The sequence below is a fragment of the Hypanus sabinus genome, chromosome 29, assembly GCF_030144855.1.
Source record: "Hypanus sabinus isolate sHypSab1 chromosome 29, sHypSab1.hap1, whole genome shotgun sequence".
Lineage (NCBI taxonomy): Eukaryota > Metazoa > Chordata > Chondrichthyes > Myliobatiformes > Dasyatidae > Hypanus > Hypanus sabinus.
This window is the reverse complement of record NC_082734.1, coordinates 14,242,447-14,364,342: the sequence shown is the minus strand read 5'-3', so window position 1 is coordinate 14,364,342 and position 121,896 is coordinate 14,242,447. Positions and strand designations below refer to the sequence as shown.

The 121,896-nt window shown below is 42.5% G+C and overlaps 3 protein-coding genes across 6 annotated transcripts in view; 1 reads left to right on the top strand and 2 right to left on the bottom strand.

The window, feature by feature from the left end:
• Nucleotides 1-1,924: 1,924 nt before the first annotated feature.
• LOC132383028 (chondroadherin-like protein) lies at nt 1,925-22,664 on the bottom strand. The gene is made up of 5 exons (XM_059953733.1): nt 22,624-22,664; nt 21,181-21,360; nt 16,936-18,615; nt 8,268-8,434; nt 1,925-3,651 (listed from the first exon to the last, which is right to left on the bottom strand). The coding sequence occupies exons 2-5, from the start codon at nt 21,358-21,360 to the stop codon at nt 3,411-3,413; spliced, it is 2,268 nt and encodes a 755-aa protein (XP_059809716.1). The 5' UTR covers nt 22,624-22,664; the 3' UTR covers nt 1,925-3,410.
• Nucleotides 22,665-38,394: 15,730 nt separating this feature from the next.
• On the top strand, nt 38,395-68,740 carry LOC132383030 (chondroadherin-like). The gene is made up of 4 exons (XM_059953734.1): nt 38,395-38,527; nt 53,531-53,975; nt 60,487-61,085; nt 64,838-68,740. Exons 2-4 carry the CDS (start codon nt 53,534-53,536, stop codon nt 65,666-65,668), a joined length of 1,872 nt encoding a protein of 623 aa, XP_059809717.1. The 5' UTR covers nt 38,395-38,527; nt 53,531-53,533; the 3' UTR covers nt 65,669-68,740.
• A 14,154-nt stretch (nt 68,741-82,894) lies between these two features.
• The window catches only part of rangap1b (Ran GTPase activating protein 1b), a 45,161-nt gene continuing 6,159 nt past the window's right edge, over nt 82,895-121,896 (bottom strand). For 2 of the 4 annotated variants that reach the window (XM_059953730.1, XM_059953729.1), the window contains exons 2-16: nt 115,280-115,401; nt 113,563-113,690; nt 108,770-108,829; nt 107,769-107,948; nt 102,690-102,824; nt 101,405-101,563; nt 101,135-101,248; nt 97,998-98,097; nt 97,555-97,639; nt 95,543-95,801; nt 92,745-92,846; nt 87,823-87,925; nt 86,424-86,512; nt 85,565-85,686; nt 82,895-84,848 (exon numbers count right to left, since the gene is read on the bottom strand). In XM_059953730.1, coding sequence (XP_059809713.1) covers nt 84,779-84,848; nt 85,565-85,686; nt 86,424-86,512; nt 87,823-87,925; nt 92,745-92,846; nt 95,543-95,801; nt 97,555-97,639; nt 97,998-98,097; nt 101,135-101,248; nt 101,405-101,563; nt 102,690-102,824; nt 107,769-107,948; nt 108,770-108,829; nt 113,563-113,690; nt 115,280-115,391 — 1,818 coding nt within the window. In that variant the 5' untranslated portion in view covers nt 115,392-115,401 and the 3' untranslated portion in view covers nt 82,895-84,778. The remainder of the gene's footprint in view (nt 84,849-85,564; nt 85,687-86,423; nt 86,513-87,822; nt 87,926-92,744; nt 92,847-95,542; nt 95,802-97,554; nt 97,640-97,997; nt 98,098-101,134; nt 101,249-101,404; nt 101,564-102,689; nt 102,825-107,768; nt 107,949-108,769; nt 108,830-113,562; nt 113,691-115,279; nt 115,402-121,896) is intronic. The other 2 variants (XM_059953732.1, XM_059953731.1) reach the window with 2 other exon arrangements.

Sequence of the window (121,896 nt, the reverse complement as noted above, 5' to 3'; positions counted from 1 at the left end):
CCAGAGGTTTTGACCCAGTGCAGATCAGGTCTCATAAAACAGGGAAAGATCCTGAGATGTTTCAGCTTAAAAGCTTCATCCCTGTTTTCAAATCCTTTCAGACCTTTGCCCCTCCCTGTTTCCATAACTTCTTCCAGGCCTACAGTTCATACGTTTCAGATCCCAACCCAGTATTAATTGCTTTTAGTTAGCCTGAACTCCCAGCTGTTTCCGAACCTGCATGAAGCAGACATCTGAAGGAAGGGGATGTGCTGAGAGCTAATGTAAAGAGGTCAGAATAAATATTATTTTTGGAATCACTTCTCTTAACTTGCACACCTCTTTCCATCACCACAGTAGTTACATTTCAAAAATCATTCATTGGCCGTGGAGCTCCCTGGAACACTCCATACTTGCAAAAGACACATATAGTGTCTGCATTTTGTCTGATTTTCCACCTTTATCCCATTCTTTAAGACAGCTTCAAATCCTATCAAATTTCCCTTTGTGTTACTCAGTCAAAATTTCCCTGCTTATGCACCAGGAAAACACCTTTGGAGTCTCACTATCTTATAAGTTTTGTATAAATACAAATTATTTTTGTTATCTGAGTCTAGGATAGACTGGCATTTGCAGGGAGAACCTTTCCACGAGGCTTAAGGAGAAAATACTATAAGGTGGCTGAGGTCACATTTTACAGGAAGGAAGGTGGTATCAGTTGTTGGAAATCAACCACTCCTTCTCCAAGAGCTCACCGTTGGAATGCCAAGCCTGACCATCTTTTGGCTGGCACCTCATCTGCCAGCCTGATTGGTCATTTCCCCTAACACTCATGCCCATTGGCTGCCGCTTGTACAAAACATACCACTGGTACTAAATAGGCACATGAATGAAAGAAAATGGAGGGTTATAGGCTGTGTCGTGGGGGAAAGGTTAGACTGATTATGGAGTAGGTTGAAATAAGTCTACACAACATTGTGGGTCAAAGGGCCCAAACTGCTCTGTGTTCTGTGCATTCACTAGACTACTCTGACAGCACCTTTAAAATAAAATAAGGACAAGGATAGCAAGGGCCACTAAATATACTGTAGATTCCTCTGCAAGTTCTACACCATCCATCTTCGGAAATATGCTTCATTTTCTCCTAAAGATCCTGCAGCTTCCTACCCAACTTTTTTAATTTTTAAAACTAGATCTAGTTCTGGTCACTCTTTTTTGTTACTAATTTTGGACGATTTTTGAATCAGGGTGGTCTGCAGATAATGGACACTGGGCTGAATTCAACTGAAATAAGCCTTTTGACCATAGAAAACAACAGCCACCAGAAAATAAGATAGATGATTATTAAACATGGATTCCAAGAAAGGCAAGTGTTGTTGGACCAGGTTAATGAAGGCATGGGCCAGATCTAAGTGGTAGGGTCTACTGACACTGAATCTCCAGTAACAAATGAGATCAATAAACACAAGAGGGATTATTTTCCTACTGCCTGCACACTAACATCCAACCTAGCCTAACCCCAACCTTAGTCCCATTATTCCCTCTAAGGTGGTTAAGTGTGCAGCTGCGCAGTAACTGAGATGCACCCCCACATTTAGCCTTTTTTGCTGCACCGCTATTCAATCTAATTATTCATAGTATGCATATTACAAATAAAAAAACATTTTAAGTGCTGCACAGTTTTCAGGCAGTGTAAAAATTTCCTGCTTAGAGCAATGGTTGGTCTGTGCAACTGTGAAAAAAAAAGATTAGAGGGGATGTTGCCTAGCTCTAACCCTCTCCTATTTCTACCCTTACCCTAACCAACCCCTACACAAAGGGTTAGGATTAAGATTGTCCTGGAAAGGAAAGCCTCATATAACCATATAACAATTACAGCATGGAAACAAGCCATCTTGGCCCTTCTAGTCCGTGCCGAACGCTTACACTCACCTAGTCCCACCAACCTGCACTCAGCCCATAACCCGTCATTCCTTTCCTGTCATCCTGGGAACAAATGCGATGGAGACGAAGGGACTAAAGAAAGGGAATAACATTTTTACAGGAGACAGAGTGGGAAGAGGTATAATCAAGATACCTTTGGGAATCGGCAGATTTACAATACAAAAGGTGTTGGTAGACAGTTTGTCTCCAGAGATGGTGACAGATATTGAGAAAGGGGAGAGGGCTGTCAGAAATCAACCTAGTGAATTGAAGGGCAGGGTGGAAGTCAGAGGCAAAGTTGATGAAATTGACAAGCTCAACATGGATGCATGAAGCAGCACCAATGCAGTGGTCAATGTAGCAAAGGAAGAGTTGGGGAACATTACCAGGGAAGGCTTGGACCATGGACTTAGAACATGCTGCGGAATTATCCGATTCTAATTTTTAGAGCTGACCCCCCAATCTTGAGCACACAAGCCAGCAGAAATAATTTACCATCAGTGCATGATACCATGGAGTCCCAGACTCCCAGGGCAATGTCAATGGTTCCTGAACAGCAAATCCATCAGTTCGGTTGGGCCACAGGGCATCACAGTGGGCAGAGGTCAAACAGCAAAGGTCAATGATCAGAGGTCAAGTACAAGTGTGAGTGCTAGAAGTTTAACATTCATGAACACTGATCATTTCATTCAAACCTTCAGACTGGCTCACCACCCACATGAATGCAGAAGCAATGAGGAGTGCAGTAGAAAAATAAAAATTGTTTTGTATTAACAACCAATAAAGTGCTCTGAATTATAGTGAGCCTACGCAAGATCCTGAACATTTTATCATCAAGTGCATAAACTAAATAGTGTTTGATAACACAAATAATCAGGATATGTTAATAATATGTTTGCTGAAGTTATTTCCATTCTGAAATGTGATTTCAGTTTCCTTACAAACCAAAGAGATCATCATCAATATTCCTGAAGACATTTCCAGAAAACCGAGGCACTGTATATGGGATCCAATGATGGGACAATTCGTGTACAGAGATTTTACTTGCAGTGTGACTCCCGCTTTAAAAGAACAAGTCGTCTCCTAACCTGAAGGAAGCTTAGCCTAGAAATCAATATCATCACTACTATTAATTCTTCATTGCAGACATTCTTCATGTCTCCTTAATACAGATGCCACTGGATCGTGGAGGCTCATTTCAAGCTCCTTCCTACAGATCCACTCATTGCTTCTAACACAATTGCTCTACATTTAAAAATCTAAATTGCACTTTATTCTGCATCGTTTTACCTTGTTCTTCCTTGATGCACTGTGCAATGAATGGATCTGTGTGAACAACATGCAAGAAAAGCTTTTCACTGTAAACCAATTCCAATCCCAACTGCAGCCCTCCTAAAACAGCAGACGGGAATGTTATACAGACTAAGCACAAGGGTGAGGGGATAAACCCAAACCATTTAAGTAAGTCAGCTCCACCTCACTCTCTGTTCACGCAGTCTATCACTGGTCTATTGTGCCCTGGTCTTTCTGCTTTTCTTCACTGCCTTGTCTGTTCGCTTTGATTTCTTCCTGTTGACCGTTTTGCGTGTGTCTCCCATTCGACTTGCTTTACTCTTCTTTGGGAAATTTTTCTTCCCAGGCAGGTCACCTTTGCAGTTCTTAAAGGGAGCATTTTTCACACTCACGCCTGTCACATTTTGTGGGAGGATACAGAGAGCACGGACCTTCAGATTGGTACTTTCAAGCCACCTTTTAAAGATAAATTATAAAGGTAAAATCAGTAAGCAAAACAAATCATAGAGAGACACATCAGAATACTGCCAATACAACATAAAAAGACCTTTCATCCCATCAAATTTATGCTAGCCCACAAAGCACTCCCATCCCTACTATTTTTCACTTATTAACTTTCTTTAGTGCATTGTTCAACAGTTTTGCTTTTCAAAATAAATCTATCCAACTTTATTGAAAGTGTTGACTCTTGCTGGGGTACGGTTTCACTGGTAGCCCAGTGTGACACCCAGGATCTTTTCTTCATCAACAAGCTTGTGTCCAAGGGATATCCAGAGGTGAAGGATGGTGGACAACATGAAACGTTAACACTTCATCAGGGCTCAGCGTTCATGAAAGCAGGAACCAAGACGTTTTTTTAAGCTGGTAGACACTGGACCCAAATATAACTGAGATAAAACTAATTAGCAGAAAACTTAGTGGACACCTGAAGTATAGTTTCTTATCTGTCTTAGTGTTGAACTAAGCAGTGCAGGATATTTATTCAGAAGGAAAACTTAAAGCTGCTTTTTTTAAATTGTCTGGTATTTTGTGACAAAAGAGGTAGCTGAAGAGATTGTAGAGATATTAGTGGTAATCTTCCAAAAGTCATTATTTTTGGAGGACTGGAAAATTGCAAATGTCACTCCACTCTTTATGAAGGGAGACAGGCAGAAGAAAGAAAATTATAGGCCAGTGAGTCCGATTTTAGTGGTCAGGAAGATGTTAGAATCCATTATTAAGGAAAAGGTTTCAGGATACTTGGAGGAACATGATAAAATAGGCCTAAAGTTAGCAGGGTTTCTTTAAGGGAAAATCTTGCCTGACATATCTGATGGAGTTATTTGAGGCAGTAACAGGCAGGAGAGTCAGTGGACATTGTTTACTTGGATTTTCAGAAAACCTTTGACAAGGTGCCACACACGAGTCTGCTTAACAAGTTAAGAGCCCATGATATTAAAGGACAGATACAAGCATGGATAGAAAATTGGCCGATTGGCAAGAGGCAAAGAGTAGGAATAAAGGAGGCCCATTCTGTTGACAAGTGGTGTTCCACAGGGGTCAATATTGGGAACACTTCTTTTCACATTATATGTCAACAATTTGGATGGTGCAATGATGGTCATGTCAACAAGTCTGCAGATGACATAAAGATGGGTGGAGGGGCAGGTAGTGTTAAGGATGCAGGGAATCTGCAGAAGGACCTGGATGGATTGGGAGAATGGGAAAAGCAGTGGCAGTTGTAATATAGTGTAGGGAAGTGTACGGTCATGCACTTTGGTAAAAGGAATAAATGCATGGGTTATTTCTTAAATGGTGCAAAAAATTCAAAATTCAGAGGTGCAAAGGGACAGGAGTTCTCGAACAGGATTCCCTAAAGATTAACTTGTCAGTGGTAAGGAAGGCATATGCAATGTTAGTAATCATTTCAAGAGGACTAGTATAAAGAGCAAGGATGTACTACTGAGGCTTTATAAGGTATTGGTCAGACTGCACATGAAGTACTGTGAGCAGTTTTGGGCCTCTTACCTAAGAGACAATGTAGTGGCATTGGAGAGGGTCCAGAGGAGGTTCATGAGAATGACTCTGGGAATGAAAGGGTTAATGTAGGAGATGCTTTGATAACTCTGGGCCTGTACTTGCTGGGGTTTAAAGGAAAGAGTGGGGGGGATCTCATTGAAACCTATCAAAAATAGAAAGTCCTAGACAGAGTGGATATAGAGAGGATGTTTCCTATAGTGGGTGAGTCTAGGACCAGGGGATGTCAGAATAGAGGGATATCCATTAAGAACAGAAAAGAGAAGGAATTTCTTTAGCTAGAAGGTGGTGAATCTGTGGAATTCATTGCTCCAGCGATGGAGACAGAATTTGTTGCCACAGACGGCTGTGGAAGTCAAGTTATTGGGTATGTTTAAAGCAGAGGTTGATCAGGGCGTCAAAGGTTACAGGGAAAAGACAGGAGAATGGGGTTAAGAGGGATAATAAATCAGCCATGATGGAAGGGTAGAGCAGGCGGTCGGCCAAGTGGCCTTATTCTGCTCCTCCTATGTCTGGTGGTCTAATATTAATAAGCAAATAATTCTAAATGGCCCTGTATAGAGATCAGTGATCAGAAACACAGCCAACAAGGACAGAGAAAATAATTCCCCTGTCACTGTGGGGCACTCTTTCCTTGCACTCATTATAGTTATTGCAGCTTCTCTGAGTGAGGCTGCTCATTAGATTCCAATTAGGCCAAATTACAGGCCTTTTATGTCTGGTGATTCCATCCAATGGAGATCCAGAGACATGCTGGGGGGGGTTAACTGGCTGCTTGTGGTGAGAAGGAGACAGTCACCAGGGAGCTGATGGAGATGTGAGCGAGAATGAGTTGAGGGCTACAAGAAACAGAGGGGGAGAAGGTAATAATATGACTCAAGGGCTTGCTCTGTTGGGAGAAAGCATTGATCTGATAGGCCAAATGGCCTCCTAAATTAAATAAATTGTGTTGATATGGTCTAAACCAATTTTATCTATCCGTTTGTTATTTTTATTTATTCATCTATCAATCGATCTACTTATCTATTTGTTTATTTATTTATTATTTATTACAGTGTGGTATTGGCCCTTCTGGCACTTCGAGCTGCCCAGCAATCTCCTGATTTAATCCTGTCTTAATCATGGCACAATTTATAGCATGTCTTTGGACTATGGGAGGAAACTGGAGCATCTGGAGGAAACCCACATGGTCTTGGGGAGAATGTACAAACTCCTAACAGGCAGTAACGGGAATTGAACTTGGGTCGCTTGTATTGTAAAGCGTTGTGCTAACCACTACACTACCGTGCTACCCATTCGCTTATACCGTGTCATCAGTTTGGTTTGGATATAAACCTCGTTCACAGGAATAGATGCAGGAACCAGCTGTGGTATTAAAGAGCCCCCTATCTATCCTTTCTGCAACTTCCTCAATGAGTACAAACTCCTTTATGGTAATAACAGGGTTTGGAAGGGGATTTTGGCTCGTCGCTGCTCTCTAACATAGAAACAGTAACGTAGAAAAAGGCAGCCATCTTGCCCTAACCCTTTTCTGACTTTCATTGAAATCAAAGTTGAGTCAAGTGAGGCTATATCTTCAGCCCTTTAAGTCTGTGCCAACAACCGACAACCTAATCCTATATTAATGCCTTTTTATTCCCCACATCCTCATCATCTATCCCCACTCACTCACACATTACAATAGGGGTGGCGAACCTATGGCATCTGTACCCAGGATGGTACATGCAAAAATTTTGTTGATCTGCGGCTTGCAGTGCCACTCATCAATTCTTTGAACCCCACCTATAATAAAAAGATACGTAGTGATTATCTTTACTGCCAAATAAAGCAGCAATTGTTTTATTACAAGTGGAGAGCAATGAGATGTTTTCACAGGAAATGTCGGCTAGACGCTTGTGAGAACATTGACATGTAGACCTAGCATTTGTATAATAAGTGGTTACAAATAGCAATTCTATTTAGAAATAATGTTATTTTTCAATTGTTTTTTAAAAGATTAATATTATTAATTTTTGAACAGATTTTCTGAAATGTTTTCATTTCAATCTGCCTTTGTAATACATTTAGAATAACTAAATAAGGAATACATGTACCTATGCAGTAGGATTTATCCTTTTTCCTGAAAGAAGTCCCTAATGGTTGTTACTAATTCATTAATCAACAATAATTGCTGCTCAAAATTACCATGCCTTGCAGAGAATTTTAAGATTATCGCCAATTCACCTTGCTGGAGCTAGCAGCAGGTTAGAATGGCCAACTAACAACCTGCACATCTTTGGGATGTGGGAAGAAACCGAAGCACCCAGGACAACCCATATAGTCACGGGGAGAGCTCCACATAGACGGTACCCAAGGAGAGGATTGTATTCCTCTGTGCCAAGAGGCAGCGGCCCTTCTTGCTGTGCCATTTTGCTGCCCTAGATCTGAAACCTAACTCTAAACCCCTCAGGACCTTGAATACCCTTTGCTTTCAAAGTCTAAACAACTTCTGATCTAAAATCAACTATATCAATTATCATTTGAAGAAAAGGTTTACAAAGTTCCTCCAGCCTTTGCTCATGGAAGTGTTTCCTAGTTCACAACACACCATAGTGTGTGCCACCTGCAAAATTCTCTGCGGTCAGTCACTTACACGGACAGGGCCTCCCAAGCCACCAGCGAGGACAAGGACAGCAGGTATGAGAACCCCTGAATAAATAGTGTTAGCTTAACCCCAATTATTCACATTGATTTCAAAATCGTAGTATCTTTTCCTAATAAAAAGCCATTAGATCCATTTATAAAAGATTCACTTGATTATCAGTATCACTAGTTTCATGACGAGGGATTCCAGACCACTGTTACCCTTGTATGATTCTTGTTTTAAGATTATTCCCCATCTCATCACCTACCAGCTCCTGAAACTCCCATCTTTGCTCTGACCCCTCAAAAGAATCCTTCAAATTTAGAGCCGTTGGAAAAATGAAAACTTAATTTGTTGAATTTTTAGTGCATCAGGCTGCTTGGCAGCATTCTAAGGAGCAAAACATAACTAATAGAAGTCACAGACAGGTTACCTGTGGAGGTGGAGGAGCGGGCAGTCACAGTGCCAAGGATTGTTGGACAGGTCGATGGTGTGCAGGCTTCTGAAATTTTCCAAGCTGGGGATATAGCTCAGCTTGTTGTTCCCCAGGTAGAGGCTCTGCAGCCCAGTGGTCACTCCATCAAACGCTCCATCAGCGATCTGAAATGGGAAATCAAAAGCCCAGCATTACAGGAAAAGCCACGTCACCTCTGAGTCTGTCTTGGCATGTGGACACTGTTAGCATTTAAATAATATCACCAGCATATGTCGTGAAATTTGTTAACTTTTACAAAGCAGCACAATGAAATACATGAAAATTATAGAGAAAAAGAACAGTGTTACATTAAGTATATATATGTCTATTAAATAGTTAAGTTAAAATAAGTAGTGCAAAAATACAAAAAAGTAGTGACATAGTGACCTTGGGTTCAATGTGCATTTGGAAATGGGATGGCTGAGTTTGTGCCTGCAGGCTGCCGTATCTCTTTTCTGACAGTAACAGTGTGAAGGGGACATGTCCTGGGTGGTGAGCACCTCCTTCCCAAGGCACTACTCCTTGAAGGTGTCTTGTAATTATCCACCCTGAGGTGCTCTTGTTCAGCTAGTGCTGTTGTCCCTAAGGACCCAAGTTTGATCTTGACCTCTGGCTTTTTCTCTGTGGAGTTTTCATGTGCCTTTTGTGTCTGTGCAGGTGTCTGACTGCTCTGATTTCCTTCCATGTCCCAAAGAAGTGTTGGTAGTTTAACTGGCCACTGTAAATTACTCCTTATTGTAGGTGTTGTAATGTGAGTATTATTAAAAGCAAGTTAATACTAATTGGAAGCTGTCGGTAACAAGAAGTTGGTTCCGGGGTTGGCTGGGGGGGGGGGGGTGGTTTACTTCCGATATGCATTGTATATAGTTCCACCACCCATGCTGCACGAGGTACCTGGAAGCCTCTGTATTGTAAATATTATTTGCTGTCCCAGATAAAGATGTTCTTCGGCCATAACATTGTCGAGTGGTCCTTTTGTAAAGTAGAAGTTACCACAGTAGGTAAAAGGCAAATGGAATCAAGATGGTGTTGATGTGCATATGGGGATGAAGTAGTGTAAGGTGTAGGGAACTAAATAAATAATTCACCTTCCCCTTTGCCTCCTCATCCTTTGAACTACAATCTCCACTGAAATCAAAGGGGTACTGGTTCCTTAAAGTTGTTACAGTCTGAGGTGGTAATGGGGATAAGCTCCCACTACCTATTGAATGCTCCCAATGGTGTGCATCTCAATAGCCTCTGACAACCAAATCTAGCTCCTGGCCTTCACGTGTGGTTTAGCTACTCAGCCTGGCAGAACCGTATCTACTAACAGGAGAAGGAGTTACTGGTACCTTAAAACCAGTTGCTCCTCAGCCATGGTTGGCAGCTCACCTATGAGAAGGAAAACTCTGATCTCAAACCTCTGCTGCCTTGTGGGGAAGGCTTTGGGAGTAAACCTTGAGAGTAAAATCCAGAGCTGGAGTCCCTAAGGCAGTCCTATGTTCAGTTCAATGCTGACTGGCAACTCCTGCGACACTGCTGGTGCTAAACAGTCTCTACTGTTCCTTTGGGTTCATCAGATGCATGGAGAGGGGGACCTTGCTACATGGGCAACAGCTTGCTCTCCATATTGTACTGCCCAGGCTTGTGTATCTAGACAGCTAGGACGCGATATCCACAGTCGACCCTGACTGACAGAGGCCTCATCATGGGTTCCTGAACTAGCTATACCTGGTGAGAGTATGGACTGACAGAGGGAGTGCATTGAATCCACAACTTCCATGATTGACAGTGCACACTTGGTCGTCTGTTCCCACTTCTGATTCTGATCAGTACTATTGACAAAAAGCACAAAGATCTGCCCTGAGGTTACACAAAGTGCCAAGGGTGGTATGGTAAACTATGTATACCTGTCTGGACACGCCCCCTGCTGACTGCTCCTGTGGTTCCTCTCACAGACCCCTGTAAAAAGGCAATTGGAGGCACTGCTCCTCCCTCAGTCTCCGAGATGCCGTGCTCCCTTTAGCTGCTAATTAAAGCCTATCGTTCACCTCCCATCTCCAATAGTTATTGATGGTGCATCAGGTGGTGAACAGATTTATGGGGAGAAAGAGGCTGCAGGTAACCCATACCTCTTCTTCTTGGAAAAATAATCCACTCCCCGGGCAGCTGTCATTAAGAGAAACAAATCTCGGCTGCTGTTTTATGGTCAGACTTTATAAGCAGAAGAAATTTCATTTGAGCATTGGTCAAAATAGGTTGTTTTAATGTCTGCACAAAACTAGTTCAAACCCATCCCATCTTCAGACTTTATCAGCATCCATTGGTGATGTACCTCCCCCGTGTGTTTTCCTCACAGCCTTCTCACTTTTAGACAGAAGTGTTGGCTGTGTAAACATTCTTCAAGCTGTGAAATTTAAACCACAGTGCACTTTACCCTGTGTTAATGACCCAACCAATCGCATTTCACAGTTTAACTCTCCTGTCACAGACGGAAGCCAATCAAATATAGACTACTTGCCTTTGTGAAAAGGAAGGTTGGCATGGCAACTGTTGCTGGCAATAGCAAGCAAAGCTCAAACAGCAAAGGAAACAAAGTCATTAAAAATTAAAGACATGTCTAGGAGTGAATAACATTTGGGATGCTAGAACAATCCCAGTTACTGTGCTGCTGCTGCTGCTGCAAAAAAAACACATTTTCTTGGCATTTATGCCTTGTGTGTATATGCCCATGACAATAAACTTGAACATAAAATGTTCTGCTCTGAGAAAAAGGATCCTACCTTTTCCCGTCTCTGCAGGTAATTGAGGTCTTATCTCCCTGTGGCAAATTTCTATTTCACTCTTTCGTAGGTCTAGACATACTTTCTGAAAGTTTGTGGTCAGAAATGTAGCTGGGTTTAAGCTGTGATTTATACCCAAGAAGCAGTGTTTTCTAACCAATATCAGTATTTTTTTGGGAAATCCAATACAGTATAGGTGTCTCCCCCCCCCTTTACAAAGGTAGAACGTTCCTATGAAACCTTTCTTAAGCCGAAATGGCGTAAAGCGAAGAACCATTAATTTATATGGGAAAATTTTTCGTAAGAGCGTAAATCCAATTTGTAATGCGAAAACAGGTTACTAATGCAGGTCTTTTGTAAAAGCAAAGTGGCGTAAAGCGAACATTCATAAAGTGGGAGACACCAGTACAAGCACCAAACAAAAAGGTGCAATCAAATTTCTAGGCACAGGGAGCTTTCATTACTCAGCTACAGGGAAACACCAAGAATTTCAGGCCCATTTCACAGTACTGTACATGATAAACTCCACATGTAGATTTTAAATCACAATACAAGAATGCAGGAACAGGAAGAGGCCTTCAGGCCCCTTGAACATGTCCCAACATTCAAGTCAATCACAGCTGATCTCAGTATCAAGTTCAGATTCAGATTTATTTATCACGTGTACATCGAAACATGCATTGAAATAAGTTGCTTGTGCCAACAACACATTCAAGGGTGTGCTAAGTGTCGCCATACATTCCGGTGCCAGCATTGCATGCACTCCATGTTCAGCAGAACAACACAGAGCACAACAAGCTGCAAGGTAATAACAGCAAAACAAGCCCCTTTCTCCGGCCTACCCACCAACACACACAGAGACCTCTAACCCCAGCACAGGCCATCTTTGGCCACCAACCTCCAGCGGACATGATCTGTGCTGGTCTCAACTACTCTTTGGAATCAGAATCAGGTTTAATATCACATGGCATATGTTGTGAAATGACAGCAGTACTTTGCAACAACTGTGCTAATCAATAGCCTTCAATTTTTAATCTTTCAAATATATATCTATCTGCACCTGGAATCTACAGTATTTGGCCTCTACCACCGTCAGTGATAGTGAATTCCAGAGAAGTTTATGTAATTTAATGTTGATGCACCATCAATAACTCACTCTGAGACGTAGGCGAGATATCGGCTTTTATTGACTGGAAGAAGGAACCAGGAGTGAGTGTCTATCATACAAGGTCCTGGAGACTGAGGCCGATCTTCAGGCCGCAGGTCTCCTTTATACAGGGGCCTGTGGGAGGAGCCACAGGAGCAGTCAGCAGGGGCGTGTCCCGACAGGCACATAGTTCACCACATTCACCCCCCCTTCGTTTGAAAAAGTCCTCATGTAGCGAAGGTTCTTACAAGTCAAGCCGATCAGGCGGTCGAATCTGTCGCTGCGATCTACGTAGCACCGGCTGTGACCGCATAGGTGCCGGCAACATTGGCGATTGCACAGGGGACGGGGGTTGCGCGTGTTCTTGCCCACTAGGCGCCGGTGATCCCTCATGCATGTGCGAGGCGCCTGGTATAAATGCGTACGAAACGCCCGGTATACAAGTGTCGTGAGGAGTCTGTGTAGGGCCTGGTGAGTACGGTGTCACCTCTGGTGCAGGGTTCACAGTTACCGGAGAGCCTTCAGGGTAGTGGTCTGCTGCACCTGCGGGTGCCAGGTCGCGGATGGAGACCGTGTCCTCCCGCCCATCAGGTAAGACCACGTAAGCATACTGGGGGTTCGCATGGAGAAGGTGAACCCTCTCCACCAGCGGGGAGTATTTATTGCTCCTCACATTTTCCGGAGCAGCACTGGCCCCGGGGACGTCAGCCAAACTGGTAGGGTGGTCCCAGTGACAGACTTCCTGGGAAAAGAGAATAGGCGTTCGTGAGGGGTGGCATTGGTGGACGTACATAACAGAGAGCGGATAGAGTGCAGTGCCTCAGGGAGGACCTCCTGCCATCGAGAGACCGGCAACCCTTTGGACTTGAGGGCTAAAAGTGTGGCCTTCCACACTGTGGCATTCTCCCGCTCTACCTGGCCATTACCCCGGGGATTATAACTCGTGGTCCGACTGGTAGCAATGCCCCTAGCTAGCAAGTACTGGCGCAGCTCTTCACTCATAAAGGAGGACCCTCTATTACTGTGGATATAGCAGGGATACCCGAACAGAGTGAAGAGCTGGCGCAGGGCTTTTATGACGGACGTGGCAGAGGTGTCGGGGCAGGGGATGGCAAAGGGGAACCGTGAGAACTCGTCAATAACACTGAGAAAATAGACATTGCGGTCAGTGGAGGGAAGGGGGCCCTTAAAGTCAACACTCAGGCGTTCAAAAGGGCGGGTGGCCTTGACAAGTTGTGCCGTGTCAGGACAGTAGAAGTGCGGTTTGCACTCGGCACAAATTTGGCAGTCCCTGGTCATCGTCCTGATGTCCTCCAGGGAGTACGGCAGGTTCCGAGCTTTCACAAAATGGTAAAATCGGGTGACCCCCGGATGGCAAAGTTGTGCATGAAGGGCGTACAGCTGGTCGAGCTGTGTGCTAGCACATGTTCCCCGGGATAGGGCATCAGGGGGCTCATTGAGTCTGCCAGGCCGGTACAGGATATCATAGGTGTAGGTGGAGAGTTCTATCCTCCACCGCAAAATCTTATCATTTTTGATCTTGCCCCGCTGTTGGTTGCTGAACAGGAACGCAACCGAGCGCTGGTCGGTCAGCACAGTGAATCTTTTGCCAGCAAGATAGTGCCTCCAGTGCCTAACAGCCTCCACTATGGCCTGGGCTTCTTTCTCCACCGCGGAGTGCCGAATTTCAGAGCCTTGGAGGGTGCGAGAAAAGAATGCTACTGGTCTGCCTTCCTGATTAAGGGTAGCAGCCAGAGCGAAATCGGAGGCATCACACTCCACTTGGAAGGGAGCGGTCTCGTCCACTGCATGCATCGTAGCTTTGGCAATGTCCGCTTTAATGCAGTTGAAGGCCGCGCAGGCCTCAGCAGAGAGGGGAAACGAGGTAGACTTGACCAGGGGGCGAGCCTTGTCTGCGTAATGGGGGACCCATTGGGCGTAATAGGAAAAAAACCCCAGGCACCGTCTGAGGGCCTTGAGAGTGGTGGGAAGAGGGAGCTCTAACAGCATACGTTCGGGATCAGGCCCAATAACCCCGTTTTCCACGACATACCCAAGTATAGCAAGGCGGGTGGTACCAAAAACACACTTGTCCCTGTTATAAGTAAGGTTCAGAGCTGCGGCCACTTGGAGAAACCGTTGGAGGTTGGCGTCGTGATCTGGCCTGTCATGACCACAGATGGTGATGTTATCCAGATAGGGAAATGTGGCCTGCAGTTGGTACTGGTCCACCATCCGGTCCATTTCCCTCTGGAAGACAGAGACACCATTCGTGACACCGAAAGGGACGCGCAGGAAGTGATAGAGCCGGCCGCCCGCCTCGAAGGCGGTGTAGGGGCGGTCCTCTGGGCAGATGGGGAGCTGGTGATAAGCGGATTTCAGATCTATTGTCGAGTACACCTTATACTGAGCAATCTGGTTGACCATATCCGCGATGCGGGGTAGGGGGTATGCGTCAAGCTGCGTAAACCTATTGATGGTTTGACTATAGTCCACCACCATCCTATTTTTCTGCCCAGTCCGAACAACAACCACCTGGGCCCTCCAAGGGCTTGTGCTCGGCTCAATGATCCCCTCCCTGAGCAGCCGCTGCACCTCCGACCGAATGAAGGCCCGGTCCCCCGCGCTGTACCTCCTGCTTTTGGTTGCCACAGGTTTACAGTCGGGGGTCAGGTTGGCGAACAGCGGTGGGGGAGGGATCTTGAGAGTGGAGAGGCTGCAAGTGTCGGTAGCGCAGCTGTTGGCCTGGTTCTGGATGGGATGTGTGTGTCCGTGTGTGTGTGTGGTCAGTAGCGGGGTATGTGAAGAAGTCCCACAAAACTGAGGATTCTTGACAGTGAGTGGTGGGAGGGGCCCGTCGTATACCATAGTCACACTTTCGAGATGGCTCTGGAAGTCCAGCCCCAATAGCACAGGTGCACACAGATTAGGCATGACCAGCAGTTCAAAGTCCCGATATACTGTGCCTTGCACCACCAAAGTCGCTACACAACCCGCCCGGATGTCTGCGGACTGCGACCCAGAGGCCAAATGGAACCTCCGACTGACCGGCCGTGTTGCAAGTCCGCAGCGTTGCACTGTGTCCGGGTGAATAAAACTCCCAGTGCTGCCCGTGTCAAACAGCCATCCAGTCCAGTGCCCCTCCACCTGGATGTCCATCATGGACCTTGCAAGCTGGTGTGGGGCGCTTTGGTCGAGAGTCACAGTGGCCAGAGTTGGATCGCCGTCGGGGTACCCGGTCAGCATCGGAGGGTCGGGGGCGGGGCATGCTGACGCCGACAAAGATGGCCGCTCACATCCGGGGTACCCGGTCAGCATCCGAGGATCGGGGGCGGGGCGTGCTGACGTCGACAAAGATGGCCGCCCACATCCCGGCATGCAAGATGGCGGCCCCCACGTTTCACCCGCAGCGCTGCACTCCGCTCGAGGTTGAGACTTACAGACCTTGGCGAAGTGGCCCCGCTTTCCGCAGCTGGAGCAGGTCGCTTCTCGCGCTGGACAGCGTTGTCGAGGATGTTTCTTTTGGCCACAGAAATAACAAAGCACAGGCTTCTGACGGGCTGCCGCCGTGGTCTGGGTCGGGGAGCTCGTGGAATCGCGACTGGCGGCGGCGTTGGCGAATTCGCTCCCGGGAGCTGGCGGTGGCGGGGTCTGAGGCGTCCACGAAACCGGCGGGGAATCGCGCGACTGGACAGCGTCGGCGTTATGCCGCGCAGCTTCTAGAGCGTTGGCCTTCTCTATCGCCGAGCTTAAGGTAAGATCCGAGTTCTCCAGCAGCCGCTGGCGCATGTACACTGACCTCAGTCCCGTCACAAAGGCGTCTCGCACCAGCAGCTCCGCATGCTGTTCTGCCGTGAACGTCTTGCAGTCACAAGCTCAGACGAGTGTCTGTAGTGCTCGGAGAAACTCAGCGCACGATTCGCCAGGCCGCTGTTGCCGGGTAGCTAAGCGATGTCTTGCGTAGACGGTGTTCACCGGCCGCAGGTACTGTCGTTTGAGGGCGTCCAGTGCCCCTTCGTAGGTCGGCAGGTCCCGGATAAAGGAGTAAACTTTGGAGGAGACCCTCGAGAGTAGGATTCTGTGCATAACGGCGGGTTCAGTCGCACGAAGCTCCGCCAAGTACGATTGGAAGCATGCAAGCCAGTGTTCAAAAGCGAGAGCTGCGTCAGGGTCTTGAGGGTCCAAATCCAACCGGTCCGGACGCAAAACGGGTTCCATGTTTTAAAACTTCCAGTCAATAAAATTGATGCACCATCAATAACTCACTCTGAGACGTAGGCGAGATATCGGCTTTTATTGACTGGAAGAAGGAACCAGGAGTGAGTGTCCATCATACAAGGTCCTGGAGACTGAGGCCGATCTTCAGGCCGCAGGTCTCCTTTATACAGGGGCCTGTGGGAGGAGCCACAGGAGCAGTCAGCAGGGGCGTGTCCCGACAGGCACATAGTTCACCACAAATGTTTATAATGTTCTATGTTGCTCTGCAGCAAGAATCTAATCTTTATGGCATTTATGCCCTAGATATGTTTGCCCATGACAAATTTAAACTTAAACCTTCAGGAGAAAAATCTTTCCATGCAGTTTTAAATTACCTTGTCTTCTTGTAACTAATATTGTCCCCTTGTTTGTGACTCTGCCACCAGTGGAGACATCTCAACGTCTGTCCTGCCAAGCCCCATTAGGGCCTTACCTGTTTGAATGTCCTCAGCCTTACCTTCTCCAAACCCATGTCATTCAGCCATAAATGTTGGAGAGACCCTGCCATTGGCAGGAAGGCGCCACTCTCGATCTGCTTAATGGGATTGCTGGATAGTTTCAGTTCATTCAAGGCGGACAACTTCATCAGAGCGATGGTGGGAACTGCTGTCAGCTTATTCTCATCCAAGAACAGCTTCTGAAGCTGACCCATGGAGTGGAGAGCAGTTGGGGAAATGTAGGTGAGGTTGCTGCCGTTCAGGTAGAGCCATCGTAACTTCTCTGCCCCTTGCATGTTCTCATCAGTCAGCTGAGGGACGGGATTGTACTCCAGGTGAAGAGCAAAGAGGCCGGGCAGGAGCTTGAATGCCCCCTTGGGTATTGATGACAGCTTGTTGTGGTCCAGGTAAAGATACGTCAGCTTGGGAAGTCCTTCAAAGGTTTCTGGTTGGAGATTGGTTATCTCGTTAAAAGACAGGTACAAGTAAATGAGCTTCTTCAGGCCAAGGAATGCGCCAGCGTGAATCTCGTGAATCCTGCAGTTCTGTAAGTGCAGGGAAACAAGCTGCTTCATGTCCGGGAAGGAGCCCTTGGGGACAAGGTGGAAGTCATTGTAGTGCATGTCCAGAAGGTGAGTGTCAGTGGGGAAGCCCTTTGGGATCCTGCGTAGCCCCTTCCCCTCACAACTGGCATGCTGCAGGTCATGCTTGCAGTCGCAGTGGTCTGGACATGGGCCGCTATCCCGATTATTTGCTGCAGGCTTGTTCGCCTGGGTGAGTTCCTCCTCCTCCTTAGGGTCTACTGGTCGGCTGTCACACCTCAGGTTATCTGGGCGCAGAGAATCCAGCCTATCCCCTTCGTACAGTCCCGGGGCGCCGCAGAACACTGCGGCTTTCAGCTTCGTGTGGTTGGCCATCCATTCCCTGAAAGGTCTCATGAAACAGTTGCACTGGACTGGGTTGCCTGTCAGGTTGAGCACCCTCAAGGACTCGAGCCCAACCAGGGGCTGGATCATCTGGAGCTGGTTGTTGTGTAAGTCGATGACTGATAACATCGGGCTGTGCTCAAACGCAGTGTGAGACACATCCTGAAGGGACATATTGTCCATCATCAGGTGTTTCAGCGAACGCATCCGCAGTGATTCTTCACCGAGGTAGGTCATTGGATTCCGGCTGAGATCCAATCTGGTCACAGTCGTGAGCCTGGATAATGCTTCTGTTGGCAAAAACTGCAACTCATTGTTGTCCAGGTTCAGTCTCTTTAATGTCCATAGCCCAGCGAAGGCTTCATCTGCAATATTGTTGATCATATTCTTGGACAAGCGCATGTACTTAATCTGCTGGAGACCCTGGAAAAGCAAAGGAGGCAAGTAGACCAAGAAGTTCCCTTCCAGGTTTAAAAAGTTTAGAAATCCCAGTTGAGTAAATGCACCGGGTTTGATCTCCTCGATCATGTTGTTGTCGATGATGAGTTGTTGCAGAGAGAAAAGCCCATCAAAGGTCTCCTGGTAGATGAATTCTATGTAATTAGACCCCAGATTGAGAGTCACCAATCGGCCAAGGCCACGGAAAGCACCTTCTTGAAGCTGCTTGATCTTACATTTCTGGAGGTTGAGGTGAGTAAGGTAGGGAATAGGAAGAAATGCCCCTGTTGGAACTTTTTCAATGTTGTTCCCTCTGATGTCAAGCTGCTTGGTACCCTGCAAAATAGACAGAAGTGTCACTTACTTTCTTAGACTTTCATTTATCTTCTCTTCTTCATTATGTGCCGTGCCATATGACATGGGTGATCACGGTCTTTTTGACCATGCTTGTTCTTGGCAACCTCCAAGAGGACCACAACCTTGTCATGGTTTGGAGGCTTGCGTGCCTCAATGACCCGGAGAGCTATGTTGGCTGGAGCCAGGGCTTTGAGCTTTGGCTCTTGGTCACCCATGCCAAACAGATCAAAAGGTGGAGGACAGACAAAGAGTAGTCCACCAGTCCTCCAGGTCCGGGGATTTAGCTCAGGGCTAACAACTTTGACGGTTCAAACAAAACTATTATGGAAACAGCAATGAAGAATCTGTGTGTGCTGACAGTAGCTACTGGATTGATGAAGGAAGCCCTGAACACTGTCAAGGAGATGGAGTATCTTCATTGCTGCACTAAACACCAACAGGTGGAATGGGCAGTAAGCTCTTGGCAAATTTTTCTATAGAAGTAGTTTGCCATTGCTTTCTTCTGGACAGTGTATTTTATCTATTTATCTATTATTTCTCTTAAATAGTATTAGTGGACCACACCCCATTCCCAAGAGGGGCATAGATGAGGAGGATGCACACAGGGATAGGGGAGCAAACACTAGAGGATCAAGGTTTAAGGCAGGGCTTCCCAACCTCTTTTATGCCATGGACCAACATCATTAAGTAAGTGGTCTGTGGACCCCAGGTTGGGAACCCGTGGTTTAAAGTGAGAAGGGAAAGGTTTAAAAAGTACTTGGGTGGAATGGAAGTTACTACTGCTCCTACAACATAGAAACAAGCCCTTCAGCCCACCATTTCAATGCTGGAATCCCATTTTACTCTCCCCCACATTTGGATGAAGTAGCCACTAAATTTTACCCACCGTTCACACACTAGGAACTATTTTCTGTATCTGGGGTGTGGATCACCAACACAAACTGACTGAGGGTGCAGTTCAGGTCACCACCTGACCAGGTTAGAGTCATTGGCTCTCTTGAAGGAGAAAGAGACCAGAGTGAGATTTAGAGAAGGGAGACAGGAAGAGCTGTTTTCAACTCATTGATTTGAAGAGGCTGTGGGAGGGTTGATGCAGTGTGTGAGGAAGGCGAGTAGGGTTGAGGATACTAACATCTTTAATGGTTTCAGCCCAGTTAGGAATCGTTGCCTCAGCAATGGTCTTCCCATTTTACTCAGCCACTCTTCCCAATGGGTGTTAGAAGATGCTGGTAAAACTGCCCTTCAGTTCACTTCCTCTGTGCCTGATTGTGTGTCACCCTTTCCTGAAGGGAGAGGAAAGAATGTGCCGATATTGAGCCATTCATTTGGACGCTGGTAGCCATCTCTGGACTTGTCATTTGGGTGCCCCTTGTCTCTGAGCATTGTTCTGCGGCCCACTTTCTAACAAGGCCTCAGTGCAATGACTGATAGAGTTGGTCAATTGAACTCAGTAGAATGAACTTGGAGGTAAAAGGAGCATTCGCTCATTGGGAAACTGCTGAAGGGCAGAGAATGAAAGCAAGATTTCCCCATTGTAGAAACGTAACCAGCAGTGGTAACTAACAGAGAGAACATAAAGATGGCCGGGCACACAGCAAATAAAAATTAACCCACAGAACTGTCCAGTGATTTTACAATCATAGAATCAAAGAGAGAGCAGGTGCAGAAACAGGCCCTTTAGCCCACTGGATTCATACTGACAAAAAATACTCATGTAATCTGAAACTAACCCCACTGGAAATAATTTGGAAATTGTGTAGCTTGGGTGGTTGATGCTTGGGCTGAGTTGTTCTCCGACCTTGGCAATTTACTCACGTGGTGATGAAACATTTGCAAATAAATTGCCAAGATCAGAGAACAAGTCAACCCAACTGCTAATCTTATCTTTTATTCTCCCCACATCCCCATCAACTCCCCTCTGGTTCTATAACTCACTTACACACTATAGGCAGTTTACAGTGGCCAATTAACCTATTAACTTGCCTGTCTTTGGGATGTGGGACAAAACTAGAACACTCAGAGGAAACCCACACGGTCACAGGGAGAATGTGAAAACTCCACTCGGAGAGCACCGGAGGTCAGGATTAAATCCTGGTCTCTGTAACTAACTGAGCTCCCGTAAATTGGCCCTACTGTGTGTTAGGATCTGGTTGGCGGCTGATAGGAATGTGGTGAGGATAAAGGTGAGGTTAATGTAGGATAAATGTAAATGGGGAGGTGGTCAGCACAGACTCAGTAGGCCAAGGAGATTGTTAGTGTGCTGATCTCTCTGCGACTCTAAGATGTTTGACATTGTTCCCCATTTTCACTTCAAAGCAGTAATTTTGTTCCATATGTCTTCATTACTCAAAACACATTGTCCGGCCTGCTGAGTGAATCCAACATTACTGCTCTGATCTCAGCCAAAGCCCCCCCCCCACCGCCCCCCCCCCCCCCCCCCGGAGCTTGCTCACTACTGCCCCCTAGCCCTTGTGAGCAGAGCTGCCAGAATTGGGAAAAACGGCGCCCATTGTTGATTCCTGCTGGTTCTGATAGGTTACAGACCTCTGGTATGGTGACGGGGATCTCCGTGAGCTGTTTCTTTATGCAGGTCACCTCGCCCTGGATGTTGTCACAAATGCAATAGGATGGGCAGGCTGCTGTCCGCACTACAAAAGCAGAAAGTATGGCCAACAGAGTCCAGTGTGGAGGAGCCTGGTTCTTACTGGGACACTGAGAAGGCATCTGCAAAAATAAAACCATTACATAGTGTAGCTACAATAGGAGATAAAAGATCACAAAACATAGGAGCAGAATTAGGCCATTCAGCCCATTAGGTCTTCTCTGCCATTCATTCATGGCTGATCTATTATCCCTCTCAACACAATTCTCCTGTAACTTTTGATGCCCTGACTAATAAAGAACCTATCAACATTGGCTTTAAATATACCCAATGACTTGGCCTCTGCAGCCTTCTGTAGCAAAGAATTCCACAGATTCACCACCTTTTGGCTAAAGAAATTCCTCTTCTCTGTTTTCTAGTCGGAGACTGTATAACCTGGTCTTAGACTCTGCCACTGTTCTACACATTTGCACTATCTAGGCCTTTCAAAATTCAAAACACCTCAATGAGATCCACCCACATTCTTCTAAATTCCAGCAAGAAAATTTATTTCAAGAAATTTATTTTTTAATGAATAAAAATGCAAGGGATATATTCATTTTTAAATGTATCATCAGGATAAGATGCTTTCTATGGTGTTTCTGTGGTAAACTATGTCTACCTGTCTGGACATGCCCCCTGCTGACTGCTCCTGTGGCTCCTCCCACAGACCCCTGTATAAAGGTGATTGGAGGCACTGCTCCTCCCTCAGTCTCCAAGATGTTGTGGTCCCTTTTGCTGCTAATAAAAGCCTATCGTTCACCTCCCGTCTCCGAGAGTTATTGATAGTTCATCAGTTTCTGTAAGCATATTTTTACAGCAGGGGTTACCAACTCTTTTTTATGTCATGGATCAATACCATTAAGCAAGGGGTCCATTGACCTCAGGTTGGTAACGCCTGTTCTACAGGTACATCATCCCTGGATTCATCAGAGCTCGGAGTAGCAGCTGCTCTGCCCAAGATTATAAGAAACACAAAAGTTGTAAATGTAGACCATAAACCAGCATTCCTCCACTGACTCTGTCTACTCTTCACATTGCCCTTGTAAGGTAACCAACATAATGAAGGACCTCTCACACCCCAGTCATTCTCTCTTTTCTCGTCTACTATCAGACAGAAGATACAAAAGCTTAGAAGTACATGCCACAAGACTCAAGGACAACTTCTATCTCGCCGTTATCAGACTCTTATAAGCTAAGGAGGAAACTTTGATCTTCCAACCTACCAGGTCATTGTCCTTGCACTTGTCTCCCTGCAATCTGCTTTTCCTGTAAATGCAACACTACATTCTGTTACTGCAAAGTCAAAGTTGTGTTCATTGTACCATACACAAGTATGTACATACTTGAAAGCTTTACTTGCAGCAGTATCACAGGTCATGACGTGTGCTGGCAATTACTGAAACCAAAATGCGGAGTGAAAACCAACTCCTCTGGAGAGATGGCAACCAGGGTTATTTAATAAAAGTTCCAACAAAACATCAGTGGCTGACCAAGCAACACCATGAGTCATAACATTCTCAAAGCTAGGACCCTGTGATAATTACTAATCAGGCATCTGCTTAAATATTGGCAGTACACAGAAAACCTGTGTTGACAAAATAAACTTAACAAGATTAAATAGAAAGCACCAGGCATTACTGACTCTCGTTGAATCAACAATTAATAAATTCAGGTGCCCTATAAACCTCGGAGCCCAGCGTTCTCCAGACAGACCTGAAGAGCTCATGATAATGGCTTCAAATAAGCAGCATTCACCAGATAAACATTTAGAACAAAAAAAACCCCTCTATTTTAGATGCTGGTTAACAGAGTCTCATAGCTTTGCTAAACTGTGGTTGTGATTAGAGCTTTGATGGCTAAAGGGAAATAGGTGTTCTTGTTCTTCTGGACTTCAGGATTCTGTACCTTCTGCCCCATGGTAGCTGTGAAAAGATGGAGTGGCCTGGATGGTGGAGATCTTTGACGATGGATTTTGCTTCTGGAGGCAATGTCTCATGTAGATACTACTAATATTGGGAGGGGTGCATCCGTGATGTGCTGGCAGGATCCATTACTCTCTACAACTTATGGTCTGTGTTCTTGAATTTCCATGTCTCACCATGACACAAGCAGTCAGAACAATTTCCAACCGTGTTTCAGTAGAGGGTTGTTAGAACGTTTGGTTACAAGCTCCTCAAGCCCCTAAGAAAGTAGATACTGGCACGCCTTCCTTGATCAGCATCTCTGAGCTAAATTTAGGAAAATCATGTGATATGTTCTACCTCAATGTACTAATGTTTGATACGATCTGTCTGGTTGAAACCCAGAAGTTTTTCACTGGATCTCAGTACACTTGACAATAAACCAATAACAAAAATAGTATCTGTTGAAAGCTGATACTTTATAAGGGAAAACAAGGAAATCCAAGGCTGAATCACTGTGACATTGACTGGCTTTAGTTGAACAATGACAGAGACAGTTTCATTGCTTGAACGGCTATTGCTTTACAGTAAAAAAAGAGTGCATTCACTTACTAATGCATGGAAAGAGGCCAATCAGCCCATCAGGTCTAAGACCCTAAAAGAGCAATCTCATCAGTCCCATTTTCCTGCACCCCTGCAACATTTTCTCTGTCGTAAGCCCATCTATTCTCCTTTGATTCTTTTTTTTTGCCATTTGCTGACAGAAAGAGGTAATTTACAGCAGCAGCTAACATCCCCCTCCCCTACATGTCAGTGGGACATGGAAAGAAACCCCTGGCGTCACTGAGAACATGCAAACACCGCATGAACAGCCCCAGAGGTCAGGGTCAAACTTGGCTCTATTTAGTGTTTGAGAAGCTGTGAGGAGGCTGGGTGTGGTCATCATATCAGGACTGAGTACAGCTCTCAGCTAGATTCATACTGAATCTGGCGGCAGTAAAACAGCCGTCTCATTAGCAAGCAGAATTCTCCCTTATCTTCAGTTTGAGACTAGCTGAGAGCTGTACTCAGCCCTGTTATGATGGCTGCACCCACTCTCCCTAGAGTTCTCAAACACAGAATACCCAAGCCCCACTGGAATCACTATGGAACAAGAGGGAAGCTGAGAATTTCCTGGATTGCTTGTTTTGGGATCGGTCACCCCACAGCCACAGAGGGTCCAGGACAATAGGTGAATTGTCATCAGAAAGGACAGGAAAAGCGGGGAATTACGAGTGTGCCTCTCCCCCAAACCCGTAAACACTGTGTTTGTACTCCTTGCCTATAACCTGTCTTACTGAACTCAAATGGATGCCCCAATTTCTTGAGAAATTATATATTTTAGGACACTGCTGAAAGTAAAATTCAAGGGGCTGAAAAAATAAAGTTTTAAAAATAACCTTTGAAGATCTTCTACGTTTGTCTACAGAGGTACTGGAGATGGAAACAGGACTGGGTGGGGAATTTGGCCGTGGCAGCACATGGGATGAAACCTCCAGGAATATTCTCAGTCAGAAATAGCAACAGATGCATTAACTGAACAGCAAAAAATCCCAGCTCTTCCTGCGACTTCCCTCAAACACACTCCAGCCCTGCGATAAGTTACAGTGTGTGTATTAGATAGAGTAGAAAAGTGAGCGGACTGCTGCTTAATTTTGTGATGCAGCCTTATTTGATTCGCTTGACTCATACTGCAGCCAGTCAGTCACCTGTACTTCTGTGTTGTTGTTTGTGCTAAGCTACACAGGAAACAGGTATAGCTGGAAACTTTAACTGTCATCTTCACTCTGGTCTCTGAGGCAATGCAACCACAGAGGCAGAGATGTCTACCCAACCAAGACTTCCTATTGAAAAGAGCAGTGAGGGGCCCTGTGCTGCCCAGACTTTGAACTTGATTGCTACAGGGATGTTGACTTGGAATCACCTGTGTCTCTTTGCTATCTCCCTTTTCTCTCCTCAGATGTGAGAATGCCTCCCAACCCAGCACACATCTTTCCTGTAGATCCATATTAGAACTGTACCAATTCTTCAGTCTCCCAGAATAATAAAACAGTGCTTCTCTAAGTTGGAAATATCCTGGGAATGAAAGGGTTAATGTATGAGAAGCATTTGATGGCTCTGGTCCTGTACTCTGCAGTTTAGAAGAATGATGGGGCATTTCCTTTAAAACCTATTGAATATTGAAAGGCCTAGACTGGACATGGGTTGGGTGTTTCCCGTAGTGGGAGATACTAGGACCTGAGGGCACAGCTTCAGTATACAAGGATGTCCCTTTAGATAGAAGATGAGGAGGAATTTCTTTAGCCAGAGGGTGGTGAATCTGTGGAACTCATTGCCACAGACAGCTCTGGAGGCCAAGTAATTGGGTCTATTTAAAGCAGAGGTTAGAAATGCCATTTTTGGTGGGCTATGAATTTGTACCCCAAGATCCCTCTGTACATCAAGTTGCTAAGTTAATTGGCTATTTTAAATAACCCTTAGCATATGTGGTTGGTAGGAGAATTGGAAGTCTGTACTTTATGGGTAAAGCCCTCTTCATCAATGAAACATTGTCACAGGAAAGCAGCATCCATCATCAGGATCACCACCTCCCAGGGCATGCTCTCTTCTCCCTGCTGCCATCAGGTAGAAGATACAGGAGCCTCAGGAATCTCACCATTAGGTTCAAGAACTGTTAGGACCCCCTCAGCCATCAGGCTCTCGAACCAAAGGGGATAACTTCACTTACCCCATCATTGAAATGTTCCCACAACCATTTGACTCACTTTCAAGGACTCTTCATCTCATGTTCTCAATATTTATTACTAATTTATTTCTTATTTTTTTCTTTTGTATTTGTCTTCTGCACTCTGGTTGAATGTTCTAGTTGGGCGGTCCTTCACTTATTCTGTTATGGTTATTATTCTATAGCTTTATTGAGCATGCCCACAAGAAAATGAATCTGAGAGTTGTATATAGTGACACATATGGTGTACTTTGATAATACATTTACTTTACACTTTAACATGTGTTCTTCATTACAAGGGAATTGCACTCTGCCAGTTTCCCAGTCAAGTTCCATTTCTCTGGAAATGATTGTTAACTATATATTGGGACCTAACAAGGAATATGGAAAGCAGGAATAACATGCCATCTTACTTTCGCGTGGGGTTCTCCTATGGGAAGAGGACTACTGAACAATTTGGACATTGTTTCTTCTGACAAGAGAAGGGTGGGCTTGTCATTGCTTAGAGCTCTTCAGAAGTATGGGGCTAATTGTCTTAAAAAATTCCACCCAGAGTGGCTGAGTTAATTAACAATGGGTCAGAGGCAGGGTAAGAGACTGCCTCTCATCAGGTTTATCATTGTGAACAAGGGCTGATGAGAGAGGGGGATCAGCAGTGGAAAGGGTGAATGAACTGCTGGGTGTCAGCATCTCTGAAGATCTATCCTGGGGCCGACCTATTGATGCAATTATGAAGAAGGCACCCAGTGGCTATACTTCATTAAGAGCTTAAGGAGATTTTGGTGTGTCACCAACAGTGGTTCTCGAAAATCTCTACAGACGTACCGTGGAGAACATCCTGACCGGTTGCATCAACGTCTGGTATGGAGGGGCCACTGCACAGGATCGGAAAAAGCTGCGGGGGTTGTGAACTCAGCCGACTGCATCACGGGCACGAGCCTCCACAGCATGGAGGACATCTCCAATAGTCAGGAAGGTCCATCATTCAGGACCCTCACCATCTAGGACATGCCTTGTGCTCATTGTTACCATTAGGGAGGAGGTACAGGAGCTTGTAGACATACACTCAATATTTTAGGAACAGCTTCTTCCCCTCCACCATCAGATTTCTGAATGTCCCATGACGCAGAGCACCACCTCACTTTTTGCTCTATTTATTTCTTTATATTTCTCTGCAACTGATAGTATTTTTTACGTACTGCAACAAAACAGCGAATTTCATGACAATGTTGCTTCCCCTGGAGGAGAGAACCAACAATGTGATTTGCTGGGCTAGAGAAATACTGGGTGACAGAGGAACTGAAGGAGAATCAGTAACCAGCAGCAGAGCCAGCGTGGAAATCAGCAGAATCTCTGTTTTGCTCTGAGTCTGATCAGAAAGTCAGATCAGAAAACACTGCCTGAAGAAAGAGGACAACTGCAGAGGGTGCTGAGAGACAGGGGTCTCTGTACATCGATCAGGGCTACAGCTGTTGCAGGGTATCCTGAGACCCCGGCAGGATGGATTCACCTGCGAAGTGTACACTGTGAACCACAGCTCTGTGCACGGTGCCACGTTAAAGAAAAGCTTTAACATAGAAAAAGAAACAGAGAAAACCCTACAGCACAATACAGGCCCACAATGCTGTGCCAAACAAATAAGTACTTTAGAAATTACCTAGGGTTAACCATAGCCCTCTATTTTTCTAAGCTCCATGTACCTATCCAGGATAAGACCCTATCATATCCGCCTCCACCACCGTCGCTGGCAGCCCATTTCATGCACTCACCACTCTGCATAAAAAACTTACCCTGACACCTCCTCTGTACCTACCCCAAGCACCTTAAAACTGTGGTCTCTAGTTTAAACATGTCACTACCGTGGAGATAAGATAATCCAAGATGATATAACGTAATGTTACTTTTCCAATAATTGTTTTAAACACTTACCTTTTCTTCCCGGAGCTTGAGCCACTTCTGGAACTACCAACTTGAGAGGGAAAGCCTGTGTTCCTGGTATCCCTGCTGAGACTTCAGATGATTGAGCAACTTATGTGGACACGTCTCCCCTGTAGTTTTGCTCAGAGTGATTTCAAGAGCAGAGCCTGGAGTGAGAAATTCCCAGCTCCGAAGGTGACAGATCCCCCTTTTGATATTTCCCTGTGCAGCCAGAGATAGCGACGAGGGGCTGGAGGTGTGTACTTGTGGGAAGGTCTGGGTTGGGGGAGCACAGCTTGGAATTTTCCACTGCCATAAGATTTATCCAAGATTTTGTTACCCAGAGCTGCTCCTGAGGTTGGGAGGAAGGAACAAAGAGATCTTTCACTCTGCTGTTCACTTATTCAGATCAGTGGGTTCCTGAGCTGACTTAAACCACACCAAATACTGATGTTTCTGTTCAGACCTTCTTCCTGTAGGTACTGAGACCCAACGTACACAGTACCAAACAGTGCCACAGTCAACACACACATTGTTTGGATAGGCTATTCCAACACAGGGTGCATCACGTGCTCCTGTGCTGAAGGGCTTCTGGGGGAGGGGTGGGCAGCAGACAGGAATCACGGATTTGCACACCAACTGATATCCACACTCTCCTCTCTAACACTGAGATGTGAGGCAACAATGGCTGTGAACGTTCCCTCTGCCTGATGACAAATGGCTGGAACCATTCTCGATCCTTCCGTGGCCCTCCCAGTAACTTTTACAGCCATGTGGCCATCAGTACCTGGGCCAAACCCTGGCAAGTTAGCAACAGCAACTGTCTGCATTTATATGGCACCCTGAGCATACCTCCTTGATTTCTTACACTGTTAAAGGAGGCTATTTCAGTGTCTATGCTGGAAATTTGATTCCCTGCTAATTTTTCCTGTATGTTAGTATGTCAGAGAAAGATACAGCCGGGAAACAGACCCTTCTGTGTCTGTGCTGACCATCAACCACCCATTTACACAAATCCTGTTTTCTTCCATCTCCCCACATCCTCATTAGTGTCCCCCAAATTCTATGCATACCTACGCATGGTGGGGGTGAGGGAGAGGAATTTGCAGTTGACAATTAACCACCAACCTGCAGTTCCAGATCCCGACCTCGTTCCTCATGTTTTCCCTGTGCCCCCGTGGGTTTCTGTTAGGAGTTCTGGTGTCCATCTGCATCCCAAAGGTTGCGATGGTTGGTTAATTCATTACTGTAAATGAACCTCCTTGGGTGGCAGGAGATTCTGAGGTGAGTGGTAGAGAATAGGTAATGGGGGAATACATGGGGAAACACACAAAATGCTGGGGGGCCTCAGCAGGTCAGGCAGCATCTATGGAGAGGAATAAACATTCTATGTTTCAAGCCGAGACCCTTCATCAGAACTCGTACATCAGGACCTGTATGTCAGCAAGGTTTCCCCCATGGATATCAGAATACATGGGTGAGGGGGGGGGGCGGTCCTTGTGACAGGAGTGCATGGTCTTCTGTGTCAGAAGAAAAGTGAAGAAAAAAAAGGAGGCTTCAGCTCCAGTTCTTGGCACTGCAATTCAGAAAGAATGTGAAGGTTTGGTAGAGGGAGCAGAGTCATAGAACACTGCAGCCCAGAAAAAGGCCCTTCAGCCCATCTAGTATGCACCGAACAATTAATCTGTCTAGTCCCATTGACCTGCTCCTGGACCATAGTCCTCCATTCCTCACTCATCCACATACCTGTACCTATGCAAACTTCTCTTAAATGTTGAAATTGTCCCCACACCCACCACTTGCATGGCCCCTCATGATCCTATTAAACATTTCACCTCTCACCCTTCATCCATGACCTCTAGTTCTAGTCCCACCCAACCTCAGCGGGAAAAGCCTGCTTGCATTTACCCTATCGGTACTCCTCATAATTTTGTATACCTCTCCCCTCAATCTTCTACAATACGTTCTAGGGAATAAAGTCCTAACCTATTCAACCTTTCCCTATAAATCAGGTCCTCAAGATCTGGAAACATCTTTGTAAATTTTCTCTGCACTCTTCCAATCTTACTGAGATATTTCCTGTTGGTACAGGAAAACTAGACACAATTCTCCAAATTTCCTGTTGGTACAGGAAAACTAGACACAATTCTCCAAATTAGGCTTCACCAATGTCTCCTGCACTCAATACATTGATTTAGGAAGGCCAATGTGCCAAAAGCTCTCTCTGCCCCATCCACCTGTGGCACTGCTTTCAATGAACTATGGACCTGTATTCCCACATGCCTCAGTGCCCTACCACTCCTGGTTAGTCCTCCCAAACTGCAACACCTCGTACTTGTCTGCATTAAATTCCATCCGCCATTTTACAGCCCATTTTTCCAGCTGGTCCAGAGCCATGGTAGTCTTCCTCGCTGTCCACTACATCCCTAATCTGCAAATTTGCTGATCCAGTTTACCACAATATCATGCAGATCGCTGATATGGATGGTAAACAACAATGTGCCCAGCAGACCACTAGTCACAGGCCTCCACTCAGAGAGGCAACCATCTACTACCACTCTCTGGTTTCCTCCGTGATGCACCGTGCTTGATCTTTTGATACCTGACTTGTATGTAGGCTTAACACCTTTCTCCACAACCATTCCTCTGTCTGTTCTGGTGCTCTGGTTCCTGTCCCCCTGCAAACCTCGTTTAAGTTAGAGGGACTACACTCTAGAGTAATTAAACCAGGAATAAAAGACTTCAGTTATCCAAGGACATTGGAGAAGCTGTAGTTGGTGTAGAAGCAGGTAATAAAGCCGTTCAATATCCCAGTTTCTGGCCAATAGACAGAAATCTGGCAGGACAGTCAGAAACCAGAGGATGCAGAATTAAGCTGTTTGATAAACTAAGCCAGAATATACATTGGGCTGCCCAAAAGGTTGGTGGAAGTGGTATGGTAGAGAGCACGGCATGGTAGCGTAGTGGTTAGTGCAATGCTTTACTGCGCCAGTGATGGCTGAAAATAGTTCATTTCGCAACACTGTCTGTAAGGAGTTCGTACGTTTTCCCCGTGGCCATGTGTTGCCTCCAGATGCTCCAGTTTCCTCCCACGTTCTGAAGATGTATGGATTAGTAAGTTGTCGCCATATCATGTTGGCACTGAAAACAAGTAGACACTTGTGGATTGTCCCAACACATCCTTGGACACATTTCAATGTGTGTTCTGACACACAGTACTGTGCAAAAGTCTTAGGCACATACTGTATATATCGCTAGGGTGCTTAAGACTTTTACACAGTACTGTATTTGTCAACGTGGAGTGGAGAGCGAGTTTGTAAATTTGGTGGGAGCAAAGGATGCTGGGAATGGTGAGCATGGAGCACAACGGGAGGACTGTGGAACACGTGGCAGAGAAGCAGTGCTAAGGGCAGGGGGTGGCACTGGTGCAGACATACCCAGCCCTGAGACACCAGGCAAGGTCAGTTGATTATAAACAATTGGTTTATTGATCATTACAGAATGTCTCTCTGGCGCTTCCCACTCCTTCCCCTTTTCCCAACCACAATTGCCCTCTCTCCCTGCCCCCTACCCACTCTCAGCCCACAATAGAGACCCATATCAGAATCAGGTTTATCATCACTCACATATGTCATGAAATTTGTTCATTTTTATATGGCAGCAGTACAGTACATAAAATTACTACAGGACTATGCAAAATTCTTGGGCACCCTAACTATATATATTGCCTAAGATTTCTGCACAGTTCTCTACATAAAGCTAATCTCTAAACCTTTCAGAACACAATAGCCCAGGAGCTGGCCCTTTGGCCCACAATGTCCATACTGACCATAAAGGCAAATTAAATTAACCCCATCTGCTGCACATGATCCCTATCCCTCCATTCTCTGTACGTTCATGTACTTGTCTAAGTGGCTGTTCTGATTCTGATTCTTAAACACCACTATCATTTCCCCTGTCAGCCCATTCTAGCTTACCTACCACTCTCTTTGTGTAAAAAAAAAGTTGCTTTCATAAATCTCCTTTAAACGTTCCCCCTCTCAACTTAAAGCTGTGCCCTCTAGATTTTTCCACCCTGGGGAAATATTCTATTTATCTATGAATCTATAATTTTATAACTGTCCATCAGGTGTCCCCTCAAGTTTCAGGTACTCCTGAGAAAACAACCCAAGTGCGTCAAACTTCTCCTTACAGCTAATATCTGTAGTCCCGGCGACACCCTGATGAACCACTTCTAAAGTCTCCATATCTTTCCTGTAATCTGGTGACCAGAACTGCAGACAACTCTTCAAATGTAGTTTAAACACAAATTCATATGGCGGCAACATGATTTCTGAAATTTTTATACTCAGCGCTATGCAGCTTCCCAAAGCAATATGCAGAAAAGGGGAAAGCCAGTCGCAGAGCAATTGGGCAAGAGGAAATGGGATGAGTTTTGCAAATAGACATTCCAAGATGAATAGACCATGGGCTCTTGCTGTGTTATCCGGTACACACCATAGATAATCAGGATTTAAAAGCTGTTGTTGACAATTTACAGTTATGTAACGTCATGTTCATAGCTAGGAGTGGGCACTTACTCTTAAGGTGCCTTTCAGAAAGTCTTGGGGAGTTTAAAAGAATGCTGGACGTGTTGAGAGTGGCTGTGTGTCTGTGCGTGCAGAACTCCAGTACAGAGTGCCCATTGTCCAGCTAAACCTACCGTTACTTGGCGATCACTGTCTGCTGGCAAACACCCAGCAATAAACAGACCATGTGCGAACTGGGACAGTGTACCACACATCCAGTCACATGATGGAGATTGAAACATAAGGAGGTACTTAGAGTGACATAAGGTCACGAGAGGATGAATCTTGAGCATGAACCACACATCAGTTGTCTGCGGTGCATGGATCCTACCAGCCAGATTGGGAGGACCTTCTTGTTTCAGGCTGTACTCTGTAAACTGTATACTGGCAGGCCTAAACCCTCAAACCAGAATCCTGAGTGCAGTGGAGATCTGACATTGACCTCAGGAGGGACTTCCCAGTGGCCAAACATTTTAATTTTGATTCCCATTCCCATTCTGACATGTCGGTCCATGACCTTCTCTTGTGCCTAGATGAAGACACACTCAAGCTGGAGAAGCAACACCTTATAATCCGTCTGGGTAGCCTCCAACCTGATGGCATGAATATCGATTTCTCCTTCCGGTAAACAAATCCTCTCATCCCCCCCCTCTATTCCCCACTCTGACTGTTTACTTCTTCTCATCTGCCTATTACTCCCCCCTCCCCCCCCCACAAGACCCCTCCTCCTTCTCTTTCTCCTCTGGTCCACCTCTCCTATCAGTTTCTTCCTTCTTCAGCCCTTGACCTTTCCCACCCACCTGGCTTCACCTATCACTTTCTAGTTAGGCTTTCTCCCCTCCCCCACCTCTATGGTCCAGCATCTTCCCCCTTCCCTCTCAGTCCTGAAGAGGGGTCTCAGCCCGACATGTCGACTGTTGACTCTTTTCCATAGATGCTGCCTGGCCTGCTGAGTTCCTCCAGCATATTGTGTGTGTGACATTGGCCTAACAGAGATCAGGCCTTTAGTTAGACACCCTAGTGCTACTAGAGCTCAAAGGTTTGGTGTTAACAGATACTTTTCAATGGAAAATGTAAAGCAAAGAGGCAAGAGGAAGTGGGAAGAATTTTGCAAATAGACAGTCAGGCAGCATTTGTGGAGGAAATGGACCAGTGACTTTTCAGATCAAGACCCTTCACCTGGTCTGAAAAATGGAGGACAGATGGGCAATATAAAGAGAGGAGGGGGAAGGGTGCACATGAGCTGGCAAGCGATAGGTGAATCCAGGTGAGGAGGAGAAATAAGCAGATGGAGGAGTGACAGAAGGTGGGGAAGTGAGGTGATAGGTGAAGGCTTTCTATCTTGTGTATGCATCAAGCTTTCCCTTACATGGATACGTTGAAGATTACCTGTGACAGGTCGTTCCCCACTCACAGCTCTCTGTGTATTGAAGTTCATCCTAAATCTTTTATCAGATTAGTTGGTGCAACATTATAGTAGTAATGTATACATACTTTTATAATAAATGCACTTTGAAATTTGAACTTTACTCTTTTACTTTGTCTAGTTACTTTCCTTATGGAAACTGTAATAGCTTTACATAACTTCCAAACTTTTCAAGGCAAGGATCTCCATTGTCCTTGATCTTCCTTGTTGGGTCATCTTCGATATTCCAGCAACATCTTCATCAAGATTGTCAGTCCTTTCCCCAGATCTTTATGAGTCATTTCTGCCAGTGAGGAGTCTGTACAGACTGTACATATTATTCCAAGTGCAGAACATTCAAAGTTCCATCTAAACTTTACATTAGCTCCCTGGTCCCTGTCATAGTGCACACTCGCAAGACTGGCCCAAGAGCGGAGGAACGGCAGGCTTTCATCATCACTGGGGTTGGACTCAACCTAGCAGCGGTGGACAGCAGGCTCGTGACCTGGCCCAGGAGCGGAAGACAGCAGAGTCCCCACAAAGAGATGGAAACATGTGGTGAGGCCTCGGAATACCAACAGAGCCTCAGAGGGACACCGCGAGACAAATCATTCTCTATAACTCAGTTGGACTCCGCTAAAGAGCTTATTGGAGACTGCTTTACATAATCATAGAATGCAGCAAACACGCGCCAGTCACAATTAACTTGATAAGACCAGACAGAAGGCACAGGGGCTCAATGGTTCTGGTTAAGGTAGCAGTTAGTAAACCGGCGCTCGAGAAACCTGGGAGATTAACGTTCTGTAGCAAGCCACAGAGGCTTGCAGGGCTCAACAGTGCAGGAAATACAAAGCTGGGTGATAAGGGGAGCTCTGAAGAAGATAAAGATTAATTTTGAAGGCCCTTCGTCAATATATTAATTCATGAAATGAGCCAGAGCTATACAGCACAAAAACAGGCCCTTTGGCCCACCGAGTTGATGCCAACCATTTACACCAGTCCAATTTTATTCTCCCCTCCTTCCCATCAGCTCAGCTGGGGGATTGTGTGGATTCCTCATTACCGCACCACCGAAATTATGCTTTAACCCCGAAGAGGATCCAGAGGAGGTTCACCACTGGGAAGGAGTATTTCGGTCATGAGGAGACACTGTTGAAGTTGCATCTATTATCACTGGAGCAGAGGCAGTTAAGAGGGGACGTGATTGTGATGTATAAAATTATGAGAGGTATAGATAGGGCGGACTGCAGGAAATACTCCCCCATATAGCAGGCAGATGAAACTGGAGGAGACACAGGAGGTTTAGGATAAAGAGTTGGAGATTCAGAGGGGATCTGAGGGGGCTTCTCTCGCCCAGAGAGTGGTAGAACGGTGAGTGGAAACAGAGTCATCAACGGCATTTAAGTGTCTACACAACACTGTTGGCATACAATTTGCCTCTTTCCTAACTGTATGACTCACCGACTCTTGTTCTACCCTTCACCTACACATTGGGGCAATTTAGAGGGCCAACTAACCCAGCAACAGCACATCTTTGGGATACAGGAGTATGTATGTGGGAGGAAACTGGGGCACCCAGAGCAACCCCGTGCTGTCACAGGGAGAACATGGTAGTGAGTACAGTACCAGTGACCCAGGTTCAATTCCTGCCACTGCCTGTGAGGAATTTGCACGTTCTCCCCATGACTGCGTGGGTTTCCTCCAGGTGCTCTAGTTTCCTCCCACAGTCCAAAGATGTACTGGCTGGTCGGTTAAGAACATAAGAAATAGGAGCAGAAGTAGATCAGTAGGTTGAGCCTGCTCCGCCATTCAATAAGATCATGGCTGATCTGGCCACGGACTCACCTCCACCTAAACTGCCTTTTCCCCATAACCCTTAAATCTCCTACTATCAAAAATCTATCCAACCTTGTCTTAAATATATTTACTGAGGTAGCCTCCACTGCTTCATTGGGCAAAGAATTCCACAGATTCACCACCCTCTAGGAAAAGCAGTTCCTCCTCATCTCCGTCCTAAATCTACTCCCCTGAATCTTGAGGCAACATCTTCTAGTTCTAGTCTTACCTGTAGAGGAGACAACTTTCCTGCTTCTATCTTATCTATCCTTTTCATGATTTTATACGTTTCTGTAAGATCTCCTCTCACTCTTCTAACTGGTCACTGTAAACAGTTGTGTGATTAGGCTGGAATTAAATCGGAGGATTGTTGGGCTGAGTGGCTGGAAGAGGGCCAGAGGGGCCCATTCTGTGCTGTATCTCAATAAAAATTAAATTAAATTCACACCAACAGCAGGATTGAACCCAAGTGCTGTATGGCTGCTGTGGACATTGCCAACACTTTCTTGTCATCTCTGCTTTCCCCCAAACTGAGAGAGACCCTAATGGCTGGGCAAGGGTGACATATATGTCAAGGCAGCCCAGGTATGACCCCTGAGCCGGCCTCAGTTTGGCTGCCATGGTCTGAGCAGTGAGTTGTCATGATTGGCCTCAGAGACGCTGCATCAGGTGAGAGGGTGACTAGTCAGCTGGAAGACGTAGAGATCAGTCAAATCACGACAGCCCACCCACCCCCCACATCCAAATGGAATCGCCAGCCCTCCAGGAATCAACAACCATTGAGTGAGACACGAAGGGGTAAAAGTGTAGTAGTGGACCGTACAAGGTATTGGTGGGACCACACGGAGTATTGTGGGCAAGTCTGGTCACCTGGTTATTGGAAGCAAAAGTTCACAAGGGTGTTACCAGTGCTGTAGGAACTGAGTTTTAAGGAGAGATTGGATAGGCTGGGGCTTTTTGTTCCCCTGAAGCATAGGAGGCTGAGGGGTCACCTTATAGAGGGGCATAAATAAGATGGCAGGGTGAGTTTGTTTCTATCCCAGGGTAGAGAAGGGTAAAGCTAGGGTGGGAGGAGAGAGATATAAAGGGGAATGGAGGGATGATGTAATCACATGGAGGGTGACGGGTATGTGGAGCGAGCTGCCAGAGGAAGTGGTAAAAGCGGATACGATTACAACATTTAAAAGACAGTTGGACAGGTGTATAGGAAAAATTTAAGATTCAAAGTATATTTACTATCAAAGAATGTATAAATTATAATAATAGTAATAGGCATCCTTTAGTCTCGTGAGACTATGGATCTGCGCCTGGAATTTCCAGGGCCCAGGCCTGGGCAGGGTTGTATGGGAGACCGGCAGTTGCCCAAGCTGCAAGCCTTCCCCTCTCCACGCCACCGATGTTGTCCAAGAGAAGGGCACTAGGACCCAAGCAGCTTGGCACCGGTGACGTCTCAGGGCAATGTGTTGTTAAGTGCCTTGCTCAAGGATACAACGCGCTGCCTCAGCTGAGGCTTGAACCAGTGACCTTCAGATCACTAGACCGATGCCTTATCCACTAGGCCACGCGCCAACACTGTATAAATTATACAACCTTGAGATTTGTCTGCTTACAGGCAGCCACAAAGCAAGAAACCTGAAAGAACCCAATTAAACAAAAAAAATAAAAACACCCAATGCACAAGTGAAAGAAAAAAACACAAACCATGCAAACGATTGAAATGAACAACAACATTCCAAACCAAAATGAGATCTGAAACCCCAGAGCAGCCCAGAGTAGGCCTGGAGTCTCTCTTATCAGTTCATCCACAGCAGCCTGGGCAGTCTTCATAGCCTCAGTGCCTTGGAAAGAGGAGTGACCATCATGGAGAGCAAGCAAGATTGGCTCACGCCTTGGATCCCACCACCCTGTCTTTTCAGACCATCTGGGCCAGCGTTTAAATTGACCAAACATCAGAACAGCGAAGGGCTCTGGCGCCCTGGAGAGAGGAGAGGACATTGCGGAGAGCAGGCGAAACCGGATCTCACCTCCAATCTGGGTCTGGGAAAATCTTAGAGGGAAGTGGACTAAACACAAGCAAATGGGACTACCACAGAAAGTCTGGTTTGCACAGATGAGTTGGGCTGAAGGGCCTGTCCCCATGACTCGATGACAAAAATAAGCACAATTGTTCAATTCTTTTTTTAACCACTGGTTAAAATACATCGGCCGGGAGGGCAAGGTCAACAGTCAATTACAAAACTTTTCCATTTTCCGATTGGAGTGGAAAAGCCAGCCAGTGGAAAAGTGAGTCGGATAAGGAAGAGTAGAAATACGGGAACAGGGTGAATGGTGGGCCTCACATTGTAATTCCTTCTGGAATATGGCCAGTTGCCAATGCCGTCCCTGCCAGTGAGATCAGCAGTACGGTGCCTGGGCTAAATGGTATTTCAGAGGGGAAGCAGGTCTCACAGCAAAGTGATAGCTCTTCTGAAAGAGGCATCAGAAAGCAACAGGAAAGGGTAGATCTCTGTGTCCTGTACTGGGCGCTCGCTTGCTCTCTGTTCTGGTATTTTATTGGGACAACGTACTGCTCTGCTTTCTGGGTCTCCGGTTGCACTCAACAGTAACAAGACCTTCCCTGGTGTTTTAAGTCCCTCCCCTTCCATAGCCTTAGACAATGGCAGGAAGCTCTCCACTTCCCGATCTCAGACTGGATAGAAGGCTTGCTGCACAGATTGCCGGACCATTCGCTTGTGGCAGCAGCTGACCACCGTGACAGGCAGCACCCAGGGTGGGCAGACCGTCCAACCTGCCAACTGGCAGCCTAATCGCTCTGCAGGTCGAACCCTGCGGCGGAATCGGTCTTTTCCCTCACAGGTGAGTGAGAACCGGTTTGGCTTACCGTCACTTTCTGCTTGCGATCCGCGTCTTGGCACTAGAGACCCGGTGAGAGTGGCCAGTCGCAGGTTCAATTCCGTCTATGTGAAGTTTGCAGCTTCTCCCTGTGACTTTGTGTGTTTCCTCCTGGAGCTCTGGTTACCCCAAAGGACTGATAGTTTAATTGATTGCTGTAAATTGTCCCTCTTCCAGACGGCTTGAAGGCAATGTGGGGAGACTAAATGGTGAGGGTAATAAATTACTTAAGGATCTGTTTCCATGCCCTCTTACTCTAAAAGGAGCAGTTGCCGTGTTGGCAGGCTGGGAGTACGGAAGGAGCTTAATTCAGAAGGGTAAAAATCATGGCTCTGAATCAGGGGGCGTGGGTTCAAACCTCACCCCAGAAACCTAAGTTTCCACTGAGCTCCCGTCGAGGAGAAGATTTAACCTCTTTCGGGGTAGGCATCCCCCGTTCGCTGTGGAACAATAAACCGTAAACACGAGGAAGCCTGCAGATGCTGGAAATCCAAAGCAGCACATTCAAAACTCAGCAGGTCAAAATTTCAGCAGAGAGGTCACCGTGCACGAATTAGCTGCCAACAACTCAAAAGTAAAGCATCCTGAGATAAGCTGATGTCCAAGTAATTCTTAGATTCCAACCAACTCACGACTAGGACTAGGGGACACAGCCTCAAGATTCAGGGAGGAAGGGGGTAAATTTAGGACAGAGGTGAGGAGAAACTGTGAGTCTGTGGAATTCTCTGCCCAATGAAGCAGAAGAGACTACCTCAGTAGTCTAATTTAAGACATAGTTGGATAGATTTGTGCATAGTAGGGGAATTAAGGGTTATGGGGAAAAACCAAATAAGTGGAGATGAGTCCATGGTCAGATCAGCCATGATCTTATCGAATGGCGGAACAGGCTCAACGGGCTAGCTGGCCGACTCCTGCTCCTATTTCTTATGTTCTTATGAGTGGCTTGCATGATCCTTCAACATGGCAGCCATCTGCGCAATTACCTCTTCAATCCCCAAACTGTGAATGTCTCCAGCGAATCCAGTCCAGAACCCTGGTTTCAAGTTCGTGGACAACAGTCAAGAGCTGCAAGTTCATCACCAGTCGTACTTTTGTCCTTCTCCTTACCAGGCACTAATCAGCTATGTTATTGGTCAGTTTTATTGCTTCCTGCTCACCTGATTGGCTCCTTCAGTCCATATTGAATGCAATAGAGTCCAGTTTCTAGTACGAGAGACGACCCGATGTTTGGATGATTTAAACGCCAAACCAGATGGATTGAAAAGGCCAGGTGTCGGGACCAGAGTCGAGGGTCGGGCCGATTCTGCTTGCTGCTCCTCAATGTTTGCTCTGCTCTCTGCAGCGCTGACGCTGTGGGCCTGCTCTAGCTTTGTGTCTGTGTGCTCCATGAAGGATTAAATTTGATTTGATTTGATTTTGATTCAGGAAAGTTGTGTGATAAACTGAGTCTGAGGCTGTGGGCCTGCTCTGGTTGCCCTGGGCTTATGTCTGCATTGATCCAGCTGGGTTTTGGTCTTTGTATCTACTTTTACAAGCAGTTTTCTGTCTCCCATTTGAAGTTCATGCAATAACCTTAATGCTTGCAGAGCAGATTCTGGTTCCTTATGCTCACAAATTCTCAATAGTAGCAACTTTCCTGAATCAAAATCAAATCAAATCAAATTTAATTGTTATTCAAACCATACACGGATATAGTCAAATGAGACAGCATTCCTGTCTGCCAGCTTCTCCTTCTCTGTCTCAAGCACCAGCTTCTCCTTCTCCAACCCAAGGGCTGGCTCCTTTGATACCCTGTACCCTTCTGTACCAATTTTTATGGAGTCCACTGTAGTCTTACAATCCTAAAGAATAGTTTTTAAAAAGAATAGCACATCTTTGGTTAGTTCCTGAGAGGCCTTGCGTTTGAACACATTGTCATCTTATCAGAAGCTTGTTGAACTCTCTTCCTGCTTAAAACCAAGCCACATTTCACAAGAAACTGCCTGATTAACATATCAGAAGCTTTCTCAGACACGTTGCCTACAAAAACTGTTGCAGTTGGACCGCTGCTTTTATCAGTTTCACAATCCCTCTGAGCAGCATGGTCCTTCCTTGGTCCAAAATGCTTTCCAACCAGAGGCTCAGAGATTGACACCAATACCTGTTGTCCTCTATAGGACAATGGTTTATGGTGTTCAGCTTAGAAACAGTTGTGGAGAAATCCAGTACCTTTCTTATTTCACTTTCCATTGGCCTCATTGCAGGAGATATGGCATGCAAATGTTGGGTGGATCTCCAATCACATTGTATATGTCTCAACCAAACACATCCTAAAATGCTGTTCCTTCTGTTTTTACCACATACCAGCTCAATGTGGCTTGTTGGTTGTTGTATTACACTGCCACCAATGTAATTCCCAAAGGGGTTATCGTTTCTCCAGTGTAAGGTCTTAGTTGGATCTTTGCAGGTTTCAGTTTTGTAGATTTGAAATGCCATTCAAACTTACTTTGTGGATTGACTGAAACAACTGAACCAGTGCCTAATTCCATTTCTAATTAATTTTCTGCTTTCTTCTAGCATAAGCCATATTGCTTGTCTATTGCTAATTTTCACATTTTAGACCTCAAGGCTATACAGTCCTGTGTCACCCTCATCATTGTCAGATTTTTCAACAGCGTACAGATTAGTGCTCTTTACGAAACTGCAACTTGACTTTTCTCTTCTCTGTGCAGGCCCGTTTATTTTTTTGTCTGCCAACATGCTCTCTGTATGTGTCCTATTTTGTTTATTTTCTGCAAATTTCACCTTTAAATCTGCATTTGTTTGGTGTATGTGAACCCTTGCCATAACAGCAACACAATTTGCACTATAGGAAACATCCTCTCCATGTCCACTCTATCGAGGCCTTTAAAAATTCAGTAAGTTTAAATGAGATCCCATTTCATTCTTCTAAACTCCAGCGAACACAGCTCCCAGAGCCATCAAGAGCTCCTCATATGTTAACCCTTCCACTCCCGTGGTTTACAGGCGGCCTTGCTGCTCCACGCTTGGTGCCAAAAGGCCAAAGTGGAACATGTTCTTGGCATGGTATTTGATGACTTCTGTGCTTTTCAGACAGGAAGATGGTATGGTATTGGAACAATGCTGCCCACAGCTTGTTCCTGGGCAGTGACTGAAAGACAGGCGCTTGCTAAATCAGGACAAAAGCAGGAAGCTGATTGTACCAGATACCATGCCGTAAACAACTGGAAATGGCTAACTCCCCACACCGCCACCTGACCTCGAACTCCCTCAGTACAAACTACTCTTCAGATAAACACTAGCATGGCATCTGAAATAACAGCAGAAAATGCTGGCAACGTTCAGAAATTTCAGCCATCATCTATGGACAGAGAGTGAGGGGGGAAGAAAGAGGGATAGGGGGGGGAGAGAGAGAGAGAGAGAGAGAGAGAGAGGGAATGCAGAGGGGGAGACGGGGAGAGGGAGGAGAGGGAGGATGCAGAGGGGGAGACAGGGGAGGGGGGAGAGAAAGAGAGGGGAGGGAGAGGAGGGAGCAGAGGGTGGAGAGGAGGAGAGAGGGGAGAGAAGAGAGGGGAAGAGGAGAGAGAATGTGGGAGAGAGAGGAGGAGAGGAGAAAATGAGGGTGAGAGAGTGAGAGGATATATATTAATATATTAATGTTGCAGCTTAAGAATACTTCAACAGGATAGACAACTGTACGTCAGTTTACCATGACCAGCTAGAAGTCCTGCATACTTTTGCTTCATCTGAACAGATAAAGATCAAAAGTAAAGTTAACCTTTCTTTGTCACACATACATCGAAACCTAGAATGAGGTGTGCCACTTACGTCAATGACCAACACAGTCCGAGGACGTGCTGGGTGCAAGTACCAACATGCTTCTGCTGCCAACGTAGCACGCTCACGCCTCTCTAACCCTAATCTGTACACCTTCGGTATGCGGGAGAAACTGGAGCACCCGGCAGAAACCCATGATGTACAGACTCCTTACAGACAGTGGTGGGATCGTTGGCTCCGCTGTAAAGCACTATGCTAGGCTTCCGTGTGACGCCAACAAATCAACAGCATTCCTACTCTGCCAACTTATCAATCCTCCAGGCCTGCCCCGCAGCACTAATCCATCACAGGATACCAGTTCTGACACCACACAGTTCTTACTTACCCCTGCCTAGGTTTCTGCTCTCCCTCCCACATAACGGGCCTCAGTTTGTGAGTTCCCCTTCCAAGATGCTGGCGGGTGAGGGGGAACCCAATTACCACACTTCTGGGGTCCTGGATCCCATGTTCCCTCCCATTCATGGCTTTAAGATAACCAGGAGTTTGAAGCTCATAGGCTATCTGTTATAATACTATGTAACATCCTTAAATAAAGAGGATTAAAATGTGATGGAGTGTAAATAACATCCAATAGTGTGGCCATATCACTGTCTGGTTTGGGGGGTGTGCTACTGCACAGGATCAAAGTAAGCTACAGAGAATTGTAAACTTGGTCAGCTCCATAATGGTCACTAGCCTCCGTACTATCCAGGACATCTTCAAGGAGCAATGCCTGAAAAAGGTGGCGTCCATCATTAAGGACCCCCATCACCCAGAACATGCCCTCTTCTCATTGCTACCATCAGGAAGGGGGTACAGAAGCCTGAAGGCACACACTCAACAATTCAGGAACAGCTTCTTACCCTCTGCCATCCGATCTCTGAATGGACACTGAACCCATGAACACTACCTCACTACATTTTTTAATTCCTGTTTTTGCACTACTTATTTAATTTAAATATTTGACATACATATATTTACTTACTGTAATTTACAGATTTCTTCTGTATCACGTATTGTAATGTACTGCTGCGCAAAGTTCACGACCTATGCCAGTGATATTAAACCTGATTCTGAAATTTGCCAGTTTGGCACCAAGGTCTCAGGCCTGTTGGGTTACTGGAGATTATTGGGAACATTTGCTGGTTATTTTAAAATGCTCAGCACTGTTTGCAATCCCTCAGATAACAGAGCCTGAAACAGGACTGGGACAACATATAGAGAGGGGCTGATAAGTATCAGGCTGTTACTGTTCGGTGCTTAATATAGCAACTGTATTAATGGGGGCAGCGTAGCATAGTGGTTAGCATCCCGCTTTACAGTACCGGTGACCCGGGTTCAATTCCCGCTGCTGCCTGAAAGAAGTTTGTATGTTCTTCCCACAATCATGTAGGTTTCCTCCAGACGCTCTGGTTTCCTTCCACAGACCAAAGTCACACTGATTGTTAACTTAATTGGTCATTGTAAATTGTCTGTGGTTAGGCTTGGATTAAATCAGGGGATCGCTGGGTGCTGCAGCTCGAAGGATGGGAGGAGCCTATTCTGTGTAGTATCTCAACAACTAAGTAAACTACGTAAATACTCAGTCTAAATGGCAAAACTGAATTGTATCTTCTGACTACTTGATTAACTTCACAAAACACACGGTCAACTTCTGAATCACTGAATCTTTCCCAATGCTACACATAGCCCAAGAACAAGTCACTAGAAAGAAGAAGGGGATCCTTCCTGGAATGAAGAGTCTAGGATGAGAGGGGTGATGCTTGGTTCAACTTGATATGGAGGGATATTGGTTGCACAGTATTAGATGGGCCCGAGTGGAGACTCCATGGCTGGCCAAGACAGTGTTGAAACTGATTTTGGGGGTCATTGAATGAAGTTCAAAACTTCAAAGTAAATTTATTATCAAAGTACATTTATGTCACCATATACGGCCTAGAAATTCATTTTCTCACAGGCATTCATAGTAGAACAAAGAAATACAATAGAATCAATGAATAACTACACAGAAAGACTTGAAAATAACCAATGTGCAAAAGACAAACGGTGCAAATAAATAAAATAGTGCCAAGTAAGTCAATAAATAATAGTGAGAACAACAGCTGGGTTGTAAGGGCAGAGTAGATTGGGAGGATGTGGCGTCAGAAGCCTCTCTGTAGGTCAATTAAAATATACTGGACACTGAGAGATTGGATATCTCTGCGTACTGATCTGACGTTTGCTAATTGTATTGACTTCGCAAGATTAAAGATGACTTGCTTCCTGTTGAGATTAGCCAGTCGAACAGGAAAACGAAAGACACATTTTGCATCCCAGATAAGGGAATCTTGTACAATAAGCCGTTTCAAGTCAGCCCACTTCCTCCAGTGATTTCCCAATGCTTTTAAGCATGATGCGATTTGCGCATTTCGGACGAGGGAACAAGCTTTTGATAAATAACTTGCCTCACCACATCTTGTCCAGCAAGATTTCCAGCAGAACAGGGCAGGATTAAGGTAGGGCAAAGGTTTGGTTGTAATATTGATGAAGGCTGAGCAACATTAGCAGCAAAGTGTCTCTACAAATTAATCAGAAAGATCTTGGTTTCTCTTTTTAAATTCATTTTCAACATGCCAGTGTCACTAGCAAGGCTAGTATTTATTTGCCTTTTTTAATTGTCCTTGAGCTTCACTTGTTCTGGTGGTAACATTCCCACTATGGTGTTGGGCGGGATTTAGACCCAGCACCAAAAGATGGCTGACAATATACTGTCAGTGGCCACTTTGTACACCTGCTCATTAATGCAAATATCTAATCAGCCAATCATGTGCAGCAACTCTAAGATGCCCTGGCTAAGATTTCTACTGCTGAGCTGTGAGGTATTTTTTATATTAGCTGTTTTCTGCAAATGCAACGTGCCCTGTTTGTAAGCTTTGTAGACTTGTGTTTTGGCCTTAGCCAAAGATAAGGAGCCATTTGCCCAACCTGGGAATGTTGTGTCAGCCAATTGGGTTTGTCTTGGTAACATTTTGCCCAGTGGGACGCTACGGAAGATTCGAGAGAGATGGGCGGAATCCAATTTCTGAAGGACAGTAGTCTGATTTGGAGTCTTATTGTGAGGAGGTGGAGAAGAGCACAAGGGAAGATGCTTGGAGGATCCCACCCGAAGGGGAGACCCTATTGCAAAGAGTACTTTGAGCAGATGAATGGTTTCAAGGAGCAAGTGCCAATACTTCTGAGTTGGTCAGTTTGCTCGTAATGTTTTTCAAGGAAAATTCTGTGGTCAGTGATAGGTATTCAGTGATACACCCAACTGCTACGGAAACGAGCTCCAATGTTTATGTGCACATTTAGACTGGTTTAACAGTAATGGGCCCTTTTCTTTTCCCGTTAACTATCTGTTAAAGTTGAAATATTGGTAAATATATTTCCTTTGTAATTTTATTTTATACTGGTGTACAGTCTGTTATTTTTCTGGTGAGCAATAACTGCGTGGGGCAGTATTTACACAGCATTCACTACTATCATCGTTCCTTAATCAGAACATCCCAAGTTTCCTGTTTGGTTGAAGCCAAATCATATTGTGATGCTTATAGAAGGTGGCCTTCTGACTGCTGAGTCACATGGCTGTTAGCAGAGTTAGCCAATGAGTTTGCATACGAGCCCCCATGAGAGGGTTACACAAGAATGGTGCAAGATACAAAGAAAACATCCAGTCAGCAGCCTTGTTAATGAGAGAGGTCGGAGGAGAATGGCCAGACTGGTTCAAGCTGACAGGAAGGAAGTAGTAACTCAAATAACCATGCGTTACAACAGTGGTGTGCAAGACCTCCTCTGAATGCAAAAAGACATGTCAAAACTTGAAGTGGAAGGGCTACAGCTGCAGAAGACCACAGACATAATAGAGTGACTTCTCTATTAGGTACAGGAGGTACCTAAAAAAGTGGCCACTGAGTTGACTTCCCAAGTCAGGATGGCTTGTGACTTGGATGGGAACCTGAAGATGGAGGTGTCCGCAAGAACTTGCTGCCCTTGTCCTTTACGCTGGTAGAAGCTTCAAGGTTTGGGAAGTGTTCTTGAAGAGATCCGGGCAAGGAACTGCAGAGAATTTTGCATCTGGTGCCCACTGTAGCCTCTGTGTGCCAGTGATGTAGTGAATGAATTATTTGCAGTGGTTGGTGGGCTGCTTGTCCGGATGAGTTTCCTGAGAGTTGTTGGCATTGCACCCACCCAGACACGTGGAGAGAAGACCATCACATCCGTAACTTGTGCCTAGTAGTTAGTAGAAAGGTTCTGCGGTGTCAGAAGGTGTATTATCGAGAGCAGGATACCCAGCTGCTGATCTATGTGTACAGCTGCAGTACTTTTGTGAGACCCATCATAAATTGGGGAACCATTTCGTTGAGCAGCTCCACACCATATGCCCCAACTGGGGCTTCCCGGTGGCCAAACATTTTAATTCCCATTCCCATTCTGGCATGTGGGTCCATGGCCTCATCAAGATGAGGCCACCGGCGGGGTGAAGGAGCAACACCTTGAATCCGTTTGGGTAGCCTCCAAACTGGTGGCATGAATATTGATTTCTTCTTCCAGTGAAAAGAAATCCCTCCCCCTCCCCTTTTCCTCTATTCCCCACTCTGGCCTGAAACTACGTCTCACCTGTCTATCACTTCCCTCCGGTCTCCTCCTCTTTCCATTTCTTCTACGGTCCACTCACCTCTCCCAGCCACCTGGCTTCACCTATCACCGTTCAGCAAGCCTCTTTCCCCTCCATGCTTTCCTCTCAGTCCTGAAGTAGGGTCTCGGCCCGAAACGTAGACTGTACTCTTTTCCATAGATGGTGTCTGACCTGCTGAGTTCCTTGAGCATTCTTGTGCGTTTGTTTGGTTCAATTGAGTTTCTGGTCAATGGGGATCCCTAGGGTATTGATGGCTAGAGAGTCACTGTTAGCAATGTCATTGAATATTAATGATAGGTAGGTAGATTCTCACTTGCTGGAAACAATCATTGCCTGACACCTTTGTAACATAAATGTTACTTGCCTCTTTTTTACAGTACTTCTGATAGAGATCACACTGTCCAGTCTAAAATCAATGAAGACAGTACTTAAACTCTTTCAACATAGAGAAATACAGCAACAAAACAGGCCCTTTGGCCCATCTAGTCCATGCTGAAACCCAATTTAATCTATTTACTCCCATCGACCTGCATTGGGACCATAGCCCTCTATCCCCCTACCATCCATGTACCTATCCAAAGTTGAGATCAAGCTCGCATGCACCCCTCATGCTGGCAGCTCATGCCACACTCTCACCATCCTCTGAGTGAAGAGGTTTCCCCTCATGTTTCCCTTAAAATTTTCAGCTTTCACTCTTAACCCATGACCTCTGGCTGTAGTCCCACTCAACCTCCATGTGAATGTCTTAAGTATTTAACAGCCAGTGAGGTACAACTGAGTTGTAGTCCCACGTACAAACTATGAAACAAAGCTGCTGGATCGATGGCTCCGATCCTGAGATCCTCTCACCCACAGAAGCTGCTTTCCAACCCACTTCATTTACTACGATGGCCCACAGCAATGGATACACTAGGACTACTTCAGCTGCTCCACAGCAGGTTTGTGCTGTAAAACCAGCTGTGTCGCAAGCCAGATCACCTGATAATGTGCCCATTTATATCCCGCACACAAATCCAACCCTGCTTAATTACTGCCTGAGAACTCCCAGTCATGAAAGTGGTGGAAGCTGTTGACTCCACGTTCAGTGGATTCAGCAGTTAATTGGGCTATCAGTTAACTGGGGAAGCTGCTTATTTGGATAACTCTTAAACAAACAAAGACTAATCGAGAAAATAGAAGGGATTCCCTTTGCTTATTTGGGACACTACGCCACTTAACTGGGGCAGGAAACTGTTCAGCAGCTAGACCAAGCATGGGTAAACTATGGCCCGGGGGCCATATGCGGCCGGTTAAGCTTTTTAATCCGGCCCACAGAACTTGATGAAATTATATTAATAAACCTTGTTAACGTTTTTCCCCACAATTCTGGCGTTTTCCCAATAGATGACGCACTCTATATACATTGACCTTTGTTGAGGTGCAGCGTATTACTCCACATTTGTGCTTTACTCTGTGACCTCTCACCCCTTCTGTAAAGATGAGTGGAGCTAAGAAAAGAAAAGTGGATAGAGAATGTCGGGTGTTTAATAAGGAGTGGACAACTAAATATCTTTTTACCGAACACCGATCAGCTGCTGTATGCCTGATATGCCAAGAGACTGTGGCGGTTTTTAAAGAATATAATATCAGCTGTCCCTTTGCCACAAAACATGCCAACTATGCTAGCAACCAGTCAACGAAAGAACGGGAAGCTAATGCTCAGAGGTTGGCAGCTAATTTACAGGCTCAACAAAATTTTTTTCACCGTCAAACAGCCATTCATGAGTCAAGTACCAAGGCGAGTTTTATGCTGTCATTCAAATTAGCAAAGGCCAGCAAGCCTCTGTCTGAAGGCAAGTTTTTGAAAGAATGTATGGTGGAGACAACAGGTGTATTGTGTCCGGAGAGCAAAGACAAATTTGAAAAAATCAGTTTATCACACAGGACAGTGACTCGCCGTGTGGAACTGATAGATGAAGATATAACCAGCGACTTAAATAAAAAGGCAGAGTCGTTCACATTATATTCATTAGCACTGGATGAAAGCAACGATGTAAAAGACACTGCTCAGCTCCTCATTTTTATCCGAGGAATTAACAATACTTTTGAAATAACGGAGGAGTTTTTGACAATGGAGACTCTGAAAGGAAAAACACGGGGAGAGGACTTGTATGACCGGGTGTCTGCTGTCATCGAAAATATGAAGCTCCCTTGGAGTAAACTTATCAACGTCACCACAGATGGATCTCCTAATTTGACGGGGAAAAATGTCGGCCTGCTGAGGAGAATACAGAATAAAGTGAAAGATGAAAATCCTGACCAGGATGTTATTTTCCTTCACTGCATCATCCACCAGGAATCTCTATGTAAATCGGTATTACAGCTGAATCATGTTGTGAATCCTGTCATAAAACTTGTCAACTTTATACGTGCAAGGGGACTTCAGCACCGTCAGTTCATCACGTTCCTGGAGGAAACTGATGCGGATCACCAGGACCTACTTTATTACTCCCGTGTCTGCTGGTTAAGTTTGGGCAAAGTGTTTCAACGAGTATGGGAGCTCAAACAGGAGATCGGTGCATTTTTGGAGTTACTGAGGAAGGCCGGCAAATTTCCTGAGCTGAGCAAGAGCTGGCTTTGTGACTTTGCGTTTGCTGTGGATATATTTTCACACATGAATGAACTGAACGTGAAGCTACAGGGGAAGGATCAGTTTGTGCATGACATGTACACAAACGTGAAAGCCTTTAAATCCAAGCTGGCTTTTCTCTCCAGGCAAATTTTGAATAAGTTATTCACTCATTTTCCCACACTAGCCACGCTGGAAGAGGCCGGCGCAAATGTGAAAAAATACAGCGAGGCACTGGATGCGCTGCACAGAGAATTCTGCCGTCGCTTTTCTGATTTTGAAAAAATTGACAAGTCACTTCAGTTGGTGGCCTGCCCCCGTCACAAGATCCTGAAACAGCACCAGAGGAGCTACAGCTGGAACTGATCGACCTTCAGTCTGACCCCATCTTAAAAGAGAAGTTCAACTCTCTTAAACTGAATGACTTTTATGCTTCACTTGGTAAAGAGGTGTTTCCAAACCTCTGGAGGACGGCACAGAAGATGCTGGCGTTGTTCGGCTCGACCTATTTGTGTGAACAGGCGTTCAGCGTCATGAACATCAACAAAGCCAGCCACAGATCCAAGTTAACAGACCAACACCTCAGATCCATCCTGAGAATCGCCACAACAAAACTAAATCCAGACTTTGATGCGCTGGCTAAAAAGGGAGACCAACAACACTGTTCCCACTGAAATTAAAAATGTTTCTTCGTTGTGTTATGTAAAAAATGCATTTGAAAATATTTTTTTCAATAAGCCTTCCATGTTACATGTCACTTCTGTTAAGTGATGGACATGAGTAGTGCGCAGGTGCACGTACGTTCTCAAAATAAAAAATGCGCTGCAGATCAAATAACGCGCTCCGCATACTGGCGCGCTGTCACTGTTCTGTCTTTGTGCGGGTCGTTGTTGAGTTTTGGCACAGGGGACAATTGAATAAGAAGGAGCAGGACAAGTAGACCTGCATCTCCTACCATTTTTGAAATAAAGACAGTCAGGAGGAGAGTGATGATGATAATATCTTGAAGGATAACAGAATTTTCAGTGCTTTAAAATAATAACTGTTACTATTAAAAAAAGCTGTATTTTATTCATTTAATTTTCAGTGTTTTAAAAGTCATTTCAATAAATAGCTAAATACCATGGGACTTCAAAGACAGATATTTTGTTGTAATGCATTTGTTCATTTTCAATTGAAATTAAAGCACATGTTTTCTACATAACTCATGATATTTTATTTTCTCTTATGAGGTGTATTACCAAAACACTCTGTCCATCTGCTCCTGGTCTGGCCCCCCTGTCAAATTTTAGAACCCTTTGTGGCCCACAAGTCAAAAAGTTTGCCCACCCCTGAGCTAGACACTATACTGTGCTTCAAGTGAGCATTTTTTAAAATAGCAGCAGTTGTGCATGCTTCTGTTTAAAAAGCAGCGATTTTGGTCACTGAGAGTTTGCAAGAAATGAGACAATTCAGAACTGATTTGCTTACTGCAGTTTCAAGCATTCAGACTTGGAGATACCAGAAACAGACAGGAGTGAAAAAGAATTGCTTTCACTACTTCAACAAGCTAGGAATTACGGAGAATTTAAGGTATCAACAATCATCTTGAACGTTAAATAAAAAGGAAGATCTGGAGGATGCAACTATCAACAGCATTGTATGAAAGCAGTCCATTATCTGCGCTAGGTGTCTCTACTATTTTGTTCATTTACAGCCAAAAGAATTAGACTCTGATGAATTCCTCCATCAATAAGTGTAGGGAACTAATATGCAGTTTATAGTACTGCAGTAGTATTGGTTGTGTTCTAATTTGGCTGTATTCCATTTAGAATCAGAATCAGGTTTAATATCACTGGCACACATCATGAAATTTGTAATACATAATTATAAAAAACCTATAAATTATAATAAGTATATATAAAAATTAAATTAATTAGATAGATAGTGCACAAAGAGAGGAAAACAAATACTGTGGTAATTTTCATGGGTTCATTGTCCATTCAGAAATCTGATGTCAGAGGGGAGGAAGCTGTTCCTGGAATGTTGAGTGTGCGTCTTCAGGCTCCTGTACCTCTCCTTAACGGCCCCAATAAGATGACTTCTGGGTGATGGGGGTTCTTCAGGATGAATGCCACCTTTTCGAGGCATCGCATTTTGAAGGTGCCCTGGACGCTGGGGAAGCTGGTGCCCATGATGGAGTTGGCAGAGTTTACAGTTTTTTCCAATCCTGTGCAGTGGTCTCTTCCACACCAGACGGTGATGCAACCACATCACCGTCTACATAATTTGTGACTCAGTTGGTCTTTTTTTTTAAATTGCATTTTTAACTATTTCCATGAAATGTCGGCTAATTGGGGAATCCGCTTAGCCAGGCCAAAATGTACCAGTCCCGCTTAACCAGAATCCACCACAATATGATACACACCGCATTCAGGCGTGGGCTGAGAAGTAGCAGATAACATTCACACCACAGAAATGCCAGGTGATGGATCATATCCCACATATAGATGTTCAAAGATTTATTATTTAGTAAGATTTAGTATGTACGTGGTATACAACCCTGAGATTCATCTTTCCTGCAGACAGCCACGAAACAAAGAACAACCACGGAACCAACCTGCTCTAAGAAACGTCAAACCCCTCCTCCCACCCGCAAAACAAAAATCATGCAAACGTAAAACACAGAATAGAAAACACGAGCTCAAAAGGCATTTTTCAGTGCAGTACATCATCAGTGATTCTCCCACCATCAATATCCATGAACTACAAACTCATTTGGGTCAGCCACATAAATACCCTGCTTACAAGAGCAGGACAGAGAATGGTTACCCTGTGGTGAATGACACTCCTGACATTACAAGCTCTTTCCTCCATCTACAAGACACAAGTCTGTATTGGAACTCTCTTCACTTGCACATGTGGTTACAGCCCCAACAGATTTCAAAAGGCTTGGGACACCTTTTAGGATAAAGCAGCCCAGTTGACCGACACACGAGAGAATGCAGATGAAGGAATCTGGAGCAAATCAAATCAAAGTTTAATTATCATTCAAGCCATACATGGATACAACCTTGAGATTTGTTTGCTTACGGGCAGTCACAAAGCAAGCAACCAGAAAGAATCCAATTAAAGTAAGAATAAAGACCAACCCCCAAAGTGCAGAGAGAAAGAAAAAAAACCAAATCATGCAAACAACTGAAGCAAGCAACAACAAAGGCATTCTGAACCAAATTGAGTCCTTAGATCCAAACCCCTGGAGCAGCCCAAAGCCTTGGTACTCAATTCATCATATTAGCAAATCTCAAACACTTCCACTCGCAGCCCTCACAGATACCCACCACTCACAGTGTAAAATAAACTTGCCCCTTGTCCACATCTCCTTTGGACTTTCCCCCTCTCACTTTAAATGCATGCCCTCTGGTATAGCTATTTCCATCCCAGGAAAAGGATGCCGGTTGTCTGCCCTATCTATGCCTCTCATAATATTATAATCAGGTCACCTCTCAGCCTCCACTAGTTTGTCCAACCTAAATGATGGAAACGTCCATATTCCACAATAATTGGATGCTATGTGAAGTGTAGCTGGCTGGTAGCCTAGTGGCATCCACACTGGACTTTGAAGCGAGTAGTCCCAGGTTCAAATCCAGCCGGCTCCTTGCATACTTTCTATTTGTGCTGAGTTGAAATAGCAGACAACAGCAAGATTGGTGCTGAGAGGCACAGAGGAAACTGAAATACTCATTAGGGAATCTGGTGGGTTTTCTTTTGGAAAGCATTGTGCACATTGGTGAATAATTCCCTCCTTTTACGATATCACTCCCACAGTTGTGATCTTGCATTGTGAACTAACTGCTCTACACTGATACATTGTGCATCTCTTACCAACTACCATTTGCCTTTGCAGAAAATGCCGTCCCTCAGGTTCCTCCTCTACTCGGCGGTGCTGGCGCAGTGCTTCACTCTGACGGTGGTGACCTCGGTGAATGCTTGGTGCCCCAAGGGCTGCAGATGTTCTGCCCGCAGCCTGCATGTCAGATGCACCAACATCAGCCTGGCCGACATTCCCGCCCAGCTGGCCAACACCACCACCCAGCTACGGCTCAGTTCAGAGCACCTGCCGGAGATTCCAGTCAATATTTTCACCAACCTGTCTCGTCTGACCATCCTGTACCTGAACAGCAACAACATCAGCAGGCTTGCACCAGGTGCATTCAATGGACTGGGTGAGCTGCAATACCTGCACCTCAATAACAACAGCATCAAAAACCTCAAAGTTGGCGTCTTTGAGAATGTAACTGCCTTGGAGTTCCTATACCTGGAAAACAATCTCCTCACTGATATAGAACCAGGTATTTGCGCATTTGTCCATCCCCCTTCCAGGTTACGTCAGTGGGGCTTAACTTTAGTTGTCTCATGTGTGCCAAAACATACAGAGAAATGCACCGCTTTGTGTCAAATCAAATCAGCGGGGATTGTGCTAGGAACAGCCTGACGGTGGAGCACCCGGGGGAAACCCACACCAGAACAAGGAGAATGAACAAACTCCTTACAGACAGTGGCAGGAATTGTACCCCACTGGTGATTGCTGGCCCTGATGAAAAGGCTTTCATATGAAAAGTGATTGATGGCTCCGGGCCTGTACTCACTGGAATTCAGAAGAATGAGGGGTGACCTCATTGAAACCTATCGAACGTTGAAAGGGTGTGATAGAGTGGATGTGGAGAGGGTGTTTCCAGTGGTGGGAGAGTCTTGGACCAAAGGATACAGCCTCAGAGTAGAGGGGCATCCTTTTAGAATGGAGAGGAGGAGGAATTTCTTTAGCCAGAGAGTGGTGAATCTGTGGAATTCTTTGCCACAGGCGGCTGTGGAGGCCAGGTCTTTCTGTTTATTTAAGGCAGAGGTTGATAGATTTTTGACTGGTCAGGGCATGAAGGGATATGGGGAGAAGGCAGGAGACTGGGGCTGAGAGGAAAATCGGATCAGCCGTGGTGAAATGGCGGAGCAGACTCAATGGGGCAAATGGCCCAATTCTGCTCCTATATCTTATGGTCTTATGCATTCTTACATTCATTCTCCCTCTTCATTTATAGTCATTGTTCTTTATCAGTGCTTTTGATGCCATTTGTTTCAGTACTGTGGAGGTGGGGTAACCGTGTTTCTCTGTGATTTCCACCTATAAAAAGGAACCTGTTTGTTAGCCTTGGACATTCTGTAGTGGAAGTAGATTGTAGTTTGAGAGGAAATGTTTGCAGGACTCTGGGGAGAGGGCGGTTCAGTGGGTTAAGTGAATTGTGCAGGCATAGCGCTGGCACAGATAGCCTCTCTCAGTCTTTATGTACACTACTGTGTGTCTGTGCATGCAGTTTGGTCATATGACAAAGGTATGTGTGCTGTCATTGCCCCAAACATACAAAAATAGACATGCTATTTGGTCACAAAATGCCATAAGGGCATAGATAGAATTAATTCATAAGACCATAAGACATAGGAGCAGAATTAGGCCATTTGGCCCATTAAGTCTGCCCTGTCATTTCATCATGGCTGATCCCTTTCTCTCTCAACCACACTCTTCGGACTTCTCGCTGTAACCTTTCATGCCCTGACTAATCAAGAATCTGTCAACCTTCGTCTTAAAAACACCCAATGATCTGCCCTCCACAGCCACCTCTGGCAAAGAATTCCACAGATTAACCACCCTCTGGCTAAAGAAATTCCTCATCATCTCTGTTCTAAATGAACGCCCCTCTGTACTGAGGCTGTGTCCTTTGGTCCTAGGCTCCCCCACCGTACGTCCACTCTATCTAGGACTTTCACCGTTTGATAGGTTTCAATGAGATCCCACCTCATTTTTCTAAATTCCAGTGAGCAAAGACCCAGAACCATAAATTGTTCCTCATGTGTCAAGTCTTCCATTCCCGGAATCACTCTTGTGAACCTCCTCTGAACCCTCTCTAAAGAGAGCACATTCTTTCTTAAAACTTGTCACAATACTCCAAGTGAGGCCTCACCAATGCCTTATAAAGCATCAGCATTACATCCTTGCTTTATATTCTAGCCCTCTCAAAATGAATGCTAATGTGGCATTCACCTTTCTCACCACCAACTCAGCCAGCAAATTAACCTTCAGGGAATCCTGCACAAGGTCTCCCAAGTCCCTTTGCAGCTCCGATTTTGAATTTTCTTTCTGCTTAGAAAATATTATATGCTTTTATTCCTTCTACCAAAATATATGACCATAATCCTCCTGACACTGTATTCCATCTGTCACTTCTTTGCCCATTCTCCTAATCTGTCTAAATCCTTCTGTAGCCTCCCTGCTCCCACAATACTATCTTGCCCCCACCTTTCTTAGTATTGTCCATGAACTTGGCCACAAAGCTATCAAATCCATCATCCAAATCATTAACATACAATATAAAGAGGCATTCTCAATACAGATACTGTGGAACACCTCTAGTCACCAGAAGCCATTAGAACAGGCTCCCTTTATCCCTCTCTTTGCTTCAGTCCAATCAGCCAATGCTCTATCCAAGCTAGTCTCTTTCCTGTAAAACCATTGGTTCTTACCTTGTTAAGCAGCCTCATGTGCATCACCTTGTCAAAGGCCTTCTGAAAATGCAAGTACACAACATCCACCAATTCTCCTTTGTCTATCCCGCTTGTTATTTCCTCAAATAATTCCAACAGATTCGTCAGACAAAATTTCCCCTTAAGAGAACCATGCTGACTTCATCCAATTTTATCATGTGCCTCCAAGAAACCACATCCTTAACAATCAACTCTAACATTTTCCCAACAACTGAGGTCAGGCTCCCTCCCTTCTTAAAGAGTGGAGTGACATTTGTTATTTTCCAGTCCTCTCAAACCATGCCCAAATCTAGTGATTCTTGAAAGATCATTACTAATGCCTCCAAAATCTCTTCAGCCACCTCTTTCAAGATCCTGGGTTGTAGTCCATCTGGTCCAGGTGACTTATCTATCTTCAGACCTTTCAGTTTCCCAAGCACCTTCTTCTTAGTAATAGCAAATACGCTCACTTCTGCCCCCCAATACCCTTGAACCTCTTAGTCTTTTTCACTCTTTATATATCTGAAAAATTTTTAAAATCCTCTTTGATATTATTGGTTAGTTTACCTTTATATTTCATCTCTTCCCTCTTTATGGTGTTATTAGTTGCCTTCTGTTGGTTTTTAAAAGTCTCCCAATTCTCTAACTTCCCTCTAATTTTTGCTCTATTATATACCCTCTCTTTAGTTTTTACAATGTCTTTGACTTCTCTTATTAGCCACAGTTGCCTCATCTTCCCTTTAGAATACTACTACTACTCCTTTGGGATATATCTATCCTGTGGCCAGAAACTCCAGCCAGTGCCATCTTCCTTACTAGTGTTCCCTTCCAATCATCTTTGGCCAGCTCCTCTCTCATTTCTTTGTAATTCACTTTACACCACTATAATACTGATATTCTGACTTTAGCTTCTCCCTCTCAAATTGCAGGGAAGAATTATATCATGTTATGATCACTGTCTCCTTAGGGTTCCTTTACCTTAAGCTCCCCAATCAAATCTAGTTAATTACACAACACCCAATTCAAAATAGCCGATTCCCTAGGGGGCTCACCCACAAGCTGCTCTTAAAAAGACATCATGTAGGCATTCTACAAATTATCTCTCTTGGGATCCAGCGCCAACCTGATTTTCCTCAATCTACCTACATATTGAAATCCCCCATGACCATCATAACATTACTCTTTTGACATGCCTTTTCTATCTTCTGTTGCAATTTGTAGCCCACATCCTGACTACTGTTCAGAGGCCCATCAAGGTCATTTTACCCTTGTAGTTTCTTAACTCTATCTACATCTCTTGATCTTGTGTCACCTCTTTCTAAGGATTTGATTTCATTTTTTAACCAACAGAGCCACACCACCCCCTCGGCATGCTCGTCTGTTCTTTCAATACAATCTTAAGCTCCAAACTATAATCTTCTTTCAGCCATGACTTCATTATGCCCACTACGTCATACCTGCCAATGTCTAACTGCACTACAAGATCATCTACCTTATTTGGTATACTGTACACATTCAAATATAACACATTCATTTCTGTATTCATTCCCCCATTTTGATTTTGTCCCCCTTTTACACTGCAATTTTGCACTATCATCAGCCTGTCCTTCTTGACAGTTTCACCACACACAGTCTTTACTTGTAAACCAACAGCCCTATCCTCAGTCCTATGAATTCCAGTTCCCATCCCCTTGCCAAGTTAGCTTAGGATTTCCCAAACAGCTCTAGCAAGCCTGCTTGAAGGGATATTGGTGCCCCATGGGTTCAGGTGTAACCTATCCCTTGTGTAGAGGTCGTATCTTCCCCAGAAGAGATCCCAATGATCCAGAAATCTGAAACCCTGCCCTGAACCAGTTTCTCAGCCAAGCATTCATCCACAAATTGATTCTATTCTATACTGGCACATGGCACAGGCAGCAATCCAAAGATTGCTACTCTGGAGGTCCTGCTTTTCAGCTTTCTATCTATCTCCTTAAATTCTTTCCTCAGGACCTCCTCACTTTTCCCATGCTGCCGTTGCCGATATTTACCGAGACTTCTGGCTGCTCACCCTCCCCCTTTAGAATGTTGTGGACCCGATCCAAGGCATCCCTGACCTTGGCACCTGGGAGGCAACATGACATCCAGGTGTTTTGATTGCGCCCACAGAACCTTGTGTCTATATCTCCAAGTGTGGAATCCCCTACCACTACTGCCCCTTGCCCGTCTGAGCCACTGTGCCAGACTCAGTCACTGTGGTTCTTCCCCAACCCCTGTAGGTCTCCCCTTCAACAGTATCCAAAACAGTATATTATTGAGGGGAACGGACACATGGGTACACTGCACTGCCTGCCCATTTCTCTTCCCTCTCCTGACAGTCAGTCATTTACCTGCCTCCCACAACTTAGGGCTCCCCATCTCCCTGTAGCTCCTGACTATCACCACCTCAGTTTCCGTATGAGCTGAAGGTTATCAAGCTGTGGTTCCAGTTCCTTAACATGTCCTCAGAGACACTGTACCTGGTGCGGATGTGGTTATCCAGGAAGCTGGAGGTTTCCCATGTCTCATACAAAGATTCACAACACAGCCCTGGAGCCTTTCTCACTCTCTAACTATGCACTAACAGAAAGAATAGAGAAGAAAGAAGAAGAAACTCACAGATGCTTACCTTGTCCAAGTTTGTTCTTGCTGAAGCCTGATGAGCCAAAGCTTCCCACTCTAATACTGGTCCACTCACACAATGGCCACTCCCCTTGTCCCTACCTTACTTTTATTTACTGAAGCTGGAATCCTATGAAAGATCTTTTTTTAAATCTCTCGCTCCTGGACCTGCGTGAGGCCTCCTCCACCAATCCGACTGCGATTGCATTACCGAAAAATATGCGCTCGGTTTTCTCCCCACAACTGGGGAAATCAAGAATTAGAGGGGAAAAATTAATATGAGCCTGACGGGTATCTTTCTTATACAAAGGCTGGTATTTATGTGGAATGAGCTGCCAAAGGATGCGGTTGAGGCAGGTACAATAACAATTTTTAAAAGACAGTTAGACAGTATGTAGATAAGTACTTCTCCTATGTTCAGCATCTTTCCAAATTGAACAACATTTTCCCATCATTAACCCAGTACCATAAGTAATGTCTACACACTGTTATATCCCGGTGTTACTAAAAACTTGCAGGACTTTCCCAAGTGCCAACCTCCTGAGCATTAATTAAGTTGGTAAAGAACCACTGATGCAGCTGCAAGCCGTGTGGACCAGTTTTTCAAGGAGTCATAGAAACGGGGCCTTTGGCCCAAATGGTCTGTGCCAACCAACATGCCCCAACCAAGTTGGTCCCATTTGCCACTGCTTGGCCCACAACCTTCTAAACCTTTCCTGTCTACATACTGTAAGATCACCTTTCAGTCTCTTATACCAAGGAATAAAGCCCTAGCCTGCTCAATCTCTCCCTATAACTCAGTCCCTTCTCATAAATCTTTTCTGCTTCTTTCCAGTTTAATAATGTATTTCCTTTAGCGGGCTGACCAAAACTGAACACAATGCTTCAAGAGTGGCCTCACCTGTATTTTGTCCAACCACACCATAATAGCCCAACTTCTTTACGCAATGTTCTGACTGAAGACCAGTGTGTCAAACAGTTTCTGCTCCACTCTCAGGAAACTCCAAAGGTTCTTCTGTTCTACAAAACTCTCCAGCTCACTGTGAAAGCCCTACTTTGATCTCACTTTCCATAATGCAACACCACACACTTAGCTAAATTAAACTCCGTTTGCCATTCCTTGGCCTACTCACTCGTAAGAGATCCAAAGCTACTTTCTGCTTGCGGGCTTCCAGTTCGTGATATCATCACTGATACTGAAAGCTTCCATCTGGCCTCCCCTTTGCCCAAATACTAGACAGACAGAGCTCCCCTCCGATGGGGTTGGTGCAGGTGCTGTTAGTGGGTGTGAACTTGTCCCAATGTTTGCTGTTGTCTTGAATTCCCTCTCCTTCTACCAGTCTTTCTTTCCCCTCTTTTATTCACTAACTTTGGGAATTTTCTGATTAAAGCTCAGAAGGAATGGTTGGAAGTGAGATTGTGGGTGGAGCTGGAAAGGTCATGATAGGGGCTGTCAACAGTTCTCCCATCATGGAATTTGTATTAGAGCTCACAGGACAATGAAAAGCAAGACACTGTAAAAGGCACTGTCTCTTCATAGCTTACCTCTACATCATTTGAATCAAATGAACAGCTGTATTTTCCTTTCAACAGAGGAGTTTTTACACCAATTAATTGGGCGCCCTTTTATTTCTTTCTTCTCCCCTGCCTCAGGTGTGTTTTCCTCCTTGGTAAACTTGAATGTTCTTGACCTTAGTAACAACCGTCTCACCACTGTGCTAAACCTTACATTCAAGAGCCTTTCAGCACTGCGATGGCTATTACTCAGTAATAACCGCATCACTACCATCGAGTCAAAGGCCTTCGCTAGCAACAGGGTGCTCAGGAAGCTTTGCCTTGACAACAACAATCTGACCTCTGTGCCATTCCGTGGCCTGAAGAAACTAGAAATCCTAGAGCTTAGCAACAATAATATGTCCAGTTTGAAGTCGATCATCTTTGAAGCAAAGTTAAAGTTCCTGATACAGCTTTATTTGGACAATGCACTTCTGGATGAAGACCCTGCCCAGGCCCTTTCCAAGCTCCGAAAGCTGGAGATTCTGAGCATGAGGAACAACCGCCTGGAAACCCTTTCCAACACCAGGTCCTTCAAATCCGTCAAGCTGTTCAGGTTGAGCGGGAATACTTGGAGGTGTGACTGCAAGCTGAGCTGGCTCCGAGCCTGGCTTCTGAAGCAGAGGGAGGCAGATCAGAGGGAGGTGTTCTGCAGCTCGCCCAGTCCGCATGCAGGGAAACTTCTGGTCAACGTACAGGTAAGAGAAAACCTTAATGATTTTGCAGGTTTACGGCCAGTCCCCTCCAAACACAATGCAGCCAATGAAATCCTGCTGTAGAGTGGGAAATATATCAGCTAGACTGTGCTCATTGTGTCCACAAGTAATCTGTTCCATTGATGTACACTAGAGGATGTATGTTGTTCTTGGGGTAATAATCTCAAGGTAGAATATAGTAACATATATACTTCAGTAGTAAAAGTACATTGGTTTTGATTTCCTGAATAACTAACCTCTTCTTTAAACTCCATCCACCTGGGAAGGAAAATGGGGCCTCGTTAGTATTTACTCCAAAACATAGTCCACAGTGCAGCTGTCTCGGTGTTGCAGTAGGATTATCAGATTTTACGGCAAGGGGTTAGCAGAGCAGGAAGTGAAACCAGAAGCTTCAGGCTCTGAGACCAAAATGCCAGCACTGAATCACAAACAGGAGAACATCTGCAGATGCTGGAAATCCGAGCAACACACACAGAATGCTGGAGGAGCTCAGCATCTATGGAAAAAAGTACAGTTGACGTTTCGGGAAGAGACCCTTTGGCAGGACTTGAGTCAGGTATCAGGACCTCACAAGCCGTTGGAGCAGGAGAAAGGACGCACTGAAAATGCACCTCTCCTCCCCAAACCTCATGGTTCATCTTTGTAATTGGGATATAATTTTTTCCAGATCCTTTCATGTGAATGAAAACAAAATGGTTCATAGTGATCGCTGAGCCTGTACATAATGATTAGCGGCTCACTTTAGCTCCATACTTATCCATTACTAATTTATAATTTCCTGTCAGAGTCACCCTATACATAGAACATAGAAATGTACGGCACATTACAGGCCCTTCGGTCCACAATGCTGTGCCGACCATTTAACCTACTCTAGAAACTGCCCAGAATATCCCAAGCATATAGCCCTCTCTTTTTCTAAGCTCCATGTACCTATCTAAGGGTCTCTTAAAAGACCCTATTGTATCTGCCTCCACCACCGTTGCTGGCTGTGAATTCTATGCACCCACCAACCTCTGTATGAAAAACATACCTCTGACATCCCCTCGGTACCTGTTTCCAAGCACCTTAAAACTCGTGTTAGCCATTTCAGCCCTGGGAAAAAGCCTCTGGCTATCCACATGATCAATGCCCCTCATCATCTTATACACCTCTGTCAGGTCACCTCTCTTCCTCCATCGCTCCGAGGAGAAAAGGCCAAGTTCACTCAACCTATTCTCATAAGATACACCCTCCAATCCAGGCAATATCCTTGTAAATCTCCTCTGCACTCCCTCGATAGTATACATAGACACACCTGAACCCAGCTTCACTTTCTGTACAATCGATGTATATACAAGCTATCTTATCAGAATCAGATTTAAGATCACTGGGATATGTCATGAAATTTGTTGTTATGCAGCAGTACATTGCAATGCATAACAATAAAAACTGAATTACAGTAACTACACACACACACACATATGCATTTATTAGTTAAATTAAATTAGTGAAAAAGATATTGAGGTAGAGTACATGGGTTCAGTGTCCATTCAGAAATCGGATGGCAGAGAGGAAGAAGCTGTTCCTGAATCATTGAGTGTGTGCCTTCAGGCTCCTGTACCTCTTCCCTGATGGTAGCAATGAACTACAAAGGGACCTTGACTGGGTTAGGGAGATTAGCTGAAGAAAGGCGAATGGATTTCAACATGGATAGCTGTGAGGTGGTGATGCATTTTGGAGTTCAAAGCAGAGTAGGACTTGTACATTGAGTGGCAGGACATTAACAAGGGCTATGGAACAGAGGGACCTGGGAGTACTAGAGCAGTTTGCTGGAAGTAGCCAGACAAGGAAACAGGATGGTGAAGAAGGGGCTTAGCCTTTATTGGTCAGGGCTTTCAATATACGGCTGTGATGCACCATCAATAACTCACACTGAGACGTAGGCGAGATATCGGCTTTTATTGACTGGAAGAAGGAACCAGGAGTGAGTGTCTATCATACAAGGTCCTGGAGACTGAGGCCGATCTTCAGGCCGCAGGTCTCCTTTATACAGGGGCCTGTGGGAGGAGCCACAGGAGCAGTCAGCAGGGGCGTGTCCCGACAGGCACATAGTTCACCACAGGCTGTTATGTTGCTGTTTGTATTTGTCATTAGTGGGGCTGCACTGGGAGGATTGTATACAGTTTTGGTCACTCGGTTACGTGAAAGATATTGTCAGGCTGGAGATTGCATTAGAAGAGATTTGATGGTGCTACCTGGACTAGAGGGCCTGAGTTGTGGGGAGACACTGCCCCACACTGGAGCTAGGAGATTGAAGGGTGACCTTACAGAAGTTTATAAAATCATGAGGGGTATTGAGAAGGTGGATAGTCATAGTCTTTTCCTCAGCATTGGGGAAATCAAAACTAGAAGGCACAGATAGAAGTAGGTCTTTAAAAAAAGGGAAAGTTCCTCCCTGTATCTTGTTTGGCTCGTTGGGCAGCAAGCTTGCCGTTTGTCTCTTTTACAAGACCAAGTTGCTAATTCGATGCTCAACCCAGCACAGATGTAAAGCACACAAGGAGCCGACCGGATTCAAACTCAGGACCACTCACCCCAAAGTCCAGTGCAGATGCCACTACAGCACTGGCCGGCTAGATACAAATAGGGAAAGATTTAAAAGAGATTTGAGAGGCAAAGTCTTTGTGCAGGGTAACAAGTACCTGGAATATGTTGCTAGAGGAAGTGGTTGAAGTGGGTATAATGCAAGATTTCAAGAGACAATTTGATGGTACATGGAGAGCAAAGGCTTGGGGGTTATGGGCTGAACACAGGCGCCTGAGACGAGCAGGGGGAGTGCAGTGAGGGGCAGGGACAGTTGGTCTAAAGAGCTGGTTTCAATGAAGGATAGATTGGCAGATGCGCCAGACTGTTATCAGATTTAGAATATAAATCAAGAGAAGAGTCTACATAACTTGTGTATTCCCTAGCCTGTGCCTTGTAAGATGATTAAGATCATGGGATTTTAAAGGAAATGATAAAAGTAAACTTAACTAGTCTGATGGGCTGTTATGGGTCGTAAATTTACTTGTAGAAAGTCTACAAGGCTCAAGGCAGACATTTAACTCATTGTGACTTTACTAGTTCATTTAAAAAATAACCTCAATTCATTACACTGTTGCAGAGGAATTGTACTGCTTTAATCAGGAATGTCTGGAGTTCATTTTCTTTCATTCTTAATAGACGTTGACTGAGTTAATTGACTTTGCTGTACAAGACACCATTTGTGTGCATAGTTGTGTGCGTAGAGCTACCCCCAGCTCATTAGCTGGCCGATGCTCTCAATGGGCATGTGCAATTTCCTTCCATCAGATCTGCTAATTCACTGCTAAGGCTAATCTTCTTGAAGGTAGTGGTGAGACACCGTTTTGAACAGTTTGAAGGCCCACAGAGTTATTGGTTTGAAATCTCAGGACTAAATGCGATATCCATGAAGGATCAACAATATATTTGTTGGACAGTTTATTGCTCAAAGTAGAAGAGGACTCAGAGATGGTGGCTTTCTCATGGCTATTGAATTTGCCCATCCAATTAAAGATTAGTAAATGTTATTGAAGAGTCTTTAATGAATTTCCTAGGTACTTTGTGAATGGTACACAGTATAAATCAGTGCCGAAAGATGAAGTAACAATTTTAAGTAGATAAGTGTACAGTAACAAAACCAATCTTGTACTGAATACCCTAAGTTAATTTAATAACTGTGTTCTCATCCACAGCCACAGTTTCTGACTTGTCCTCCATACAGTTTTGAAGTCACTACCATTCCATCGCTGACAGCCACGAATAAAACTCTCATTCCAAGAGGTCCTCCTCTCCAAGGGACTGATCAGGCCTGGCCATCAAAGCTCAGCAGCAAACAGGTAACCACAAGGGCTAATACTACGGAAAAGGCCAAATCTGTAAACCCGGACCTGTGCCTCTCACACCACATCAAAGAGGTCACTATAAGCGACGTGACCTCAAGCTCCCTGCTGGTGAACTGGGATATTCTGAAGGACATGGGTGAAGACTACGAGGTTCGCTACAGCACTGCGACACAAATGCAAAGCCTTCTCATGATTGGGGGGGTTAGAGAAGTGGAGCTGAACCAACTCAGTGCCGGGACAGTTTATAAAATCTGTGTGATCCCTCAGAGTAAGAACACCAATGACTGTCATTGGCCTGCTTCCAATCAGTGCTCCGAAGCACATACCTTAGGATCAACAGGAAATACAGATAACAGTACACTAGTGGGAGGTGTCACTGTGGTCGTTATTCTATTAATTACCATTGCTTTAATTGCTGCCTTCAAACTGAAGTCAAGGCATGCAGGCTTCCAGAGGCATTATGATGACGATGCATCCACATGTATTGAACACATTGAAACAGAGGAAAGCAAGGTGGATTTTGATCATATTAACAGCGCGTTTGAAGAAGTCCCTGATGATAACAATGGGTATTTTTTACATTTGGCTCAAAGTCCAAAGATTGAGGGTGTGCACACACTGGAATGCTACGTAGCCCCTGAAGCCAAGCTTGGGCCATCTTTAAGCAATGATATCTTGTAACACAGATATCATTGTAACCCGACATCACTGATGCATTGCAGGCAAGGCACAAGTCCCCCGATTCCAAATGAACTCACGTACCTTTGAAAGGAACAAGGTGTCTTCATTAAACTATGAAAGTCATTTAATCCTTTCTGAACCATATCAACATTTACTTGGGCATTGCCTCTTTTTACAGAGAAATCCTTTGAAGTGGGGAGAAACAAGTCAAGAAGACATTGAGCTTTCATGGCAATTAAACCATTCAGCATTTCCTGGCCAGGTTTTATCATTAAATACAAATCATGTAATCATCCTCTCACTGTTTGAAGATGCTTACTACATGCAAATTGACTGCCATTTTTCCTGAATGTGTTTGGCTGTGAAACACTCTGGGATATCCTGAGGTTGCAAACAGTAGCTGTAGATATGCAAGTTCAGCCATCTTTATTTGTGTTTCTGCTCTTTACGTAGTTTAATCATTTGCCAGTAAGACATGGAAGCCATCTTGGATTAGTCTCTGAAGTAACTGGGCACCGAGGAGGTTCAATGTGACAATGTGTTGTATTTCCAAAACTAAAGTACACAGTATATACTGCCAAGAAAATGGATCCTCCAAATCTGGAGATATTGGAGAAATTTTGGTTATAATAAAATAGTTGCTTTCAACATAGATGATTTCAACATGGTCTCTCGAGATGCTGTGTATCAGACTGCTATATAAAATGAGGTATAATACAAGGTCGTGTGCCGTCCTTCACTGCAATGACAGCATAAGCATAGCAAGCCCGGTCAGCCTCTGAGAACTGTAGCAAAGGCATGGCAACTTGACAATCATAACTGACACTGTCATCTCTCTTAGACTATTCCAACCTCCCAGACTATTCAAAGTTCAAAGTACATTTATTATACATCATTCAGCCTTGAGCTTTCCTTACTAACAGGCAGCCCTGAGACAAAGAAACTCAAAAGAACCCATATAAAAAAATGATAGTGGGACACCAAATGAGCAGAGAATAAAAATACATCATGCCCATTAAAAAAGAACCCATAACATTTTTTAAAAATATTTAACAAAAGACTGAACACTCAATGTGTAGAGAAAAAATCATGCAAACAATAATAATTGCAAGCAAGAATAGCGTTCAAACTGAAGTCCGCAAGGGGAATCCCACAGTTCAGCAGAGTTTAGCACAGAGCTGAGTCACGGAGTAGTGATCTGAACCAGCCAATCCCTCGCCTCGGGCCCTGACCCCCTGACTTTTTCAATCTGGCCCGGTGCCTGAATCTCCATCCAAACATCGCGTCCAGTTGCCTCGATGCGTTCTGGCGCACGGACACTGCCGACTTGATTCAGCCTGTAGCTGACCTCTCCGATTCGACGCAGCACTTAAAACGATCCAAACTCAAGTCTTCCTTGCTCTCGGTGACAAGCCCACCACTTCGCCTTGACTCGGTTCTGCCACATCCAATTGCCTTCAAGTCCAAAGGGAAGTTACAGACTATTATTTTCAATGCTCTTTTGCCAGAAAAAAAATCATTAACAAAATATTTAGTTGTCTTCCTTGTTTCATTAGCCACCAGCCAGAAGTCAATGAGTTTCACCAGCGCCATCTTAAACCAGAATCCTTTGTATTTTCTCCAAGACCAGAAGGATAGATCTGTCACTGCCTCATTGTCCAGTGACAATTAAGGCTGGACAATAAATGTCAATGTCATTAGAAATGTCTGGGTTTGTGAAGGAATAAATAAGAGATTAAAGCAGAATAGTTTGTATTCCTTAATGTCAACTCAAACACAAGGAACCTACAATTATCTACCAAGAACAAATAAGCAGATGCGTTACAATCCCATCGTCTTCAATTCTCACTAACCTGATATCGACATAATTAACAAATCCTTCATAATATTCAAAATTCACCACCCCTAATCACCTAACGAGACTGAAGCAGTTTGAGATGATTGCTCACCACTTTGAGGAAAATGGCCAAACTGATTCAAGCTAACAGTAAGGGGACAATAACTCGAAATAGCCATGCATTACAACAGTGGTGTGCAGAAGAGCGTCTCGAACCTCATAGTGGATGCGCTACAGCCGCGGAAGACCACAAGCAGACACACAGTGGCCACAGAGTCTACAAGCCCCGGATACATTTCAAAAAGCCACACCTAAATCACATCCAGCTCTAAGTGTTATTATTGAGCAAATAGGCTCTTGCATTCGCTTCATTCGTTCTAATTTGTCAGTCTTTCCATCACAGGAATTGGGATGGCATCACCTTCTACATCAGTGCTTTGAAATTATTTTTATTCCTTAATCACAGCTTCCTCTCCATGTCGTTGACAGGGCATTCTTACATTTTCCTTCACTCAGAACAGGGATCTTCTCTCAGATCACTTTCCACTCTTGCACCATATTCCAAAGACATTTCCTAAACCCAGACTCCTCTCACCTCTCTCTTGTCCTGAGGCGCTTGCTTGTGTTTGCTCTAAGTTTCCATATCCACTAGCACCCATACCCCTCACGACAATTTGCCACAAACCCACAGGATGCAGCAACTGCACAGAACTCCTCTCTTTCTATCATCCATATACTCAAACACCATATCCAACTAAAGTAATAATTCTTCCAATTTGATCTTACATTTACACCACACGCTGCACCTACAAAGCAAACAGCATTGTGAAGGACCCCATGCACCCCTCACACAAACTCTTCTCATTCCTGCCATCTGGCAAAAGGTACCGAAGCATTCGGGCTCTCACGATCAGACTGTGTAACAGTTTCTTCCCCCAAGCCATCAGACTCCTCAATACTCAGAGTCTAGACTGATATCTACATCATTTATTATTATATTGTAATTTGTCCTCTACTGTGCCTATTGTTTTGCTTATATAATTATTGTACTGCCCTGCACTGCACTGTTTTATGCACTTTATGTAGTCCTGTGCAGGCCTGTAGTGTAGTGCAGTTTTTATGTTGTTTTGCGTAGTGTAGCCTTGTGCTGTCTCACATAGAGGTCCTGGAGGAATGTTGGTTCATTTTTACTGTGTACTGTACCAGCAGTTTATGGTCGAAAATACAATAAACTTGACTTGCAACACACACAAAATGCTGGTGGAACGCAGCAGGCCAGGCAGCATTTATAGGAAGAAGTATAGTCAACGTTTTGGGCCAAGACCCTTCATCAGGGCTAACTGAAAGAAAAGATAGTAAGGGATTTGAAAGTGGGAGGGGGAGATCCAGAATGATAGAAGAAGACAGAAAGGGGAGGGATGAAGCTAAGAGCTAGAAAGTTGATTGGCAAAAGGGATACCCATCTGGAAAAGGAAAAGGATCATGGGACGGGAGGCCTAGGGAGAAAGAAAGGGGGAAGGGAGCACCAAAGCACCTTGACTTGACTTAGAACTTCCTAGGCAGTTGCTCAGGATCATGTTCAAGCTTAATTCTCATTCAACCGTACATGAATATCTGTGAATACTGCCAAATGAAACAACATTACTCCGGGCCAAGGTGCAAAATACAGCACCAACAGTCACACACAGCACCAGGCACATACAAGACAGCAAGCATGTGAAGTATCAGTAAAATGCAGTGTCACAAAAAAAATTTAGTCAAAGACCTTGAGTCCATGGATGGCATCCAGTGAGTCTACAATTGAACACAAGAACATAAAAAATAGGAGCAGGAGTCGGCCAGCTAGCCCGTCGAGCCTGTTCTGCCATTCAATAAGATCATGGCTGATCTGGCCATGGACTCATCTCCACCTATTTGGCTTTTCCCCATAACCCTTAATTCCCCAACTATGCAAAAATCTATCCAACCTTGTATCAAATATATTTACTGAGGTAGCCTCCCACTGCTTCATTGGGCAGAGAATTCCACAGATTCACCACCCTCTGGGAAAAGCAGTTCCTCCTCATCTCCATCCTAAATCTACTCCCCCAAATCTTGAGGCTATATCCCTTAGTTCTAGTCTCACCTACCAGTGGAAACAACTTTCCTACCTCTATCTTATCTATCCCTTTCATAATTTTATACGTTTCTATAAGATTTCCTCTTATTCTTCTGAATTCTAGCAAGTAAAGTCCCAGGCAACTCAACCTCTCCTCATTTTCTAATCCCCTCATCTCTGGAATCAACCTGGTGAACCTCCTCTGCACCGTCTCCTAAGCCAGTATATCCTTCCTCAAGTAAGCAGACCAGAATTGCCACAGTACTCCAGGCACAGCCTCACCAGTACCCTGTACAACTACAATAACCTCCCTGCTCTTAAATTCAATCTCTCTAGCAATGGCCAACATTCTAGTTGCCTTCTTAATTTCATGCTGCGCCTGCAAACCAACCTTTTGTAATTCATGCACAAACACATCCAAGTCCCTCTGCACCACAGCATACTGCAATTTTTTACCATTTAAATAATAATCAGCTCTTTCATTTTCCCTTCCAAAGTGGATGACCTCACATTGTATTTCATCTGTCAGACCCTCGCCCATTCACTTAACCTATCTATATCTCTCTGCAGAATCTGCGTCTCTTCTGCACAATTTGCTTTTCCAGTCAATTTAGTATCATCAGCACTACACTGGGTCCCCTCTTCCAGATAGTTAATGTATTTCATTTTGCGGGCCCAGCACCGACCCCTGCGGCACAAGACTCACCACTAACTGCCAACCAGAGTATCACCCATGTATCCCAGCTCTCTGCTTTTTATTAGTTAGCCGAACTTTTATCCATGCTAAATCATGAACCCCCCCCCCCAACTCTATGCATCTTTATCTTATGAATAAGTTTTTTATGTGGCACCTTATTGAACACCTTCTGGAAATCCAAGTAAATAGCTTGCCTTCTGCTGAGTGAACACTGGAGGTGGTGGGGGGCAAAGGCAGCAGTGACTGCAACACCACACCACCTCTGATGCCTCTCTCCTGGGTGACTGTAAACTGGTGACACTGCAGGCCCAGTCCTTGCTACAACCAGGGCCACACAGCTCCCCTGAAATCCAGCCCTGCTGTTCGCCAATAAATCAGTGTATCGGACTTGCAGCATTCCACGTTAACAATGTCCAACAGGATCTTGTGATCACAAGAAAAGGGACTAAGATGATCAGGATTGAGGCCACCCTACTTCCAGTGAGTGGAAATTGGATGCATGTGATTTTTTTTTAAACTTGGAAACACCATGGTGTAAAAGTGATATTGACAGAGTGAGTCTACTTCTGAATGTAGATCCAATGCAAAATAGAAAGCAGGCTCTGCTACAGTCCTAGTATTCACAGTGATATATTCTGACCTCCCACTCACCATGAACATGAGATGTGGTGGTTGACTAATATGCCACGACTGTATCACAGCATAGCTGTTGCTTGCAATTGATCATACACACTTGAGTAGTGGATAGAGAGCAACAACTGAAGGCACAGTTTAGATTGACCTGGTTCAGAATCCTTGAGATGTGATGGTTGACTAATATGCCATGACTGTATCACAGCATAACTTGCAATTGATCATGCACACTTGAGTGGTAGACAGAATGCAGTGACTGAAGGCACAGTTTAGATTGAACTGGTTCAGAATACTGCAATAGATGAACTTGCCCATTTGGACGCAAGGCATCAGGGATCAACTTCACAGCCATCTGCCTAAATATGACAATCCAATCAGGAAAGGAAGTGGGGAATGAAAGTGAGAACAGGTTGACATCTTGCACCATACAATTTTACTGTCTTTGGAATTGTACAGTTGACTTTAGTTCTCATCATCTGTGCAGAATACCTGCTCCAGACGGTAAAGGGCTGCAACATTCAGATCAGACAGAAATAAGGGAGAGAAACAGATAATGTTTCAGCTCAATGATCTTTCATTGGAACTGGGACTAGGTTTGAAAATTGATGCATGAGGGGGCGTGTAAAAGGGGCAAGATGGAATCTGATTGGAACTGAGGACAGTGAATAACAGGGCGCTGGTTGAAAAAGGATGGTAAAAGGTACTGTGTGCATAGGGCTGATTGAATGAACTCACAAAAGGACCATCAACACCTCCAGTTTATTTGCCACTGTTCTACAAAAGCATTCACTTGGTGGCCCAGAAACTTACCAGCTCTTTTTTTGGCATATGGAAGAAAACTGGTGTACCCGAGATGCACACTCAGTTGTAGGCCAGGTATGCTAATTCTACAGATGACACCCAACTCAGGTTTGGATCTAGGCCACCAACTCTTGTGCTATTGTATCAAGCAGATGAAGCAGCTGTGGGAATGAACACAGACTTCTAGACATTATGCACTTTAAATGCCAGAGCATGAAATACATCTCAAGCAACATAATCTTCCATCTTTCTCTTTCAGGTGTACAGTCATCCCCCAGAGTCTAACCTCACTTGATCTGAAAGCCTTTACCCAATTAAGTTTACATATACAACAGAGGTGAATCATTAAAAAACACCTCAATCTTTGATGACAAACTCAGAGAGCAATTCCATTTAGTCAAAAATGTGCACAGTACTGATTTGATTGCCCATTGCTTTTCTCTCCAGCAGAAGGGTGATGGGCAGATACATCATTTCAGGATATTCATATCTCTGAAAGCAGGTTTCTAGCTTGTTTTCCTAACCTTCCATAGGCAACTAGAAATCCAAAATTCAGCAAATAAACAGGGAGAATCCACATTTTCATGCTTCATGGGGTGTGACAACAATGCACCTATCAAAAGTAAAACAGATATTTCCCTGAGTGTTCTCTCACTCTAGCTCTTAAAACCATCTGATCAGCAGTCATGCCTTTCTCCTTCATTACAGGGAAAGTTAGACCTTTTCTAGTTCTCTTCTCACTCAAATCGGTCCACTGATGCCATAGCCTCTCTTTGCATTTCACTCTGCCCTGTCCCACCTGAAAAATAGTGCCATTTATTGACTTTAGCTCGGCATTTAAAATGATCATCTCTCAGAAACTGGTGTTAAACTGTCTTTGTTGGTTCTCAACAACTCTCCCTGGAAGTGGACCTTGGGCTTCCTGACAGGACATGTCAGTCCACATTTCCAGCTCTATCATTCAGAGTACAGCACCCCAGGCGCTATGAGCTCAGCCCTCTGCTAAAGCATGACATATTTGGCATATTAATGCGTGGCTGAGAGACTGGTGTAGGGGGCAGGGCTTCAGGTTCCTGGATCATTGGGGCATCTTCCAGGGGAGATACGACCTGTACAAAAAGGACGGGTTACACCAGAACCCAAAGAGGCCCAATATCCTAGCAAGCAGGTTTAATAGAGCTGTTAGGAAGGGTTTAAACTAATTTGGCAGGAGGATGGGAACTGGAGTGACAGGGCTGAGGAAGGGGAAAACAGAAATAAATCAAATATAGCATTCAACAGAGATGATAGAAAGGACAGACAGGAGATGAGGCATAATCACAGCCAGTGGGGTCAGTTACAAGGCAGAATGAGGCATGGTACAGTTAAAACAGACAGCAACAAATACTAGACAAAGTGTTGTATCTGAATGCACACAGCATAAGAAATAAAGTGGATGATCTTCAAATTCAGCTACAGATTGGCAAGAATGACGTTGTGACCATCTCTGAAACTTGGCTAAAGGTTGGCTGCCATTGGGATTTGAATGTCCAAGAATATATGGTGTATCGGAAAGATAGATTAGTAGATAGAGGAGGTGGTGTGGCCCTGCGTATAAGAAATAGTATTAAATCATCATAAAGGGATGACATAGGATGGGAAGGTGTATAGTCTCTATGGATTGAGTTAAGAAATGGCAAGGGTAAAACTACCCCAATGGCAGTTGTATACAGGCCTCAGGCACCCAAACAGCAGCTGGGATGTGGCTTACAAATTACAGCAGGAGATAGAAAAGGCATGTCAGAACGGTAACGTCATGATAATCATTGGGGATTTCAACATGAAAATGGATTGGGAAAACCAGGCCAGTACTGAACCCTCAAGAGAGAGAATTTGTAGAATGTCTAAGGGATTGCTTTTTAGAACAGCTTGTTGTTGAGCTCACTAGGGGACTAGCTGTGCTGGATTGGGTGTTGTGTAATGATCGGGAGGTGATAAGAGAGCTTCAGGTTAAAGAACCCTTAGGGAACAGTGATCACAATATGATAGAGTTAATTTTGAAATTTGAGAAGGAGAAACTAAATTCCAATGTGTTGGTATTTCAGTGGAATAAAGGAAATTACAATGGCATGACAGGGGAACTGGCCAAGGCTGACTGGAAAGGGACACCAGCATGAAGGACAGCAGAGCAGCAATGGCTGGAGTTTCTGCAAAAAATGAAGGAAGTGCAAGACAGATATATTCCAAATAAGAAGAAATTTTTGAATGGAAGAAGGACACTACCGTGGCTGACAAGTGAAGTCAGAGCCAAAGTAAAAGCAAAAGAGAGGGTATACAAGGAAGCCAAACTAGTGGGAAGATAGAGGATTGGGAAGCTATTAAAATCTTGCAGAAGGAACCTAATAAGGTCATTAGGAAGGAAAAGATTAATTATTAAAGGAAGCTGGCGACTAATATTAAAGAAGATGCTAAAAGCTTTTTAAAAGTATATAAAGGGCAAATGTGAGTTGAGGGTAGATATAGGACCAATAGAAACTGACGCTGGAGATATTGTAATGAGAGACGCAGAGATGACAGAGGAATTGAATGCATATTTTGCATCAGTCTTCACAGTGGAAGGCATCTGCAGTATATCGGACATTCAAGAGTGTCAGGGAAGTGAAGTTTGTGCAGTGAAAATTACGACTGAGAAGGTGCTCGGGAAGCTTAGTGGTCTGAGGGTGGATAAATCTCCTGGACCTGATGGAATGCACTCTCAGGTTTTGAAGGAAGTAGTTGGAGAGATTGTAGAGGCATTAACAATGATCTTTCTAGAATCAATAGATTCTGGCATTGTACCGGATGACTGGAAAATTGCAAATGTTACTCCGCTACTTAAGAAGGGTGGGAGGCAGCAGAAAGGAAACTATAGACCAGTTAGCCTGACATCAGTGGTTGGAAAGTTATTAGAATCGATTGTTAGGGATGACATTATGGAATACCTGGAGGAACATGACAAGATAGGCCAAAGCCAGCATGGTTTCCTGAAAGGAAAATCCTGCTTGACTAACCTACTGCAATTTTTTTTTGAGGAAATTACAAGCAGCGTAGACACAGGAGATGTAGATGTGGTGTACTTTGGTTTTCAGAAGGCCTTTGACAAGGTGCCACACATGAGGCTGCTTAGCAAGATAAGATCCCATGAAATTACAGGGGATTTACTTGCAAGTTTGGAGCAATGGCTGGTCGACCATGGGAATAATCGACCCATGGGAGGAGTGGAAATAAATGTATCCTATTCTGGTTAGTTGCTGATTACCGGTGCAGTTCCACAGGGGTCGGTGTTGGGACTGCTGCTTTTTATGATGTATGTAAATGATTTGGACTATGGGATTAATGGACTTGTGGCTAAATTTGCCAATGATACAAAGATAGGTGGAGTAGTGGGTAGCGTTGAGGAAATAGAGAGCCTACAGAGAAATTTGGGTAGTTTAGGGGAATAGGCAGAGAAGTAGCAAATGAAATACAATGTTGAAAAGTGTATGGTCATGCACTTTGGTGGAAGAAATAAACAGGCAGTCTATTATAGGTGGGGAGAGAATTCAAAATGCAGAGATGCAAAGGGACTTGGGAGTCCTTGTGCAGGATACCCTAAAGGTTAACCTCCAGGTTGAGTCGGTGGTGAAGAAGGCAAATACAATGTTGGCATTCATTTCCAGAGGTAGAGAATATAAGAGCAGGGATGAGATGTTGAGGCTCTATAAGGCACTTGTGAGACCTATCTTGGGAGTAGTGTGTGCAGTTTTGGGCTCCTTATTTTAGAAAGGATATACTGACATTGGAGAGAGTTCAGAGAAGATTCACAAGAATGATTCCAGGAATGAAAGGGTTACTGTATGAAGAACATCTGGCAGCTCTTGGGCTGTATTCCCTGGAGTTCAGGAGAATCGGGGGGGGGGGGGGGGGAGATCTCAGAAACATTCCAAATGTTAAAAGACCTGAACAGATTTCTCTGTGGAGAAATTACTTTAGTCAGAGGGTGATAAATCTGTGGAATTTGCATCCACGAGCAGCCGTGGAGGTCAAGTCTTTGGGTGCATTTAAGGTAAACATAGATAGGTTCTTGATTAGCCAGGGCATCAAAGGGTTGTGGGGAGAAGGCAGGGGAGTGGAGATGACTGGAAGAATTGGATCAACCTGTGATTGAATGGCGGAGCAGACTCGATGGGTCAAATGGCCCACTTCTGCTCCTATATCTTATGGCTGCATGGAAGTTGCAGTAAGACAAAGGTTAAAGCAAGGATAGCATGGGGCAGTTGTAACCAAGTCAGATCTTTGAAGTGAGACTGCCTGTCACCTCTGCTTACTACAGACGAGGTTGACTGTTGCAGTCAGAGATATTTATCAGAAGTGCTATGTACACTGGGCACTAGCATCATCAATGATCACACCCATCCATCCAACAATCTCTTTGACCTCCTAGATCAAGCAGGAGGTACTGTAGCATTGAGATAAGAACCGTTAAGATGGGAAACAGCTTCTTCTCCAAGGCCATAAGACTATTGAACTCCCTGCCACCACTCAGGTCTCATCATATATGAAGCTCAGTAGTGTTATACTGTTTATATTTTAACTTGTGTCCTGAATGCACATTATTTATTAATTTATTTGTGGTAATATTACTACGTGTTTTGTGTGTGTGAGTTGTATGTACTGTGTTCTGCATCTTGGTCCAGGGGAATGAGTTGAATGACAATAAACTGAACTTGATCTGTTTTCACCTAAACTATTCTGATGTTTTAAGTCCCATTCCAGCAGACTGCAACTAAGGAGACAGCTCCTAAATTTCTTATTGGTGGCAAAAGTTAGGCCTCTGAATGCTGATTTCCTCACAGGTGGTAGGTACAAATATTTTCTCCATGTATACTCTAAATCCTTCATAATTTTGCAGACCTTTCTAATGTCCCAAATTACTGATATACCTGATAGCTACAAACTCAATTCTATACAATAGAAATGGTAACAGTACACCCAGAGTCTGCTCTGCTATTCAATAACTAACTGTTCCTTTACCTCCCGCCAATTTTCTGCACTATCTCAATATCCTTCAATCCTATAAAACATAGAAGTAGAATTTGGCCCATTGAAACTGCTCTGTTATTCATCCATGGATGATTTATTTTCTTTCCCTCTCAATCCTGCATTGATTGAAGGCAAACTCGTGCCTTCTCCCTCTAATCTTTCATAGCCTAATTAAGAACCTATCAACCTCCACTTTAAACATACACAATAACTTCTATTGTAATGAGTTCCATAGATTCACCAGCCCCTGGCTGCAGTATTTTCTTATCTCTGCCCCAAAGTGACACTCTTCTATTGAGTTTAAAAACGCAAACGCAAGGAAATCTGCAGATGCTGACTGCACTTCTTCCTGCCTGGTCTGCTGCGTTCCACCAGCATTTTGTGTGTGTGTCCCTTCTATTGAGGCTGTGCCCTTTGGTCCCAGACACTCCCACTATTGGAAATATCCTTCCCATGTCCACTCAATCTACGCCTTTCAATATTTGGTAGATTTCAATGAGATTCCCCCCCCACCACCCCCAGTCTTCTAAACTTCAGTGAGTACAGGCCCAGCAATCAAATTCTACTTACAGTGCCTATAAAAAGTATTCAACTCCTTTGAAAGTTTTCACATTTTAATTGTTTTACAACACTGAATCACAGTGGTTTTAATTTAATAACAGAAAATGACTCTTTCATGTCAGTGAACAGATCTCTACAAAGTGATCTTAATTACAAATATAAAACAGAAAATAACCGATTACATAAGTATTCACCCGCTTTAATATGACACACCTAATCACTGGTGCGGCCAGTTGGTTTTTGAAGTCACATAATCAGTTAAATGGAGATCACCCATGTGCAATCAAGATGTTTCAATTGATTGTAGTAAAAATACCCCTGTATTTGGAAGGTCCGACAGTTGGTGAGTCAGTATCCTGGCAAATATTACACCATGAAGACAAAAGAACACTCCAAGCAACTCCACCAAAAAGTTATTGAGAATTACAACTCAAGAGATGAATACAAGAAAATTTCCAAGTCACTGAATATCCTAGGAATAGAGTTAAGCCAATCATCAAAAAATGGAAAGAATATGGCACGGATGTAAATCTGCCTAGAGCAGGCCGTCCTGAAAAACTGTGTGACCATGCAAGAAAGGTTCTAGTGAGGGAGGCAACCAAGAGTCCAAAGACAACTGTGGAGGAGTTACAAGCTTCAGTGGCAGAAATGGGAAGAAACTACGCATACAATTGTTGCCCAGGTGTTTCACCAGTCACAGCTTTATGGGAGAGTGGGAGAGCAGCAGAGAAAGCCATGGTTAGAAAAAAAACAAATGAAATCTCAGCTAGTTTGCCAGAAGGCATGTGGGTGACCTTGAAGTCAGCTGGAAGAAGGTTCTATGGTCTGATGAAACCAAAATTGAGCCTATTGGCCAGCAGAATAAACACTATATTTGGCATTAAGCCAAACACTGCACATCTTTAAATACACACCATCCCTACCGTGAAGCATGGTGGTGGCTGCATCATGCTGTGGGGATGCTTCACTGCAGCAGGCCCTGGAAGGCTTGTGAAGGTAGTGGGGAAAATGAATGCAGCAAAATACAGGGAAAACATGGAGAAAAACTTAATGTAGTCTACAAGACAATTGTGACTTGGGAGATTTGGTTTTCCAGTAAGACAATGATCCCAAGCATTAACCCAAAGTCAAAGCTACATAGGAATGGCTTAAAAAGAACAAAGTTAATGTCTTGGAGTGGCCAAGTCAGAGTCCAGACTTCAATCCAATTCAGAATTTGTGGCTGGACTTGAAAAGGGCCATGTAATCTGACAGTTTGAGCAGTTTTGTAAAGAAAAATGGGAAAAATTAGTGTACACCATGTGCAAAGCTGATAGAGACCTATCCACACAGACTCAAGGCTATAATTGCAGCCAAAGGTGCATCTACTAAATACTGACTTAAAGGGGTGAATACTGAAGCAATCATTTTGTGTTCAATATTTGTAATTAATCTAGATCCCTTTGTAGAGATCTGTTTTCACTTTGATGCTAAAGAGTCTTTTACTGTCGATCAGTGTCAAAAAGAAAGCCAGATTAAATGCACTGTAATTCAATGTTGTAAAACAATGAAACATGAAAACTTCTGGGTTGGCGTGAATACTTTTTATAGACTCTATGTACGTTTCATTCCCAGGATCATTCTTGTAAACCTCCTCTGGGCACCCTCCAAAGTCAGCATATCCTTTCTTAGATATGGAGCCAAAACCGCTCACGATAGTCTAAATGCAATCTGATCAATGCTTTATAAAGCTTCAGCACTACATCCTTGCTTTTATTATTCTAGAAACTAATACTTACATTGCATTTGCCTTTCTTATTACCGACTCAATAGACAATAGGTGCAGGAGTAGGCCAATTGGCCTTTCGAGCATCATGGCTGATCATCCACAATCAGTACCCTGATCCTGCCTTCTCCCCATATCCCTCGACTCTGCTATCTTTAAGAGCTCTATCTAACCCTTTCTTGAAAGCATCCAGAGAATTGGCCTCCACTGCCTTCTGAGGCAGAGCATTCCATAGATCCACAACTCACTGTGTGAAAAAGTTTTTCCTCAACTCCGTTCTAAATGGCCTACCCTTTATTCTTAAACTGTGGCTTCTGGTTCTGGACTCTCCTAACATCGGGAGGATGTATAGAGTACAGAGCTTACGCGTTTCAGAGGCAATGAAAGCCAATGCCAGTTCCAATGTAAATGCTGTGTGATAACTATCTGAATACAGATTTATTTTGGGTATTCCATGCTTCTGAGCACTATTCATGCCGTTTCTGCACCTCGACCTGAATAGTTAGGTCCATACTATAAAACAAAATGCACACAACTGAGAGTAATGCATACAGATGAAAAGAGCACTGACTCCAAATTTCCTCAAATGTACTGTGCTAACTTGATGAAAAACTTTTAACTTCACTTAACATAAAATTTAGAGTTGTCTGCAACTAGCTTTACATGAGTACTCCTAAGCTTACTGAAGTTAATTTTAGTAACCATCTGAATACAGATTTATTTTGGGTATTCCATAGTTCTGAGCACTATTCAACCTGCAAGAAGCCTTTAGGGAATTCTGCACTAGGGCTCTCAAAACCCTTTGTCCATTTCTGATTTCACTCCTCATTTAGAAAATAGCCTATGCCTTTATTCCTTACATACTTCTCTACACTTCATTTTATCTACCACTTCTTTGTCCACTCTCTTAATATGTCCAAATCTTTCTGATCCTCCACCTATCTTTGTATCATCTGCAATTTGGCCATAAAGCCATCAATCAGATCAGTAACATATGACCTAACACCTTCCCCTGCAGACCATTAGACATCAGTAGCCAGCCAGAAAAGGCCCCTTTATTCCCATTCTTTGCCTCCTGCAGTCAGCCAGACTTTTATTTATGCCAGTACATTTTCTGTAACACTATGGGCTCTTATTGCATGTGCAGCACCTTGTCAAAGGCTTTCTGAAAGTACAAATAAACATCCATTGACTCCTTTGTCTATCTTACCTGCTATTTCCTCAAAGAATTCCAACAGATTTGTCAGGCAAGAATTCCCCTTAAGGAAATCATACTGAGTTCAATCTATTTCATTATGTGCCACTAAGTACCCCAAAACCTTATCCTTAATAATGGATTCCAACAACTTAACAAACATTAAAGTCAGGCACCTGGCCTATAATTTCATGTATTTTGCCTTACTTTCCAGTTATCTGGAACCAATCCAGAATCTATTGGCTCCTGAAAGATCACTAACAATGCCTCCAGAACCCTAGTCAATGACACCTATCTACCCTCATTGGTCCATGGCCTACTGCAATGATATGGATACTCTCAGGTTGGAGCAACACCTCATATTCTGTCTGGGTAGCTCCAACATTGATTTCTCTAACTTTTAGTAATTTTTTCTCTCCTTCCATTCCCCACACTGATTCCCTGTTTAACTTTTCTCTCTTCCTCATCTCCCCATGGTGTCCCTTCTCCTGTGGCCCACTCTCTCTCTGTCAGATTCCTTCTTCAGCCATTTACCTTTTCTAGTTACAACCTCCCATCTGCTCACTTCATTCCTCCTCTCTCACGCACCTAGCTTCACCTATCATCTTCTAGCTTGTACTCCACACCCCCTTCTTATTCTGATTTCTTCCTTTCCAGCCCTGAAGAGTCTCAGCCTGAAACATCAACTGTTTGTGACTTTCCACAGGAGCTATCAGCCCTGCTGAGTTCCTCCAGCATTTTATGTGTGGGGCTCATCCACAAGCTGCTCTAATAAGCCATCTTGTAGACATTCTACAAACTCTTCTCTTGGGAATGACACCAACCTAATTTTCCAAATCCACCTGCATCTTGAAATCCCCCATGACCATCATAACATTGCTCTTTTTACAAGACTTTTGTAATCTGTACCCCACATCCTGGCTGTTTGGAGGCATGTATACAACTTCCATTTTTAACTCTACCGCAAGGATTCTAAATCTTCCTGACCCTACGTGATTCTAAGGATTTCATTTTTTTAAATAACAAAATCACCCCAATCCCACTGCCCACCTTCCTGTCCTTTAGATATGTGTATCCTTAGATGTAAGCTCTCAGCAATCTACATTCAACTATGACTCAATTATACCCATAAAGTCATAGCTGCCAATTTCTAATTAACCTACAAGATCACCTAGCTTATTTCATATACTGTGTGAATTGAAATATAACATCTTCAGTGCTGTATTCTCCACCCTTTTCAAATTTTTTCTTCATGTTACCTAAGTTAAATTCTTACTCTTTTTTTTATTCTGGATCCCTGCAGTATGAAAAACTCCACTGATTAACAACTTCAATACATTCAATAACTGAGCACCTATGTAGCCCTTGAGCAGAGGATTGCAAAGATTTATTACCCTCTGGGTGAAGAAGTTTTTTTATATCTTCGACCCAAATGGGTCGAGCCCTTATTTTGAGATTATGACCTTGGTCCAAAAAGATGCAGCTAGAGAAAATCATTCTTATATCTACTTATCAACTCTAAAGAATTGTGCACATTTTGATTTCTCATTCTTCTAACTTCTGGAGAATACATTTCAATCTGCTCACTCTTTTCAAATTAGACAAACTCTCATTCTAGGCATGAAGCTGGTGAACACATCCTGCTCTCACCATCATAATTTAACCAGTCCTCAGGTAGAGAGACCAGATGTGTACATAAAGTTCAAATTAGATTTTCTTAAAACCAGGGCTTTAACAATTTTCCTGCCATAATATGTGTCTTCCAAAGTGCATGTTGTAACTGCAGGTTGATTTTCAGGCACTTGTGCAGAAATTCATACTTTTTTATCTCCCACCATTTAAAAAATACTACTGGATACCTTGTTTTCCTTTGTGTCTTCTCCAGTTCCTCTATCCATTAGCAGGGTACACAGTAACACTTGGATGATGTTTACACAGGAATTATCACAACCAAAGAAACACAGTGGATCCTTTGGCTACCTTGGTACACAAATTCTCATTTGTCAGTGTACACAATGCTCAGACCCATTGCAGGCCAATGAGATAAAATGAAGGTATACTTGCATCAATGTAGCATCTTTATCAATGTCAGCATTTCAAAGCAATTCATACAAATGAATTCTTCCAAAGCAGTGAAATAGCAGCCATTCTACATGAGTTACAACCCACAATAAACAATTACATGAATAGCCAGTTAAGCTGCTTTTGGCAGTATTCATTATGGGAATAGGCTTGGCTGAAAGAACATAATTTCCTGCACTTCTCTTAGAGCTATGGGATCCATAGCATGCATCTGAATAACTGACATTTCAGTTTAACAACCTTCTCTAAACACCACACCCGACGATCCACCACCCTTAGCACTGTATGCCAGCTGGTCTACAAGCTTCCCTTCATTTTACCCAGACAGTGTGCCAAATGCCTACAGAATAACGGGTAGAATATGACTGCCCTTTTATGCATTGGGAAATAATGTGTGGCATAACCAAGTTAGGGAAAGTGCAGCTGAAAAATAATTTTAACAGCTGCAGAATTTGACCATACTGCAATGTAATTCCCACCTCTCATTCTCCCTCACCCCCACCCACCCTCCCAAAAAATTGACTTATTAAGACCTGAGAGTTCCTGCATTCTAAAATATCAAAGATCCATAAGGCCTGCAAGAGACAAGTCTACTGCAGTTTACATTCTGATCTTTTAAATACCAGCATACAATGCTCTTTACATACAGGCGAAGTGCAGCCTGTACCATAAAGAGATTAACAGCATGATGAGCACTGTCATACACCTATCTCCACATTACTGTTTGGATGCTAAATTATTTAAACATTGAAAGTTCTGAGCGAGTGCTAAGTGTTACTGTCCTAGTGTTCCCAATTCAGTATAAAAGATACTACTACAATTCTGAATTGAGATTAGATTTTTCCATATGTCACTTAAACTTTGCACTGCCAAAACCTATATACAAAGAGATAAAACATGACTGTTCAGTCTAGTGACACAGAAAACACCAGATAACATCTCAATATTTAACAATCTGGGTGAATACTCAAACAAAACAGACTGATCAGGGATTTTAGTATCTGGACAATCCAAAAAGACAGAATGGAGCAATATCTTTATATTCACTCAAAATTTTCAGGTAGGATTCACACAACATGAATCTGCTTTTCCTCAAAGTTGGTGGTTGTTAGGCAGCAGCCTGCTCAGTTCACAGTCACCTTCATTTTGAAGACCAAAGTACCTCTTTCCAAAAGATGCATTGGGAATATATTGGACTAGTAGTTTTGTGTTGTAACTCTCATTCTAATGGTTTCTTCTTCCCACTGCTCCAGCAGGTAATTCTTAATTTAACAGTTCCAGAGGAGACAACAGAATCAATCCAGTTCTTCATTCTCACAAGATGAGATGACAAGCTCAGATAAGCTATTTAAAACAGACACCATTAAAGACAATCACAATTCTATTTTCAGTCTCTCAAGCACATATTCCAGTGGGAACGAAAAGAAGATATAAAAAAAGTCAAGATCCAAACCCAAGCTAGTTTCTACTCAGTCTCTCCACATCATTATTTAATATAGCACAAACGAGAGAGAACCTCTGATCTGTCCACCAGTATGCAAGTAGAAACTTTATAAACTAATCAGAGGGCTTTGATATCCTATTCGAGGAGTGGTGGGGGTTGGTGGTGGGAAGATGCAGGAAGTGATGGATAAAGAAAAAGTGAAAAAAGGTGTAAACGCATTCCTTAAATTCTCCACAGCACACTTCATATTGGAATGAAGGGATGGTGGTGATACAGGAAGGACTGGGGAAGCAACCTTCAGCAAACAGCCTCTACCCACATTCACTTGATTGGGATACAAGAAACTTGCTTTGTTCTGTAAAATGCAGTTATATAACTCTGGAAGAATTTTTACAAGTCCACTTAAAAACTGCCTACTTTAGTATATGACTCTCAACTATTTTTTTAAGTAAAATTGAGCCTTCACTGATAAAGTGTGCATCTTTCTTGCCAGATAAATGGATTCCCCTGCCTGTGATTTAATATACATAGTGGATTTTTTTTTAAAGAAAGCACCAAGAGTCAGATAAAGGGGCACAATTTAGGTTACACTAAACAATTCTTGTTGAAAGCCATGGCAAATTGGCTATTTTCTTCGCATCATCTCCTACCACCACAAACAGCAGAAGGAGACAAGATGAGCCACCACGTTTAATTCCAACTTTGCTTTCCTTTGCAGCTGACAAAAAAGCACTGGCCACAGTCTGCAGCTGGTTACCAAGAACCCTTGACAACTTTGATTTCAATTTCCCATCCAGTCAGAAGCAAGGATCCAGTCTGTAGCATGAAGAAGATGAAGCATTTTGCACTGAGCAGCTGGAAGGCATTCTGCAGCTGCTGGGCTGTTCTTCTGGAATATGGATATGCTCAAAAGTCCATGTCCTTAAATTGGTGCACTGAGTTCCACACAGTCTGATACTAAAGATTGTTTATGGCCTCCAACAATCCGTTTTGGGCACTTCGACAGTTGTCAAAAGCACGATTTTTCCTATTTAAGAGAAAAGAAAAATCAGAAAAAAAAGCAATCCAGAAAATCTCAGAACAAACAAGGTTGACGATCTTTTATCACAATCATGACTGAATCAAAGCACACTGCTTAACACCCAGAATGTGTGGTCAGCAACAAGAGAACTAGTGGAAATAGGACAAGGGAATCATTATAGCAAATCCCTATGCTGGGAAACTGGTACAATGCCTTGCCAATCCTCTTCTCCATTGTCCTACAAGCTCATTTCACATCCATCTGTGAAATGACTTTTATTGTTGCTGGAGTGCCATGAGGGAAGAGGTTCCAAATCCTAAATCAAGGACAAGAGATTTTTTTGGAATCGTGTAAGAGGTAAAAGCTAAAGAGGTCAGATTGAGTATGGAATGGTTAATTGAACTGGATTTTGCAGAAGAGGTTGCAGTGATCACCCACAGAGGGGACCAGTAGAGGGCACCATAGCAGAGTACTGAATGTAGTATGTATTAGAGCAATACTGGTGGAAAGAATGTGATACAGTAAGTCACTAAGCCCTGCAAGGTGTGACATCTTCAATAACCTAACAGTCTAATTCAGATCTAGAGATCTCTTGAAACACAAAAGACACAAATAATCTTCTTGAAACTAAATTCCAGTATGGTTCACTGTTCATCTAAATACATTTGATAATACGACAGTATGAGATTTGCAACTTAAGCATCACTGAATTTTTCACTTACTTAAGAAGGAATGCTCTCAGAATAGGGATAAAGGACCGTGGAAAGTAGTCCTTCTGAATGACTTGTTTGAGGATGGACAGAGGGCCAATTAGATTAGTGGTTGCTTTAATCTTTTCCTCACTCTTGAAAGAAAACAGAAAATTAATTATAAAAAGCACAAGATTTAAAGAGGCAATATCACAACATACTTGAACAGTTTATTCTCCTGCCATGTCTACACTGAGCTGGTTGGACAGCTCATTCAGAAAGCTAAAATATCCTGCCCTTTTAGCTCTATAAATATTTTCCCTTTCAATATTCATCCATTTTCTTACTGAAAATTGTTATTGTATCTAGTTTAACCATTCTTTCAATCAGTGCTTTTGAGTTATCTTGAAATTTAAAAATGAGAATCGTAATTTCTATTGACACCCTATCAAATTCTGGTGTAACCATTTGTGCCTGTGGGTCACCAGTCTTTTTTATTTTTAAAATGATTTCAAACTCGCCTGGATTTTCCCAGTTAGTTGAAGCTATTTCTAAGTTATTATTTAATCATTATATTTATCTTTCCATATTGTCCATTTCACCCCACAGCCGAATCTGCACCATCTACAGTATCTATATTTTAAAAGTCTTCCTCAGCTGTTATTATAGTCTCAGACACCCGAAGCGCTGGGCCATACAAGCCGCTAGTAGCTGAAAGTTAAGAGGTCTGGCAGCTTTTCAGTAAGTGTGACATTTGTATTTAGAAACTGCAGGAATTCAAAGGAAAATCAGTACTACAAGCTTCATTCTTTCCATTCCTGAGAAGACTTGGATGTCATGGCTTCAATGTCATAACCGAATGCCACTACATTGCATATAAGTCGATTCTTACCTTCAGAAGCCCCATATACACCAAGAGGGTAGTAATGAAAGCATCTAACTGAAATCCAGGAGTCTTGAATGCTTTCTGCAACAGTTCATCTATATAGGGAAAACGTTTACATTTTAAATCTACATTTTATTCCATTACTGTCAAATTCAGTGACAAGTTACAACTAATACATGTCCTTTGCCTTTGTTAAAAGACAGGAAGTACAAACTTCACTAATACTTATTTTATTTTTTATAGAACGTGGGCATCACCAGCGAGGTCAGCATTTTAATACCAATTCCTAATTACCCTGGAAATTTTCTTCACCTACCATATATTCAGTGTGACATATATTCAGCGGCAACTTTATGAGGTACACGATATATACCTCCTCACTAATGCAAATCAGCCAATCATCTGACAGCAACTCAATGCATACACCAAGTATGCAGACCAAACATCAGGTTGGGAGCAGAAATGTGATCTAAATGACTTTGACAGTAGAATGATCGTTGGTGTCGATACCTAATCAAGTGGCCACTGGGTGCATGCTAGCCAATGGACATAGACTATTTTACATGGAAATAGGATCTTAATCAGAACTCCTAACCATGTTAGCTTATATTTGTGCACTTAGAGGTTATTGTTAGTTATGTAATTTGAAGCACTGGTTTGATTCTTTGTATGCATGTTCAATATAGCATTAGTATTTTTGTCAAATCCCTGCATTCAGATGTCAGCTATTTATGAAGAATTGTTGTAAACTGGAAAAGCAATTTCACGCAATAAGCTCTCAGACAGCAAAGTGATACTAGCTAAATATTTGACAATTACTGAAAATATTGACAAATACATGAGACAACCATCCACCTCTTAAAATTTTGTGGGATTTTATACATTTTTGAGGACAGCCCAAACCATGATTTAATATCTCATCCAAAAGTTAGTATAAATAACAGTAAAACACACTCTATCGCGTTGGAGTGACAGCCCAAAACTGTGATGCATGGCTGATAGAGGATGAAGCTGCAAGGTAATGATTTGAGACAACAGTGTATTGTATCTCCCCCAGACCTCAGAACTGCACAAACTACAACTAAAACCACAGCTGCTCCTTACGTTAGAACTACGCTATGTACAGGGAACATCGAGTAATTACTGAATTCGGTCAATTTGATTCAGTTTCAAATGCCGATTGCTCAAACCTTCACAGCACTGGGAACAGGTCATATTGGAATTCCATGTTTTAACGTAACAAATCCAAAGCATATCTGCAGATTCAACAGGATTCGGACTGAATGTGGACTTTCTTCTGCAGTGCTGTTAGAGAATGGTATATTCTCAATTCAATTTTAGACCATATAAGATTCAAGACGTCTATACACTAAGGAAATTTAGGGTAAATAGATGAAAGTTTTACCGGCAGTGTCCAGTACAGCTGTTTTAACTTCCCTGTCCTCCTTGTAAACTTCAGCTACCTTCAAAAACGTTTGGACAACTTTTTCAGCACTTGATAGATCGGTCTGAGGATAACAAGCAAAGGAAAATTAATTTATGATACCCATCTTTTCTATTCACTTACCTTCCTGCCCATTATGGCTTTAACAATCACTTGCCCCATTGAAGTAGAAAGTAAATACCACCATTCAAGAACTTAATTCTCAGGTCATGCTGTATTATAATTTTAATTAGAACAACAAACCTGAAGGAATTTTACCATTTTGCCAGCCCAGAAGATATCAAGTATTTTACTCTAGTCAGATTAAGACACAGGAGAAAATGAAACAAACATTGACTTGCACTACATTGGGAATGATATACCTTATTTATACAATGAGTTTCAGATTATTATAATTTTCCTGCCAGTTAAAACTGAAAATGTGAAATTAAGTCTTATAAATGCAATAGAAACTGAAAAGCAGAGAGTTGTGCATTAATCACTCATAAAATAAGGTCTTATCATCTAAGTCACAATAATAGACAACACAATCTGCCTAAACTAATAACACATGAACAACTGTTCTTTTCATGTCATTACTGAACACATTGTTTAATCATTAACAGTCCAGGCTGGAAAGAGTATTTAATCCTCTTATTTAATAACTGATAGAACCTCCTTTAGAAGCAATAACCTCCACCAAACCTTTCCTGCAACTGCTAACCAGACTTGCACAACAGTGAGAAGAATTTTAGACCATTCCTCCATACAAAACTGTTTCAGTTCATCAATATTTCTGGGTCACCTTGCATGAACAGCCCTCTGAAATGAAATGTCAGGAGGATGTTATGAGAATGCAGGGTGACTTGGACAGGTTGGGTGAGTGGGCAGATGTATGGCAGATGCAGTTTAATGTGGATAAATGTGAGATTATCCACTTTGGTGGCAAGAACAGGAAGGCAGATTACTATCTAAATGGAGTCAAGTTAGGAAAAGGGGAAGTACAATGAGATCTAGGTGTTCTTGTTCATCAGTCAATGAAAGCAAGCATGCAGGTACGGCAGGCAGTGAAGAAAGCTAATGGCATGCTGGCCTTTTTAACAAGAGGAATTGAGTATAGGAGTAAAGAGGTCCTTCTGCAGCTGTACAGGGCCCTGGTGAGACCCCACCTGGAGTATTGTGTGCAGTTTTGGTCTCCAAATTTGAGGAAGGACATTCTTGCTATTGAGGGAGTGCAGCATAGGTTCACAAGGGTAATTCCCGGAATGGTGGGACTGTCATATGTTGAAAGATTGGAGCGACTGGGCTTGTATACACTGGAATTTAGAAGGATGAGAGGGGATCTGATTGAAACATATAAGATTAAGGGATTGGACACACTGGAAGCAGGAAGCATGAGCTGATGGGTGAGTCCAGAACTAGAAGTCACAGTTTAAGAATAAGGGGTAGGCCATTTAGAACAGAGATGCAGAAAAACTTTTTCACCCAGAGAGTGGTGGATATGTGGAATGCTCTGCCCTAGAAGGCAGTGGAGGCCAAGTCTCTGGCTGCTTTCAAGAGAGAGTTAGATAGAGCTCTTATAGATAGCGGGGTCAAGGGATATGGGGAGAGGGCAGGAACGGGGTACTGATTGTGTATGATCAGCCATGATCACAGTGAATGGCGGTGCTGGCTAGAAGGGCCGAATGGCCTACTCCTGCACCTACTGTCTATTGTCTCTTCAGGTCATGCCACAGCACTTAATTTGGACTGTCTAGACTCTGACTTTCTAAAACACATTTTTTCTTAATTTTAAACCATTCAATTGTTGATTTACTCTTGTCTTTTGGATCATTGTCTTGTTGCATCATCCAATTTCTATTAAGCTTCAGGTGATAGATTGTTACCCGACATTCTCCTGTAAAAAGGCTTGATACAAATTTGAATTCATTGTTCCCTCAACAATTACAAGCTGTTCAGCTCCTGAGGCAGCAAAGCAGCCCCAAACCATGATGCTCCTTCCACCATGCTTCACAGTTGGGATGAGGTTTTGGTGTTGGGAGTGCATTGCCCTTTTTTTCCCCTCCAAACATAGTGGAGTGCATTTCTGCCAAAAAGTTTAATTTCTGTCTCATCTATCCACAGAACACTGTCACAGAACCGTTATGGTATATCCAGCTGGTCTTTTGCAAACTTGAGACATGCAGTAATGTTTTTTTTGGAGAACAGTGGTTTCCTCTGAGGTGTCCTTCCTCAAACACCATTCTGTTCAGTGTTATTCTTATAGTGGACACATGAACAGAGACTTTCACAAGTTCTAGACATCTCTGCAGGTCTTTTGCTGTTACCCTTGGTTTCTTTTTCACCTCCTTCAGCATTCCATAGTGTGTTCTTGGTGTGATCTTTGCAGGATGCCCACTCCTGGTTGATAAGTCCCCAGGGCCTGACGTAATATACCCCAGGTTGCTGTGGGAAGTGAGAGAAGAGATCACTGGAGCAGAAGCTATGATCTTTGAATCCTCTTTGGCTGCAGGGGAGGTGCCGGAGGATTGGAGAACGGCAAATGTAGTTCCCTTGTTTAAAAAAGGTAATAGGGATAATCATGGGAACTATAGACTGGTGAGTCTTGTGTCTTATTGGAAAGGATTCTTAAGGATAGGATCTACGAGCATTTGGAGAAGTACAGTCTACTCAAGGTTAGTCAACATGGCTTTGTGAAGGGAAGGTCATGCCTCACAAACCTAAGTGAATTTTTTGAAGAGGTAACAAAAGAAATTGATGAGGGTAGGGTGGTAGATGTGGTCTACATGGATTTTAGCAAGGCATTTGACAAGGTCCCCCACAAGAGACTCATCCAGAAAGTCATGAGGCATGGGATCAGTGGAACCTTGGCTGTTTGGATAAAAAATTGTTTTACAGGAAGAAAGCAGAGGGTAGTAGTGGAAGGAAAGTATTCTAGGTCGGTGACTAGTGGAGTGCCGCAAGCATCTGTCCTGGGACCCCTGTTCTTTGTGATTTTTATAAATGACCTGGATGAAGAGGCAGAAGGATGGGTGAGTAAGTTTGTGGATGATACGAAGACCGGAGGAGTTGTGGATGGAGCTGTAGGTGGTCAAAGGTTACAAGAGGATATAGACAGGATGCAGAGTTGGGCAGAAAAGTGGCAGATGGCATTCAATCCGGATAAGTGTGAGGTGATGCATTTTGGAAGGACAAACCAGAAGGTTAATGGTTGGTTACTTAAGAGTGTGATGAACAGAGGGACCTTGGGCTTCAAATCCATACATCCCTCAAGGTTGCTGCACAGGTTGATAGGATAGTTAAGGCCTATGGTATGCTAGGCTTTGTTAATAGGGGGATTGAGCTCAAGAGCGGAGAGGTCATGTTGCAAGTCTACAAATCACTGGTGAGACCACACTTGGTGTTCAGTTCTGGTCACCTCATTATAGGAGGGATGTGGAAGCTATGGAGAGGGTGTAGAGGAGATTTACCAGGATGTTGCCTGGATTGGAAGACAAGTCTTATGAGGCAAGGTTAGCAGAGCCTGGACTTTTCTCTTTGGAACGTAGGAGGATGAAAGGGGACTTGATAGAGGTCTACAGGATTATGAGAGGCATTGATAGGGTGGATAGCCAGTACCTGTTTCTCAGGGCATGAATAGCAAACACCAGGGAGCATATGTACAAACATAAGGGAGGGAAGTTCAGGGGAGACATCAGGGGTAAGTTTCTTTTTACACAGAGGGCTGTGGGTGCCTGGAATGATTTGCCAGGGATGGTGGTGGAGGCTAAAACACTAGGGGTATTTAAGAGCCTCTTGGACAGGTACATGGAGGGTTATGGGGTAGTGTGGATGTAGTACTTTTTTTAAGGAATATATAGGTCGGAACAACATCGAGGGCCGAAGGGCCTGTACTGTGCTGTGGTATTCTAGCGTCTAGTGTCCCTGGGAGAGTACTGAATTTCCTCCATGTCGTAGACAATCTCTCTCACTGTTGACTGATAATACTCAGGTCTTTTAGAAATGCTTTTATAGCCTTTTCCACATTCATGTATCTCTACAATTCTTCTAAGGCCCTCCGAAAGCTGTTTTGATCGAGGCATAATGCACATAAACGGATCTTTCTAGAGAAGAGCAGACTCGGTCAGTAACCTGACTTTGTAGGGCAAGGCACCTCTACAACCCACACTTCCCATCTCATCTCATTGATTAGAACACCTGACTCCCTAAGAGCTTTTGTGGCAGGCATTACACCAGAGGTTCACAAAGATTTTTGAACTTAGACTGTGATTGCTTAAATAGTGTACTCAATTTTGACGAGAAGTAGTACAATTGTTTGTGTGTTATTAGCCAAGGCAGATTATGTTTGTCTATTACTGTGACTTAGATTAAGATCAGACCACATTTTATGAGTAATTAATGCAGAAAACCAGGTAATTTCCAAGGATTCACAAACTTTTTCTACAAATGTATACAATATGGTACAATGAATCAAACTGTACATACTCAGTGTTCATTTTGAAGAGCAGGCACCTAATCACCCAACTGGCATAGACAATAATGCAGAATTAGTAGAATTAAAAGGTCCAGAATTTATCGCTCGATTTGCACTATTAACTTGCTTGTCAGAAATGCTGCAAATGCCCTCAGTACTCCAAACAAGGTTAAAGTACAATTGAGCAAGATTCCATCTTTTATCTCATAATGCCTAACACAAAGTTTGAAGTACATTACCCAGAGCCCAATCTATTTCTTCTTCATTGTTAACCATCTGTCAACTTACTAGTCTCATAAATGAGGAATGCCCATGCGAGTGACTGATGGCACCCATGAAACCAGACCACTTAAGCAGTATGTTGACACCGATAAATGTGAAAATCAGAAGAGAATAATGTAAAAGGAAATTCTCAATATTCTCACGGTACCTGTTGCAATATCAAATGTGAACGCTTTGACCCCATATTAAGGAATTTGTCTGGGGATGGAGAGTTCAAGAAGACTGCGGCTTCTGATTCTGCAAATTTTCTCTAATAAAATAAGAAAAAAAAAAGCAATGACAAGCTTGGAATAGAATCAGAACCCAAGCTCCTTTTCCAACAATAGTACTAAAACATAAAATAGATGACTGAAGATCAAATGAGGCACAATCATCTAGCCTTCTATTAACTGTAGCCCAATCAAAACACTAATTTTAACTTATCCAACTTAAGTAACATCTACAAATCACCACTACTGACCCATCTGGGTTCCTGGTCCTCCAATGTATCAATTTAAAATTCACATCACAAAGCTGAATTCCCTTTTGTAGTCTCTCCTCATCTTCTCCACCCAACCTCTTACAACGGCTCCAACCATTAATTCTGCAACTAAATGAAGCATTAGTCACATTGCTTCAAAACTCTGTGACTCCAATACTGGCTTGTATCCTTCACTCATTATTGCAGATATACCTTCAGCATCCGAGCACTGGAAGTGTCTCACTAAACCCTTTCAACTTCCACTTTCTCAAAGGCCATCCATTAACTTTTCAGTTTTCGCCATTATTCAGTAGGCTTAGCATCCACTCGTTATATTATACTTTAATAGTGAGGGCTAATGTGGTAACAGAATCATACACGAGGACTAGAGAGAGACGAATGAAGCACCCAAGTTTCAAGAAACTTCATTAATTACTTTGTAGCATGCACCATTGCCGTAACAGAAAACTGGATTTACTGTTAGACCTGTGAATAATCATTCTATTCTGTAACCAGGAGTTAATCTGTTGCTTAATTAAGTCTTTCAGTATCCATCATTCAGTAATCAAAATGTAATGTAGTTTTATCAGTAATTTTATCAACAGAATGTAAAAGCTTTGACTGTTCTGGTGCGCATCAGTTTTTAAAATATATCAGTCATTTCTTTGAACACCAATTTTGTGTGGCCTTTCAAATTGTTCCTACACATTTCTGTAAAGTTTTGTGTGTTTAAGGCACATGATACAAATTGCTGTGGCTGGGGGTGAGAGGCGGGGGAAATTACTGACTTATTATTTATGAATTAAGGGAGTTTGAGTTCATTCAACATTCTTTATGATTCTGTGTGTTTTGATTTTTCCAAACTCATCCACAAGCGATATGCAATAGAATATTTCAAGGTCTATCTTGACTAAAGGCTTACAGATCAGGTATAGATGCAGGGTAGAGCACCTTCTAATCCAGCAACATTCCCCACTTCCAACCTCATAAGTGTGCTTTTTGAAGTACTAGAATTGTTATTACAGTCAGCCCTCCTTATCCGCGGGGGATTGGTTCCAAGGCCCCCCACGGATACCAAAAAACGTGGAATCAGTGCGGTGGTCTTTAGGACCTGGACTTTATTTAACACATTTAGTGTGTGGACATTAGGACCCGGCGTAGGTCTGAATCCGTGGTGTTTCTGTTCATGAAAATAATCATGATCACGATTGAAAATAAGGTGAAAGTAATAAAGCGACTGGAAAGAGGTGAAACACCATCGGTCATTGGAAAAGCATTAGGCTACACTCGGTCAACAATCGGAACAATTTTAATGGAGCATGTGAAAGGCCCTGCCCCGTTGAAAGGTACAATTATCACTAAGCAACGCAGTGGTTTAATTATTGAAATATGTGTTTCTTAAGTGTTTTATATGCATAGAAAGGTAAAATATGTACTATATACTAAGAAAAACATTTGACTAACTGACACTAAATAATACCGGATGTACCTGTTCCAACCTCAAATCCGCCTTAAAGACGGACTCAGGAATGGCACTCATTCATAACCCAGGGACTGCCTGTACTTTTAAGACATTTCTAGAGTACTTATAGTACCTAATACAATGTAAATGCTATGTAAGTAGTTGTTATACTGTATTGTTTAGGGAATAATGACAAGAAAAAATAGTTCTGTACTTGCTCTAACAATGAGTGCTGGAGAGAGAACTTCCAGGTTTTCCTGATCCGCAGTTGGTTGAATCCGCGCATGCGGAATCCGCGGATAAGGAGGGCCAACTGTATAATGTATATCAGAATGGGACTGCTACTTAGAACTAAAGTGGAAAGAGTTTTCAGAGATAACAACTAAAACAAAACAAAAAAAAAACAAATTAATTAAGAATCAGAGAGATGCATTGGTGACAAGTCTTTTGTTTATTAATTTGTAGATCTTGGTGAATGTCTGCTTTTCCTTTACACACCAAAATATACAAAGCTATAAAAGGATGTATTGGCCTTGGAAAGGGTCTAGAGGAGGTTTATGATAATGATCCTGGGAATGAAAGGGTTTGAGGGCCCTGGACCTGAAAAAATGAAAGGCATTACAAATACATTCCCAACAATCTAAATAATCATTTTACTATGAATTATTTGGTCTTCTATTCACTTTTGATTGTATAAAAGTATAGCTCTAGGCATTTCTTCACTGCAATCTCAATGTTAAAATTAGAATGGGGAGGAGGGATGGAGCTGGCTTCTATTATTCAACTCCCAACACCGCACCCCCGGCTCTTTCTGCACATCATCCCTCATCCCTGAGTCATCTATCGCTATGCAACCCATTTAAACTCCTCCCCACCTCCTTACAGCAGCTATCCTCTTTTCAGTCTCAATCCTGATGCAGACAGGTTCTTGACTTGAAATATCAAAACATCCTCCCTCACCCCCAATCCTATGGCCCATAGTGGTGTGAAATTATGTAAACTCCTTGGTTTCTCAAAAACTTACCACAGATGGTTCGATCACTTGGTTTGTATCTGGTGATTCTTTCACTTGCACCTTCTCTTCTTCTTCATTATCTTTCTCCTCTTCATCATTTCTTAGTCCTTCCTCCTCTTCATCACTATTTCTTAGATCTTCCTCCTCTTCATCAATATTTCTTAGATCTTCCTCCTCTTCATCAATATTTCTTAGATCTTCCTCCTCTTCATCAATATTTCTTGAACCTTCCTCCTCCTCGTCGTCTTCCCCGTCACCTTCATCGTCACTTAAATGAAAAAGCAAAAGAATGGTAACTTAACTCAGTACAAAATGTGCTTTTCACCTGTCCCAAGAAAGCAATGTGGGGGGAAGATTAGGACAATTGGGCTTATGTTCACTACTATTTAGGAGGAGGGGCTTTAATGACACAGAAAAGAAGTTCCCAATGGCAAGAAGTTCAGAATCAATGGTTGCAGCCTCAGAACTAAGATGAGAAGAAATTTCTCCTCTACCAGAAAAGGATGGAGGCCAAATTATTTAACACAAATTAAATATATAATAGTAATGCCCAAAGATCAAGAGATATGGGGAGAAGCAGAAACAGAATACTGAATTTGGTTTAGCCACAATCATATGAAAGGTAGGAGGCTTGAAGGGACAAATGAAATATAGAACTAAGTGCTTCAGTCCACCCTATTATATGAATCTTATACCAACCCCATTTTACTCTCTCCAATTTCTCATCAGCTTTAGAAGCTACCACCACCTATACCAAAGGCAATTTTAGTGTTCAATCAACCTACCAACCTTTTATGTTTTTGAGATGTGAAGGAAACTTACATATGGTTGTAGAGAAAATTTGTAAATTCCATTTAGACAGCAGATTAAATCGTGTCACTAGAGGTGTAAGAAAGCAGCTCCCTAAGCCATGCCACAATGCTGTATCCTTTCCCGATTGCCATGTTTCTCTGCTTTAATGATACGTTTTCACAGACAGAAACTAAAAAAGATCAGATGTGACACAGACTGAAAGGTGGAAAGGGATTTCTTCCCCATATCTGGTGCCCAATCTATTATTTGTCAGTAAATTACTTGGAAATGTATACTCCTCTATCAAGTATCCATCAATAGATGCAATTGGTCCTTTGTTGCTGCTCAGTATCAATGTTTTTAAAGTACATTGCTGAATCTAATAAGCACAGTTTTATATCAATGTAAGGAAAACTTAATAAAAATGGGTTTGGTCATTCCTATACCTCTGCCAACCACCCCCCCTCAAAAAAAACAATTGCTGGTAAATCTGAAAAGAAAATCAAGCCAATGGATCATAACCAATGGAATTAGATCAGAACTTCTTTACAAAAAAAAGATGTAATGATGTACTGTATCTCTCTATCTGTTTAAATGGCTCAACTAATATTCTCTTAAATGAATGCTGACTCTCCAACAATTTCTTATTTATTCAGCCTCAATCATTTTAGCAATAATAGATTATGATTTCCTTCCAAATTTAATTAAAAGTTATAGGCTTATCGTGAACAAGTTCTCTCAACCTAATCAAATGAGAATTAATGTTAATAATTTTCCTTCGCAATCAAAAGCAAGGCTACTGATTTTTTTTCCTGAATGCGGCTTAAAAACATTAGGCACAGGATATCTATTCAAGTCCGAATACACATTTTCCATTGAGATTTGTTGATTTTTAAAACCCCAACACTGAATACAAGCCTAATTTTTTGTTAGATTTCCTATGTAATTCTTATGCCTTTCAATGATCATTTAAGAACAAAATGCATGTCCAGATGGAATTGGTACAAGATTAAATGTAGGGTGCCTGCCAAATATCAGTAGTAGGTGCTCAACAGAACTGCATCAGAAGCTCAAAAATAATCAATACATTTGGCGGCAAATTATGCTTTACAGCTGTGATGCTAATACACTGCATAATTCCTGGATACTATTTGTTTTCAAGATGGTGATATTGAAAGGAAAGCAATTAAACATTGTTTTTGAATCTATGAAGTTGGTTATGAACTTACCTGAGAGAGCTCAGCAAATCTTGTTTCTTAAAGCTGTCCATAAGTTCCTTCAACTGTTCACAGCCTTCCTCTCCAAGCCAGTTTCCTAGATAGGCAAAATATTTTTCATTAAAACAAAAAGTTTTTAAGCATTCAAACAGATAAGCCAAATTCTTCTAATTCCTTCATTATCTTTATTCCCAGTGTACCTACTTAGCCTCACTCATGGGTAACTGATAGAAGCTGCTATTGGGCTTGCTGGCACTGAGAAATACCTGGATTAGGAATTACTTCACAGTTGACAGAGAGGAAAACAACTTCCATCACATCCAGGAGAATGTGATGCGAAAGACAAGTGGTTCCAAACAGACTAAATCTGAAGTCGAAGGGGAAACAACCCATTTTCTTCATTCTGGCCTAGAAAAAATGCAGGATTCAAAGGTAAAATTATAACACATACATACCATTTAGATCGAGTTTTTCCAGTAGGGATTTATGTTCCATGACCTCGGCCACTGTGATTGCAGCATTCTTCCCGATCTCACCAAATGAAAGGTTCAATTCCTACAGATACATATGGTTAAACAATGAAAAAGAGGGTGAAAGAAAAATAAATTTTACAGATTGAAGAAAGGTGGGAAGCTCTACATGACTACATGTGCAGTATAAATAGCACAGGCCTGTTATAATGTATGTTTTGAGCAAATACATAAGTTTTTCAAATCTCCAAATTTAGCAAAGCAGAGAAGAGAGCAAAGCAATGGAAGTTGCCCTCATTATGATAAAAATGACATCAAAAATGTTTCCAACTGATCAAAAAACACAATGGGAACAAGTTGGAAGTATCCAGATTCAGTTCTCAAATCTGCAAAAGAACTTTTAAGCTGATCTCACTGAAGTGCTGTGGTCGAGAAGGTTGAGAGCTTGAAGTCCTTAGGAGTGAATACCACCAACAGCCTTGTCCTGAATCAACCAAGTAGATGTCATGGCCAAGAAAGAGGACCAGTATCTCTACGTCTTAAGATAGTTATGGAAATTTGACACTTCCCCTTTGACCCCCAATTTTTAAATTGATATACTATATTTGATATACTATACTATATATACTATATACTAGCATCCTATATTTATCATGGTTTGGTAGGACAACAATTTTGCTTGAGATAGCAAAAAAAGCGCTGCAGAGTTGTGGATATAGCTTAGCATGTCACAGAAACAAGACCATCAAAGATTCCACCCAATTCTCTCTTTTCCCCCATCCTATTGAGCAGAAGACACAAAAATCTGACAGGTCCACCAGGTTCAAGGACAGCTTCCATACTGCTGTTAGCAAACTATCTCCTCGTATGATAAAGTGGCTCCTGATTTCACAATATACCTCGTTAGGACCTTGCACCTTATTGTCTACCTGCAATGCACTCTCTCTGTAACAATAACACTATTCTGCATCTTGATATTGCTTTCCCTTATACTGCCTCAGCACACTGTTGTAATGAAATGATCTGCATGGATTACACTGTACTCCAGTACATGAGACAATAATAAACCAATTTACAAAAAACTATTATTAGCATCAATTCCCCACAACTTTGGAAAGATGAAAGGAAGTTCCTGCTTCCCAATATGATGTAGTGAAAGCAAAAGTGGGTGGGCAGGATCAAATTTAATTGTAAAATCTCCCTAATTTGAATAAATTGTATTTTCTCCAAGTATTTTTGTCAAACTGCCATTTAATAGTGGCAGAGAATCCTACATCTTTTGTGTATCACCTGACATTTAGATCTCCATCTAGCATCCTATTAAGTGACTACAGAATACCCTGGTATTGTATTGAAGTCTTTTGGGTATTCAGATACTTTTCTGCCTACATGCCAACATCCTATATTGTTTTACCACTGTTTATTCATCATTTCTGTACACATCAACCTACAACTGATCCCCAATTTAAAAAAAAACCTAAGTACTGATTTCAAGGCATTGCATCCACCAATCTTACAATTTTCCCTCCTCACCATTCCCAGAATTAGTCAACCATCACTAGTAGGCATGACAGTACTTTGGAAGTCCTTCCCAAATACGTCCTCCACTCTACTTGTGCTTTTGCTTTAACAATGCAAGAGTTATTGCTTTGACCAAGCTTTTGTTGATCTGTCCTAATATTTCTCATATTGGCAGCAAATTTTGTTTTACAACATGCCTGTAAGACCCCTTAAGATGCTTCAATACTTTAAATGCACTCTAAGTTGTGGTTGCTGCTTAGCTAATACATTCCTGTTAAGTGAAGACATTGAACACAAAGTAATGCAGGAAAATACTTCGTGCTTTGGTTTCATGCCCATTGCTACCCAATCCAGACATCTACTTTTCAGTAACATTTATGGAGTGAAATGGACAGTCAATATTTCAAGTTGAGACCCTATATCATGTTTAGATGGAGGCTCTCCACACAAACATCAACAGGCCCTTTCTCTTCATAGATGCGCTCTGATCAATTGAGTTCCTCCAACATTTTGTGTGTTGCTCCACATCCCAGCTTGTGCAGTCCTTTGTGTTTTCATATATTGCTTTTGCCTACACAACCAATGCCTGCCTTTGAAACAAAACTATTAATCTCAGAATGAAAATTAATAATATATTCAACATTTGAAGAATTCCAAATTTCTACAATCCTGTACATGTAGAAGAGTTTACTGAATCCCTTTCTCAACGAATTGCCCTACTTTAGCATTACACCTCCAGATACAGCAGGAAGAGTTTCTCTAACTTGCCTGTACCATCTTGAAAACACCTTTGATATCTAATGTCCAAAATTACTACCCAGGAAAACTTCAGCTCCAAGACTTTCGGGAGACTTCAACCCATAACTATCTGACCGAGGCACAAGTTATTCTCCTCTTTCCTACCAAGACAATTCAAATTACTTCAAAATATTTTGTTATTGTCTCTCTTGCTATTTGCCCAATTCCTGGCTGAAGAACATAATTCAACAACTTAGCAAACCCTTTCTGGCCAGTCTACTATTAGTGTCATTAATGTTAAGTGAGAGGGATTTACAACATTCATCCCACTTCAAACAACATTACAACTCAAGATTGGCAAATTATTGCAAGATCTCCAAGAAAAGTCTGCACTATCCCAGTATTATAAATATAACTATAATTAATTTAATTCAAGAAATAAATACTATACAAGATTTCAGCTTAACTAATGTTCTAAGTACCATAAACTTTCTAAAGGCATTTCAGGAAGAATAGAATAATTCATAGCTTTTACAAGAATTACTAATCCAATACTCTTTTCCATTGAACTAATGCATCATTTTTGTCAGCAATGTTTAACAACTTGAATGCACATTACAATTTTAACCTAATAACTTTTTCCACAGCTTTGAAGGATGGGTTCACTGAAGAACAGGCACACACAAACATTTCGTACAAGAGAAGGACTTTAAGTACTTTTTAAAAAAAAGCAGAGCTATACAATTAGGTTTGAAGGGAATTTCAGAACTTTTTGTTGAAAGGTAATAAAAATCTTAATGAAGCAGTTTGGATAGGTTGAAAAGAAGAAAAATATGCAAAAGATTCAGTTTTAAAATACAAACCTTGAGTTGCGTTAAGCCAATTTTTACAGCTTCAGCAATGGCTACTGCTCCCTTTGATCGTACCAGACAATCTCCAAAATTTAGTACTTCAATGTTTTGGAGAGTCTTCAAAGCCTAAAATTATTTAAGAAAAAAAAAGTATTTAAGCACCAATTACAACTAGAAGTATAATTAAGATTTGACGTGAAATGGCTGCAAGTATTGGCAGACAATTGCTTCTAACAAAGTGCAAAAAAATGAAGGAAAACAGCTCTGGCCTCAGCCTCTTACCTCTGCCATGGCAATAGCTCCTTTCTCTGTGAAGGTGTTATCATTAAGGTTTATAACCCTCAGGTTCTGGTTTTTAGTGAAGGCCTCCGCTAAAGCTCTAATGCCTTGATGGTTTATTCCATTCTGTGTCATGTGTACCTCCTCCAGGGTTCCTATGGACTAAACAAAATATTTTATTTGCATTTTTCTTCATTTTCTTTCACTCTCATCCATCAACAACCTATTTTTTATGTCTGCTAGTTCACACAAGCATGTCCTATACACAGTACTTCTGCATCACCCTTACCCTCCCATATAAAACTGCTCCACAAAGCACTGTTCTGACCTAAAAATACCCCTCTTTCAATATTTCAGCATCAGTCAGCAATTTACTGGTACAATGGAACTATGCAACTTGAAAAGCATTTTGTGGACATTGAACACAAAAGCATCTCCAAAATGGAACCGAATCAGGAACAATTCTTACATAATTAATGGGAGCAGCTTGCAATATTTGATGACCAAGACAGAAAAATAGAAAATCATTAAGTACACTTTTAAACTTTTTGTCATTGTTCAGCTTTAATCAGTGTAACATAGGAATATGTAAACAGTTCTAAAACCTTGATTTATATCTGACTTTAATACATCTGAATAAAAGGCCATTGTCTAGGTGCTAAGAGAAGGTTACAATAAGAGCATTGTGTTACATCTGGAAATCTTTTTTTATGTATATAAAAAATTTCAGTTTTCAAAGTCAAAAAGGAGGGAGCATCTTAAATTACTGAGGGAAGCAAGGACAGAGTTCAAAAACACTAATGCCACAAACCTTTAAATATTACTGGTTATGCAAACGCCACTATAAAACTGTAAGACTGTGGATATCAAGAATGTTCTTAAACAAAGAAAGGTTCAAAATAAGCACAAACTGATGAAAATGATTTTAATGAGAGTTAAGGAAAGTTCCATTAAAGAATATAGGGAATTTAAAGGCAAATCAGGTTTGAAATTAGAGTTAAACAAGTTGATTAAAGCAGTGCAGGTATACAATAGTGATACTTCATAATTATTTCTTTCATCAGTGATACTTAAGATTATGGTCATCATATCCTCCACAGCTCCATAGGAACCACATTTTTTCTACCATGTTTCCCAAAGGATTTCAATTAATTATTATTTCAAAGTGATCTATACTTCTAATTTGCACTAGATGAAGGATTGTAAAAACATACATGGGACTGAAAGTGTATTGCAATGCTCCTTAGCACTGTCGTTGTATATAAAACCATATATTAGATTTCTGTACCTTGAAAGCACCAGCCAATGCAATTGCACCTTCATTCTCTAAACGATTTCGCCCTGCAATGAAAACTTTCAGTGCCATAGGCTTTCCCAATTCACTTGACCGTCTGTGACATTCATTCAGTGCTGCTGCAAGTATCTGCAAAAACAGAAAACGAAGTGCCAATATCAAAATATATTACAATGGAATCATGAAAAAGCTTCAACACAGAAGGCAATTTGGCCTCCTGTGAGAGATAGTAAGAGATCTGAAGGGGGGGGGGGGGAAGAATCCGAAATGATAAGAGAAGACATAAGGGGGAGGGGTGAAGCTAAGAGCTGGAAAGGTGATTGGAAAAAGGGATACACAGCTGGAGAAGGGAAAGGATCATGAGATGGGAGACTTAGGGAGAAAGAAAGGGGGAGGGGAGCACCAGAGGGCGATAGAGAACAGGCAAGGAGTGATTGTGAGAGGGGCAGAGAGAGAAAAAAAGGGGGGAAATAAATAAATAAGGGATGGGTTAAGAAGGGGAGGAGGGGCATTAACAATAGTTAGAGAAATCAATGTTCATACCATCAGCTTGGAGGCTACCCAGCCGGAATATAAGGTGTTGTTCCTCCAACCTGAGTGTGGCTTCATCTTGACAGTGGAGGAGGCCATGGATAGACATATCAGAATGGGAATGGGACGTGGAATTAAAATGTGTGGCCACTGGAAGATCCTGCTTTCTCTGGCAGACAGAGCGTAGGTATTCAGTGAAACAGTCTCCCAGTCTGTGTCGGGTCTCACCAATACATAGAAGGCCGCACCGGGAGCACTGAACGCAGTTTCTCACACCAGCCGACTCACAGGGGAAGTGTCGCCTCACCTGGAAGGACTGTCTGGGGCCCTGAATGGTGGTGAGGGAGGAAGTGTAAGGACAGATGTAGCACTTGTTCTGCTTACAAGGATAAGTGCCAGGAGGGAGATCGGTGGGAAGGGATGGGGGGACAAATGGACAAGGGAGTCACGTAGGGAGCAATCCCTGTGGAAAGCAGAAAGAGGGGAGGAGGTAAAGGTGTGATTGGTAGTGGGATCCCGTTGGCGGTGGCAGAAGTTACGGAAAATTATATGTTGGAATTATATGCTGGTGTGGTGGTAGGTGAGGACAAGGGGAACCCTATCCCAAGTGGGGTGGCAGGAGGATGAGATGAAAGCAGACCTGCATGAAATGGGAGAGGTGCGTTTGAGAGCAGAATTGATGGTGGAGGAAGGGAAGGCCCTTTCTTTAAAAAAGAAAGACATCTCCTTCATCATGGAATGAAAAGCCTCATCCTGAGAGCAGATGCAGCAGAGATGGAGGAATTGTGAGAAGGGGATGGCATTTTTGCAGGAGACAGGGTGGAAAGAGGAATAGTCCAGGTAGCTGTGAGAGTCCGTAGACTTATAGTAGGTAAGCCATCTCTAGAGATGGAGACAGAAAGATCAAGAAAGGGGAGGGAGGTGTCGGAAATGGACCAGGTAAATTTGAGGGCAGGGTGAAAGTTGGAGGAAAAGTTAATGAAGTCAACGAGCTCAGCATGCATGCAGGAGGTAACACCAATGCAGTTGTCAATGTAGAGAAGGAAAAGTGGGGGGTGGATACCTGTATAGGCTTGGAACATGGACTGTTCCACAACGCCAACACAAAGGCAGGCATAGCTGGGACCCACTTGGGTGCCCATGACTACACCCTTGGTTTGGAGGAGGTGGGAGGAGCCAAAGGAGAAATTATTGAGAGTGAATGTATGTTCATGGTCTTCGCTGCTGTAGCCTATCCACTTCAAGGTATGATGTGTTGTGCGTTTAAAAATGCTCTTTGTACACCACTGTTGAAATAGGCGGTTATTTGAGTTACTCCCACTTTCCTGATAGCTTCAACTAGTCTTGCCATTTTCCTCTGACCTTTCTCATTAACAAAACTGCCGTTCACCATATGCTTTTTTGTTTCTTGCCCCATTCTCTGTAAACTCTAGAGGCTGTGGTGTGTGAAAATCCCATGAGATAGCAGTTTCTGAGATACTCAAATCACTTTGTCTAGCACCAACATTCATTCCACGGTCAAGGTCACTTAGATCACATTTCCTCCCCAATCTGATGTTTGGTCCGAACAACAACCGAACCTCTTGACCATGTCTTTTATGCATTGAGTTGTGCCACATGATTGGCTGATTAAGTATTTGCATTAGCGAGATGTACAGATGTAACAAATAAAAATGACTGAGTGGATTTAGTTATGTATTCAGAGATACAGCATGGAATAGGTCCTTCTGATCAAATGAACTGCCCCACCCACCTACTTAACACTACCCTAATCACAGGACAAATTACAATGACCAATTAACATACTAACCAGTACACCTTTGTGCTATGGGAGGAAACCTATGTGATCCACAGGGAGAATCTACAGATGTTGCTGGAATTGTGCATCTGTCTCATTCTGTTTTAAATAGGCTTCCTCTATCCGATTAAATAGAGTGGCAACCACACAGAAAGAGACCGTTCTCTCCTCCATCCACTTCCAAACTAATTATATGTATGAGTGGTCCACTTGTCCCATTCTCCAACCCTCTCCCTAATATCCTGCAAATTTCACTATATACTTAGACCAGTCTGTAAAAACTGCTCAATACTACTTGCAAGCTCCTTGTATTTACCCAACACGTACAAACAAGCTGGAGGAACTCAGCAGGTCAGGCAGCATCCGTGGAAACGAGCAGTCAACGTTTCGGGCTGAGACCCCTTTCTTGGACGTGAGGAAGGAGAAGAAACGGCGGTTGGAGGTGTGAATCCGGTGGAGAATGAAGTGTAGGAGAGGTCCATGGCAGATGGTGGAGAGCGAGGCCCACAGTGGTGGCAGAGAGAGGGATAGGGCCCGTAGGTATCTCCACATGGCGGTGAGTGTGGCTCAGAGAATCCGGCAAGAGTAGTGGAGGGAGCAACGGTCAATAAAACAGTGGTACCTGGCATCCTCGCTGGGCCCAAACTGAGAGGTCTGGAACCGGAACTGGAATCCCTGCGGTACGAGATGGCAGCGGAGACGTTCCCAAAAACGAGACGTGTCTGGGTCAGCACATGATCAAAGAGTCAGAGAGGCAGAGGGTGAGCAGTGAGAGAGGGTCTCACTGAACTCATGATCGAAGAGTCGGAAAAAGTCTCCACTGTCTGCCATGGACCTCTCCTACACTTCATTCTCTGCCGGATTCATGCCTCCAACCGCCATTTCTTCTCCTTCCTCACGTCCAGGAAGGATTCCTTTTCAGTCCTGACGAAGGGTCTCAGCCCAAAACGTTGACTGCTGTTTCCACAGATGCTGCCCGAGCTGCTGAGTTCCTCCAGCTTGTTTGTACATGTTGCTTTGACCACAGCATCTGCAGTGTACTTTGTGTTTTGTATTTACCCTTTGTCTAGGGTAGTGTTGAGAAAACAGAGAGCCTGCAGAGAGACTTGGAGAGTTTTGGGAAATGGACAAAGAAGTGGCAAATGAACTACAATGTTGGAAAGTGTATGGCCATGCACTTTGGTGAAAGAAATAAATGGGCAGACTATTATTTAGATGGGGAGAGAATTCAAAATGCAGAGATGCATTTGGGAGTCCTTGTGCAGGATACCCTAAAGGTTAACCTCCAGGTTGAGTCGGTGATGAAGAAAGTAAATGCAATGTTGGCATTCATTTCTAGAGGTATAGAATACAAGAACAGGGTTGTGATGTTAAGGCTCTATAAAGCACTTGTGAGACCACACTTGGGAGTATTGTGTGCAGATTTGGGTTCCTTATTTTAGAAAGAATATACTGACATTGGAGAAGGTTCAGAGAAGATTCATGAGAATGATTCCAGGAACGAAGGGTTACTGTATGAGGAATGCCTGGCAGCTCTTGGACTGTATTCCCCGGAGTTTGGGGGTGGGGGGGTGGGGTAGAAACTCAGAAACATTCCAAATGTTAAAAGGCCTGAACAGATTATATACGGCAAAGCTATTTCCCATGGTAGGGGAATCTTGGACAAGTGGGTACAACTACAGGATTGAAGTACTTTACTTAGAGGAATCTGTGGAATTTTGTTGCCATGAGCAGCTTCAGAGGCCAAGTCATTGGGTGTATTTAAGGCAGAGATAGATAGGTTCTTGATTAGCCAGGGCATCAAAGGGTACGGGGAGAAGGTGGGGGAGTGCAAATGACTGGAAGAACTGGATCAGCTCATGATTGAATGGTGGAACAGACTTGATGGGTGAATGACCTACTTCTGCTCCTATGTCTTATGGTCTACATTGCTAAAGCCCTTTTATCCCAAGGTGTTTAATGTTGATGATTCTATCACATGCCTTCTTCAAACTTCTTTTGAAATGTGTGAAGTTACATTCCTCTCATTATCCAATCTCAAAGTTTTATCAGCCAGAAAGTGTCTTTATAAATTCAAGAGCTATCTCTACTTAATCTAACCATGTCTAAGTGACAGCTTTCTATTCCTGGTAATTACTGTACTGATGGGGTCACATTTCTACTCGGAAGATAAACTGCCTTGCACAAGCAGGGACTTTAATTTATATCTTCCACTCTCCAGTTGAAGACAGGGACACAAGCAGAAACAGCAAAAGTCAACATTTAATGACTCAGTACTGTTAGCCGTGGGCAGAAGCAGGTTGAATGCACAAGATTGCACCTTACATTCTCCAACTTTTCCAGGAAAAAATTTGAATCTCTGCATTTCATACTAGTATAGATTTTCATTTCAAAAGTTTCATAAAAAGCTCTCCAGAGTTTTTGTTTAATACTATCAAAAAGCTCACAGATCAACCAAAAAGGTCATATATAACAGAGCCTATTGTGTTCACCCAGTTTAACGTTTGAGGTCTTTTATGTCTGTATGACATTGTACAGAGAGAGCTACTGTATCAATTTAAGGTATATAATTATGCATTAGGGACAAAGCAAGTGGGCAGTGATTTCTGTTGGAGGGCAAATTTGGGGCTTTAAAGCAGCTTTAGAATTTGGTTATGTTTGTTATTTAAGCTCTGCCGACACCATCTGCATTTGAACATTAAGAACTGCTTCAGTTAAACAACATGAATATTTAGTAAAAATACCTGGCCACCACCGATTCCCATGCCACAGTTATTCAGTCGTAGCTCCTGTAAAGTGTAACACACATTGCTCTTCAGCAAGGTTTCAATGCTCTTGACTCCATCAGGTCCAAATGCATTGTCACTTAGATCGAGCTGTGTCAGCTGGGCTCCTGCATTCATCAGTGCTTTACCAAGGGATTTCTTTACAGAATTAGAAGAAAATAACAGTTTTTAGGTTAAAAACTTCATGTATATTCATCAAAATATTTTTCCTCAACAGGACATGCTTTAATCTGATTAAAATGAATTAGAGCCGAATGAAATAAAGCAAGCTGATGCTCAATTCAGGAGCTCTGTGACTCAGACATTCTGGGTGACCGTCCATGAAACTCATTATGGAAAAAGGCTTGTTATGGCAGTCTTCTCATCAATATGAAATGCTGCAAATCACTAGCTTGAAAGGTCATATTAAAAATGAACTTGAAGTGCTACCATAAGTTAAAAAGTATGGCTGCTTCAATTGGTATTTGTTCTTTCTTCATGGTGCTAATCTTTCTTTAATGGCTTAGTTTTGAAGTCAGCTCACAAACTTAACAGCAGGGCATCAAGAACTCTGTAAGGATTTCTCACAAAGCCTGAGATTAAACTCAGATCTGTTACTTGCTATTTTTTAATGTTTGTTTGCTATTTTGAATGTTTTGCACCTTGGCCCAGAAGAATGTCGTTCAGCTTTATCTTCGTATAGTTTGAATGATAATTAAACTTGATTTGATTTGAGATGAGCAAGTGTTGGCAATATACTTAAGGAATCTACAGTGGATCAGAGATCCATTTCTGATGGGAGTGCATTGTTTTAATCAAGTCACAAACGACCACAGGATCTGTTGGTTAAGCCTTGGAGAGGAACTTTGGCGACAGGTTCTTCATCCCTAAAACCATCGAGTAAACCCTGCTTTAAAAAGTGTGCAGATGTACACCTTTAGCTGCATATACTATGAACCACCTACAGAAATTAATCTTACCAGAGCAAGTGGAATCTCAGACCTAAGTCGTCCTGTGAACATATCACTCCAGTAGCATTTCTGAGGGAAGAGGATAGAAAATGCAATTAAACATTTTAAGAAATTGTATTTTATTTGTATTTACCGAAACTAAATTTAACCCGTTTACTATAAAGAACTTTTCCAGCTGTGACATCAAACATAACTGTACTAAATTGCACTTATGAAAACAGGACCGTTGCTGGATAGGTCTTGAGGTGGTGGCAGTGAACCATATTTTAAATCATTATAGTTCTTCTGAAGATAGAAGTATTATATAAAGATTTTTAGTAGCAAAATATTTTACCAAAGTGCAAAACTTCATGGAATGTTTTCGACTCACCAAATTCTTGGCTGAATTTGACAATAGCATAGAGATATTTAAAGTGGACAAAGTTAACTATTTTAAATTGATGATAGCTGTTGATAAAACCACCTCTCTTCCGCTTTAGAACATAGACTAATCAATTTGTAACCAATAAATTATAAAATGTTATAGTAGCCCACTAAATACGACAGGAATTTTCAAATAAAACAGTTCCTGGAGATGAAGGACCATATAATATATTTGGTAATGGTACAAGGAAGAGATTATCAAAATAAAATTCATTCTAATTATGACAAGACTTACTGTTTTGTTCTAGAACAATATGTGATAGCCACCGCACCAACAGTACAACAATAGAATCTTTAGAAAATATAATTTTCAAGTGCAGTTTATACCAATAGCTTACTCAAAGAAAGTGTATTCTAGTAACAGAGCTTGTTTAACATTCACAAAATGTACGTGACGTTCTTTCTGGAACTCAGATTTAGAGATATTGCCAAGGAAGATTAAGGAATAAAAACAGAGTGTTTAATACAGCAGAACATTCCAAAGCTGTTGACAGAAACAAAATGATACTCAGCCACAAGACAAACAGTACCAGAGCAGAAGACAAAAACTCCAGTTATTGGGGCAGTTGTTAAGGTTTATAAAGTAAGTTAATAACATGAAAAGGAATAGAGTGAAGACCAAAAAGCAGAGTGTTGAGTTCAGATATAATCTAGAATTCATGGTTAAGGGCCTGGAGATTTAGGATGTGCAGGCAAGACAATGGAGTGCTCTGAAAACAACAGTACAACCACTTAAAATGAGGCATTGCTTAATCAATGAGCAGGAAGAACAAGATTTGTTGAGTGTTCAAATGTGGGTATGTGTGGTGAACTACATATACCTGTCTGGACACCCCCCCCCCCCCCCCCCGCTCCACCCACTGACTGCTCCTGTCGCTCCTCCCACAGACCCCGGTATAAAGACGATTGGAGACACAGCCCCGGCCTCAGTCTCCAGGATGTAGTGTGATGGTCAATTGCTGCTTGTTCTTTCTTCCAGCCAATAAAAGCCTACCTTAACCGACGTCTCAGAGTTATTGATGGTGCATCAGTATGCCCCTAATATTCATGGTACACAACATTAGATTGTCTTTTCCAATAATGAAGAATGGCAAGTTCTATAAAATCTCAAAATTCCACAACTGGGGAAGCTGTTTTTTTCCCTTTCCATTTAGGCTGGAAGAAAACAACTTGTGACTGGGTATGTGCTATAAACTTGCAATTGCAATGTTTATTCTTCTCCAAATATACAATATAACAAAATTTTAAATTAATTTTGCAACAGATGTAGTTTATATGTGCTTGGGATGAAACTAACATTGAAAGCTGAAAAAAAAACCTGCTACCTTCAAACAAACAACAGCTTTGGACAATGAATACTTATTATTATTTAATTAATTTAAATGATTAATAATCTATTTTTATAAGGTTCCAAATTAATAAAAAGATTATAATTTAGCTCCCTGCAGCCTTACTGATCTATAGCAGGATTATACTCCACACAAGGCTCCTACTCTACTTCATTTAAGTGAATTCTAACATGGATACAGATTCATATACATACAAACCACATGCTAATCATTCGTGAACCTTTTATTGGATTAACTGGTAACTCAATTACAATACTTAATTTTAGATTCCTTTGCAAGTCGGAACACTCTACCCAAGACACTCTGTCTAACCCCTCTACAATTTAAATAATTCAATTAAATTGCCCCTCATTTTTCATAGAGAATACCTTTTCTAATAGTTATAATCACAGATTTGGTAACCAGTATGCAAATGTATTCTTTTGCATTGCAATAGATGAGTAATCTTATAAGAAGCCTGCACAGCACACCCAATGCGATGTAACATTTCTCCAGTTTAACATGGGTAAAATAGTACTGAATTAAAGCAGAAAATTCAGTAAGCACCCAAGTCAGGTAATATTTGCTGTTTCAACTTCAGATTACCAGCATCAGCATTTTTTTTGTATATTACAAACACAAGTTGTTCAACTTGGAATAAGGTGGGTCATTTCATTATTTGATTTAGTAAGGATATTGAATTAAGGTCTCTGATAAGAAAGAATTGTGAAAGGATTATATATTTTATAAACAGATAGTCAGGTCTGGAGTAAAAGTGCAGGTGGTTTTAATTCAAATAGAGCATTCAAAAAGGAGTCGGACAAGCATCCAAAAGGGAAGGACTTGTACAGTTATGGGAAGCAGAACTTACTTGATTGCCCTCACATAAAGCTAGTACTGATCTTTCCTTGTGTCCATTCCATTAAGTGGAATCAAACTTGTGATACTACCATTAACCAACTGCTATCATACATAGTTATCAGGCTTCAAAACCCTTGGCCTCAATACCTCCTTGTGCAAATGGATGCTTGATTTTTTTTACTTGCAGATCATCAGTTTGCTTTGGCAAAAACATCTCCTCCACAATCTCCATCAGTACAGGTGAACCACAAGGCTGTGAGCTTAACCCCCATTCGACTTGTTTTACACTTATGACTATGTGGCTAAGCACAGCTCCAATGCCATACTTAAGTTTGCTGATGACACTACTGTCATTACCCAAATCAAAGGTAATGATGAATCAGCATATAGGAGAGAGAAAGAAAAATCTGGCTGATTGATGCCACAACACCAACCTCTTACTTAATGTCAGCAAAACCAAGGAACTGATTATTGACTTCAGGTGGAGGAAACCAGAGGTCCATGAGCCAGTCTTCATCAGGGGATCAGAGGTGGAGAGGGCCAGCAACTTTAAATTCCTCAGTGTTATCACATCAGAGGACTGTCCTGGGCTGAGCACGCAAGTGCAATTACACAGAAGGCACAGCAGTGCCTCTACTTCCTTAGAAGTTTGCAAAGATTCGGCATGACGTCTAAAGCTTTGACAAACTTCTGTAGATGGGTGGTGGAGAGCATATTGACTCACTGCATCACAGTCTGCTATGGAAGCACCAATGCCTTTGAATGGAAGAGCCGACAAAAGGCAGTAGATATGGCTCAAGTCAATCATTGGTAAAGCCCTCCCCACCATTGAGACAATTTACTCGGAGTATTATTGCAAGAAAGCAGCATCCATTATCAGGGACCTCAACCACACAGGACATGCTTTCTTCTCACGGCCACCATCAAGATAAAGGTACAGACTCACATGAGCAGATTACCCCTCAGATTAGCAGATGAGCAGATTACCCCTCATCCATCAGAGGCTCTTGAACCAGAGGGATAACTTCACTCACCCCATCACTAAACTGCTCCCACAACCCATGAACTGAATTTCAAGGACTCTTCATCTCATGCTCTTGATATTTATTGATTCTCTTTTGTATTACACAGTTTGTTGTCTCTTTCACTGGTTATCCATCCTGTTGGGTATGGTGTTTCAGTCACTCTATTATGGTTATTGGATTTATTGAGCATGCTTGCAAGAAAATGAATCTCAGGGTTTTTCATAGTGACGTATATGAACTTTGATAATAAATTTATTTTTAACCTTAAACATAATACAGGAGAAATAGTATTCTGAAAGTAAGTGTTAAAATGAAGGAATGCAAAGTTCTGGGCATAGTTACACAACTATAAAGTTAAAAAATTTCACAAGTTGGGCAAATTCTACAAAAGAAACCAAGAAATAGGAAAACTTGAGAAGAATCTTGATTAGACCAGGCTTGGAGTTTCATTAAGAATTTTGGTCCCAATATAAAATAGAAGCACCTATTAGAATGACACAAAGTGTCTCAGCATTACATCTGTCAGAAAATAATGAAGGACTTGGGCTTTTTTGTTAGAAAATAGACCTGCAGAGATGAATGATTGTTGCAAACTGAGGTTAAAAACAGGATTAGCGTTTATAAATAACATTGCCATTTATAAAACCCAAAGGGGAATTCAGGAGAAACCAGTGGCTATTATAATGCAAAACTTTCTACCAGAGTATAATTGAGGCAATCATCATGAACAGTTTCATGAAAAATGCAAAAAAAGAAATAAACTGATAGGTTATTGATAGCAGATGAAATAATGCACATGGAATATGAACATCATTGCCCATTTTACTGATTGTCCATGTGTCATTTTCCATGTAAACCATAAAATGAATGGTTCCATAACCAAGCAATATTTGGAAAGGGATAGTTCAGTGCTATTACTTTTTTATACTCAGAATTACATCGGTATTTGCATTTATTATCCAAACAGCTGGAACTCAGTGTTTGTGTTAATTCTCGGAAGCAAATGAGGATTTTGTCTGGCCTCTAATCAGTGTAACATGACCAAACACTGTGTTCACATATGGTTACAGTGTGGTTTAAAAGCAGCAGAGATTTGATTATTGTATTCACCTTTGGTACTGGATACTAGGAAAATATAGTGAAGCCATAAATATAATATCCATACCTGCAATTCCTTTTTATTAACAAGACTTTTTGCAATGGCCTCAGCAGCTTCCACACCAATTGTATTTCCTTCCAAGCATAAGGCTTGTAGACGATCAAATTTCTCAATCTCTTCAATAATCTCAGCAGCTGAACAAAGAATACATGATGTGTGCAGGTGGAGATGAAAGAGAATTAAAGTATTAGTATAAAATACCAATTATAATTTATATTTCTCCATAAATTTAAAGAAAAAATTGAACAAAATGTATGTTTTTCATAAATGCTGCTCATTTGATGCTAAGTGACAATGCTGCAATTTTTAAAATCGCAGCTGTGCATACAATATTCGTGCATATGACAATAAACCCACACTCTGAAATTACTTTTCTTAGGCACTTTTCATTCCAGCTGTGCACTTGAACTTAGTCAAAAGCTAGTTGACAGAATCACCAAAAATGTATCAGAATACCTCACCAAGTACGATTTAAAATCAAGTGTACTGATGAAGGGTGTTGGACCTGAAACAAACTGTTTCTCTTTCCATAGAATCAGTCTGGACTAAGCATTTCCAGCATTTTGTTTTTAAGTTCAAATTTCTAACATCTGCACTTAAAAAAAAATCAAATTAAGATTTGTTTGTATAATAAAACTGGATGGCAGTGGGGAAAATTATTCAAGATTTTATTTATTATGTGCTTAAAAGAGTAAAACTTCTTTAATCGAGCTTTTCCAATTAGCTTATGTTTCACAGTTATAATCAAATTACTTGCATGAGTTCATGCCACAAAAGTTCACCTCAAGTGCTTCCTAATCCATCAGTTTACTCCTCTTGAGTGCTAACAGTTCCAAAATGCTGCTAGTCTATCCCAATACCTCCTCCAAGTACAGACTATTCTTCAGGTACCAATTGTACTGGAATGCATTATATTTCGATCAGCTTCCCTGCAAATGTATAAATCCTCCACTGGGCCGTGGCTGAATTAAGGTGTAGCTTGAATAAGGAAGATGAACCTCGGACTTTCTTGATTTATATGGCTGTACTACAGTACAGTAAGTGCTTACACACTCCACCATCAGACAGCAGAGTGCGCAAGAGCATAGTATGTTTTAGTACATAGCCATTTGTAATACTGCACACCATGTATGCTTCTGCAAAGGTATCCCTCTGGAGAACAGAACAGCAAGATGCTTTCTCTGCTCTACCATTATCAGACTGTCCTAACAAGCTCGCTCAATTCAGCCAATGAAGGTTTCACTCCAAAACTCTACCAAGTTAACACAAGAATGAGAAAAATACATTCAAGCCCCTTTAAGTTCACTTCTCACTTGATAAAATTGTAATTAAAACTATCTTTGGCCTCAATTTCATTTTCTCACTCAAAACTTTGGTTCTCCCTTTAATACTAAAAGACTTGTTATTTGTAGTTCATCAGCATAGAGAACAAGATTCACATCTCTTAAGAAAGGAACTCCTCCTGTGAGTCTTTACTGGATGATTCATTACCCATAATTTTAGATTTCCCTCTCAGGAGAAACATCCTCAATAGCTAACTTGTCCAAACACACCAGAATGTTACCCTCGTTCAAACCTGCAATCCTTCTTCTCATCTCCAGACAGCATAGGTCTGTTCTGATCAATCTTGCCTCACAAGGCAAAACCCTCAATGTGCATTCAAATACATCCTCATCTTCTGATATTTAGCTTCATTTTCCAAAGGTTTCTTTAATTCACATACCAGCTTCAGCGGTGTCAAGCTTTAGAGCACGACCTTTGAAACTCAGCTCTACTCCACCCACTTGAGTCTTTGCAAGAGTCTCCGCAAGCTGAGAAATATCTTCAGAAGCCATTTCTTTACACCTGTTGAGAAACAGCCATTTTAGGTAGAGTTAAAAATTAAAAGAAAAAGGCACTAAAACTCAGTAAATGCTGTTTATTTAGCTTAGTAAGAACATCATTCAGGTGATAACTCTAGATAATAAGGAATTGTTAATAATTGCTAACAAGACTACATAAGGAATTACTACATCCTGGAATCACTTTGGATGGAGTACAGTAGTAGAGTATTTATTTGCAGAACGAGGAAAGAAAAAAAATCTATATCCAGTGTTAGAACCTTAACATACAAGTTGGTGAAGAATCTGACATTAAGTATGTAACATCACATGTTAGTGCAACATTAGTCAATTTCTCTTTGATAACTGTATATGGTGTTCAGGCATGATGCAATCCACAATAAAGAAGTGGTTCAATCAAGACTGCAGTAATACTGGACGATGGAGAGTAGAGTTCAATGCTTCTACAAGACGTACCAAGTTTTTCTACAATCACATGCAAGTCAAAGTACCCTTGAGCTTGCAAAACTGATCACAAACACTTTGATGATTCTGACCCACATAAAGAGATTTTGTATGCAGAAATTACAGATAATCCCTTCATCACAGGTAGTTGTGTTGCAAGATAATAGTTCATACTGTAATTTTCTATGAAGCAAAGCCATGTCACCTGAGCATGTACCAACAAAATTAAACTCACCCATTACGTAAATTCCTTAAAAGCAAAGTTTTATTCTGTATTCCACACTTTTTGTTAGCAATTTGTGAATTCTCTAAGAGTTCATTTGCATTACTTAAACTGCCACAACATGGGGGGGGAGGGGGGGTGGATTCACCTGTGCTATTTTTTTCTTCAAAGTGGAATTTGAAAGTTTCAGGAGGAATTTTGTAGCAATCAAGAATTAAAACTACAGCTTTGACCAATAAGGCACAAGCTGGCAACGGGACATCAAACTATGGTCCCTCCTAATGAAATGAATCTTCCTGGTTTCAGTTTCTCTTTTCACACTATCATTTTCATTTCCTTACATGTCATCCAGACCTTAGTCTTTTCCTCTATTTACTGCACATGTGACAGTCCGCTATGTACATACCAATATCTTTTGGATCTATTACTCAACCAGCTCTACTACATTTCTTGTGTCAAATTCTATACCCTCCCTACAGCTTGTTCCTCTCTGAAACAGGTCACTTCTAAATACTATATTCCACTCAACTGAGCAAGGGCTTCCACAGTATCGTGACTGACAAGAGTCAAAGACAGCATAAAAGCAAAAGAGGGCATACGCTATAGTATTAGACAGAAGGTAGTGGAGGGACTGAGAAACTTTTAAAACCCAACAGAATCAACTAGAAAAAAACAATAGGGAGAGAATAATGAAATACAAAGGTCTGCTTGCTAACAATATGAAAGGGGATACCAATTTTTTTATTCTTACATATAAAGAGTTAAATATAACAAGAATGGGCTTTGAAACACTAGAAAATTATACTGGAGTGGTAGTAATGGGGAACAAAGTATTTCGCGTTAATCTTCACTGTGGAAGATACCAGAACCATGTCAGAAATTCAAGAAGGTCAGGGGTCAGAAGTGAATGGAGTCCCTATTATTAGAAGGTGCTTGGGAAACTGAAAGATCTGAAGGAAGACAAGTCAGCTGGACCTGATGGACTACACCTCTAAGTTCTGAAAGAGGTGTCTGTAGAAAGAGGTAGATTGTGGAGGCATTAGCAGTAATCTTTCAAAAATGGCTAGATCCTGGAATGGTTCCAGGATAATAGAAAATTTTAGGCCAATTATCCTGACCAGTGGTTGGGAAGACGTTGTGAGTCCATTATTAAGGATGAGGTTTCAGGGTACTAAGGCACATGATAAAATAGGCCAAAATCAGTATGGTTTCCTTAAAAGAAAATAATGTTTAACTAATTAGTTAAAACCCTTTGAAGATTTAACAGAAAGGATGGACAAAGAGCGTCAATGGATGTTGTTTACTTGCGGTTTCAGAAAGCTCTTGATAAGGTGCTGCACACATATACACAATGCAAAAGCTAATGATATTACAGGAAAGTTACTAGCACAGATAGAAGATATTCATGTAGCAAAGAGCAGGAATAAAGAGGGCCTTTTCTAGTGTTCTGCAAGGTCAGTGTTAGCTCCATTACTTTTCACTTTGAATGTTAACGTTCCAGATGACAGAATTGATGGTTTTGTGGCCAAGTTTGTAGACTATAAAAAGATAGGTGGAAGGACAGGTAGTGTTGAGGAAGCACATAGTCCGTAGCAGATTAGCAGAATGAGCAAAGAAGTGGCAAATGGAATATACTGAAGAGAAGTGTATAGTCATGCACTTTGGTAGAAAGAATAAAGACGTAAGCTATTTCCTAATGGAGAGTGAATTCAACCTGGGTGTCCTAGTGCAAGATTCCCTAAAAGTTAATTTGAAGGCTGAGTCAGTAGTCAGGAAGGCAAATGTAATGTTAGCATTCATTTTGAGAGGACTAGAATATATTTAAAAATGGATGTAATGCTAAGACTAGCATTACTTTGACCAATACCTTGTACACAAGGTATTGGTCAAAGTATTGTGAGCAGATTTTGGCCCCATACAGTATCTAAGAAAGGATGCACAGCTGAAAAAGAATGACCTAGAGAGCCAAAGTGCTAATGTATGAGGAGCATTTGATAGCTCTGGGACATTTAGAGAATGGGGGAGGGGAAACCCCACTGAAATCTACCAAATATTGAAAGGCCTAGATAGAGTGGATATAGCGAGGACGTTTCCAATAGTGGGTGAGTCTAGGACCAGAGGGTACAACCTCAGAATACAAGGACATCCCTTTAGAATAGAAAGGAAGAAGAATTTATTTAGACAGAAGACTTGGCAGATCTGTGGAAATCATTACCACAGACAGCCAATTGATTGGGTATACTTAAAGCAGAGGTAGATAAGGTTCTTGATTAGTAAAGTTACAGAGAAGACAGGAGAATGGGATTGAGAGGGGAAATTAATCAGCCATGATCAAATGGCGGAGCAGATTCAATGAGCTGAATGGCCAAACTCTGCTTCTATGGCTTACAGTCACATTCTGCGAGCAGTTTCACTCTGGGAGTGTACGTCTCGCATAACCTCTCATGCTCCCAGGATTCATCATACACAATCAAGAAAGTTCACTGACACCTCCACCTTCTGAGGAGAGCTAGACTAAGCACATCGACACTCACGATCTTCTGTAGATGCGCAGTAGAGAGCACTCTACCATGCTGCATCATCGTACAAGACAAACTGTACTGCGGCAGACAGGAAGGCTCTACAACAGGTAGTCAAAACTGCCTGATGCATCACTGGCATGAGCCATCATGCGCATAGATACAGAAAGGTGCTGGAAAAGGAAGAACGATCCTACTCACCATGTTCATCCCGCCCCCATCAAGGAGAAGGCTACTTAGCATCCACACCAGCACCTGCATATACACACACACACACACACACAAAACATGTATATAAACCAATCCTATGTATTAATTGTATTTTTTTAATATTGTGCATTTGTGTTGCATCAGATCTGGAGTAGCAGTTATTTGTTCTCTTTACACTTGTGTGCTGGAAATAACATTAAACAATTTTGAAACATCACATCTATGCTTCACAGCAACATCACACACCTTTGCCACTCCAACAACTTAAAACCCAAACCTATTCTTTTGTGACATACAGACTCAATGATATTCTCATCCTCTGGAGTCTGTTTTGTTGTTCCACAATACATCCTTTGTATGTAAATCATTCATGATCTCAGCAGTCTAACCTTTCATCTCTACTATCTGCACTTAAATCTACATCCAAATAAATCAGATTCCTCCTTGCCTCACCACTACCCAATCATTTAGGCAGGCAAAGCCAAATATCTGAAATTCGCAGTCTCTCCTCCATACCTATTTTAAAATCACATGATTTGCTTCTATGTATTAGCTAAAGCTATTTTTCTACATCAGAGTATCACAGATTTTCATTTGCAACATTCAGATGATCAGTGGCATTGCTTGCCCATTGAGGTCTGAGAGTAAAAACATGAGACACAGTATGTTATACTCCCCATCAGCACTCCCTTTTAAATGTTAATAGTATAACAAAAACACATCTAAATTCTAAGTATTATTTGCTTTATCTTTCACAGGACAGTAGCCTAAATTAAATCATTGCACAAACAATCAGAAACCTGAACTAATTATCCAAAAAACAATATTATATTTCAATTCAACTAAGTCAGACATCTGGATTTCTTTTTAACAACAAGCATCAGTAAGGTTCACCATGAAGCAATTACAGTGGATTCCTGTGAATTGGGATACATCAGGACTAATACATTTTGGCCCATTTAAGCTGATGCCTCAATTAGCCAAAGTTTCTTGGAAATAATTAAAAAGGTATATAAAAAAAGACAAGCTACCATTTAACTGAGTAAAAAATTATGCATTTAAATGAAATCCAGAACAAATTAGAGCACCACATATGCTACTACATTATAAAATTGCATTAACTCCTAATTGTTAACATCGGAGGAATTCATCCAGTTTATGTTGCATATTTTTTGATTGGATAAAATCAAAGGACACCTAGTGTTGACAATGGACTGCCTTCATACAATACTTTAATCTTCTCTTTTTATATATACACACATTATAATTATGTATTGCAATGTACTGCTGCGGCAAAACAATAAATTTCATGACATAAACCAATGATATTAAACTGGAGTCTGATTTCGACAACTGCATCCTGTAAATCTTCATTTTCACTGTGACAATCAAGATCTTCAAATTCTTGTATTTCTAAACTTGTTGCAGTGAATTCGTTTCATTTTCACTCCCAGCCATTTTAGGCATCTCTAAGACTGAATGCTTGAAATCTCAGAGAGTAAAATAGTTTTGAATTGTCTTACTACTTACTTCTATCAGTGACAAAAATCACTGCCTTATGCACACAAACATAGACACTGACATTATTTAAAACCTGTTTAAAGCACAGTGTAGTGTCCAATGGCCATGCAAGTGCACAGAACTGACACCATAGGTGGGAACTTTGGCAACAGTTCCACGTCCTAATCAAGCACCACAGTGTCCCAAAAAAACCCAAGGGAATCCTGGCCATTTCCTCAATTAGTTTTTGTTCTTTAAATGGCAGCACTAATCAACTGATGGTCCAACTAACTGGAATACACCATATTTACATTTTTTGTGGAAAAGAATCTACTGGCTTTAAATGGGCAACTCCAAATGTAGATCAATATGGATATGAAATAACTAAGCTAGTCACTTAGTTGTTACCAGTATCACATTCACAAAGGCTATTAGAGACGAGTATTTGATGTGGACAATTTATATCTTGTAAGTAAATAAAAAGTGTGTTAACTCAATCTTCAATATTATACTAATTTTATTCAGCAACAGACGAGAAATGTGAATAATAAGACAAAGTTTCCTCAAAGTCATTTACAAATATAGATTCAGTCTCCAACAATTATTTACACAATTAGCCTCAGACTAAATGGTAATCTTAACAGTAAATAGTCATCAATTGGCAAACAACTATGATAGAAATAACATTTAATCACATTCCTACAGAGTAAAGAAAATCAAGGGAATGAAAACGCTCATCAACTTTTTCCCTTTTCCTATGAATTAGAATGTGATTGTAAAAAAAATGCTTGATAGTCAATGAGGAACAACACTCAGCCACATTTAACATCTGTTCCAAGGAAAGGTCTTGAATCTCAGGGGATAACTTCACTCATCCCATCACTGAAATGTTCCCATAACCAATCCTTGACTCACTTTTAAGGATTCTTCATCTCATGTTTTCAATAATTATTACTTTCATTATTTTTCTTTTTTGTATTTGCAGCTTGTTGTCTTTTCCACATTGGTTAGTTGCCCATCCTGTTTGGTGTGGTCATTCATTGACTATATTGTTTCTTGAATTTACTGAGTGGGCCCACGAGAAAATGAATCTCAGGGTTATAAATGGGGACATAAATTTACTTTGAACTTCGAAGTAACAAGCTTTCATACCCCTCTCTGACAGTCAGTCAGTGGTGGCATCACCACAGTTGTCATTTAGGTTTCCAAAGAAGTTGCTTGACCTGTTGAGTATTTCCATCTTTATACAAATGAAAACATTTGCTCACATCTGCAAGAAGTCTACAGCATACAACACCTGCTTGCTTTAAAAAAAACCTTCCTTTCTGTAGCACACTTACGATGACTATAAAACGGTTTGTTGAACTATGCTTTCACAGTCCAGCAAGCAGCAAGTGCAATATTGATCACATTATTTTGTCAATGTCACTATTTTAAAAACATACAATAGAACTGGATGAAAAATCACTTATATTGGAGACAGTGAAAACGTGAGAGATTCAGGGAGAAAAAAGAATTGCAAGTGTGGGGACAGACAACTGGAATTTTGAATGGGTATAACAATTTTCAGGAAGCTTCTGGGAGCTTGGTTAACAGTATGCAA

Coding starts and splice junctions, on each gene's coding strand:
- LOC132383028 (XM_059953733.1), bottom strand. CDS start 21,360: ATGCCTTCTCAGTGTCCCAGTAAGAACCAGGCTCCTCCACACTGGACT. Junction 18,616..21,180: donor TCCCCGTCACCATACCAGAG/GTCTGTAACCTA, acceptor TCTATTTTGCAG/GGTACCAAGCAGCTTGACAT. Junction 8,435..16,935: donor ATGACATGGGTTTGGAGAAG/GTAAGGCTGAGG, acceptor TTCCCATTTCAG/ATCGCTGATGGAGCGTTTGA.
- LOC132383030 (XM_059953734.1), top strand. CDS start 53,534: ATGCCGTCCCTCAGGTTCCTCCTCTACTCGGCGGTGCTGGCGCAGTGC. Junction 53,976..60,486: donor CCTCACTGATATAGAACCAG/GTATTTGCGCAT, acceptor CCCCTGCCTCAG/GTGTGTTTTCCTCCTTGGTA. Junction 61,086..64,837: donor AACTTCTGGTCAACGTACAG/GTAAGAGAAAAC, acceptor TCTCATCCACAG/CCACAGTTTCTGACTTGTCC.